Source organism: Peromyscus leucopus, chromosome 7 (genome assembly GCF_004664715.2).
Source record: "Peromyscus leucopus breed LL Stock chromosome 7, UCI_PerLeu_2.1, whole genome shotgun sequence".
In the NCBI taxonomy this organism is placed as follows: Eukaryota; Metazoa; Chordata; class Mammalia; order Rodentia; family Cricetidae; genus Peromyscus; species Peromyscus leucopus.
In genome coordinates this window covers 41,579,900-41,690,189 of record NC_051069.1, presented here as the reverse complement: position 1 = coordinate 41,690,189, position 110,290 = coordinate 41,579,900, and the positions used below count along the sequence as shown (strand labels likewise).

Genomic DNA, 110,290 nt, shown 5'->3' with positions numbered 1-110,290 from the left:
ATTTTCTGCAGTGAATCATGACCACACCTAATAGCAACTTTGAAGTCTCCAAAAAGATGATGGGACCCCACAACAACGATTCCATCAGGACAATGACAATGCCATTAAACTGACAAACACCACCCAAAGATCAGCTTTGGACAACAAACTGCTCAGTATAATATCGAGATGGCTAGCTGAGATGATACAGCCTCAGAGACTACTCCAGTCAGGACTTGACCATATTTCTAAATTTTTTTTGTTTCCCATTAAGACTTCTAGTGCCCCCAGTCAGCAGGAAGTAGCCTAGAAAACTATACCCACATTCCCAAAAATGGATTATGGATAATTTTTATTGTTTAGGATTGTTGGTTACAAGTTGTTAATTGATAATGGTCAAGAAAAAAGCTAAACAAAGAAGATTAGATCCAGGGTTCTTGTTAGAAAAAAAGAAAAAAAGATATAGATAAGAGGTAGATTATTGAATCTACTCTGAAAAAAAAAGAGATACAGAAATAATAGGATAAAAGGGTAGATCACTGAATCTACTCTGAAAAGAAAAAGGGAAAATGTGGATACAATAATATAAAAAGGTAAGTCATTAAATCTACTTTTAAAAAGCAACTACTAGTTTTAAATACTTTACATTGGATTATATTTTTATATATTGTATACAAATTTTGTATATTGATACAAATTTGAGATTTTTGTTAAAATATACTGTGCATATGTTTCTAATCTTATTCAAGACATTGTACCTATACAGTTCATTTAACAATATAATGCAAACTGCTAGTCCTTAATAGATATTATTACCAACTAAGTAGGATATAAAGAAATGGAAGTTAATAGTTAATTATTACAATCGAACTTGTAGTCAGATTAGGTATGTTTTCAAGGTCAAACATATATTTTAGATAGACAGGTCATCTTCAAACACTTCAGAGATCTACAGAATATGTCATTTAAGATGTTTTAATAACATAGTTTTTTTTTTAATGACTATGAGACATATCTGCACCTGGCAATACCATTCTACTTCAGAGAAGACGATGGGCATTAAAGAAAACTTATGGAGTTTACTTTCTCTGTGGCAAAAGTTAGCCACTGGGCAAGAAAGTGCCCTTGCCTCAACTGCTGACAGTATACTGTCCAAAATGGACAAGCAGGACACAAAAGAAAGGTCTGTCAAACCTTGCCAAGACAGGTAGGAAGGCTTTCAGAAAACCCTGCTTCAGGTTGGAGAGATGGCTCAGAGGTTAAGAGCACTGGCTGTTCTTCCAGAGCTCCTGAGTTCAGTTCCCAGCAACCACGTGGTGGCTCACAACCATCTGAAATGATATCTGGTGCCCTCTTCTGATGGGCAGGGGTACAAGCAGATAGAACACTGTATACATAATAAATAAATCTTTTAGGAAGGAAGGAAGGAAGGAAGGAAGAAGGAAGGAAGGAAGGAAGGAAGGAAGGAAGGAAGGAAGGAAGGAAAATCCTGCTTCATAGATAAGTCTGTCAGATATGCTAGGCCTATAGGTTGAAGATAGATGCCCCAATGTTGCAGAGAAATCTTGGGTGACCGCACAGGCAGCCAGCTGTTTCTGTCATTTCTCACATTTTTAGGAAATCATTTGTTTGCACTTCTGCTTACTCAGTAAATATTATTTCCTTCTCAGGTCTCTGAGGGAGTTGAAGACTAGATAGTTATAGTTTTCCTTGTTAACAAATTCAGAAAAGAGACTCACTACAGAGGTGTAAAGTGTATAAGCCTGAAAGCTATCAAAAGATAGTTTTCAGGTGGTAATACAAGTTAGGATAGAGCCAGGCAGTGGTGGTGGTGCACACCTTTAATCCCAGCACTAGGGAGGCAGAGCCAGGCAGATCTCTGTGAGTTCAAGACCAGCCTGGTCTACAAAGCCAGATCCAGGACAGGCACCAAAACTACACAGAGAAACCCTGTCTGGGGGAGGGGATGTTAATGGCTTGGTCAAACGGGGGAAAGAGTAAGACATCAGGACCTTTGGGGAGTGTATGAGAGGAAGAGACCCATACAGTAAGACTAAGAAATTGTAGTGTAGGGGCTGCTCCCAAAAGAAGTCCTTTTCCCAAGGTCAAGCATTTGGATAGGAGTCTCCATTCCCTTGGGAGCTTGAGGAAAGTTCCTGCTGCTAAAGCAGTCATTCTCCTTATCTCTGGCAAGAGGAACTTGTAGCCCCTCCATTAACATATGACTGGTGCCTATGGTCAAGGTCAGTGCTAGATTCCTCAACTCCTGATCTCAAGCCACACCTCAGCTCACATGCCCCCTTTCTCCCATTTAATTCTATGTGCAACTATAGAGAACAAAGGGTGTGCTCTGTAGATGTAACCAATCGTCCTATTAAAATAAGAAACACAGAGTCAATGTAAAAGAGAAAGCCGAGAGGTCAGAGCTCAGAGCTAAGATCTTACCTCCTACAGTGCTCCTAGCTTCCCCCGGGAGAGAGCTTCTTCCTCTTTGTCTGTCTTTAAATAGTCTTTCTGTTCTGCCTTCTCATTGGTTGTAAACCCAACCACATGACTGCCTCGTCACTGCCTGTAAGTACCGCCCTCCAGGTCTTAAAGGCGTATGTCTCCAATAGTGGCTGTATCCCTGAACACACAGAAATCTACCTACCTCTTCTAACCACCACGCTCTTGCTATGGCTCTAATAGCTCTGATCCCAGGGCAACTTTATTTATTAACATACAATTAAAATCACATTTCAGTACAAATAAAATATCACCATATTTCCCCTTTTCTATTTTAATAAAAAGAAAAAAGGCAAAAGATTATAACTAACAAAAGAAAAACTATACACAAAAGTACAATAACTATATACAATATATACAAGTAACAAATACCTAAACGTTGTCTAGTCCATTTGTATTTGACAAATCAGAGAAAATAATTCCCTTATCTATCCTATTTTAGTAAGTCCAAAATGTATCTAATTCACTTTCTATCCTAATTAATCTTCAACTATAACTAACTAATCTTCAACTCCCTCAGAGACCCAAGAAGGAAATAATATTAGCTAACAAAAATAAAAACAGGAAGTGCACGCAAGCAACTTCCAAAAATTTTGTGAGTTGACAGAAATAGCCAGCTGCCTGAACAGTCACCTGAGGTTTCTCCGCAGTGTTGGGGCATCATCTTCAGCCTATAGGCTTAGCGTATCTGACAGACTCATTTGTGAAGTAGGTTGTACACAAGGTCAACAGTTCAACCTCACATTGGGTGAGAGCAGTCCATGTACCAGAAACACCTGAATTCCAATAGTGTCATGTCATGATTCAGGATTTTAAATTCTGGAAATTGTTGATGGTTTTTGAATTCAGCTGTCCACTCTTCTTGGCTGTGTATATATGGCTCCATCTCAGCATCCCCTTCTTCTCCACATCCCTCTATTAAATGCCAGTCTACTATTGAGAGGCATGAGCTTTCAGTTGCTGTTCCATTGCACAACAGAAGCCATCGGCCCTCTGCCTATTAAGCTGCCTTCAAAGAAAAGGGCACTGTACCTTTTCCGGATTGTGAAAGTTATTTCAGGAATGGTGCCATATTGTCCTGGCCTCAGAAGATGCCTTCTGATAAAGCCATAACCACACTTGTTTTGGCAGGAATCGGTAGTCCTTTGTTTCGTGTTCTGTCTGTCCATTTTGTCCTGTTGATTCAAGGATACTTTGTTGTCCAGTGGCTAACTTTTGCACAATGAAAATTAACTCCATATGCAGTTTCTTCAATGCCCATATTTTCTCTGAAGTAGATTGGTACTGCCAGGAGCCGACATGTCTCAAAAAAGAAGAATTTCTAAGTTATTAAAACATTTTAAATGCCATATTCGGTAGATCTCTGAAGGGTTTGAAGATGACCTGTCTAAAATATATCTGCTCAATTTTAAAAACATATCTAATATGACTGCAATTTCTATTGTAATGTCTACTACTAACTTTCATTTCTTTATATCCTAATAGTTGGTAATAATGTAAAGTATTTAAAACTAGTAATTGTCTTTTTCTTTTCTTTTCTTTCTTTTTTTTTTAAACAAGAACCTTAAATCTAATCTCCTTTGCTTAGCCTTTTTCCTAACCCTTGACAACACTTGTAACCAACCCCCCTAAATAATGAAAATTGTCCCAGACCCAAAACCCATTAAAAAGACCAAAAAACCACCCGCCCCACACCACCTCTTTGGGAATGTGGGTGTCATATTCTTAAAATTGCTTCCTGCTGGGTATGGGCAAAGTTATCTTTATCCTGAAAAAAAAATTTTAGGTTAATTGTCAAACTCTAGGAAAGGTAACTATATCCTTCATTATTATCCAGTCTGTGTATAATGCCAAAGTTCAGGGTTTATCTCAAGTCCTTATTCAAGTAGTCTTTGAGAATGCATCATCTCAGCTAGTCATCTCAAAATTGCTCTGAGCACCTTGTAGTTCAAAGTTGACCTGTAGATGATGTTTGTCAGCTTAGTGATATTAACTTTGTTATTTATTCAATTATAAAAAAAATAATCAGAAGCCGGGTGGTGGTGGCACACACCTTTAATCCCAGCACTTGGGAGGCAGAGACAGGTGGATCTCTGTGAGTTCGAGGCCAGCCTGGTCTACAGAGTGAGACTCAGGAAAAGTGCAAAGCTACACAGAGAAACCCTGTCTCAAAAAAACAACAACAACAAAATTCTAGATAGAAATGAAAACTGAACAACTACAGAGAGACATTGGATAATAATTTTTTAAAAACTGCTAAATTAAATGAGCCTGTATACTTTAAAGATGTGTTGACCTCAGAATGGAAACCAGGATATATATTACATTGGGGAAGAGGTTTTGCTTTTGTTTCCACAGAAGAAAATCTATGGATATCATCAAAGTTGATAAAGATTACATTCAAACAAGAGAGACCTCTTGATTAAAAGAGGCAATAGTTCATCAGATAGCATGACCATTCAATCTAAACTAACTTATAAGACTAACAAATGCTTTTCATTTGATCAGATATAACTTACCAAAAGGGAAACTAATCAAAGCTAGGGTTGGGGCAGGGTTTTGTTTTTGTCTTTCCAGGAGAATAAAGGCATCCAGCTAAGAAATCTGAAGACCTGGAACAAATGAGACATCTGAAGAAAAGGACAAATCATCCAAAAACAATATCCCCTCAAAAAGAATAAATTGACCTATTGGTATATCACATTTGCAATAGGACAAAATTTCATAAATCTTCCCAAATTTTTGTTTCTGCTATTCTCTACAGACATTTAATACAAATCATCTTTTTGTAGTACCAATTCAATTAAAAATTGAAGCTGACTTTAGAGTTGGAGCATGGCTCTCTCCTTCTCTAAACCCAAACATGCTTGTTAAAGAAAAATCCAAAACCTCTATCTCATGTCAAAAGAGCCACCTGATATGGGACCAAAAAAAAAATTAAGCGATTATTCTATTGCCACTAATCTCATAATTCTTTGGTTTTATTTTGACTCTTTAAAATGTTTCTTAAGGTATAAATATGATCTCAAATTTTATAAGATTAATATATATAATATAAAATATATTTAAACTTTTTGTTGTGATATTAATGATCATATAGAATACTAATTCTAAAAAAGAGCTTCATCTAACTTCCTGTACATGATTTTGGGTTTGAGTCTCTATCAGGTAACAAGACATTTTGTACTCTGTATGTACATAATAAATTGTGGGCTTTTAACCTCTTTGAGATCTGCTACATATGACATTCAAAATGTTTACATTTTCTACAATGAACCATGACCATTCCTAACAGCAACCTTTAAAGTCTCCAAAAGGAAGGTGGGGCCCCACAACAACAGTGATTCTACCTAGATTATGGTAATGCCACCAAGCCAACAAACACCACCCGAGATTGGTTTTGAACTACAAATAGCTCAGGACAATTTCAAGTTGGCTAGCTGAGATGGTCCAGCCTCACAGACTACTCTAGCCAAGACTTGAGATAAGCCCTGCATTTTCCTTTTATACAGAGACTTGACAACAAACGATACAACTAGCTCTCCCAGGACTTGACAATTACCCCAATTAATTTTCAGGATCCCCTAAAGATACCATTATCCCCAGACAACAGGAAATAATTTAAAAGCACAATGCCCACATTCCCAAGAAATGGGATGAGCAGTTTTGGGTCATTCAATGGGTTATGGGCATTTGCCGTCTTTTAGGGAGCTTAATAATAAGTTGTTATTGTTAATGACCAGCAAAGAAAAGCTAAACAGAGGAGATTAGATTCAGGGATCTCATTCTAAAAAGAAAATGGGGCGTATAAAAATAGGATAAAAGGGTAGATTATTGAATCAATTTTTTTTTTTTTTTTTTTTTTTTTGAGACAGGTTTTGTAGCTGTTTGAACTCACTTGGTAAGGCTAGCTCGAATCACAGGATCGTGCTCTGCTCCGATCTGGATTAAAGCGTGCCACAACCCGCTTATTAATCAATTTTAAACAAAAAAAAAACTACTAGTCTTAAATATTTTACATTGACATGGATTTTGTATCTTGACACAAATTTGAGGTTATTTTTGTTATGCTGTATATATGTTTCTACTCTTATTAAGATATTTTTGTATATTGATACAAATTTAAAGTTATTTTTGTTAGAACCTGCTGTACATACGTTTCTGCTCTTGTTTAAGGTATTACACCTATACAGCTTATTTAACAATATAATGTAAATTTCTAGTCCTTAGAAGTTATTATTACAAACTATTTAGAATAATAAAAAAATGCAGGTTATTAGGTAGTCACTTATTACAATCAAACTAGTAGTCATGTTAAATATGTTTTTCAAGGTCAAACAGTGCTATATTGTAGATAGACAGGTAGTCTTCAAACACTTTAGAGATCTACAGAATATGGCATTTAAGATGTTTTAATAACATAAGGTTTTTTATGACAATGAGACATATCTGCTCCTGGAAGCACCAATCTACTTCAGAGAAGATGGTGGGTATTGAAGAAACTCTTTTCTTTATGGCAAAGTTAGCAACTGGGCAGGAAATTGCCCTTACCTTAACCACTGGCAGTATGGTGTCCAAATTGGAAAAACAGGACACAAAAATAAGTGAATGCCAAACTTTGCCAAGACAAGGCAGTATAGTCCTTTAAAATTCCTACTTCATAGAAAAGTTTGTCAGATATTCTACACCTACAGGCTGAAGATGGATGTTTCAACATTATAGAGGAACCCTAGGTGATGGTCCAGGCAGCTAACTGTTTCTGTCATTTCTTAGTTTTGAAAATTGTTTGCTCTGCACTTCCAGTTTACTCAGATAATATTATATCCTTCTCAGGTTTCTGATGGAGTTGAAGACTAGATAGTTATAGTCATAGTTTTCCTTGTCACCAGACTCAAAAAAGAAACTCACAAAAGAGGTGTAAAATGTATAAGGTTGAGAGACATAAAAAGATAGTTTGGGATTGGTAATACAAGTTAGGATAGAAAGTGAATTTGGTACAATGCTTTGAACTTATCAAAATTAGATAATGGAGTATTTTCTCTGAATTTGTCAAATGCAAATGGACTGGACATTTTTAATGTAATTCTTACCTGTATTCATTTGTACATAGTTTATTTTACATATTATATATGGTTTTACTATGTTTGTTAAAATCTTCCTTTCTTTTTCTTTTCTTTTTAGGCAGAAAGGGGAAATGTTGTGTGACATTTTGATCGTGTTCTGACAAATAAAGCTTGCTTGGAGTCTGAGGTCAGAGTCAGCCACTAGCTGACCAAAATTAACCATAGAGGTTTTGGAAAACTGAGGGCAGATAGGAGAGGAAGTTAGTAAGGTGGGTGGAAAGGGATCTGGCTGTCTGGAGGAAGGAATGGAGCAGGTAGGAAGACTGTAGCTGTTTAATCTAATTAATGAAATTGATTTTGTTGTATTAATAATAAAGTTCTGGGTCAAGTATTAGGCATAGCAAGAGTGTCGGGCACACGCTTTAATCCAGAAAGCAGCTTAATCCAGGAGGTGATATAAAGCAAAAGATATATAGGCGTGAGAAGAAACTAGAAGATTTGTGTTAAGCTTTCAGCTTGAGAACCAGTTCAGCTGAGACTATTGGATGAGACACAGAAGCTTCCAGTCTGAGAAACAGGACAGCTAGAACTGTGAGTGAGATAGCTGTGCTTGTTCTGTCTCTTTAAATAGACGAACAGGACAGAAATAGGCTTCATTCGGAGGCGGGACACCGCAGCGAAGGTGAGATTTTGGCTTGAGCTCTGACTCGGGAACTTATATTAACATACAATCAAAATCACATTTCAGTGTAATTAGATTACCACCACAGGTAGCTTCTCTGCTCCTCTGACCTTTCAGGCTCTTACCCAATATCTGCCTCCTGAAATTTTATTGATAAAGAACAATTAGAGTAATGCTTCACTTCACAGCAATAGAAACCCTAAGACACAATGGCACCAAAAAGAATAAGATACTTATGGAAAAAATTAAAAAGGAAGTGAACTATTTATACACTGAAGACTAATACACATTCAGCCCTGATACCACATACACATAAATGTGGCACACACCTGTAATCCTACCACTTGGGAGAAGAAGGTAAGAGGATCAGATGTTTAGGGCTATCTTCAGCTTTAAAGTGGATTGAAGCCAGCCTGAAATAGGTGAGACTGTCTTTAAAAAAAAAAAAAAATTGCTGAAAAAAATAAAGACACAGAAAAATGTGGAAATAAATCCAACCTTAATGAATTACAAGATTTGCTACTGTTAAGATGTCAATACTACACAAATTAATCTACAGATTAAATGCCATCCCTAAGAGAATTCCAAATATTTTTTCTCTTTGTAGAAATAATAAAATTTATCCTAAAGTTCAAATAGACACGCGAGGGGCTCTGAAGAGTGAAACAGTCTTGAAAAACAGTGAGTGTCAGACTCACACTATGGAGTTTCAAAACTTGGGGTGTCACGGTATCAGGTCAGCGTAACACTCGCAGAAGGACCCGTGAAGCAGAATAGGAAGCCCAGAGGTAAGCTTTTACATCTACAATCAAAGGATTCCCAAGAGTGGAACCAAATCATGCCTGCAGCCTTATCATCTGGGAGGGTGAAGCACAGGGATCATGATCTTGACAGCCTGTGGTGACATGGCCAGACCTGCTGTGTAAACAAACAAAAATAATTTTTATAATAAAAGTAAAAACAGTGGTGCCGAAGACCATTCAATGACATTCAGGAGAAACTAAAGACTGGTGAAACTGTGGGAGGCTCATGAGTGGAAGTACAGAAAAGGTCAGTGACTCTAGAAAACAGTGTGGAGGTTGAACAAAAAGCTAAACCCGCACTTGCCACACTGTCTGGCCGTTCTCCTTCTAGGTATGCACACCAAATGATTGAAGCAGAGCTTCGACCACACACTTATACATCAACGTTCATGGCAGCACTACTCGAAATAGCCCAGAAAGTAGAAATAGCCCATGTCCACCAACAAATGAGTGGGTAAATAAAATGTAGCATACACATAGAATGAAATATATTCAAACTTAACGAAGAATGAAGTTCTGGTGAATGCAATAACTTGCCATGTATATATTATGAAAATATGCTGAGGAAATTGAATCAAACACATAAAGACTGATAGTGCATAATTCTACTTATATGAGTTACTTAAAATTGGCAAACCGCCAAGAGGCAGAGGCATGCAGATCTTTGTGAGTTCAAGGCCAGTCTGGTCTACAGAGTGAATTCCAGGACAGCCACGGCCACACAGAGAAACCCTGTCTCAAAAAAACAAAAACAAAAACAAACAAACAAAAAATTGGCAAACTGAAAGGTGGTGGCAGACACCTTTAATCCAAGCACTAAGGAGCAGAGGCAGGCGAATTACTGAATTCAAGCCCTGCTTGGTCTACAGAGAGAGTTCCAAGACAGCCAGGACTACACAGAGAAATTCTGGTTTGAAAAACCAAAACCAAGCCAAAATAAAACAAAACAAAATTTGGTAAATTGATAGAAACAGAAGAAAATGATTACTGTGAGCTAAGAGGATAGAAAGGGAATTGCTATTTAAGGGATACAGAATTTCTGCACAAAATATTGGGAAGTTCTGGAAAGGGTTAGCAGTTATGATTGGACTATGATTTGATATCTCTAAGTGCCATTAGAATCTTTTTAAAAACCTGGCTAAACTTGAGAGAGCTGACCCTGATGGCATGAGCCTAGGAGAGCTGGTTCTGCCCCTCACCTGATGGGGCCGTCCCAGTGGCCTGAAGCAGCCAGCTCGGCTACCACTCAGAGCCACATCCCGGGCCTTGGGTTGGCCTATGAACCATGGGACTACCAAACCAGACTCATTGCGATGAACACTCTGTGTGGGTGCGGCTGATTAGACAAGAGGGTCCAATACTGTCTGACACACCGCAGCTCCCAATGCCACTAGGATGAATGAAGAGGTGATAGAAAGATGGAGGAGCAAGGTGGGGTTTTTTGTTTGGTTTTTAATGGATTTTTCAGGGAGGGAGTTCTTGGGAAGAATGCTGCAGGGGTGAGTCGAGGATATGAAGGGACTGGGAGGTGAGCAGGGTTGGGGTGCATGATGTGAAATTCCCAAAGGATCAATAAAGAATTATGTTATTTAAAAAAACTGGCTAAAATAGAAAATTTTACGAGATACATATACATACATAATATCACAAAAATTTAAGTAATTTATGCTAAAAGTTTATTTCACAGCCCTCAAAGACCACCCATTAAAATATCAATTAACTTTATCTTCCTTTACTCAACCAAAATGTATTGAATACCATCAAAATGATGCTTCTCTTGCCATTTCCCAGCTTCCAAAGACATCTTTGAATGTGGGTGAAAAAGACTCAGATAGTCTCTGCCATAAAAGATTTAAATATGAGCCACATATAGTGGTACATGCCTGTAATACCAGCATTCAAGGATGAGGCAGGAGGATGAATTCAAGTCCAGTATTGGCTACATAGAGAGTTCAAGGCCAGCATGAGCTACAAGAGACCCTGTCTGTTTGGAAAGTCAAGGAAGTAAAATTAGAAAGCATCCCATGTGGTGAGAAGTGCCACAGTGGTTGGTATAGGGAGGTTGGAAGCGCAGAAGTAGGAGCACTTAGCTCAGGCTTATAACACTTACGCGAGGACATGGATGAATTAGCTGCTCTGTAGTTTGAATGTAATTGGCCCCATAAACTTGAAGGGAGTGGCACTATTAGGAAGTGTGACTTTGCTGGCTAGGTATGGCCTTGTTGGAGAAAGTGTGTCATTGTGGAGGCAAACTTTTGAGGTTACATACATGCTCAAGCCACACCCACAGTCTCAGTTCCCTTCTTTGTATCAAGATGTAGAATTCTCAAAGGCAGCGGTGGCGCACGCCCTTAATCCCAGCACTCAGGAGGCAGAGCAGGTGGATCTCTGTGAGTTTGAGGCCAGCCTGGTCTACAGAGTGAGTTCCAGGACAGTCAGAACTACATAGAGAGACCCTGTATCGAAAAATAAAACAAAACAAAAATGGAGAATTCTCAACTCCTCCAGGACCATGTCTGCCTGCACTTCACCATGTCTCACCACAATGATAACGGACTAAACATTTGAACTGTAGAGCCAACCCAATTAGTTTTCCTCTATAAGAATTGCCAGCAAAGGCAGGCAAATCTCTGTGAGTTCAAGGCAAGCCTGGGCTACAGTGTGAGTGCCAGGAAAGGCACAAAGCTACACAGAGAAACCCTGTCTCAAAAAAAAAAAAAAAAAAAAAAAAAAAAAAAAAAAAAAAAATTTATTCCGGGGGCTGGAGAGATTGCTCAGTGGTTGAGAGCACTGGCTGTTCTTCTAGAGGACCTGGGTTCAATTCCCAGCACCCACATGGCAGCTCACAACTATCTATAACTCCTGTTCCAGGGAATCCAGCATACTCACACGGACATATATGCAGGCAAAACACCAATGCAATAAGGATAAAAATAAATAAATTATTTTTTTAAAAAAAGATTGCCTTGGTGCTGGGCAGTGGTGGCACATGCCTTTAATTCCAGCACTCAGGAGGCAGAGGCAGGAGGATTTCTGTGAGTTCGAGGCCAGCCTGGGCTACAGAGTGAGTATCAGGAAAGGTGCAAAGCTACACAGAGAAACCCTGTCTCGGAAAAAAAAAGAATTGCCTTGGTCATGGTGTCTCTCCACAGCAATAGAAACCCTATGTAAGAAGTTGACTTTCTTTTCACTGTGAAAGAATGCCTGACAAAGCCATCTTAAAGGGAGGAAGGGTTTATTTGGTTCACAATTTCTATTAATCATCATGGCAGTTGGGAGATGTGGAATTGGTTCTCTACATCTACCTTTTTTTTCAGTCCTGGGGATTGAACTCAGGCTTGCACAGCAAGACCCTTACCCACTGGGCCGTATCACTGACCCAAGTAAAGTAGGTTCTTCTTTACTTCACAGCAAATGGAAAACAGAGAGTAAGAAGAGACCAGAAAGCAAGCACAGCCTTCCAAGATGTGCCCCAAGTGACCTACTTCCTCCCTTTGACCCCACCTCCTAAAGTCCCACCCTTTCTCAAAATAGCTCCATGAGCTGGGGAGCGAGCGTGGAACAGTAGGAGCTGGTCACTGACCTGTGTCTTAGTGAGCGTGAAGTCCGCAGGCAAAACCAAAAGGGGTTCTAAGATAAGAGGAACATCCTGTGGAGGCACAGGCAGCAAAGAGAGCACAAGGAAGCTTGAAAACTTCTGATACGTGAAACTGGCAGGGATGGGTGATGAAATGAATAGTGAAGCGATGGACAGAGTTCATAAAAGTAACCCTATACACTAATGGGAGCTTGCACTTTATCCTAAGGGCAAAGAGTACCCATTGACTATTGCATAGAGTTGGGAAAGAGGAGTCAGCCATGTTCCTAAAATAGGTCTCCCTGATTACCTGGTAAGAAAAGACAGAAGTGGAGACCAGCTCTCCAATCTTACAGTCTACAGAACTGATGAAAGGCAGGAGCATGATAGGAGGATGATCATGGAGAGTGAGAGAATCAAGGACTGTAGACGGGAAAAGACTAGTTAGAAGTTAGATAAATGTAGGTGATGGGAATGCTTGGGTTTCTAGCTAAGAAAATTTGGCACAGACGGTGATAATACACACCTTTGATCCCAGAACTCCGGAGGCAGAGGCAGGTTGCTCTTTGAGTTGAAGGCTAGCCCGGTCTACAAAGCAAGTTCCAGGACAGCCAGGGCTACACAGAGAAACCCTATCTTGAAAAACCAAAAAGGAAGGAAGGAAGAAAGGAAGGGAGGGAGGGAGGGGGAGGGAGGGAGGGAGGGAGGGAGGGAGGGAGGAAGGAAGGAAGGAAGGAAGGAAGGAAGGAAGGAAGGAAGGAAGGAAGGAAGGAAGGGAGGGAAGGAGGGAGGAAGGAAGGAAGGAGAATTTGGAGATTGGTGCAATAATTCACTGACATGAGGAACCGAGCAGGAAAAGCAGGTCTAGTGTAAGAGAGGTAAGGATTCTGTTTAGAATGTATTGACAGCAGGGAAGGGGGAGGCAGATGGCATTCAGGAGTGGAGTTTGGGAAGTGCATAGTGTGCAAAGAATGGAAAGCCCACTGGACAGAAAGGAGAAATTGCCTGAAGTTTAAGAGAATTAATGACTAAATGTAAATTTTCATAATTAGAAATAAATATAATTCTTCCACTGGGTAATTTAAGCAAAGAACAGCTCCTCTATATGACATCAAGATCAAACCATATGGGCCATTGCCCACTCAGCTTTGCATATAATAAGCTTATGAGAATAAATCAACTAAAGATAAATGTGGACGCTTTCCAACTGGTTTTCATCTTGAAGCAAAAACATGTTTTCTGTGGCAAATCAAAATCCTAAATTCTTTATATTTGAAATCAATCTTTTGAGACTCTTGTTTACAGAAAAGAACCAACAAACAAAAGCAAAAAATAAAAATAAAAACAAAACAAATGCTGATGTGTTCTACTCTCATGTCGGAGAGGAAATCATCCTCCGTTTTCCTGTAGATTGCCCTCCACAGCTGATAGAAACCCTCCTAACCAGGCACTTCTGGCTGAATCATTCCTGAGGAACTGGATCCTATCACATGTGAAAGAAGATTGAGATGGGTGGTGGTGGCACACCCTTTACTCCCGAAGGCAGAAGAAGCAGGTCTACAGTGTGAGTTCAAGGACAGCTAGAGCTGTTACACAAGAGAAACCCTGTCTCAAATCCTGCCCACCCCCCTAAAAAAAAGAAGACTGGCCTTTGGATCAAGAAAACTCTGAGTTGAAATCATATTCCATTCCTCAGAACATATACTCATTCTGGGTGTGGTGACACACGCCTTTAATCACAGCACTCAGTAGGCAGAGGCAGGTAGATCTCTGTGAGTCTGAGGTCCACCTACTGTACACAGTGAGTTCCAAGTTATCCATGGTTACAAAGAGTGACCCTGTCTCAAAGAAAGAAAAGGGAGGGTGAGGGGAAATAATCTTTATGCAGCAAATGACTTTACCTTCCTTTTTTATTCATTGATTGATTTTTGTTTAACTTTATTTTATGTGCACTGGTGTGAAGGTGTCAGATCTCCTGGAACTGGAATTACAGACAAGTGTGAACAGACATGTGGGTGCTGGGAATTGACCCTGGTTCCTCTGGAAGAGCAGCCAGTGCTCTTAACCACTCAGACATATCTACAGCCCAACTATACCTTTTTAATGTTTTTGCTATCATGGACTCTCTCCCATTCATTATTTGGAGACTTTGACACTGTGTTCACAGGATCCTCTCTAAATTCTGTAGCAGCCTAAATTAGCCAGGGCTCTCCAGGGAAACAGAACCCATAGGATATATATGCAGCCAGAGAGAGGTTTATGCTAAGAAGTTAGCTCATGTAAGTGTGGAGGCTGTCAAGTCTGAAATCTGTTGGGCAGACCAGCAGGCAGGATTTCTATGTGGCAGTCTTGGGGAAGAATTTCTTCCTCTTCAGGAAACTTGTTTTATCCCTGGAGTTGTTCCTCCTAGTTAGCTTCAGCTGTCAACTTGACACAGCCCAGAGTTATCTGAGTGAGTCTCAACTGGGAGAGAGCCTGCATTATACTGGCCTGTGGACATGTCTGTGAGGCATTTTCTTGATTGCTGACTGATATAGAAAGGCCCAGCCCAAACTAGGTGGTACCATACTTAGGCAAGGGGTTCCTAACTATAAAAAGAGAAAGGAGAGAGAGAGAGAGAGAGAGAGAGAGAGAGAGAGAGAGAGAGAGAGAGAGAGAGAGAGAGAGAGAGAGAAAAGAAAAAAGCTAGCTGGGCAGAGGCTGAGGAGCCAGCAAGTAGTTTTCCTCCATAGTTTCTGCTTCAGCTCCTGCTTGAATACCTGCCTTGATAGCCCTCAGATGGGATGAAGTGTAAGCTGAAACAAACCCTTTCCTCCCCAAGATGATTTGGGCTGTGGTGTTTATCACAGCGGCGGAAAAAGCAAACTATAATATCAATTAGGCGGGTGAAAGCCCACATGCATTAGGAGCGGCATCTGTTTTATTCAAGTGTATGGATATAGGAGCTGGGAAGAGGCCCCGTCAGTAAAATGTTCGTTGTACAAGCATGAGGACCTGAGTTTGGATCCTACATAAAAGCCCTGCATGGTTGTTAATATTCTGACCCACCCCTTGAAATCTCACCCCTTGGTGCTGCCCTGTGTCCTGATGTAATAGCCTCATTCTAAGGAAAAATTCCTCCCCTTCTTATCTCTCTCTTCCACTTTCCCTCCTATGAAGCACTCTCTTTCTCTCTCTTCCTTCTTCTTCTTCTTCTTCTTCTTCTTCTTCTTCTTCTTCTTCTTCTTCTTCTTCTTCTTCTTCTTCTTCTTCCTCTCCCTGTTTCTCTGTCTCTCTCTTTCCTATCTTTCTCTTAATTTCTCTATTGTAATAATCTCTCCACATGAATGCAGTGTCTGGGTTGTGAATTACTGACCACCACTGCCTCCACCAGCCCATATGGCGTGCATCTGCCCAGCCCGCCACTGCATCTGCCCAGCATCTTTCCCTGCACCTGTGGGATACCCTTGGGGGTCCCCACACACAATAATTCATAGCATTGGCACCCAGTGTTTCCAGGCAATCCCACTGCTTTCTCTTGCTGGCTAGTAGTCTGAGGAGCTCTGGGATCCTATACCACCCACCAATTTTTAGGCTGGAGCACCACTGAGGACTCTTTTCCCTATCAGATTGGTAAGATTCCTCCCTTCCCTTCTGGTCATTTTCCCACAAGTGAGGATTCATCTCATTTTGCTCACTGGTACCATGTGTCTTTGGAGCTTTAAACCCCTCCATCCCCGTCCCTATGTGACGACATACGCAGACAGCCTGTGCCCTCTAATTCCACAACCCATAGCCTTTGTTATGATGGTCCATTGGCTATCTTGGGCCAATCATTAGGCCTCACTGACTCTCTGAGATGGTGGAGGTCAGATTCAATCATTTTGCTTGCTGGTACCACATGTCTTTTGGGCTCTAAGACCTTTGGGCCCTATCCCAAGACAACAGTGTTGTACCTGTTTCGAAAAACCCCGAGAGACCACCAAGGAGCTGGTTTCCAATGCAAGCACATAAGGGTTCTTTTATTCAGGTTTAACCTGGGCCACTGCACGGCAGATGGAAGGAAATGTGGCGGCGGCCACAAGCCCAGGTGTAGAGGGTTTTTATATGGAAAAAAACACAAGCTGGGAATTGGTAACTTGGGATTGGGTAGAAGGGGCAAGGTGATTTTTTTGAAATTATTGGTCTAGAGTTTGGGTGCGAAACCACATTTGAAACCATAGGGTTAGACTTTTGACAGGGAACCACAACCTGCTCAACAGAATTTTCTGGACTGCTCAGCAAGATTATCTAGATATCTTCAAGGGCCTAAACTGCAGACAGGATATCTGCAGGAGGATACTGCTCTGTATCCACTCCAGTTGTCATGGCACATTCCTGAGCCTGTAAAGTGAAGTCTAGACCTTCACAACGGCATGTGCACTCTCAATTCCACAGCCCATAGCCTTTGTGACAACAGTCCATTGGCTATCCTGTGCTGTTATCGTTAGCCCTCACTGACCCTACGGGACACTGGAGGTCAGTCCGCTGGGAAAATTGCACCAATGCCCTCCCCCCCGCCCCCCGCCCCAACACTGCTGCTGACCCATGGTTTGGGTTCCTTCCCCCCGCAGCTGCTCACACCATGCTGTAGCCTGGGGGGGGCGGGGAGAGTCTTTCTCTCCCACCCAGCTGCACTGCTACTTCTCCCTCTTTCTTTCACAAAGTCTATTTCCTATGTGGGAATGGAAATGTATGATTGATAGGGCCATCTATATTTCCTTCTGACTGACTTTTAAATGCTTCAATTTATGTGTTCCTTATCTGCTCAGTTTATTTTGAGGAAAAAAAAAAAAAAAAACACATGAACACATGGTCAGGCACCATATTTGATAGGGGCAATCGTGATCAGGCAGCACCATCTTAAATAAGGGCAATCACTTGATCAAGGTGCCATCTTAAATAAGAGCAACCACGTGGTCTAGCCACCATCTTAGCTAAGGTGAAAACAGGCAGGTCATATGACCTCACCGCCATCTTTACTAAGGGCTACATGGGTGGGGCACCCAGCACTCAGGCTGTTGGTATGGAGGGAGGTTAGGGAATCGCCTCCTACCACACATTGTTTCACCGCTGTTTTATGGGCTGAGGGGAAATCCTCCAGCCTTGGCCTGGTGTTCCCCAGCTGCCTCTCTCAGGCTCCAGCCGTCTGGGTGGGGCAGAAGTCCAGTCAACGCCTCCTGCTCCTCCATAGCCACTCATGTGGGTCGGACCCAGAGACATATGCACACCCTTCTGGGGCATCAGCGGAACCACATGCAGGCAGTATCATTGTATTAAGATTTTAAATTTCAGATTTTAACATTAATACAATTCTGATACACTTTGGGTCAAAAGCTCAGGATTTTAAATTTTCCTTGACTAATCATTACCTGCCTTTCCACGATTTGGATTCCAGTACTGATTGATAATACCAACTTATCTAAAACTTTTATTTTTTTTTCTCACTTGTCTATTCCTAAGGATGGTATTTTTTTCTCTCTCCTGGTCTTGGGACTCCTGCTCTTCCCAATTATTAAGATCATGGGCCAAAAGGCTCCAAATAAATTCACACATTTTAACTCCCATCTCTAGTCTACATCTCAGCAGGCTGGCAGACACATCACAGCAGCAGTGTGGACCACAACCTGCAGCGCTTCCCCTGCTACAGATGCCAGCAGAGATTCTGGTCTACGTGATGTGGACCAGACCAGTCAATCGTAATTGTTCCCTGCCTCTACAGCCAGGTCAGATGACCACATGCCTGGGTTCCCTCCTTACCTTTAACTAGCCAGCGTCCTCCTGACCACCTGCGCCCTGTTCCAGCTTGAAGCAGCTGAGGAGAATAGGTCGTCCTGTGCTCCCTGTTCCCAGGACAGGCTAGAGGGCTGGGTTAGGGATGAAACCTGGCACAGAGTCCACAAGAGGGTCCTTTTCCTTTTCTCAGAGTTGGGCTGCACCCTGACTCACAAGCCCCTTTTCTCCTGTTCCCATTCAGCCTTGGGATCTTTCCCCTGTCACTCTTCTTTGCCTTCTCAGGAGACAGCTTAAGAAATAATTATTTCGCCGGCGTGTGCGCACGCCTTTAATCCAGCACTCGGAGGCAGAGCCAGCGGATCTCTGTGAGTTCGAGCGGTCTGGCTACCAAGTGAGCTCAGGAAAGGCACAAAGCTACGCAGAGAAACCTGTCTCGAAAAAAAAAAAAAAAAAAAAAAAAAAAAAAAAAAAAAAAAAAAAAAAAAAAAAAGAAATAATTATTTCTATATAAGTCATTCAGGATCATAATCTGGCTGGACTCAAAGGTCAGAACTACAGCTATGGGGCCTTAAAAATGGTAGGGGGTTGGAGAACTGGCTCAGGGTTTAACAGCACTGGCTGCTCTTCCAGAGGACCTGGGTTCAATTCCTAGCACCAACGTGGTAGCTCACAGCTGTCTGTAACTCCTGTTCCAGGAGATCTGACACCTTCACACCAATGCACATAAAATTAAATTTAATTAATTACTTTTAAAAATGGCAGTAGATTCAGATATCACTGCCAACAGCTTAAAGAATGTCTCTCCTTACTCAGGGTCTATTCAGAATGTGAGCCTCCCTGTCCTTGCTAACTTTGTTAAGCTGTAACTAACTGGGAAGCCTGTATATTCAGATTTAAGTCATATATATGCTCTCAAAGTTATAAATACATCTAACAGATTTTGATCCCCCAGTCCTCAAACACCTGTAAAGATCTGAGAATTTAATATAAAAGCCTTTTTATGATAAAGAGACATGTCAGCTCCTGGCAGCATCCTGTATCTCTTCTAAGAAGATAGATGGCCACAGAAGAACTTCCACCCAGAATCTCATGGCAAGGCTGGCCACACAGCAAAAAGCTGAGATCCTGTCTAGACTGTGAATAAACAGAACAACAGAGGACTGATTGCTCCATACTGCAAAGTCAAGGTGGGTCTGTCTCCCCAAATTTCTACTCCAAAGAAAAAATCTGTCAGGTCTTCTGGGCCTATCAGCTGAACAAGTGCTGCCTTTGGGGATTCTGCCCCCAATTACCACAGAGACTTGGGATTGCTGCCTAGGTAGCTGGAAAGCTGTCTCACTTCTTAAATTTATCCTTCTCAGATCTGATGATGCTTGATGACTAAAGTATCAGTTTGACAGCCCCAATCCCAAGATTTTATATATATATAAAATCTCCAATTACAGACAGGTATGCCTCATTCACAGACTTCATGATACAGGATAGACTGGTTTCAGATATAACTCCAGAGGTTCAAAGTTGTAATAAATACTGATAAATGAAGCTTTGATAAACTGAGAGAAAACTGACTACAAAGAGTTCTTAAGAGTCATTAAATGGGGGTTGGGGATTTAGCTCAGTGGTAGAGCATTTGCCTAGCAAGCACAAAGCCCTGGGTTCGATCCTCAGCTCAAAAAAAAAAAAGAGTCCTTAAATGGATTTTTAGCCATTTTGCCATGATGTAAATTCATTCCAGCTGTCTTACAGATATCTACAGGCTCCTGAGAAAAGTTTTGCTACTGCATCAAGAAATGTGATCTGATGAAAACTAACAATCTCCAGAGCCCATTTCTGATCCCACCTATTTTTCAAGCGTATTTTGCAGATTCATTGTTCTTGCCTGACCTCCAGAGAAATAGCAGGTGCCATGGCTTCTATACTCCTGATTTGGCATGCCATTTCCCCCCAAGATCCTGGAACACCACTGCTGCAACCTGTCTCCTCAGCTCCCTCAAGGAACATTCCTGAGATCTTTGCCATGTGTGGCTCCTGGTTCCCTCCTCCCCACTTTGTCCCTTGTCAGCTTGAAGTAGCCTCCAGAATACAGCATCCTTGTTCCCCCACTTGCTCCCATAACTCACCTCTCTTTATAATAATCAAAACAGAGGAATGTTAATATTCTGATTTGCCCCTTGAAATCCCACCTCCTGGCACAGCCCTGCATCCTGACATAAAAGCATCATTCTAAGGAAAAACTCCTCCCCTTCCTCTCTCTCTTCTGCTTTTCCTCCCACAAGATGCACACCCTTGACCTCTCTATCTCTTTTCTCTCTTTCCTATCTTTCTCTTCATCTCTCTATTATAATAAACTCTCCACATGAATGCAGCATCTGGGTTGTGAATTACTGGCCACTGCCATGCCCACATGGCATGCATCTGCCCAGCATGTTTCCCGGCACTCATGGGATACCCTCGAGGGTCCCCTCCGAGCAATAATTCATAACAATGGTAGCATATGTCTAAAAACCTAGTACTGGGGGAAGGGCAGAGACAGGTAGATCCCTATAAGTCCATGGCAAGCCAGCCCATCTAGTCAATCAAACTCAAGTTCAGTGAGAGACCCTGTCTCAAAAACAAAAAAACAAAAGGTAGCTGAGCATGAGCCTGGAAGGGAGCCAGCAAGCAGAATTCCTCAGTGGTTTGTGCTTCAAGTTCCTTCCCTGACTTCCCTCAGTGACCTGTGATCTAGAAGTGTAATAAATCTTTCCTTCTCCTAAGCTGCTTTTGGTTAGAGTGTTTTGTTACATCAGCAAAAGGAAACTAGAATGCCACACAAATGTGAGGACCTGCGTTCAAAGCTCCAGAACACACAAAAAGCTGGATGCACAGTAAGCATCAGCAATCCCAATACTTCTGTGAGGAGATGGGAGGCAGACACAGATGAATCCCTGGAAGGTTGTAGGTCAAATAGCTGTGTGCCAAATAGCCTGGTGCATGCAGCAGAGAAACAGACTCTATCTCAAGCATGGTGGAAAGAGAAGCCCAACACCCAAGGTCCCCTGGCCTCCACACATACACCATGGTATGTGTACACTCATATTAGCATATACAAAGCATACACAATAAATAAAGGATGAATAAATAAAATGTTAACCACACCTAAAACTATCTTCACAACAACACCTAGAATAGCAACTCCTAGAACAAACAGTACTTGACCAAATAACTGAGCGTCACGGCCTAGCTAAGTAGACACAAAATCAATCACATGTCCCTTGAGACTTCAAAATGTCTGGATATCTCAGCCAAGGTCTAACTGGAAGCAGAATTCACTGAGATGAATTTGATGAAAGGACTACTTTTAGAGATGGTCATCACATGTAAGCAAACAAACAAGAAATGCCAAGGTACCTAGCAAAAATTGTGAAGGATCTGAGATTTTACTAATTTGAAAGGTAGCTAAGTAACCTGCTGTGGGATGTTCTGTATGTTAAATGTGTTGCTCTGATTGGTTAATAAATAAAACACTGATTGGCCAGTAGCCAGGCAGGAAGTATAGGCAGGACAAGGAGAGAGGAGAATTCTGGGAAGTGGAAGGCTGAGGCAGGACACACTGCCAGCAGCTGCCATGACAAGCGAGATGTAAGGTACCAGTAAGCCTTGAGCCATGTGGCAACTTATAGACTAATAGAAATGGGTTTCCCTACTTGCTTTCAGGAACCTTATCAACTCAGGCCATCTCCACAGTGTCTAGCACACATTTGAACACTCTACCTCTCAAACCCAGCATTGTAGACTTCTTTTATTTTGCCTCACCCACCTTTGCAAACACTCAAGATTGAATCTAACTAAACATTGTCTTTGTAATACATATTCATGACAGGTGTGGTACGCAGAGCAAATAGTAACTTTTTGTTTGTTGGTTGGTTGGTTTTTTCAAGACAGGGTTTCTCTGTGTAGCTTTGTGCCTTTCCTGGAGCTCACTCTGTAGACCAGGCTGGCCTCGAACTCACAGAGATCCTCCTGCCTCTGCCTCCCGAGTGCTGGGATTAAAGGTGTGTGCCACTACCACCCAGCACAAATAGTAACTTTTAAATAAAACAGAACTAACGCTGCCTCTCAGCCTTGTTGTTCACTAAGTAAGTGGACATGGACAATCTATCTTAATCCTTCATTTTACCTCCAATAAATATTTCTAAGTATTGCAATATATACAATATTATATACAACAAACACATAATATTATCTAAGTGTTATCAGAATTAATAAAATAGTGAATGTAAGGGGCTAAGCAGTTTCTGATGTCATCAATAGATGGTGGCCATGATAAGATTCTGCTCAAAATCTCCAGACTGATGCTTCCTAAGTAGACTGTTTTCAACCTCCAGAAGATCTCTGTGAGGTTTGAGACTATATCAGGGTCCACCTTTCCAATGCCCTGCTTCTGCTCTTGTACATGAGCACAGTCTCATCAAGGTCAAACCATGGTCTACAACTGTGATCTTGCTCTCAGCAGGTGACTTTGCTTCCTATTTCAGTGAAAACAATTGAAAGAATTAGGTATCAAGGAAGAAGATTCTCCTGGCAGAATCCTAGAACAATATATATATATATATGTGACAAATATATAAAACATATTCCAATCTTTTTGAGGGTCTCATCATATACCTCAGCCTGGTCTGGACAATATGTAGACCAGGCTGACCCTGAACTCAGAGATCTCTCTGCTCTGTCTCCCAAGTACTGGAATTAAAGGCATGTGCCACCCCACTCAGTAAGTGTTCCATTCTTTTGTTTGTTTGTTTGTTGAGACAGGGTTTCTCTGTGTAGCTTTGTGCCTTTCCTGAGTCTCACTCTGTAGACCAGGCTGGCCTCGAACTCACAAAGATCTGCCTGCCTCTGCCTCCCGAGTGCTGGGATTAAAGACGTGTGCCACCACCGCCCCAAATATTCCATTCTTAAGAAAGTGAATTTGGGCCGGGCGGTGGTGGCGCACGCCTTTAATCCCAGCACTCGGGAGGCAGAGCCAGGAGGATCTCTGTGAGTTCGAGGCCAGCCTGGGCTACCAAGTGAGTTCCAGGAAAGGCGCAAAGCTACACAGAGAAACCCTGTCTCGAAAAACCAAAAAAAAAAAAAAAAAAAAAAGAAAGTGAATTTGGAAATAGGAGCTAATTAATTTTTCTGGTCCTGCCCTGAACTTAATTATCCTCCTCCAGAAGGCATAAGTTCTAGATCAGTGACCTCTATATTTTATTCCTCTTTCTAATCTGCCCCTCAACCTCTTTTTTCCCTTTTTTTTTTTTTTTTTTGTTGTTGTTGTTGTTGAGACATATAGCTCAAGCTTGTCTCAAGCATGCTAGGTAAACACTCTACCTGAGCTATGTTAGCACGAGGTCCTGGGTTTGATCCCCGGCACTAGAGCAAAATAAACACAAAGACATGGATATTTTATTTGTCTAATTGTCTTCCATTATTTTATATTTGTTGTACTCGAGAAGTGGTGCAATATACACACATTTCATTCATTGATATTGGATGGGCTTGAGAGAAGAAAGTCTAAGTGTTGATTTACCTAGTGAGAGTGCCCAGAGGAAGCAGAAGCTGCCTCTGCTCGCCAGTTTTGTGTCAACTTGACACAAGCTAAAGTCATTTGAGTGGAGAGAGCCTCAATTGAGAAGATGCCTCTGTAAGATCAGGCTATAGGCAAGTCTGTGGAGGATTTTCTCAATTAGTGATTGATGGGGGAGGGCCCAACCCTTTGTGGGTGGTACCACCTCTGGGCTGGTGGTCCTGGGTTCCATAAGAAAGCAGGCTGATCAAGCCATGGGAAGCAAGCCAGCAAGCAGCACCCCTCCATGGCCTCTGCATCAGCTCCTGCCTCCAGCTTCCAGTCTTGTTTGTGTTCCTGTCCTGACTTCCTTTGATGATGAACTGCAATATAGAAGTATAAGCCAAATAAATCCTTTCCTCCCCAGTGTGCTTTGATCGTGGTTTTTCATTACGATAGTATAACCCTAAGACAATGGAAAACACAAATCTGCCATTCCTTCCATTGGTCTTTGTTTCTAGGTGCCTCTCACGGAGTGAGTAGCTAGCGATGTGGATGGGAGTCTAGAGTTTCTAAACTCAAGCCACTGACTTCCTCTCCTGTTCAATGAAAGAATAAATAATCTGTTCCAGCACAGAAGAGAATTCACTGGGTTGGGCTTATTGAGAGAGAGAGACATGTCAGTCCTTCACATGGCTCATAAATATAATATGACTTGCTTTATACGTGATTTAAGAGATTTTTAAATGTTATTTTGACTATGCATGGTTATTTGTAACATATTTGTTGCATTATGTAAAATTTTTCATTCAACTAATTAGAAGACGGGATAGAAATGAAGAGACTAGCTGAAACTGAGTGTAGAAGCAAATGGCATATGGGCATGTGAGAGAGAGATAAAAATAACCGAATCCGTGGTCTAACCTACATAGATAGAGAAGGGGGACCGAAGTGTAGCAAACATTCATGATTTGCTAACTGTCTTAGTTGGATTACTGTTGCTGCAATGAAACTTTATAACTAAAAGCAAATTGGGGAGGAAAATGTATATTCGACTTATACTTCCATGTTCATCATCAGAGGAAGTCAGGACAGAACTCAAGCAGGGCTGGAACCTGGAGGCAGGAGCTGATGCAAGGCCATGGAGAGGTGCTGCTTTCTGGCTTGCTCCTCATGGCTTGCTCAGCCTGCTTACCTTTTAGCAAGATCACAATGATCTGAGTTCCTTCCCTATCAATCAGTAATTAAGAAAATGCCCTATAGGTTTGCTTACAGCAAGATCTTATGGAGGCATTTTCTCAATTAAGGCTTTCTCCTCTCAAATGACTTTAGCTTGTGTCAAATTCACATAAAACTATCCAGCATACTAATAACATATGAGACACATTAAGCATTCAACATTTATGTCTTAAGTCAGCCACTCGAGGTTGACTTTACTAGTCTTTTTTCCTACCTTCCTAACTTAAACCAAATTAGAACTACTCATCAAGTTGGTTGGTAAGATTCAGCTATTGGCCAGCATTGTTACCCCACAACCTCTACTGTCTTTCAAATATAATAGTACATAAGCTCCATGTATCTTCAATCTATTGGATGCCTGTGCTCAGATATGAACTCTGACCCTCACATGCACATCATGAAAGAGGAAAGCTGGCATGGAAGGGGGCAAACAGATAGATGAACCTTGCAGAATCCATAGTCAGGTAGCATGGTCTTCTACTCCACTATACCTCATCAACTATGTTGATCTACCTTACCTCTTTCCTCTTACCTTTCACTGCAACTCTTAAGTTTTTTTAATCAAATACAATTCAAGATTCTTATTTTAGCCTGTGGTTCTGTTGTTGTTGCTTGACTTTTTCTGGGAAGACAAATTTACTCATACCAGAGAGGAAACCAACAAGTCAAAGAAAGGATTCCATCCAAGTCAAGCTTGGTAAACCAATGAATTTACTAGGGTTAGTTGCAGAAATATGGGTGATTCAAAGGCAACTATGCTACCAGGAAATGCCCTGGGTAACTCACAAGCAGCTATAACACTGAATAGTCCCACATGTAATGTGAACAATCTACAAAAATATTTACCATTGAAGAGTCTTCTGGGCAACTTACAGGCAACTACACTACTAAAGATTCACCAACCCAAATCAACCTTCAATTTTCCATAGAACCTCATGTGAGAGACTAAGAGTTAGATTGATTTCCTAGTAGGCAGATAAATAGGGACAGAGGCCATGGCTAAGTACTAAAGGCACAATCTTCCAAGATGGCCAGCTGCTTCTTTACCCTCCTGACCTGGACAAAAGACTGACAGCTTCAAACAAAGGCATTGGAGGCTTTTTTTTTTTCTCCTGCCAGCAGGCCCCCTGTTGATTTGATGGACGGACTCAACAAGTTCAAGGCCAGATCAGGACAAGTTACACAACAGCTGTGGCCAATCGACAATCAATCCTTCCTTCAAACTGACCTACCCTAAAGTAGGGGAGGAAGCTCTTCAGAGGCTTCAAAATAACCAGCCCTCAGGAAGAGACTGGATTTTTTTTCTATTTCCTCTTCCCCTTCTGCTTTGCAGAGGGTCTTTTTCTCTGTGTACCTGCTGCATGTGTGTGTTTCCTCATCTCCAATAAGTACTTTTTTTCAACTGTTGATTCTGTCTGCTGCTGATGGCAGTGTTTGAGATTTCTCTATGGCTGTCATGCTCCAGGTTTTTCCTGCCTTTTAATATTTTAACTGGCAGAGAAAAAAAAAATCAAAACCCCTATACTCTATGACAAGGAGGAAAGAGTCCTCATGAGGGTCTCGTGAAGGCTAATGCCCTTTGTGACCCCCATGTGCCCCCCATCAACCACACAACCTAGTGTACATTCACCCTCGAAGAGGGAGTGTCAACGGGCCCAAGGTCATGAGAGTTCCCTGGGGATAATCATATTACTCTGATTCAAGATGATCATGTCCCACTCAGAGGAACCAGGTACACAATGTTACATCTTTTTGCTGTGGGATGGTCTGTATGTCAGATTGCTCTGATTGGTCAATAAATAAAACACTGATTGGCCAGTGGCCAGGCAGGAAGTATAGGCGGGACTAACAGAGAGGAGAATTGAGAGAACAGGAAGGTAGAGGGAGACACTGCCAGCTGCCGCCATGACAAGAAGCATGTGAAGACGCCGGTAAGCCACAAGCCACGTGGCAAGGTATAGATTAATGAAAATGGATTGATTTAAGATATAAGAACAGTTAGCAAGAAGCCTGCCACAGCCATACAGGTTGTAAGCAATATAAGTCTCTGTGTTTACTTGGTTGGGTCTGAGTGACTGTGGGACTGGCAGGTGACAGATTGGTCCTGACTGTGGGCCAGGCAATAAAACTCTAGCTACATCTTTTCCTTTGGTTCTTTCCATCTAATTTTCTTGAGTCTTCCAAGTAATGATTCAGATATTATCCCAGAAGTTTAACCAACTATGTGTTTCCACAATAATTATGGTAAGAAGTTTCTATTACCTGCAGCTGTCATGAGGAGTAATCTATGGTTATAAACACAGACATTTAGAAAGGAATTTTATAGATCCATTACATCTGTTTAATAGAGTAATAACAGCAGCCTCTCCCCTCCTCCACCGTTATTCTAGCCATAGATTTTCCTTTTTTTTTTTTTTTTTTTTTTTTTTTTTTGCCTGTTTATATGTGAAACATGAATCCTCTCCTGTGTAGTGGGGTTTAAATCCAACCAGAAGATAGTAGATTGCACCCACAACAGTCATGCCAATATTGTGCCAATGGGCACATCTTGCCAAGCACGGTGACAGCATGATATGCCGAGTCCATAGCTGAGCAGGACCTTTAGTAATAATTCTATCTCAGCGGCCTGCATATGTATCAGGTATAAATGCTAGCCCAGAGGAGGAAAGCCTACAGCACAGTCCTAGCTAGATTTCTCTGTGCCCTGCAATCATACTACGCGGTGTCTTCAGAAATAGGAACGTTCCATTTAGTTCTAGTGTGTAACCAAGAGCAGTGACAAGAGCTTGTAAGGGGTGTGGGTGGAGATCGGGGGGCTTCCCTGGACAACAACAGTGGGCTGCCTCTTTATGTGTCACTGGCAGTTTTAATCAATAACTTCACAGCTTTTAGAATGCTCTTACACTCACATGGACACCTGCGTTCAAACCCGTGTTCACTATTGCTTTCACTGTCTTCTTGGATGTTGTACCAAGTCCAGAATACTCTTGAGTCAACATTATATAATGAAACCTTTTCAGTGTGTGGACAGGATCTGTGAAGCTCCAGGGCCATCATTTTCAAGCAAGTACAAATTGGTCATGGGACCTAATAGCTAAGGGGTTGCTACTTAGGAAGGTCCAATATAACACAAAAATACCTATCCAACACTTGCGTCATTTGTCCCATCAAAGGAATGATGCAGAATGCACCGTTTTGGATGAGGAACACAACCTTATTTTAATGAGATTGTGCATGTTCAGGGTGGTAGGTGTGGCCACACAGACACTTTCTATTTAGCTTTTTTGTTTTGTTTTGTTTCCTTGAGACAGGGTTTCTCTGTGTAGCTCTAACTGTCCTGGAAATGATTCTGTACACCAGGCTGGCTTCAAACTCACAGAGATCTGCCTGCCTCTGCTTCCCAAGTGCTGGTATTAAAGGCTTGCATCACCACCACCCGGCTCTATTTATAGTCCACTTTACCTCCACGAGCTGTCTGGTTTCTTTGCAACCATAATTGGCCTCCAGAAGGGTATGGTCTGTGAGCCCATCTCACCCAGCCATGCATGCTTGCTTTCATAGTTTATATCTTCTAGTGAAAACGACGTGTTAATGTGTGGGAAATGTATCTGAACAGTTACATGCACACACTGTCTGTATACTTTCACAGATGAGAAATGGACACAGCACCCTAATCTTTTTTACAGGTACTGCTCCATCTCCACTAGCCCTGCTGTTTTGGGTGGCTGCTGTGAATTAAAGTACACCTAGCTCCAGCACCCAAAGCCTTCACATTAGCAAGGGACCCGCAAATCCCATCCATGTGAAGGTCTCTGGTTATTCCGTATGCCTGCACCCACCTGCAACTCTACAGGCTTTAAAGCTTTTCAGAGGCTCATAAACACAGCATTCGTCTTTTTACCCCATCCCACCTGCCCCCAGTGCTATCAAGTGACCCAGACAGATCTTTTGTCTGATTTCCCTTAAACTCTTAAGCTTTCCACTCTCTGGCTGTAAAAATTAGAAATTCAGCACTTTTATCCCATCCTCCCTCTTATCTGCTCATTTCCTACTAATAAGGAGAGTCCCTCCTGTGCTGTAGAATATTATTTTAAGATGTGTTATATTTGTTTACACTGTGGAACATTTGTTTAACGATGCCAAGATGTGCTGCATTCTTTTACGTTGCATTTTTTTTTTAACTCTGTGAAACTGTGTTATTTTGCCTATCTAAAACACCTGATTGGTCTAATAAAGAGCTGAACGGCCAATAGCAAGACAGGAAGAAGAATAGTCAGGGCTGGCAGGCAGAGAGGATAAACAGAAGGAGAAAAAGAGAGATCAAGCAGGAGCAAGAGAACAATGAGAGAAGGACACTAGAGCCCAGCCACCCAGCCACCCAGCCACCCAGCCACCCAGCCATACAGCCACAGCCACCCAGTCAGCCATGGAGAAAGAGTGAAAATAAGATCTACAGAAGTAAGGAAAGGAAAAAGCCCAGAGGCAAAAGGTAGATAGGATAATTTAAAGTTAAGGAAAGCTGACAGGAAACAAGCCAAGCTAAGGCAAGGCATTCATAAGACTCTGTGTGTGTTTATTTGGGAGCTAAGTGGCAGACCCTTAAAGAGTAAAAAGAGTGAAACAGAGCTGGGGTAATGGTTCAGTGGTTAAGAGCACTGGCTGTACTTTCAGAAGTCCTGACTTCAATTCCCAGCAACCACATGGTGGCTCACAACCATCTGTAATGAGATCTGGCACCCTCTTTCTGGCCTGCAGGCACACCTGCAGGCAGAACACTGTATACATAATAAATTCATCTTAAAAAAAAAAAAAAAGTAGGCGTTGGGGATTTAGCTCAGTGGTAGAGTGCTTACCTGGGTTCGGTCCTCAGGTCTGGAAATAAGTAAATAAATAAATAAATAAATAAATAAATAAATAAATAAATAATAGTAAGTAAATAAGTAAATAAATAAATAAATGAGTAAAACAACCAACTACACTCCTGCATATCTATTTCCAGGTCACGTTCCCTTAGATGGGCAAGTTCCCTCTGGACAGACAGATAAGCCCCAGCTGCACGTCTCATCACTTCGAAAAGGGATCATGTAAATGCAATTACAGCTTGTAGGCAAACCACTCTGTATTGCAGAGAAGAAAGACACCACCCGAGGATTTCTTCCATGAGCACTCCATCCTGTACTCATCTTTGATTCTGTCAGTTTCACAAACGAGGTATCATGATAATTTTCCTGGACAAACTATTCCACCTACATAGTCTGGCACTGACAGACTAAAGATAGGTTCCATCCAAGTCCGGATCGGGGAAACAGGGATTCGATTGGGATTGCCCACGGAAGCATAGGGGATTCAATGCAACTCTACCACCAGGAAGTCCCCTGGGCAAACATGAGCAGCTGTGACAGTACTGGAGTCCCACCTGTACAATATCACTCCTGAAGAGAAGCACCGCTTTAGAACCCCTTGAACACTCTATGAGAAACTATACTACTGAGGAGTTCCCAACCCCTAATCAACCTTCCACCTCCTACATCACCTTGGCGAGTGGATGGACTTTGTGAAGATCTCATGCAGATTCATGAGCCTTGTGAGCTCTATTATGTAAGCTCCAAGGGCTTCCCCTTCCTTCCCAAAGAGAACACTAATCTGTCCAAACTCCTGAGGGCTGCTGTATGAAACCATGGCTACTCTGTTACAAGATGGAGATGGTCACATACAATCTAGAGGAAACAGAGGCACAACTCCTCGTTGCCTTCACCACTACTTTTCCTGAGGCTTTTGGAAGCAAGCATCATCCCAAGCTAATTTCTTGCATAACACAAGTGATTTCAGAAACTTTGAAAAGAAAAACAAAAAAAACTGTGATTTTTACAGTTTCAAAAGTCATTACAAAAAAAAAAAAAAAGGCATTACATTTGTCTATTAGTCCATAGGTTGAAAAATTACATGCAGTCACATCCAGATCTCAGCAACAGCCAGGCAGTGGTGGTGCACACCTTTAATCTCAGCACTTGGGAGGCAGAGGCAGGTGGATCTCTTAGTTTGAGACTAGCCTGATCTACAAATGGAGTTCCAAGACAGCCAGTGTTACAAAGAGAAACCCTGTCTCAAAAGACAAACAGAACTCATGAACAGAGACTTAGGACGTCGGTGTTAAGTACAATAGCTGGTCACATCTCCTCCTTGTTTCACAATGAGTCTCCTCCTTGTTTCACAACGAGGCTCTAAGGTTTCTGTTTTATGTGGAGCAACTGTACTATGCTGGACAAGAGAATTTATGAAATGAGAAACAAGGACAAAAATATGCATGCAGTCAGGTTAGGTGGCATACATCTATAGTTACAGCTGGTCTTAACCCTTGGGCTAAAGTGACTTATTTTTCTTGGCCTCTACAGGCTGTACCTATAGAAACAAGGAGGAGACTTTTTTTTTTAATTTTATTTTATGTGCATTAGTGTTTTGCCATGTGTTTTAGGTCCCCTGGAACTGAAGTGACAGACAGTTGCGAGCTGCCATGTGGATGCTGGGAACTGAACCCGGGTCCTCTAGAAGGGCAGTCGGTGCTCTTAATCACTGAGCCATCTCTCCAGCCCCTTCCATTCAGCTTTTTATTACACCAATCACAGCAACACATCTTCATACAGTGTACAAATATCTCACAACAAAAATTATATCACCACTTTAAAACTCCTAAGAAATTAGTTGATATGAGCATTAGTTGATGAGTACTTCAGTGACTGCTAACATTACAAAAAGAAAAAGACAAGCATACATTTGTGTATGGCCTAGTGGAAAAGCACACAGCCGCCTATGAAGTAATCTTGTCCTAAATAAAAATTGAATCTGATAAAACATCTAGATCCTGTTACTGATTCACACAAAAGTACAGAAGAGATGGGAACATGTTATATATATATATATCAAGTGTCAAAATCTACATTGTGGCAAACAGCTCAACATAGTCCCTTACACCCAAAAGAAGAAAATAATATAGAGGCCTTAAAACATATACCAACCAAACCAGCACATGCCTTTGATCCCAGCACTCACGAGGCAGAAGCAGGTGGATCTCTGAGTTTGAGGTCAGGCCTGGTCTACAAAGAGAGTTCCAGGACAGACAGGGCTACACAGAGAAAACCCGTCATGAAAAACCAAAAACCAAAACCAAAATAAATAAATAAATAAATAAAATAAATTACTAATCAAGCACAGTATAGCTCAGCAAACTGAAAACATATATCTAATATATGCAAATGTGCATGGGCAGAAAGCAGCTATGTTATTGGGTGCCCAGGACTGGAAAGCTGAGGTAGGGAGAGTAATAGCTAATAGGTCCCGGTTTCCTTTCAGGTAAGGGAAAGTTTAAAAATTGACCGTGGTAATAGCTATATAATGCTGAAATATTAAGAATCTTTGAATGGTACGCCTTCAATGGGTGGATTGTGTTAGCAAGTGAGTTTCATTTTAATAAAAATTGGTACAGGTATATTACATACTATATATATATATATATATATATACAATACACTACATATGGTATGTATTATTATTGTTCTGTATGATCTGAAGATGATAAACAATAGTTGAACTTTCAGTTTTGAATGAGCAAGTTTAGTAAGTACATAGCATGCAAAAGAAAGAATAAATAGCTGGGGAGTGAAGCACACCTTCAATCCCAGCACTCGGGAGGCAGAGGTAGGTGAGTTCTAAGCCACCTTGGTCTACAGAGCAAATTCCAGGACAGCCAGGGCTACACCGAGAAACCCTGTCTTGAAAATCCAAAAAAAAAAGAAAGAAAGATGTAGATGTATCCAATCGTCTTTTTAAAAAAAAACACAGAGCAATGTAAAAAGAAAACAAAGTCAGAGCTCAGAGAAAAATCTTACTCCTGCAGTGCTCTAACTTCCGAGAGAAGCTACTTTGTTTGTCTGTGTTTAAATAGTCTTTTTTTGCTTCTATTGTTCTAAACAACACATGACTGCTCATCATGCTGTAAGTACCGCCCCAGTCTAAAGCATAGTCTCAATACTGCTGTATCTGAAACACAGAAATACTAGCTCTTCTAACATCACGCTCTGTATGCCAATAGCTCGACCCAGGCAACTTTATTATTAACAAAAAAAAATTAACAGTACAAATAAAATATCACCATAGAAAGAAAGAAAAGAAAAAGAAAGCAAAACATCATCCAATTGGGCACTTAAAACATCCTGCAGAAATTGACTGGGGAAGCCCACTGAGGCAACCAGCTAGGGCTCCTGACTGAGAGAGCAACGAGTCCCCTAAGGAGACACTTCCAAGGAAAAGAATAAACAGCAGCAGAAAGGTAACATCATCAAACTGGATTTTTAAAACCATCTGGCAGAAACCAACTGGACAAGCCGAAGCAGTCCGACGAACTCCCAGTTTCCTATTCCCACTGCAGGTATTATAATACCATGGGATAAACAATAGTAACCTTTACTAGAAATGCTTTACCTTAGAGCTGTTTTCAAAGACACGGTGTTTTTACTCTTGGGCTGTTTGACTGTTTTCTTCTCTGGCTGTTACAGAGCTGTGTGTGCTGGGATGGCAGCTCGTCCACAGACAAAGGGGCCTTGGAAGATACTATGAGAAAACCATGCTTGCATCTTAGATGGGGATGGGAAGATAACCCCATTTCCAGAGCCAGCTTCTCAAGGAGCCCAAAGAGCACTCGACAGTTTACCAATATTATGTACAGTACAGCTATGTAACAAATATATTTTACATTATTCAAAGTGTATCACATAGAACTATCAAATATGTAAAAGAAGCAATCTGAAGATGGAGAAAAAATATCCAAAGAATGGAATATTACTATTTAGAGGAAATAATGTAATGCAAGAAAAAGCATGGTATTTTAGAGGTTAAAAAAAAAAAAAGTAAGTCTGTGACTGCCACATTTCTTGAAGTGTCTCCGAGACAAGGCCCCAGACAGTAGTGTTAGGAAAGCCACTGTGAGGGCTTGGGATTCTACCTGAGAACAATAGGAACTGTTGGCTGTTGGCTGACATGGTTGCCAAGCATTACAATTCTGGCTACCGCTTGGTCAGTGAAGAGAAGGGGAGTCTATTTGGGAACCAGGTAAGCAATATTACCATTTTCTAGGTACCATGTGTTATATTTCAGGATGGCGGCAGTGGGAATGAGCATATTTAACAGGAACTGTTCAGTTGGATTGGTTTGCAGGGGCGTAGCAAAGGGGCAAAGTTGACCTCCCCAACTGAGCAGACGGTGAACTGGGAACAGTAGAGAGTGGATGTCTCAGGATAGGGGAAAGAGATTGCTTTTTGTTTATACAGTTGGAAGGATCTATGAGGAAGTAAGCTTGAACTATGCGGTAATGGGCTCTCACTGAAGCAGTTCCAGTCAGACTAGAACTCTTTCTGGTGAGTATAAAGCATTCTATCTCTGAAATATGTTTTGGTCTAAACAACTGAGTACCCATTCAGCAGTAATTGTCTACTATGAGAAAGTACCATTTTTTTTTTTTATTTTTATTTTTTTGCCAGAAATGAGTCTCCCAAACAGCCCATGGATAAAATAATCCCCCCTGGAATTTGCCTGGAATTTGAATTCCTCAGAATCATCCACACTGGGTTAATAATTAAAAGTTCCTCATACTGTCCAGTTTGTTTCACCTGTGTACAGGATTCCGATTTCACAAAATCCTCCCAACAGAATTATTCAACCTGGTGTCAAAGAAAGGTCTACTTATTCTAGCAACCCCAAGGGCAAGTCTCTGCTAGCTCGGGAAGAAAAGAGGTGGGAGGCTGAAGAAGCCACAGAAACTGATCCTGCCCAGAACCAAAATACAGAAGAGGGTTCCAGCAACAGTTCATCTTCTTTGCATTTTTCTCACACCCTCTCCAAGCATCTAGAACTTTGCCTTTAAGAGATCAACAGCCATTTGTTGCTTAATAAATTCCTCAGACATAGGGTGGGAATGGGATGGGAGGATGGTAACATTTTAGAGGCAAAAATGAGAAATAGACAAAGTTTATGAGAGAAAAGGAGATGAGACAAGAGAATGAAAGCTGTGTGTGTTTTCTGCCTGTCCTGGGAACATTAGCTGTCATCTCAGTCCCTTGAGTCACAATTAGAAAAGTCCAGTTGAATGCTCTTTTATTGACTGTCTATTAAATACCCTAAGACTTTATTTGTCTGCTTTATTCCCACTAGATTCTTCACCAGTTGTTCCATGACATATGTTTTCAATACATACTCCACCAAGGGCCTTAAACTCAGGCATCTCCCTAGATTCTTCAATTCTCAATGCAAAGCCAGGCTCAATTTATTTAAAAACATGATAGAGTAGTCGTAAGACATCAGCAGATTAGGTTGTCGAGGATTGAATACCTTCTATATAGTTGAAAATTTGTTGGAAATTGAGAAGGGCTACACAGACCTTTGTTTTGCTGCCTTTATTTTGAAAGCAGATTTCATTGGTTAGGGTGCTCTGGTGCTTGGTGGTTTGCTTTGTGAGGGGGTGGATTAAAGTCAGAGGAGGCCAAGTGTCTATTGCAGCCGGGAGATCAACCTACCATGCACAAGGAAGTCTTTCGGTTTAAAAGCTGGAGGTGTGGGTACATAGTACGCATATGCAAATGCACAGCACCCAAGGTGCAGCGCCTTGACAGACATCCTGCCCTCCTCCCCGCTTCTGGGGCACAATGTCGCCTGCCTCCCGGGGTACTCCCAGGGTACCCCCACCTCTCTTACCCCCCTGCCCACCCCCGACTCCCGCTAAATCACCAAGTTTGTTTCTCTGAGATCTGAGGAAGCCACGGCTCTGGAAATTTAAATACTCTGAACACTGATTTTGCCGGCGACCAAAACTTGAAAGCTCTTTAGACAGTATCAGTCAAGTGACCCGCACATCCCCTCCCCCAAGGGCAGAGAAGTAAGATTCGGTGTGTTTAGAATGCCATTCACGGTCGGGGATGGAATAGTTCATAGTAGCTTTAGGTGTAGAAGACACTCTGTGTTGGGGACACTAGAGAGACATGGGAGCAGATTTTTTTTTTTTCTAGTCATCTCAGAACTGCATTTCCTGCTACGGTAACCAGAAAAACGCTAGCTAGGGCAACCTCACAGTACTACGAGGATGTCAGACGCGCCAAGACGCTCTGGGGTATCGCTTGCAAGGGATCCCTGCTCATAAAGGAGAGCTCGCCAGGTTCTCAGCGGCCCTTGTGGCCACGCCTTGATAGGCCTCAGTTTCCACGAGCGAAAAGTGGCCACATCACCTAAATTCCTTTCCCGACAGAGAAGGGCGAGGGTGTTCTGCAGCTGCAAGAAACCACTAGAGAAAAACAGTCCCTTTAAAGGCTTTTGGTTCCAAGGGAAGGAAACCAAGTCGTCCTAACGCTCCCCTGGGTGCAGCTCAGACCACGGCCACAAGAAGGACAAACTGGACAGGCCTTGTGGCGCTTATGCATATGGAGAAGCGCGCAGACAAGTGCACAGACCGGGTCAAGGCCCGCGGGCGCTTCAGTGGCCGGCCGGCTGGCTCGACAGGCTAAGGACAGCTCGCTCTGCGCTTGCGCAATAGCCGCGCGCCGCCTTCAGCCCGGCCCCGCCCCTCCCCTTCCCCAGCCCGGCCGTCCGCGCGGAGCATTGTGGGACACAAACAAAGTGCCCCCCAAACAGGCTGGAGTGAAGCGAGCGGCTACGGCGGCGCCGGCCCGCACGCGCGCTGCGGCGGCTCCCTCCCAGCCTCCCCTCCCCTCCCCTCAGTCCCTTTTCCCCCCCTTCCCCACCCCGCCCCGCCGGGCCAGCGCGAGCCGTCGCCCGCCCTCGGCAACCGCCCCCAACGGCCGCCCGCGCGCCGCGGGCTGGGCCCCTCGCTCCTCCTCTCAGGCCCACGGGCGCCGGGCGCTCGCTCCCTTCCTCCCCCTCCTCCTCCTCCTCGCGCCTCGCGCTCTCACACCTCGCGGGCACGCGGGCGAGCCGCGCCGCCATGCGCGCCCAGTCCCAGGCTGCACACTGGCCTAGGCGCGGCGGCCCGAGATAGGGTCCCCTGAGCCTCCCGGGGGAGGAGAGGAGCCAGCCGCGCGCTCCGCCCCCTCCCCCCGGGTTGCCGGCGCCACCACCGCCACCGCCACCTCGCCGCCTCAAGCCTGGCGGGGAGGAGGAGGAGGAGGAGCAGTAGCAGGCCTCCGGACCCCCGCACCGCCGCCCGCAGGTAACGGGGAGGGGAGGGCCCGCGGGGGAGGGGGGGAGAAGGGAGGGCGAGACGGCGGGCCAGCCCGGGGACTGACACCACGCGTCGCCCACCTGGACCCGGGGCGGGGTGTGTGTGTGGGGGGGTGGCGGGAATGGAAACCTGGTTTGTCACCCCGATTCGTGCGGGGGAAACACCCCACCGGGTCCCCTCATTGGCATTTAATCCGGGGCGGGAGGGGTGCTGGCGTTGGTCCCTGCGGACCCGAAGTAGTCACCCGGATCTTCCAGAGGAGCAGATTTGCAAGACAATCCGCCCCACACTGAATCCGACGCAGGCGAGGTGTTTATACCCGCTCACCTGGTCTCCCCGCGAGCCCTAGACCTGTTATTCCTCCTCTTCCCGGCTGCTTTCCTCCCCCGCCCCTGGTATTAGAACGGCACTTTTCTTTTAAAAGAAAAGAGGAAGCGAATGCAAACACCTCTTATCCTCCCCCCCACCTACCTGAGGATCTCTCTGTGTCTGGTCATTTTACTGTCGGCCTAACAAAAAGAAAGGGGTTACCTGCAGGTGAAATGACAACTAAGTTATAACTGATTAAAGGAAATTGTATCTGTTTGATTTTTGTAAGCCTTAACCAGAATCTTTTGTAAACTGCGATGTTCGTGTACTTTCTAGTAACTTACAGAATTTAAGACTAGAACTTATTTTTTTAAATATATAAGCATACTAATCTGCTGAGTGTGTTTATCGGAAAAATTCTTAACTTCCGCTTATTAGCATTTTGATAAGGATTTGATATTTGCTTTTGCTTTTTTGGTAATTCTTGGTTGAAAAAATACTATATAGATCTTGATTTCTTTTCCTCTCATTCACTTTGACTTCCTGTTGATTTATAATATTCATTTGTGTCCTTTGTAGTTTTCCACGTGGACTGTAAAAATGAGTGTTTTCTTAATACTTTGTATTTTATGATTTGTATTTATTAATTACGAAGACCAGATTTATTTTGTGCAACAGTGTTTTGCTTTTTATATATGTAGTCTTAGTCTCAGAGCATTTGAATTTTATAGAAGGGACAGAAACTTAGTAACATTAATTGGAACTTGTCCTAGGTTATGCAAGTGGTAAGTTGACAATTAAACCCAGTGTCTTTCTGCTGTACTTCTCAGTTGTGATATAATTTCTCTTATGGCCTGAAAGTTTTCAGTTTTACAGAAGTTGTCCAGAAAATACAGTGACCGTATTAGTACCAGATTCGGTGATGAATGTTTTTTCCTGTATTGTTGCCTGTTTTGTTGCTGTTGTTGAGACAGTGTGCCTCCTCTTAAGTACTGGAATTAGATTTCTTCCTCCACCACCATGTTTGATTCTTAAATATTTCCTAAAAATACCAAGTCAGTAACAGTGCCCATCAAAATTTTTGTATTCGAATTTCCTAAGTAATCCCGAAGTATCTCCACAGCTGTAGTCAATCAAGAGTCCTGTATTGCATTTATTTGGTGATTACGTGTATTTAGTCATGCCTTTGTTATAAAGGGTAATACCCAGACTGTCTCCTTTTGGGGTGGGGTACTTACCTGACCAAACCAGTTGTTTTGTAGAGCATTTGAGCCTTGACCTTGTCCTCTGAGAGTCATTTCATTTTAAGTGAAAGTTTGGTTCCAGACCTGTCTGTGGTTGCATAAGGCCAAGGATATCTATGAATACAGCTCAACACAAAGTTGTAAACTGAAAATATTAGGTTTTTGTGTGTGTGACTTGATTGTGGGTACGGTTCCTTCGAGAACTGTAGATAATAGTGCTGTCTTGTTAAAAGATTGGGCATCCCTGGAACAAAGATTTAATTAGCTTAAAGTGAAACCCTCTTTGGCAAGAATACTTAAATAGGTGATGCCCTGCACTTTGTATTGTATGTATTAGGAAGTTGATAGTGTCGGAACACCACACAGTTGATGATGTTAAATATGACCGCTTGATCAAAGTGATGGCCTCAAGGTCTTTTGTGAAGGTATGGTTTGACAGTTTGACTATACATGGCCTTAAGGTAGTAAATCTGACAGGAAGCAAGGAACTTGTTTCTGACTATACTTTCCTTTGTGATTTTTAGCTCTCAATCAGTTATTTTATTGAGTCTTTGAAAAATTGAAGTTTTTTTATTGGATGTGAACCAAATTTCTTCCTAAAAATGCAGATTAAATGCTTGATTTTATCACCTTAATTATTGATTTTTAGAATAGGGAGCTAGGGAAATTGTTATCCTAATGAGCAAATTGAGTTTTTTTTTGTTTGTTTGTTTTCATTTTAAGGGGGTTATGATAACCATTACGAACTTGAGATTTGAGGAGATAGTACCACCAGGGAGTTTATTCATTTTACAACCAATTAGGATCCTATTTGAGGGCCACATTTCACCAGTTTTGACATAGGAATGTTTTCAAACTAGCCATAGTGTCTTTTGACACTTAGGCTCGCCTCTGTCTTGAGCACTTTCTGGTACAAGGTACCCTAGGCTGCTTTTGCTGGGCCATCTGGAAAGGGCTGTTTATCCAAGGAGTCGTGGTCATTTCGATGAGAAATGTATATGTATAAAAAGATCTGAAAGTTTGACATAATCATTGTTACCAGAGTATTACTGTTTCTAGACTTGTTTGAAAGGATAGAACTAAGAACTTATTTACATAGACAGAGTCTCACCATATAGCCCTGTCTGCTCTGGAACTCACAGAAATCCTACTTCTGCCTCTCAGGTGCTGGGATTAAAGGTGTGGGCCACCACACCCAGCCATTTTGCATTTGTTTAATCATGAGTTCATAGTGATATGTCCAATTCAAATTAGCAGGACAGACTTTCTCATCTTTGATTCTACTTTTGTCAAAAATGAAGATCTTGCTAACTAAAGTTTGTTTGCTTGCTTTCTGCTCTATTTAAATCATTTAAAAATTGCAATATCAATACTGATTCTTAAAAATTGGATATATGTATATATATATAATTCTTTTTTTTAATTTAAACATTCATATGTGTATAGATGTTTTGCCTGCATATGTATCTGTGTACCATATGTGTACCTGTTGCCCTCAGATGCTGAAAGAGGGTGTTGGAACCCCTGGAACTAGAGTTACAATTGGTTGTGAGCTGCCATGCCAGTGCTGGAAACTGAACCTGGGTTCTCTGCATAGAACCAAGTACTCTTAATTGCTAAGCTGTCTCTCTGGCTCTAGGATTTTAGTTTTGAATGTATAAAATATATACATTGTTCAAAATAATGTTGCAAAAACTATGCCTTTAAAAACTTCACTTAAGGGCCTGGAGAGATGGCTCAGCAGGTAAGAGCACTGACTGCCCTTCCAGAGGACCTGGGTTCAATTCCCAACACCCACGGGGCAACTCACAACTGTCTGTAACTCCCAAGATCTGACACATAAAATAAAAATAATGTCTCAACACACACACACACACACACACACACACACCAAAAAAAAAAAAAAAAAAAAAAAACCCAGGCGGTGGTGGCGCACGCCTTTAATCCCAGCACTCGGGAGGAAGAGTCAGGAGGATCTCTGTGAGTTCGAGGCCAGCCTGGGCTACAGAGTGAGTTCCAGGACAGGCTCCAAAGCTACACAGAGAAACCCTGTCTCGAAAAACCAAAACAAAACAAAACAAAAACAACACCAAAAACTTCACTTAAGGGCCTAGATTGAGGCCCCAGTACTGTCAGAAATCAAAACCAAAACCTTGGCTCAAGTGCTAGAGGGTTAGCAGAAGAGTAGGCTGAAGCCAGATAATACTACTTTTAAGTTTTACAATTATATTCAGATGCCTTTGGCTAGTCTTTGGAAATTTGCAGAGAAGTAGATGTGAAGCTTGCTTTTGCAGGTGTCATATTTTAAGTAATAATTCGTGAAAGAAAAACTGCAACTACTACTTGAAAAATCTTGTTCTGGGGAATGGAGAAAGTACCTGCCATAGCAAGCATGAAGGCTTAGGTTGAGATTCTTAGTGCCAGTGTGAGGAGGGGTGGGAGCCCCGGATTTGGGGTGTGGGTAGAGGTAGCAGGATCCTGAGATTTGCTAGACAGTCTAGGCAATAGATGATCTCCAGGAAAGTGATCGAGGAAGACAGGAGACTTTGACCTTGTACCTTCCTTACCCCTACCCAAATCATCTTTAAAGATGAATGTAATTGATAAAGGTTTTATGAATAATTGCTTTTATACTACACAACAAAATTGGCACCTATGTGCTGTCTGCAGATATAAAAGCCATTTGGACACATCGTCAGTGAAGATACTACATTTTTATTTGTAATAGATAAATTTGATAACAATTCATAATTATGTGGTCTGAAATACTGTGTTCACATGGTTTTCAGAGGGAGCGTGGTTGTCTAAAGTAGGTGTGCACAGTATGCAGCAACTGTAGTCTACTGTGGTAGGTAGGCTGTGGGGGCTAGTAAGATTGTAATTACTAGCAGTTGTTGCACTTTTCCTATGCCAAATATTTTGTGAATTATCGCAGTTTGTGGAGGCCCACAGAGGCACTCTAGTGAGACCTTCTCAAGGTCAGAGAATCTGAACTTGCTTTACCCAGCAGGGCTACATAATGGGGTGATTTGACCACAGATGTGGTTACCAGGCAGGTGTTTGGAAGGGTCTACACTTGGCTGTACGGTGTGCTTTGATCTTGCAAGGGGGAGGTCTTTGGCCTCTCCCTTTGGCATATTATAAAAAACCCTTTTGAATAAACGAAGGGGCTGTTGGGTATTGACCCAGGGCTTTCCAAAGCTATCCTGTGTTTCTGTCTTCTCATCGTCTAGGTCTTTCTTTCTGATATTTTCTTTCTGATATTCTCTCCTCTACCTAAGAATTCTTTGAAAGGTGGGAACAGGTTGGAGCTGGACTCTCCACAGACTCCCACATCAATTAAGGCTCATTTTAACACTTAGATATTGCTACTAATATTTTATTTTGCAAATAAACTGATAGAAGAATTAAATGACTTGTCTAAGATGTCACAGCTAGTGAGTGTCAGACCCAGGTTTCAAATTCAAGTGTATTTTCAGAGTTAGCACTCACCTACTTGCTGTACCTCCCAACTGAGTGTAAAAAGCTAAGACAATGAACTTATTTCCAGTACTACTAAGAACTACATGACTCACTTTCTACTATAGGAATACTGAAATTATAGGCCAGAAGTCACAAGTATTTGTTATATCTATTATAAATCCTTAGATTTCTCCCTCTAAGAAATTTGAGAGTCCTGACCCTGTGTCAAGAATTGCCTGTAGGATAAGATTTTATTAAAGATATCAGAAATCAAGATGGATTGATAAGTGGATAGGTTTGTAAAAATTTATATTTATATATATGTTGATGATAGACTCTAGGCATGGCTTTGTTTTTGCTTTAAATTTTTCTATACCTGAAATTTTCAGTTGGGGGAGTGATTAAACATCAATTCTTATTTAAAAGCCAGTATTACTGGGGCTGTAGCTCAGGGGAGAAGAGTGTTGGACCATCCAGCAGGTGAGGTCCCTGCACTGTGTGATAGGCTTGAGCCTGTAATGCCAGCACTCCAGAGGTAGAAGCAAGAAGATTAAGGTCATCATAGACCTAAGCCAATTTTGGTCACCCTGGGTTGTTGCATGAGGTCCTGTCTCAAAACTACAATAAAGTTTGAGTTCTTCAAAACAACCACCCACCCCAGTACCCCTATTATCGTGGCAGTTAACACAGACCCCTCCCCCCTCTCCCAATCACTGTACAGAAAATAAGAGATGTGAAGTACTCAACCTTAAATGAGAGATGTATATTGTTATCACCAAGACTCTGGGTCTTCTAGGAAGAGGGTCAGAAAAATCATAAGAGCAAGCCAAAGGTGGTGTCTAACTTCAAGGAAAATAGTACTTTCTGGACACAACAGGGCAGCTATTCACATAAACTTAGTGGTTGTGACAGCATGACCAAGACCTGCACAAAATCTTGCCAGACAGAATCCCTGCATTGTGGGAATGGGTATGACAAGTTTTTCTCTGTCCTGCCAGCTAGCTCCCAAATAACACAGAGACTTATTAATTGTGAAAGCTCAGCCTTAGCTTAGGCTTGTTTCTAACTAGCTCTTATAACTCAAATTAACCCATTTGTATTAATCTGTGTGCTACCATGTGGCTCCTTCCCAGAGCTCTCTCTGTCTGGAAGTCCCGCCTATACCTCCTGCCATTTAGCTTTTTATTAAACCAATCACAGTGACATATCTTTACATAGTATAATCAAATATCTCACAACAAATGGGCAGTGGAGATGGGTACAAAATCTCATCACAAGCTGAGGAGCTATTTATATTTGATAGTTGTTGGGAGAGAGAGTCGGTTTTCTTTAATGATGATAAAACTCGTGGTAGATTGAACATACTACAGGGCAGGTCTCACTCCCAAGAGTAAGTTGAGCAACATAAACCATGGAAAAGGGAGGAAAAAAAAGAAAACTCAAACTTGGGCAGGGAGTTGAGGGTGGCTATGGAAGAAGTTGGGGTAAATATGATCAAAATACATGAAGTTCTCAAAGAATTAAAAGTACTTTTTTTTTTTAAGATTTATTTATTTATTATGTATACAGAAGAGGGTGCCAGATCTCATTGCAGATGGTTGTGAGCCACCATGTGAGTGCTGGGAATTGAACTCGGGACCTCTGGAAGAGCATTCAGTGCTCTTAACCTCTGAGCCATCTCTCCAGCCCTGTTTTGTTTTTTTTTAATCCAGTATTGACAACTGTTTAAAAACCAGTAAAATACAGTATCCCCATGTCTTCCTGTACAATAATCCCCTGAAACCTCTAGTAAGTCTTTATAGTTTTTTAAAATATTTTTTTAAAAATTATGTTGGACTGTGCACTTAGGTGAGTGTAGTCACAGGTGGTTGTGAGCCACCTGACGTGGGGGCGGGAGTTAAACTCAGGTTCTCAAGCAGCAGGGGTTAAGAGGGCTCTTAACCACTGAGCCATCTCTCCAGCCCCTTCTAGACTTGTAAAGGGAGTTTCCTCCTTACTTAAGAGACTCTTAATTAATTAAACTCCAAACAACTTTAATACCCTTATAATTACTACATATATCAAAAATAATTTCTCCCTGTGGTTTCCTGACATTTTGCAGAATGCAATTCATGTAATTTTATGGGGGTATTTTTGTTTTAAATGCCTCTACATTCATTATGAAACAAATGGTTCTCCCACTAAATAAGGATTGATTGAAAATTGGGTTAAACTGAGAGTCTTGGGGAAGTTGTTTGTTTATATTAAAAATATTTCATTTTACACCATAAGCCGAAAATCTTCAGACTTAGCCATCGTATGTTGGTATTAGCAATGGTTTGTTGAGATTTGCTAGGCTCTTTGGGTCTTCTACCTCAGTATCCCCAGTGTTGGGATTGCAGGTGTTATACCACTATGCTTTAGTTTAGTCAGTAGCGATGGCATGTATGTTTGCCTTCAAAAATACAAAGAAACATTAAGTTTGTGTTATTCTCTTGCTTGACTGCTACATTAATTTCTTCATTTAACATTAGTGCCTTGGATGTTCTTGGCAAGATGTCGAATCCCCGAGAGCTGGAATTATAGGCAGTTGTGAGTCATGTGAGTGTTGAGAACTGAACTTGGGCCCTCTGAAAGAACAAAAAGTACTCTTAACCACTGAACCATCTCTTGAGCCTCTTTGTGAATTTTTAATTTTTTCTCCTTACATTTCATTTTCTTCACTGATAAAAGATTCTAAATAATGTCTATCTCAAATGGTTATGTAAAAATGAAATTGTGTACTATGAAAAAATACTTTAAACATTGTTAGGCACTTATTAATGATTGTTACTGTTCTCAATAAAAGAATCATTTTTTAAGTTTATGAAATATAGCTTAAATGTAACTCAAAAGGCCTTGGGTCATTCTTGTTAGCAATTTTGGCTCTCTGATTTAAATTGAGTTGTCTGTGGCTCCTTGCCATCCTTTGGTTTGGCTTGGTTGGTGTTTGTTTTGAGACAGTCTCACTCTAGTCCATGCTGGTCTATGCAGCACTCCTCCTACTTCAGCCTCCCAAGAGTTGGGATTACAGGCACTTGCAAGTATGTCTGCCCCACGTGTGTGCCTGGTGCAGGTGGAAATCAGGAGGGGCTTCAGATGACCAGGCCCAGTCCCCCCACTTCCCTCTCTCTGCCTGCAACTCTACTGCTCCACCAATAGGCCTGCCTGCTTGCCTACCTACCTACCACTATGCTCCCCTCCGTGATGATCATTGAGTAACCCTCTGAAACTGTAAGCAAGCCCTCAGTTAAATGTGCCCTTTTATAAGTTGCCTTGGTCATGGTGGTTTTTTCCATAGCATTAGAACAGTAACTAAGACACATTGTAAGTGGGAAGTGACATAGAAATAGAAGGGATTGCTAACATCTGGGGTAAAGAGAGCAAAAGAGGGGAATTTAACTGTTGAGAGCAGTTAAAAGAGCACCAGAGGTTGAGAACTAGAAGTGCATATGTTAGATTTAAAGAATGAGGAACTAGAGTAGGTTTTGCTGACGTAGAATTCATATTAGAATGTGTGAAGGGAGAAGTGGAAGCCTAAAGCCTCTAAAAGGAGAATGGAGCAGATAGTATGTATATATAGTGAGAAAACCTAACATCAGACATAAATTGCTATTACTGGCCTTGTGATGTTTCTTCTTCTTCCTCCTCCTCCTCCCTCTTCTTTCTTCTCTCTCTCACTCTCGCTTTCTCTTGCACTATGTGTATGTGTGTTCTTTGCATATAGGTGTGCATGTGGAGGTCTGAGGACAGTTTGACAGAAGTTGGTTCTCTCTTCTATCATATGGGTCCTGGGAATTGATTTCAGGTCATTAGGCTTGATGACAGGTGCCTATATACACTGAGCCATCTTGCCAACACTCATTTTTCTGAGTCTCCATTTCCTTGGTAGTATAGTAGGAAATAATAATTCTCTTATATTAATAATCTTGTATCTTAAAATCAATATTAAATGTTCCAGCCAATGGAAGTACTGCAAATCACCAAGGGTTAATAGTTGTTTAATTTGCTAAAGTAGGAGCTAGTAGGTGTCTGGACTCCAGTAATTGTCTTATTTAAGTAACAGAGAATTTAAGTTTGGATAAACTCACCAGTCAGGATACTGGCTTTGTGTGTGTGTGTATGTGGGCGGGGGTTGTTTGGTGGTGGTTGTTTTGTTTTTGTGTGTGAGACACGATCTCTCTGTGTAACCCTGGCTGTCCAGAAACTTGCTATGTAGACCATACTGGCTGAGAACTCACAGGAATTCTCCTGCCTCTGCCTCCTGAGTGCTGGGATTAAAGGCATGTACTATCATGCCCTACTACTTACTGTTTTAAGATACTGTTTTAAATAGCCTTAACATACTTACAGTTGAAGTAAGGAAAGAATGGGTTTGGTCCTAATGAACAGGTCTATGTTGGAAGGAAAAGAAGAAATGTGTTAATTTCTAGATTATCACAAACTACATAATTTACAGTCACATTCTTTTCCATAAAGATGTCACTAGTAAATAGAGATTAGATAGGATAAGGACATTGATGGGGAGGTGTTTTTGTTTTTGTTGTTGCTTTCTGGAGCCACTAAAACTTAAAAAAATTTTTTTTTTGTTTTTTGTTTTTCCAGACAAGGTTTCCCTGTGTAGCTTTGTGCCTTTCCTGGAACTCACTCTGTAGCCCAGGCTGGCCTTGAACTCACAGAGAACCGCCTGGCTCTGCCTCCCGAGTGCTGGGATTAAAGGCGTGAGTCACCACTGCCTGGCTAAAAAGTACTTTTGTAAGGCATGAGAATAGAAGTTGGATTTTGTATTAGTCAGATTTCAACTCATGGAAGCCTTGAAACAAGAGAATTTTTGTTTGTTTTTTGTTTTTTCAAGACAGGATTTTTCTGTATAGCAGTTCCAGCCCTGGAAGTGGCTTAATAGACCAGCTGGCCTCTAACTCACAGAGATCTACCTGTCTCTGCCTCTGCCTCTGGGATTAAAGGCGTGTACCACCACCATCCAGCTAAGAGAAAATTCTGAAACTACTGGCTTTCTCCTTGTGTTTCATCCAGGACCCAGCCTATGGTGACATACTCTCCACGTTCAGGTTATACCTTTTCCCTAGTTAGTATTTTCTAAAAACATCCTTACAGATACACTAAGAGGTATGCTTTGTTAAACTCCTAGGTACTTCTCAATCTAATCAAGTTGACAATCAAGATTAACATCATGGGGATGGAGAGATGGCCTCCTAGTTAAAAGCACTGGTAGCTTGTCCTAGTTAGGTTTCTATTGTAGTGATAACACCAAGACCAAAACCAACCTGGGGAGGAAAGGCTTTATTCCTTTTTACAATCCCAGCTCACAGTCTACCATAAGGGAAGTCAGGGTAGAAACTCATGCAGGAACCTAGAGGCAGGAACAAAAGCATAGATTTATATGGAGGCTACTATCTTTTACCTAATATTTTTTATAGCTACAGTGAGAAACTGTTGATGTCTGTACCTCTGCTCAATAATACGAGTATGCCCACCCTTTATGATATTTTAAGTGTTAAATGACAGAAGAAACTATTTGAGCACTTACCATGCCACACTAATTACTGTTCACCAGGCACTGGTTAGTAGTTAGTGTTGTCTAGGGATCTCTAGAACTTCTAAGAATCCATGAAGTCAAAACAATTTCATAACAATATTTTATTTATTATTATTATTACTTGGCTTTGGTTTTGGTTTGTTTTTCAAAACAGGGTTTCTCTGTGTGGCCCTGGCTATCCTGAAACTTGCTTTGTAGACAAGGCTAGAGCCTCAAACTCAAATTCGCCAGCCTCAAAGGTGTGTGAGTGGTGACTACCTTGCTCGTAATAGTATTTAGATGCTATTTACAACTTTCTTTTTATTTTCCTTTCTCAAATGTACAATGGAGATTTCCAGAGCTAGGCATGGTAGTACATACCTGTAATTATAGCATTTGGGAGCCTGAGGCAGGATTACTAGCTTAGCCAGGGCTACAGAGTAAGCTCTAGGACAGCCTGGGCTAAAGTGAGACCTGCCTTCCAGAACAAAATCAAGCAACAATAAAAAAAAAAAAAAAAGCTATGTGAGCACTCGGGAGGCAGAGACAGGTGGATCTTTGAGTTCAAGGCTAGCCTGGTCTACAGAGCGAGATCCAGGGAAGGCTCAAAGCTACACAGAGAAACCCTGTCTCGAAAAAACAAACAAAAAAAAAAGGTTATGTGAAACCCAGTGTAACAGCAGAGTGCAAGTGCAATGGAAGAATTCTACTGACTTTTTGCACCACCACCTTTTTTTTGTTTGAGAAAATAATTTTTTAAAAAACCTATTTTGTGAGCTGGTCAAGGTGGCACTCACTTTTAATCCTAACACTTGAGAGGCAGAGATAGATGGATCTCTGCAATTTCAAGGCCAGTGTGGTCTACATAACAAGTTCTAGGACAGTCAGGTCTACACAGAAACTGGTCTCAAACCAAACAACAACAAAGTTCTTTTGTGTTAACATATGATAGACTTTTTTTTTTTAATTTCTAATTATTTTTTATTTTTTTTATATATATTTTATTTTACAATACCATTCAGTTCTACATATCAGTCATGGGTTCCCCTGTTCTCCCCCCTCCCACCCCCTCCCCTTACCCCCAGCCTACCCCCCATTCCCACCTCCTCCAGGACAAGTCCTCCCCGAGGACTGTGATCAACCTGGTAGACTCAGTCCAGGTAGGTCCAGTCCCTTCCTCCCAGACTAAGCCAAGTGTCCCTGCATAAGCTCCAGGTTTCAAACAGCCAACTCATGCAATGAGCACAGGACTTGGTCCCACTGCCTAGTTGCCTCCCAAACTGATCAAGCCAATCAACTGTCTCACCTATTCAGAGGGCCTGATCCAGCTGGGGGCCCCTCAGCCTTTGGTTCATAGTTCATGTGTTTCCATTCATTTGGCTATTTTTTTTCAATAATTGAGTAAAACTGAAATTTATTATAAGCCACAGTCATCCTAGGGACCTCCATGCTATATATATAGCCTCTATGGTTTTATGGGTTGTGGTCTGATTGTTCTTTATTTTATATCTAGAATCCACCTATGAGTGAGTACATACCATGACTGTCTTTCTGGGTTTGGGTTACCTCACTCAGGATGATTTTTTCTAGTTCCATCCATTTGCCTGCAAATTTCATGCTTTCATTGTTTTTCTCTGCTGAGTAGTACTTCATTGTGTATATGTACCACATTTTTTTCATCCATTCTTCCGTTGATGGGCATCTAGGTTGTTTCCAGGTTCTGGCTATTACAAATAGTGCTGCTATGAACATAGTTGAGCATGTATCTTTATGGTATGAATCAGCATTCCTTGGGTATATGCCCAAGAGTGGGATGACTGGGTCTTGAGGTAGTTCGATTCCTAATTTTCTGAGAAACCGCCATACTGATTTCCACAGTGATTGTACAAGTTTACATTCCCACCAACAGTGGAGGAGTGCTCCCTTTGCTCCACATCCTCTCCAACATTGGTTGTCATTGGTGTTTTTGATGGTAGCCATTCTAACAGGTGTAAGGTGGTATCTCAGAGTCGTTTTGATTTGCATTTCTCTGATGATTAAGGATGTTGAGCATTTCTTTAAATGTCTTTCAGCCATTTGTATTTCTTGTTTTGTGAATTCTCTGTTTAACTCTTTAGCCCATTTTTTAATTGGACTGTTCAGTACTTTGATGTCTAGTTTCTTGAGTTCTTTATATATTGTGGAGATCAATCCTCTGTCAGATGTGGGGGTGGTGAAGGTCTTTTCCCATTCTGTTGGCTGTCTTTTTGTCTTATTGACTGTGTCTTTTGCCCTGCAAAAGCTTCTCAGTTTCGAGAGGTCCCATTTATTAATTGTTGTGCTCAGGGTCTGTGCTGTTGGTGTTTTATTTAGGAAATGGGATAGACTTGTTTTTGAATGAATCCTTATTTTTTTATTTTTGTATTTATTTAATCTCTGTGTGTGTGTGGGGGGGGGGGGTCACTTGTCTTCATCCACAGGTGGCTCCTGGGGTGGAACTCAAGTTGTTGTCATGTTTGGCAGCAAACAGCTTACATGCTAAGCTCTTGTGCTAACCTGAATCCTTTTTTTTTAATTTACAAGTTTTAATTTATAATATCATTGGTGTTAGAAATATGCATTTTACATAAACTTACGAGAGTAAGGAGACAACAAAGCCTGAAATCTGATTGCTAGGCTTAATGTTACTCTGGCAGCACACACCAAAGTTTGTTTCTTATTATTTTTCTTTGTCTTTTCTTGATTATCCTTAGTTATCATGTACATACCATGGCTTCATATGTTGTAAGGGTTCTTGAGGGTATTTCAGTTGTTCATGCTGCTTAGTATTTGACCCATTGATAGAGCAGCATGCTTACTTTCCCATTCTTTACTAATCTAGCTAATTCTGAATTTCATTTCAATCACAGTGGCCTAGCTTTGTTTAGTAGCATTTTCAATTTTGTGCCTATAAAGCATAATGGATTTTTTTTAAGCATCTCAAAACTAAACACAGAACAAACCAGTGAAGATCAGAAAGTCAATTAAGTGACATCACAAGTTCATTATTACTGGCTGGGCATGCTGACACATACATGTAATCCAAACTCTCAGAAAACTGAGACTGAAGGTCTACCAGATGTTCAAGGCCAGCTATGTTGTAAGTACTAAGCTAGATGAGGGCTACATAACAAGACTGTGCCTCAAACAACAACAAATTTTGTTATTTCTTAATAGTAGATGCAGTTAATACTCTTGCTCTGGAAAATGACTTTATCATTAAACATAAGTAGAAGATGGTCTTTAATCTGTCTAAATTTGGCTATAAAGGAAAATACCTGAGAGATGGTTTCCAGGTTTTAGTAGTTTGGGTTGGAAAATTAAAAATGAACAGTCTCCTTTATCCACAGCTTGACTTTTGCAGTTTGAGCTACTCATGATAAGCTATAAATATTTTAACACTTTCAAGAGAGAGACCAGGTTTACATAACTTTCATTGTGTATATTGTTATAATTGTACTACATGATTATTGTTGCTCATCTCTTTCAAGTTGGGTCTGAATAATAGGGGTCATTACTATTACTGTACATGGCTTCAGGCATCCATTGGGCTTCTGTAGCCTCAAATAAGAGGGGACTGTTATCTTAGATTTTAAGCTCTGAGTGACTGGGCAGTTGAAGACATCCATCATTAGCAGTGTCCCTGCCTGTAGGAAAGACTAAGGCAGAAAAGCAATACGGTTGAGACAGTCAGGGACTCATAGTGAGCCCTCTCTCAAAAAAGAGGGGTATGAAGAGAAATTGTGGCAACAGAATGTTAGCTCAGTTTCAGATACTGAATTTGAAATGTGGCAAACACATCCAAGTGGAATTATCAAGCACTCTCTTGGTCACTAGAAACCCATAATTGAAGTTAAGGAAGTATGTTGGAGATTTGAGATTGATTTAATCAGATATAGTAGTCAAATCTACTGTTGTTTACTCCTTGCCATACCACATCTGTGTGTGTGTGTGTGTGTGTGTGTGTGTGTGTGTGTGTGTGTGTGTGTACTATGTGTTAGCAGTGGGATACTTTACATATACTCATTGAATTCCTATACCTAAATTAAGTCATCCAGCTTCTTTGACAATACAGTGATGATTTAGGGCCCTCTGATTAAAAAAGCAAAAACAAAGAGCTTTGTAAACTGGGCATTGAATCTAGGGATTTATGCAGTGCATAGCAAACACTGTATATTGAGCTATAGCCTCAACCCATTTTTACTTTTATTTTAACACAGTCTCATTTAAATTGCCCAGGTTGTCCTTGAACATTGTGTAACTCAAATAGGCCTCAAACCTGTGATCCTCCTGCCTTTTCTCTGACTGATTTTATAGGAAGTGAAGGAGTCTTACTACATTTTGGGCACTACAAAAAGTGTGGGAAACCAGCTTGGAGGCCAGCTCCCACATTTTACTCCAGGATACTCTTGAGGAGAGAGGGATAAGAGATTTAGATAGAAGGATAGAGGGGAGGGAAACAGAAACACGGGATAGCCTCGGGAGGGCCTGGATCCTAATCCACCGGCCCCTTCTGTCTCTTCTAAAGGGCTATTTATAGGAATGCCAAGGGGTGGAGCAAAAGACCTCCCCCTAGCACAGCCAAGTGCAGACCCTTTCCAATCACCTGGTAACCACACACGTGGTCAAGCACTCCTCTAATGCATCCCTGCTGAGTAAAGCAAGTTCACTAGGAAACCTTTGTGGGCCTCCACAAAAAAGATTATTTTTTTTAATTAATGTATAGTAATGTATTAAAGGACTTGGTACATTTATCCTTACGTCAGTCTTCTGTAGTTTAAATGGACAGATATCACGGATGTCTGTCCATGGCAGATCTAGAATTAGAAACCTTAATTGGAATTGAAGAGTAGATACGATTTAAGGTACATACAGTTTATTGGGAAGACTTGAGATAATAGGTTTCTAAGAAAAGACGTTAGACCCAGTGGCATGTAGTACGTTGGCCCTCAAAGCTAGGTCCAGGAAACTTGACTGGGAGCTTAGATGATTAAGACAGACACAGTAATGTAAAGCTGGAATCAGGTGAGTTGTGTGATCAGATGGAGACATGTCATCAGTGAGATGTACAGTGCATTCATAATATGGCATGGTTGAGAAGGCAGGTTAGTTCATCTCTGTAGGGGAACAGTCAGAGAGGGGGTTGCAGCATGGGAGAAGGGACAAAGAAACACAGTACATACTTTTCGCAGTGTACTGCTTAGCAAAAAGTCAACCATTTGTCAATATTCCTGCTTACACCAGGGAAGACCTTATCATCTGAGGCACTGGAGGCCTTTACTTGGCCACGCTCCTCTCATGAATATTCATTTACTCAGGAGTAAGCTCGCTCTCTAAGGCATGGGCCTGTTGTAATCTAGCTACTAGGGTTGCTAAGGCAGCATAATCTTTTAATCCACTTTAGTTAGCTTTGGTTTTGTTTTTGAGACAGGGTCTAGCTATGTAACCATTTCTCAGTCCTCCTCAACCTCATGAGTACTGGGACTATAGGCATGTACGCAGGAGTTGAAGGCCAGGTTTAGCAATAAATAAGACCCAATATTTAAAATAAAATTGAAGGGGCTGGAGAGTTGGCTCAGTAGTTAAGAGCACTTGTTCTTATAGAAGACTCAGGTTTAATTCCTAGTACCCACATGGCAGTCTATACCTCCAGGGGTTTAACATTCTCTTCAGGCCTCTTCGGGCACCAGGAATACACTTGGTATACTTACATACATGTAAGCAAAACACTCATACACATAAAATAAAAGAATCTAAAAAAAATTGTTTTATTTTGTTTTTTGAGACAGGGTTTCTCTGTGTGGTAGACTTGGCTGTCCTGGAACTCACTCTGTAGACCAAGATGGCCTCACTCAAGAGATCCACATGCCTCTGCCTCTGTGTGCCACCACCAAATGGCAAAAAAAAAAAAAAAAGTTTTTAAAAAACTTTACTGTAGTTTTCATTTACACTTGCAGATTGAAAAATACTTCTCTGAGACAGTCAGAATATACTAATGTGCTAATGTTTGGCATCTTCATAATCACTTTTCCCTTACTTGGTTTTCAAGTAACAGTACTACAAATAAGAGAGCTTTGAATATTCTAGCGCAGGCTGTGGCTGTAGCTCAGAGGTATGTGACTACTGTTCTGTGGTGTTGGACTTGATCCCTAGCACTTCAAAAGTTGAAATTATTATTCTAGTCCAACAATAACTTTTCAATCTTTCGTTTTGTTGTTTCAGTCAATATTAGCAATCTTTAATATTTTTAGTTTTACCAAGGATCAAAAGTAGGACCTTTCCCTTGAAAGAGACTCTACTCCGCTAAGCTAAATCTCTAGCCTCTTTTGTTGTTGTTGTTGTTGTTGTTTAAATACCATTTTGTTACAGGACTTGCCTGACTTTGCAACAGTTTTGACAATTTTAAACTAAAAGACATTATTATAACAAGCCCTAACTTTTCACCAGAGGAACTGCTTTCTTTCTGTATAGAAACAATTTGACACTTAGGAGAGTCGACTGTGAGTTCTAGAAAGAAAAGATTTCTATTCTATTAACAATTGTCCCAGGACTGGGAAGCTAGCTCAGTGGTAGAATGTTTGCCCTAATATACAGGAGGCCCCGGGTTCTACTCCCAAGATTAGACACCCATCCCACCCCTGTGCAAGGAAGAGGACAGTTGTTTCTTTAGAGACAGGTATTTTATTATTGACAATTACAAGTCACTGGAAAGAGACTCGTGTATTAGTTATGTTACAATACCATGACCAAAAGCAATTAAGGAAGAGTTTTATAGCCGGGTGGTGGCAGAACATGCCTTTAATCCTAGCACTTGGCGGGCAGAGATAGGCAGATATCTGTGAGTTCAAGGCCAGCCTGGTCTACAGAGTGATTTCCAGGACAGCCAAGGCTGTTACAAAGAAACCCTGTCTTGAAAAACAAACAAACAAACCCAAAAAAACAAAAACAAAAAAGAGTTTTATTTTAGCTTTGGTTTCAGGAGGAAGAGTCCATTATATATGGTAGGGAATGCATGGAAGGAAGTAGTAGGCATGGTGGTTGGAGCAGGAAGCTGAGAGATGACATCTGACAAGCAGAGATAGCAAACGGAAGGTGGAGTGAGGCTCCGAACTCCTCTGCCTGGGATGGACCTCCTCCAGCAATGCTCCATAAACTTCCCAAATGGCTCCACCAGCGTGGAGCTAGATGTTCAAATACATGAGCCTGTGGGGGACTTTTTTATTCAGACCACCACAACGTGTAATATGGAAAGCAGCTTCAGGGGTGGGTAGGTAGGGGTGTGTGTGTTTGTGTGTGTGTGTGTCTCTCCAAGCTCCAATAATCCTCCTGTCTCTGCCTCCACTCTCCCAAACTCTAGGGTTATAGGTACTTGCAAAGACACCCATTTCCCCCCAGCTTCCACCATGGCTGCTAGGGATCTAAACTCAGGTAAGATCCAAACTCACTGAATCAACTTCCCAGCTCTTAGGTTCTAATTTTAACTCTTGAGTTTTGTACAAAGCTGTGGATTGTAGAAACCAAATTATCTGAGGTCCACTTCCAATTCTGTTAAGTTACTAATTTAGCTAAGCTTTCTGGATTTTAGCACAAGGATCTGGCACCTGATGTTTAACTAAACTCTTTTCTGAACTATTTTTTTCATGTCTCAAATTCAAATTCCTTCATTCTGTTTGTGTTATGAAAAAATTGTTTTTATGTTAGTATTTTTATGTAGCTTTCTTGTATGAGCACATGTGCATGCCATGGTACATGTATAGAGGTCAGAAGCCAAACTTGGTATTGGTTCTTGCCCTTTACCTTGTTTGAGGCAGGGTAAAGGTTTGCACTCCAGGCTCGCTGGCCCACAAGCTTCCTGTCTTACCATATGAGTGCTGACATTAGATGCACCACCCTGCTTACTTTTTTTTTTTTTTTTAACATGGTTCCAGGGATGCAAACTTAGGTCATCTGATTATGTAGCAAGTACTTTTATCTATTGAGCCAACCCACTGGCCCAAGTAGTTTTTGTTTGTTTTTCTAAGAGGGGTGAAATAGTGCCACTTTTCAATTTTTCCATCTTTATCTTTTTAACCTTAAAAATAATGTTTAAGCCATGAATACTAATAGCTATGTAGTACATGAAAATATTCCAGTTCCAGTGTCACATTGACTGGGCATATAGTTAATCTAGAGCGGCGGTTCTTAACCCGTGGGTCACAACCCCTTTTGGGGATCAAAATGACCCTTTCATGGGGATCACATATCAGATAATTGCATCACGATTCATAACAGTAGCAAAATTACAGTTATGAAGTAGCAACAAAAATAATTTTATGGTTGGGGTTACCAAAATGTGAGGAACTGTATTAAAGGGTCACGCATTAGGAAGGTTGAGAGTCACTGATCTAGAAGCACTTAGAATATTACTATTACCAAAGTAGAATGTTTCTCTGTAGTTGCCTGTATCTACAGATTAGTGATTTCCAGAGCAGCTATTTGAAGTCCTGTTATTGATCAGTTTAGTCAAAGTCCTCAAATGAGTAACTTGAGATTGTCATCTGTTAATCGTTTGTGAGTAAATTAGAGCTTAAAGAATTAGGTTTCATCCCAGCACTAGGGAGGCAGAGGGAGACGGATCTCTGTGAGTTCGAGGCCAGCTTGGTCTACAGAGTGAGTTCTAAGACAGCCAGAAATACAGAGAGACTCTATCTCAAAAAAAGGTGTGTGTGTGGGGTCCTACCTTAATTTGTTTAAAGAACCATTATTAATGTATAGTATCATTAATAGTTGTGGCAGTTATCAGTTATTGGCATGCTTGTGATTATTAGAATTCTAGGTTTTGGTGTGTGCTTATTGTTGTTATCATTTTGCACTTCATGGGATTCAATTCAGGGTCATGGACATGTTAGGGAAGCACTATGTGTACTCATTGGGCTATATTCCAGCTCTTGCTATGTTGATCAACTTGTCTCTGATTCTTGAGTACTGGAACTAAAAGCATATGTCACCATGGCTAGCCTGAATTTTAAAAAAGTTAATTTTATGTTTTATGTGTATGGGTGTTTTGCCTGCCTGTGTATGCTTGTGCACCAAGTATATGTCTGGTGCTCATGAAGACCAGAAAAGGATGTTGGATCCCCTGGAATTGCAGTTACACATGGTTGTGAGCCACCATCTGGGTGCTGGGAATCAAACCCAAATCCTCTGCAAGAGCAACAAATGCTCTTAACCTCTGAGCCATCTCTCCATCTTCCATCTTGTTTGTTTGTTTGTTGAGACAGGGTTTCTCTGTGTAACCTTAACTGTCCTAGAACTCACTCTATAGACCAGGCTGACCTCAAACTCCCAGAGATCTACCTGCCTCTGCCTCCCCAGTGCTGGTGGCGTTAAGGGCACGCGCCGCCACCACCACCACCACCCAGTTCATTAGTAATTTTTTAAAGGAGGAAGGTTATGATAATTGTTCATCCATTGTATATTACCTATAGGCATCTAAGATAATGAAAGGAATTCCAGTAATAGCACATCGTTTGTAAATTATATGAATTCCAATATTAAATTTGTGAATTTTTAGTTATACATGTGCTTGTCTTTGTGATATCTGTGGAGTAAAGAACAAGAAAGAAAGATTTCTTATTGTCATAACTGTTTTTTAAAATTAGGTTGAATATAAATTATATAAAAAGGACAATTTTGTGATGTTGAGATGGCTGCACTTATTACACAAGTCTGACAACTTCAGTGCCATCTCTGGAACCCATGTAAACATAGCCAGAGAGAACTGACTGTACAAAGTTGCCCTCTTATCTCTGTAAGCATGCCTTTCTGAACCTAACATGCACACATAGGATAATACATTGTTTTAAGGAAAAAATTTGGTGCCAGATGTGGTAGCACATGCCTTTAATTCCAGCAATGGCAAGGGGGTGTGAGAAAATGAGAATTTAAGTACTTCCTTACACTTTGTGTTAAAAATCTATGGTGATGTTTACTTTGGTACCCTGAAAAATTTTTTTTCTCTTTTTTTGTTTTCCTAGACAGGGTTTTTCTATATAGCCCTGGCTGTCCTGGAACTAGCTAGCTCTGTAGACCAGGCTGGCCTTAAACTCACAGAGACCTGCCTGTCTCTGCTTCCTGAGTGCTGGGATTAAAGGCCTGTGCCATTACTACCTGGCCCTGAAGTTTTAAAAGTAGATAAAAATGCTTCCACTTGTGCCAAGTGTGGGGGAGCACACCTTAATCTCAGCTCTCAGAGGGCAGAGGCAGGCAGATAGATCATTGAGTTCCAGGGCAGCCAGGGCTATGCAGAGAGACCTTGTGTGGGGTGGGGGGTTGCTACTTATATAACAATGTGAAGATACTTAAGTCATTGAACTGTACATTTAAAACTTATTGTCAGGGCCGGGCGGTGGTGGCGCACGTCTTTAATCCCAGCACTCAGGAGGCAGAGGCAGGCGGATCTCTGTGAGTTCGAGGCCAGCCTGGGCTACCAAGTGAGTCCCAGGAAAGGCGCAAAGCTACACAGAGAAAACCCTGTCTCGAAAAACAAAAACAAACAAACAAACAAAAAAACTTACTGTCAGAATGACATTTGTTATGCTCTCAGCATGTTTATATATATATTTTACAATACCATTCAGTTCTACATATCAGCCATGGGTTCCCCTATTCTCCCCCCTCCCACCCCCTCCCTTACCCCCATCCTACCTCCCATTCCCACCTCCTCCAGGACAAGTCCTCCCCTGAGGACTGCGATCAACCTGGTAGACTCAGTCCAGGCAGGTCCAGTCCCTTCCTCCCAGACTGAGCCAAGTGTCCATGCATAAGTTCCAGGTTTCAAACAGCCAACTCATGCAATGAGCACAGGACTTGGTCCCACTGCCTAGTTGCCTCCCAAACTGATCAAGCCAATCAACTGTCTCACCTATTCAGAGGGCCTGATCCAGCTGGGGGCCCCTCAGCCTTTGGTTCATAGTTCATGTGTTTCCATTCATTTGGCTATTTTTTTTTCAATAATTGAGTAAAACTGAAATGTATTATATCAGCATGGTTTTTAAAAGCAGCTTTGCCCATGGAAGTGTACATACTTGAAAATCAGTCAGTCGCACATGTCATGGCTGAAATAATTCAAATACAAATGACACTGGTAACTTGCAAACGAAAATGTGAACCAGTTACAATAGCCACTGTTCTGAAAATGCAGTGAAATGTTAGGATCGGGGTGGACTTCAGTCAAGTGTATTAAAAGGCTATCAGAATGCAAGGTCATTCAAAACACCTTCCTAAAGAGTTAGAATTTGAGCAAATTTCATTAATGGGTAAAACAAATGTAATACATTCACACAGTGTTGTAATATTACTAAGTCTTGGAGAGCAGGGAACTGTAGTGTGGCTCAATCATGAGAGCATTATGTAAGTGACCACTTAAACCTTGAATTGTAAACTGAGACAAACTAGGAAAGTGTCTCCTAGGAGCCAAGGGAGGGAAGACTGAAGAGTTGTTGTTTAGTGGGTACTGAGTTCCAGGTTGAAATGGTTTGGAGGTGGATAGTGATTGTTGTCTTCTAGAAGTGCAAATGTACTTAATGCCACTGAAGTGTAGACCTATCTTAAGGTAAATTTTATGGATGAGCCATATCTCCAGCCCCAAGGGAGAGTGTTCTTTTTTAAATTACTTCTTCAATCATATTGCTTTTTACTGGTCTTTTGAATTTGTCTTTCTCATCTTGGGTGCATGAGTCCATCCATTTCTTTTAGATTTTTCAGTTGTTTGTAATGTAAGTTTTTAAGTTCTTGTGCTTTTTTAAAATTTTAATTGGAATCCATTGTATTGCCTCCCTTTTCACCTCTTAATTGTAAGTAGAGTCTTCTCTTTTAGTTAGCTATAGGTTTTTGGATCTTGCTAACTTTCTTAAATTTATTTATTTTTGTTTTTGAGACTGGGTCTCTATATAACTCTGGCTGTCTTGGAGCTCACAATGTAGACCAGTCTGGCCTTGAACTCAGATAGATCTGGCTGCCTCTGTGAGTGCTGGAATTAAAGGCATTCGCCACCACCGCTTGGCTTTTAGTCTTCACTTTCTTTTGGTTGATTTGGCTATGGGTTTTTGGATCTTGTTAATCTTTTTGAAGAACCATTTCTTTGATTAGTTTATTTATATTTTCTTATTTCAATTTCATTAATTACTGACCTGATCTTTATTTGGGTTTCTATTATTCTTTTCTTTTTTAATTGTTTACTTATTTATATTTTTTGTATGCATGCTCTGCATGTATACCTGCATGCGAGAAGAGAGCATCCAATACTATATAGATGGTTGTAAGCCACCATGTGGTTGCTGGGAATTGAATTCGGGACCTCTAGAAGAGTAGCTAGTGGTCTTAACCACTAAGCCATCTCTCCAGCTCTGGGTTTCTATTATTCCTGTTTTTACAAGGCTCTTAGAGCACTAAATTATTTATTTGAAGTCACTCTGCTTTTTAAAAATATTTTTTACTTAGCCGGGCGGTGGTGGCGCACGCCTTTAATCCCAGCACTTGGGAGGCAGAGCCAGGCGGATCTCTGTGAGTTCGAGGCCAGCCTGGGCTACCAAGTGAGTTCCAGGAGAGGCGCAAAGCTACACAGAGAAACCCTGTCTTGAAAAACTAAAAAAAAAAAAAAAAAAAAAAAAAAAAAAAAAAAAAATATTTTTTACTGGGACAGGAGGAGCACACATTTGTCATGTGTGTGTAGAGGCCCAAGAACAGTATATGGATGGAGTTGGTTCTCCTCTCCCACCTTTTTGTGGTTTCTGGAGACTAGATTCAGTTATCAGACTTGGTAGCAAGTGCTTTACTTACTGACCTATCTCTTTACCCATGAACCATTTCATTAGACACCTCTGGGTTTTGTGGATTTTTTTAAAATGTAGTCACTTATAGTGTGAATTTCCTTTTGTAGTACAGTTTTCATGGTATTCTAAAGGTACTGGTTTTCATTTTCATTCACTTCTGAGCATTTCAAATAAACCTTCTCCTCAAACTGTGAGCCAAAATAAATCCTCTCTTAAGTTGCTCTCTTAAGGCATTCTGTACAGCAAGAAAAAATAACTAGTAAAGAACATTGGTACCAAGAAAAGTATGGATGTTATGTTAGACACCTGACCATGTGGTTCTTAGGTTCTTAGAACTGGTTTGCAGGAAGGATGTGGAAGAGTTTGGAATTTGGAGCTAGAAAATTGCTAGAATGCAGAAGTTAATGGGTTATTATGGTTGGAACTTGGGAAAACAGAATACTAAGAGAAACATAAGGTGTAGACACCCAGCTCATGAAGTTTCAAAGGGGGATAAGGATTCTATTGGGAAGTGGGCTAGGTGCCTTTCAGGTTACATTAGTGCATGAGAGGGGCAGAGGGGGTGCGGTGAGATCAGTCTTTGTTGTAACTGTGGCCTGAAAATTTTAGTGAGGCTGAATTTTAAAGTAATGAATATAATATGTTTGGAGAAAATCTCAGTGCAAGGGTAGCATTAAGAGTGTGTGGCATGGGTACTTGCTCACTGCTCTTACTCAGGTCTAAAGAGAGGGGGGAAAGGCAAAAAGGTATGAATTGTGCAGTTTGCCATGAAAAGGAGCCATGTGCAAGTTTAAAGTTGGAGGCAAGGGGGATGCTACAAAAGAAGCCCTAACTGTACCACACACAGGCACCAACACACACACCTCCCCCCCACACACAGGTGCACATACACACAAATAAAAGTAACTGTAACTGTTAACTGAATTAGCCCCCTTAAAGAAAAACTTCTGCTCTGCACTGGGAGAGTAGGACAAGTGCCCTGAGGACAATAAGATCCCACCCAAAGGCTCCAACTTAAGAAAATGCACATTTGCTATGAAAGGAGAGAACCTGAAGTGAGGATGCAGCTGAAGGTGTTCCTGCCCCAAACCGCTGCCTAGGAAACTAAACTAGCAGCCCTAAAGCTGTGATCCAAGGGGCCAGGCTCCATCCCAAACTAGCCGCAGAGATTGGAGCATCCATGTGGTACTGATTTTTGCAGTCATGAAAGATTCAAGAGTGAGTGGGTCGTGGAAACATGCTTCAGGGAGCTGCTGAGGCTGAGCAATGTATGGCAGGGTCAGAGTCCTTGAAAGGATCCCTACATCAAGGTGTGAAGGTAAGTGAAACCTAAGTTACAGTGGCGGCTCCAGTGTATTAAAGATGTCAGAACTTTGGGATATCTAAACAGAAGAAGAAAAGGAAAAAGCCTGCAACTACATCATAGACCTGGGCTAGGAGAGAGGCTGCAAGTGTGCTGCAGGCCGCAGGGCTGCAGGACTAGACTACCCAAGCTCTTTGGAGCCCAAAGGAGTCCACAAATTTCAGATGCCAAACATGGGGTACAGGATAGGATATTGGCCCCGCTGAGCTTCGATCTTGTTTTAACTCAATCTTACCTTACTACACTCCTTTTTTGGAATATAAATGTTTACTCTGTGCCATTGTATATTGGAACTGTGTAACTTTTTTCTTAATGTCATAGGGGCTCACAGTTAAGAGATTGCCTTGAGTCTCAGAAGAGCTTTGAATGTTTGTTTGATTGATTGTTTTAACATTGTTGGGACTAGTAGATACTATGGGAACTTTTGGAGTTAAGAGTCAATGCATTTTGCATATAGCCTCAGGCTATGGGAGCCATAGTTGGAATATTGCAGTTCTTCATTCCTATTTAGTCACAGTAATGAGAAAAGTAATTGATGTGACCCGTTTGACCCATGGTTTCATTTAACTCAGAGGTTTCTCTTTTGTCAGGATGACATACGTATTGATGAGAATGAGGTATTGAAGTCACCCACTAGTGTTATATTGGGAACAATTTGTCTTTACATCTAGTGTTTATGAAATTGGGTGCACCAGTATTCAGTGTATACATGTTTAGAATTGTAATGTCCTCTTGGTAGATTGTTCACTTTATCCTATCATTGTGTTTATTTTATAGTATTTGCTTTCCTATTCATAATCTAAACTATTGTTCTGACATGGTCTATTCTTCACTGCAGTTTCCTGTTTATTTTTCTCTTCTGTGTGAAAGATTCAATTATCTGTCTTAGTGGTCACAAACTTGGAAATCCGTTTCTCCTTCAGTTATGACAGGTAGTTTTACTCGGTGTATAGTCTGCAATCTGCATTCTTTATTTCTTTCTCCTCCCTCCCTCCCTCCCTCCCTGTTTTGCTTTCCTTCGAAATAGGGTTTTTCTTGCCATCCTGGAACACGCTCTGTAGACCAGACTGGCTAGCCTGCCTCTGCCTCCCCAGTGCTGGGATTAAAGGTGTGAGCCACCACACCTGGCTTTCTTTCAGAGTTTGAAATACATCACATCATTCCATGCCCTCCTGGCTTTTCAAATTTCTGTTGAGAAATCTACTGTTATTTTGGTGGGCTTGCCTTTGTGTGTGACTTGCTTCTCTTGGTATATTTTTTTTTGTTATGATTATTTAGTGGGTTAAGTATAATGTGAGGGGAGGGTATTTAAAAAAAATTTTTGAATTGTATGTATGTTTGTGTGTCTGTGTGGGGGTATGTATGCATGATTGCAATTTCCTGTGAAGGCCAGAGGATAGTGTTGGATCCCCTAAAGCTGGAGTTACAGATGGTTGGGAGCTGTCTGATGGAGTACTAGAAATCAAACTAGGGTCTTCTGTAAGGACAGTCTGTCCCCTTAACTGCTAAGCCACCTTTCTAGCCCCAAGGAGAGATTTGTTTTGTTTCCCCTGATCATCTCTAGTGTTCTAATTGCCTCCTAGTTTTTGTTTGTTTGTTTGTTTGTTTGTTTGCCTTTTTAAGGGCATCCTTTGCCCTAATTTTGGGAACTTTTCTGTTAGGGCTTTTGTTGAAATGTTTTCAGTGCCTTCAGACTGAAAATCTTCTTTATGATTCTTGGACTTGGTTTTTAATATCCCATGTATCTTGAAAATATCATACTTTTGAGCCATGCATGGTGGCACACTGCTTTAATCCCAGCACTCCAGAGGCAGGCAGATCTGAGTTCTAGGCCAGTATGGTCTACAGAGAAAGTTCCAGGACAGTGATGGTTATATGGAGAAACCCTGACTAAAAATCAAAAAGAAAATATCGTCCATACTTTGTCCCTAATCTTTGTCTTGTTTTCACGTGTCTATTCCTCCGCATGTCTTCAAGCTCCAGTGTTCAGGCCTCGCCTTGATCTTGGTCTATTGGTGGCACTGTCCAAGGAGCTTTTGATTTTACTCGATGTGTTTTTCATGTCAGTATTTTCTTTCTTTCTTTTTTAATTGAATTTGTCTTTCATATCTTACATTGGCTTTCTTATTTCATTTGGGTCTTTATTTTCTTTTAATTTCTTCAAAGATTTACTGTCCTTCTTTGACTTCTTTGAATATAATTATATTTTGTTGTTATTCTTTGGGATTTCATCTATCACTCTCACTGAATGCCAGTGACATGGATTAGTAACTTTGGGGGAGTTTCGTGGCTTTAGTTTTTCTCGTTTTTTCATATTACTGTTAGGATTATTTCATTGATTGGAATTTGTATTAGCTGTATCCATTCTGTTGAAATGTTCAGGTGGGGCTAGATTGTAGAAGAGTTGAGATACGTGGTTCAGAAGTTATAGCCCTAGTCCAAGAGCCCAGGATGCTTGGTCCTTTATGTATATCTCTCCCAGTGTAGAATTTTAAATGCAGGAACAAGCACAGTTCCTGACTTTCTCTTATGCAATTCCTGTACCAGCCAGGGAACAACCATAGTGCCCCCTTCCCCCGCCCTTTAAAAAAAACAAAACACAGTTGGAAGGTAAAGGAACAAGGATAAGGATAGTATGATGTATACTAGGACTTCAGTCGCTAAGAGTCATAGTGGAAAAAAGAAGGGTGAATGTGGGGGTAGGGATAAGTATTAAATCAACTCTGAAAAAAATCAAAGTAGTGGGGAAAAAGCTTGGAGAGGAACCTGAAGATGCTGTTAGGGTCTACAGATTTTAGAGATTGTTAAAGCTATGGAAGTTTTTGGTTCAGAAATACAAGATGAATAGGTTAGAAATGAGAATGTATATGAGTTGTGCATAGGAAGAATAGAGAGTACCCAACTGTAGACTGGACAAAACAATCCTAAAACCTATCCAAGCAATTTTAAACTAAAGCAGGATTATTATGAGATGTGCAAGAGTGAAGTTTATTTTTTTAAAAAGACAAATAAAAGAATAATAAACCAAGAGACAAGGTATAATAATAGATTAAAACTTTTTACATTATTATGGAAGGAGTTCAATTTGCAATTCCAGTTCAAACTCATAAAACCGGATTTGGGATGTGTACTGTGCCCAGGGAGTTGAGACCAGTTAAGCTTGCAAGTGCATTTCTGGCACAGCTGTACTGAGTTGAGTGTGAGATTATTTCCTCCTTGGTACTGTCTGGGTGGTGCAGTCAGGGGCGGGCATGAGCAGAAGCCTTGTCAGAGTAACTATGTGTAAGGAGAAGCACTACTCCAGCAGTTTCTACTGCCCTCCTTGGAGCCTCTTGGTTCAGTCAAATTCTGATTCACAGTCATTTCTGCCAGCAGTCCATGGAGATCTCACCTGGACTAATAAATTAATTGACAAATACAGTCTGTTACTGGAATAAAGATTGGTATGTTTTATCTTGACTGTTTCTTTCATTGAGTCTTATTGGTGGGACTGTCAATCCACCATTTTACCCATAAATTCTCTGCTTAAATTCATTTTAGTCCAGACTATTGCTCTGGATATAGGTAGGGATCTATCACTGAGAGTGAGAATTTGAACCTTTGTCTGAAGAACAATGATCATGTCAATGTTGTTTGACTCTGGAAGATGATGCTAATAGTTACCCAGTCCAAAAGATTTGTTATGAGACTTTTTTTAAAATTTTACACTTTTGAAAAAAATACTTATTTTTATGTCTATAAATAAGTGTTTTTGCTTGCATTTTATGTATGTGTACCATATGTCTGCCTGATGCCCAAGGAAGCCAGAAGAAGACATTGAACTGTACTTACAGTTGTCAGATACAATGTGGGTTCAGGGAACTGAACCTGGGTCCTCTCTAAGAATGAAAAGTGCTTTTAATTGCTGAGCCATTTCTCTAGGCTAGGATGAGTCTTGTAGACAGAGAAATTTAACAGTCTGTAACTAGAGTGTTTTTGTGTAGTCCATGCTCTTAGGCCCTTTTGGTTGGCTTTGTAGTACAGAGTGGAGTAAGTTAGGATAACAAAGGGCGCAGAATTCCTAGAGTGAATAAAAGAAGTTGAGGCCAGATGGTAGAGATAGTCACATTGTGAGCAAAAGAAATGATTACCATCCAGCTGGAAATACAGAGGCTCTCATACACTGACCCAGGAGAGGAGCAAGAAAAGCCAAAATGAAGGGTTGTTTGAACTTTAAACATCATAGTCACAGCAGTTTTTATTATTTTGTTATTTCGTGTGTATGGGCACTATTGCCTGCATATACGTGTGCGTGCTAAATTCATGCAGAAGGCCAGAAAAGGGTGACATCAGATCCCCTGGGACTGGAATTACTATAAACTGCTTTTATGAACTGTCGTGTGGGTGCTGGGGACTAAACCCAGGTCCTCTGGAAGAGCAGCCAGTGCTTGTAATATCTGAGCCATCCAGCTCACACAGCAGATTTTAAATACAAGGTTACATTTCTTGAAGGTGTAATTAATCTTAGAAATCCCCCCTGATGATATTTATTCCAGGCTAGAGTTAGGGCATTCTCAATAGCCTGAACACTGGGCAAACTACCGAGGTATTTAGAGTAACACCCAAGCAGAACATAGAGCCAAATGCAGAGTTAAAAGCCCGGAGGTCAGAGAGCAGTAGCTAAGAGCTGAGATCAAGACCGCCTTCTTATCACCCGCTGCCGCCGTCCTTCCCGAGAAAGAGACCTACTTCCTGTGTGTCTTTTTTTATTGACTATCTGTTCTGCTTTCTCATTGGTTGTAAACCCAACCACATGACCTCCTCGTCACTGCCTGTCTATACAGACTTCCAGGTCTCTATGGTTGGTATTGAGATTAAAGGCATGTGTCTCCATGATGGCTGTATCCTTGAACACACAGAGATCTGCCTGTTATGTGATCGAGATTAAGGGTGTGTGTTGCTGGAGGGCTTCTCTCCAGGTTCCCCAAGCCCCGCAGTCCCACAATCCACGTATAAAATAATCACTCAGACGCTTATATCACTTATAAACTGTATGGCCGTGGCAGGCTTCTTGCTAACTGTTCTTTTATCTTAAATTAACCCATTTCTATAAATCTATACCTTGCCACGTGGCTGGTGGCTTACCAGCGTCTTCACATGCTGCTTGTCCTGGCGGTGGCTGCAGTGTCTCCTCCTCAGCCTTCCGCTTCCCAGAATTCTCCTCTCTCCTTGTCCCACCTACTTCCTGCCTGGTCACTGGCCATCAGTGTTTTATTTATATAAAGCAATATCCACAGCAGGTGTGTCTTACCACACTGCCAGACTTCTGCTAAATGGCTTGCTATTAGCTCTGACCCCCAGGCACTTTTATTTATTAACATACAAATAAAATCACATTTCAGCACAAATAAAATACCACCATACAGGTCACCTGTAGATTTGTTGGTATAGTGTGAAAAGTTAGCTTGAGTTGAGCTTGATCTGAGATGGGAATCCAGAAAGTCTAGCTGCAGTGAGAGTGGTAAGAATAACCCTGTCCTTGGTTGAAAAGGTTGTTTGTTCTTGAAAGTCCTTTAAGAGGATACAGTCTCCAGGCCTGATTTCAGTAAGATATAGGGTGAGATATGAGGAGAGTGCCAGGAAATGCTGACCAGCATGCTCCCTGCTCAGGCTTCTAAGAATCAAGCTGTAAAGACTGAGCTGGTCATTTCCTAAGATAGCGTTGGGTAGGGATCCAGTGTTGAGGAGAAAAGGCCTATGGTGGGATAACTTGAAAGGGCTTCAGCATAAAGGTGCTTGTCTTCTTTGTTTCTTTCCTGTTGTGATGACAATCTACTGTTGCAAAAGCAAGCTAAGGGACAAAGGGCTTATTCTGGCTAACAGCCCCAAAAGGTGTCAGTAACATTGAGTAAACCACTTACATCGTTTGTCTTTAGATATGAGTGAAATCTGTTTGCCAATCCTATCCAGGCAAGTTTCCCCTCAGTTGAGTGGGAAAGGAATAGGTAGGTTAGCCTCAGATGTCCCTGAGGACTGACAAGCCTACAGATAGAGCAGTTTTTACTGAATTAAATTTATCATTTAATTACTGATTTGAGAAGTAGATAAGGGGAATATGGAGAGGGTGAAGAGGCTTGCACCTACCTAAGTATTATGTAGTCTGAGAGATGTTCCCTTTGTTGATGCAAGGATTTTTTTTTTCCTTGTAAGGAAAGCCAGAACCATTTTTTTGTTAGCTTCTTCCTCTATTGGCTCCTCCTGTTCCTTTTAGCCATACTCAGGAATGATTGAGGTAATGAATAGCCAGGGCCTCAGTGTCTGGAAAGGGTAAAAGAGTATCTTTCCTTGCCTTTTTTTTTTTTTTTTTTTTTTTTTATCCATTCTGATACTTTCCAAAGCTTGAATATTTCTAAAGCTTAAGTGTTGGTGTCCTATGCAGTAAATAACTGCAGCCTGGCTGGAGTTTGGGCAGCCCCAGTTTAAAAGTCCTCTTCTAGATTGCTGCATGTGAATGCAGGATGTGGAAGATACTTTAGGAGTCAGTATAGATGGTAAGTTAGGAGTCAGTATAGATGTTAAGTCTTTTACCTTTTTCCAGGATGAGAGCTCTAGTAAAGGCAGTAAGTTATGTCTTACAGGCAGATGTTGTTTAGGGGTATGTATATACTTATAAAAACTAAAAACCCATACCCCCACACAACATGTATGAGATTATCTGTAACCACAGTCATTATTCATAATCAAAAGATAGGAACAGACGGAAGAGAGAACTCAGTGGTACAGTACTTGTGTAAGCATGAGGATCCGAGTTCAGCTCCCCAACACTTATAAAATGTTGAGTATGGTATTATGGACCTGTGATCCCAGAGCTGGTGACACAAGACGGGAAGATTCCAGGGGGCTAATTGTAGTCTTGGATCCTTTTAGGATAGGAAGAGACTACTACTGTTCAACTACTGGATTTCTCTGTTGTTTGTTACTGTCTGAACCATGTATTTGATTAGCCTCAGAGATCTGATATAGGTTCTGTTATCCCTGTTTTACTGCTGCAGAAATTAAGTACAATGGTTAAACTTCATATCACTGTATACATGACATAATCAAGATGACAATCCAGTATTCTGGTCCCATTCTATGCTTTTAACCACTCCACTCTTGGCTTTTATGTACTGTTGGAAAATAATGGCATATTTCTTCATCTTGGCTGTTCTTTACATCAGACTCATGTCCTTTAGAGCTTTCCCAAGTATAATAGGCCTGAGATAAAGAGAAAACAGGCCTCTGCTTTTAAAGTTGGGCCATTAAGAGTGATTACTTTGATTGGGATTGTGTGGTTGAGGGCAGTCACTATTTTTTTCCTTTTAGGAAACAAGAAAAGAGTTGAATGGGGTTTGGAACTCAGAACCCAATGATTATTGGCAAAACTCCTTTTCTAATTTCTAGCTCTTTGATCGTAGAAGATGGAGGTAACATCAGGCTGAAAAAGGTTTCCACTCCCTCTCCTTGTCAGGTAGCCTTGTACTACTTTCTTAGAAGGCTGGTACAATGTCTGGACTTCCACCCAAATCAAGTTCAAAGTGGTCTCATTTTAGCATTCTGTTGCACATTTTCCAACTATGATGCTTAATTTCTTGTTTTTTTGTTTGTTTGTTTTTGTTTTTTGTTTTGGTTTTGGTTTTTTGAAACAGGGTTTCTCTGTGTAGCTTTGCACCTTTCCTGGAACTCACTCTGTAGCCCAGGCTGGCCTCAAACTCACAGAGATCCACCTGCCTCTGCCCCCCAAGTACTGGGATTAAAGGCGTGCGTCGCCGCCGCCGCCGCGCCGCCGCCGCCGGCCCCCCCCCCCCCCCCCCGCCCCCCAGCAATTTCTTGTCTTTTAATACCCATGCTCATATATATGGTCCCTAGTTCATGAGTGTCATTTGCTCAAAGGCATGCTTCTGCTCTCAGCCACATGATGGAAATCAAAGTAATCACTCTTGTGTGTTTACTGACATACAGCCAGTAAACAACACAGGTATGCAACTTCCTGTTTGTGTAAGAGAAAATTTGTCAAATCCATTGTTATGTCTTTGTGAGTACTTTGGCGTTTTTTTGTTTGTTTGTTTGTTTAAGTTTGGAGTTTGGACGTTTGTTGTTTTGAGTTTTTTGAGACAGAATCTATGTATGAATGCTTGGCCTGAAACTAACCATGTAGGTCAGGTTGACCTTGAACTTGTGGTTATTTTCCTAATGTACTGCCTCCAAAATGCTAGGATTATAGGCATGCATTACTATGTCTGCCTGTGGTTACTTGTATTTAGAAAAAATATGTGATTTTGTTGTTGTCTTTAACGATCTTACTTGACTCTCTTCTCCTTGGAGGACTGAGCAACACTTTAATCCATATAACAGAATAAGTATTCCTGGAGCAGGAACACTTTTGAATTTGGTCAAGGTCATTATTTCTATGGTATCAGCTCTCTCACCTTATTTTTTTTTTAAGATTTTATTTATGTACTTATTATGTATCCAGGGTTCTGCCTACATGCCAAAAGAGGGCACCAGATCTCATTATAAAATAGAGCCATCATTTAGTTGTTGGGAATTGAACTCAGGACCTCTGGAAGAGCAGCCAGTACTCTTAACCTCTAAGCCATCTCTCTTGCCTTCTCTTACCTTCTTAAGATTCATTTCATGTTATCCTTCATCATGATGTCAAGTAGGGAACAGTTTTGTCTCCTGTCATTAGATTATTCAGACTTTTAAAAAATCTTGTAATCTTTTCTTTTTCCCTTCTCCCTTTCTCCTATACATTCATCTGAATAAAACATTTGACAGAAAGCTGCGTGGTGGCAGCAGCGTCATATGCCTTTAATCTCAGCACTCAAGAGGCAGAGGCAGGTGGATTTCTCTGAGTTTGAGGCCAGTCTGGTCTACAGAGTGAGTTCCAGGACAGCCAAGGGTACACAGAGAAACCTTGTCTCAAGATAGAATCATTTATAATGCTTACCTGACATTATTTACTGCATGTTCACATTTAGAAGCAGGGATAATTATATACCTACTGACCAAGGTGTCTTTGACAGTCAAAAGATTATCATGTGTTAAATATTTACAACAGTTTCTAGCACATAAAAGCACTCTATAATTGTCATTTACCTATTGTTTTAGAATGCTGCTCATTAACAATAATTTATAAACCACTGGTTGATGGTTTAGAGAATATATGTTTATTATTTGTGCATTCATAGCCCAAGCTGGGCTCAAACTTACTGTGTAGCATAGGTTGGCCTTGTGGCAGTCTCCTTACTAGGATTTTTAGGAATTGGACACCACAACAGACCAGAAAATCCATTGTAATACATTCCATACCTGAAGTTTTTCTATTTCACAGTCTTATTTTAGACTTTTTATTTGGCATAGTGGCTACATGAAAATGGTATAAATAGTTCATTTCAGCTGTTAAGCTATCATTTGATGTTTTGTTTCTGTATTTTTTTTTTTAGGACATTTCTGACTTATTGCATCCTTGAAGAGCATCAGTAGAAGAGGAAAAAAAGAAAGATGGGTGTGAAAACATTTACTCACAGTTCTTCTTCCCATAGCCAGGAAATGCTGGGAAAACTAAATATGTTACGAAATGATGGACATTTTTGTGATATCACTATTCGTGTCCAGGACAAAATCTTCCGGGCTCATAAGGTAGTACTAGCAGCTTGCAGTGATTTCTTTCGAACAAAACTTGTTGGCCAAGCAGAGGATGAGAACAAAAATGTGTTGGATCTGCATCATGTTACAGTGACTGGCTTTATACCTCTATTAGAATACGCTTACACAGCCACTCTGTCAATTAACACAGAAAATATTATTGATGTTCTCGCTGCAGCAAGCTACATGCAGATGTTTAGTGTTGCTAGTACCTGCTCGGAGTTTATGAAATCAAGTATTTTGTGGAATACACCTAATAGCCAGCCAGAAAAGGGTCTAGATGCTGGACAAGAAAATAGTTCTAACTGCAATTTTACTTCTCGAGATGGAAGTATTTCTCCAGTGTCTTCAGAGTGCAGTGTTGTGGAAAGGACCATTCCTGTCTGCCGAGAATCCCGGAGAAAACGCAAAAGCTACATTGTTATGTCCCCTGAGAGTCCTGTAAAATGTAGCACACAAACAAGTTCACCCCAGGTATTGAATTCTTCAGCTTCCTATGCAGAAAATAGAAATCAGCCAGTTGACTCTTCTTTAGCTTTTCCATGGACTTTCCCTTTTGGAATTGATCGAAGGATTCCGCCTGAGAAAGCGAAACAGGCAGAAAACACCCGGACTTTAGAATTGCCTGGCCCATCTGAGGCAGGTAGAAGAATGGCTGACTATGTGACTTGTGAGAGCACAAAAACTACTTTGCCTCTAGGTACAGAAGAAGATGTGCAAGTCAAAGTAGAAAGATTAAGTGATGAGGAGGTCCATGAGGAAGTGTCCCAGCCTGTCAGTGCATCTCAGAGCTCACTGAGTGATCAGCAGACAGTGCCAGGAAGTGAACCAGTTCAAGAGGACCTTCTGATTAGTCCACAGTCTTCCTCTATAGGTATAAATGCTTCCTATGTTTTTCATGATTTTTATAGTCACTTCAAACATTTTTAGGTTTTTATTTTCTGTGCTCAGTCTTATTTAAAAAAAAAAAAAAAAACAAGGGGGGTGTTAAAATATGATAATTGAATTTAATTATTTGTTTGTTTGTTTGCTTGTTTTGGGTCCAGTCTCAATATATAGCCCTAGCTGGCCTGGAACTCACAGAGATCTATCTGCCTCTGCTTGCAAAGTGCTAGGATTAAAGGCATGAGCCACCATGATTAAAGGCCGATGATTGAATTTTTAAAATCATTATTAGCACTATAAGTTTTGTGTATGTGTTTAACAAGTTACACATTGAGGAAGAGCAGAGGTCAACGGGGGATATAAGGGACAAAGGCAGAGATATAAAAATTGTGAATTTCCATTTATTTAAAGAAACAGTCTTGCTTTGTAGTCCAGGTTGGCCTCAAACTGCTGATCCTCTTGCCTCAGACTCCTGGGTGCTCAGATAACAGGTACATACCGCCATACCCTGCTGTGAATTACTTTCACTACAGAAGAAAACAGGTTGGAAAATCTAGTTAAGAATCCAGACACAGTGGTGCAGGTGCTAAGGAAGTACAGGCAGGAGGATGGTAGCCACAGCCGTCCTCAGCTACATAATCGAGACCTGGCTAGGAGAGACCCTGCGTGTCGTGGGGACCCATTTCCTGTTTTGTTCTTTATTAAAAGTGGGTAAGGGCATTTGCAGCCACTTAGGACCTAACCTCTGATAAAAAGACAGATGTTATCATGCTTGTGCTCTTTCTCCCCTTGGTTCCTCTTCTCTCTTCTCTTCTCTTCTCTTCTCTTCTCTTCTCTTCTCTTCTCTCTCTCTCTCTCTCTCTCTCTCTCTCTCTCTCTCTCGTAGATGTAACCAACCGTCTTATTAAAATAAGAAACACAAAACCAATGTAAAAGAGAGAGCCGAGAGGTCAGAGCTCAGAGCTAAAATCTTACCTCCTGCAGTGCTCCTAGCTTCCCCAAAAGAGACCTACTTCCTCTGTGTATGTCTTTATAGTCTTTCTATTCTGCCTTCTCATTGGTTGTAAACCCAAACACATGACTGCCTCGTCACTGCCTGTAAGTACCGCCCTCCAGGTCTTAAAGGCGTATGTCTCCAATACTGGCTGTATCCCTGAATACACAGAAATCTACCTAGCTCTTCTAACCACCACACTCTTGCTATGGCTCTAATAGCTCTGACCCCAGGGCAACTTTATTAACATACAATTAAAATCACATTTCAATACAAATAAAATACCACCATTCATTCTCTCTCTCTCTCTCTCTCTCTCTCTCTCTCTCTCTCTCTCTCTCACACACACACACACACACACACACACACTCTACATAAATGTAAGATAAAAAATATTTATTGAAATTTAAACAATGTGCCAAACATGCTGCTGTGTAAGGAGAAAACATCACTCTTATAACAGAGGAGGTACTGGCCCAAATGGAGAGGCAGATATATCAATAAGTGACTATAACAAACCAGTAAAGATCCTGGGCTGGGCAGATTAAAAGGCATTATTAGTGTAACAATAGAAAAAGCAAGTTAACAACATCGATTTGAGTGGAATCTTAAATAGTGAGAATTTGCCCAAGTAAGCCCACAAAGTGAAGATGTTAAGAATAAGAAACAAAGCACCTAGTAGAAGAGCTTGATGGTTTAGAACACTGAATGTTCAGTAAGCAGTGAATCTAGTGCAAAATGATATACAAAGAAAGTGTGGATACTTGAGTCCTTGGGGAATGAGTGGGAAGTCCAGAGGAGCTGGAAAAACAAGTTGTGGAGAGCCTTGAACACAGTTCCAGTTAAGAGTTACATTCACCTACATGTAACAGACCCCTTCTACAGTGGCTTTACCAAACAGGATCTTTTTTTTTTTTTTTAATTGCATGATATGTTCTAGAATAAGAAGTCTAGAACTGGTAATGTGAATCTACAGTATAATTAGTGTTCTAGGCTCCTTGTATATGTATAACTTACCGTCTTTAGCTGTAGGCTTATTTGCTTTGTGGTTATAAGCTCCTCTTCACTTGCATTCTAGAAAGGGGTAGATAGCACTTGTGATCAGGAATGCACTGAGGTTTCCCAGAAGAAGCTCTTAAGAAACTAGTGTTAGTTTGTGCCTCATTATCTTTCTTAGCTACAGAGAACCTGAGAAAGTGATTATTTGTTGAGTAAATGACGGCTTTGAACAGAAGAATTAGAGCAGAGTAGAGCTGGTGTAGCAATGTGTGCCTTAACTAACACACACACACACACACACACACACACACACACACACACACACACACACACACACACCCGGATTAAGGAGGCAGATGCAGGGAGATGGATCTCTTTTGAGGATAGCTAGAGTGCTACAGAGTAAGACCCTATCTCAGAAATAACAACACCAATAATAAAGCATAGTGGGTATTGAACATGTAACAAGCAGTGCTCACCATAGATACAAGCTCAGTAAGCTTGTAGTTTACCCTAGTCAGTCTGTCTCAAGAAGACTGTAAAGTATGCAGGTACTCAAGGAAAACCAGTTTGCTTTTGGTATTGGTATGCAAGAGATTTGGCTCAGAAACCTGTTAACCTGTATAAGACTGAAACTTTTTTTTATTTTATTTACTCCCCCCCCCCCCCAACATATGAGGTCTCTGCCTGCCTGGCCTGCATGCCAGAAGAGAGGCTTTTTATAAGATGGTTGTGAGCCACCATGTGGTTGCTGGGAATTGAACTCAGGACCTCTGGAAGAGAATCCAGTACACTTAACTGCTGAGCCATCTCTCCAGCCCCAAAAACTATTTTTTAATTACAATATTTTATAAATAATCAACACAACTTAGTAATATTGAGTATGTGCAGTGAGAAGAAGGGGGTCAAAGTACTCAGGATGAAATAATTGTTTATATCATATTCATTGATTCTAAGTAACAAGTTTAGTTTATTGTCTGAATCCAGATGTATCTTACATTGATAATCTTTGTCATTTTTTTTTCTTTCTTAAAAGGACACAAAAATTGATAACTATAGAATAGATTTTTTTCATCTAAATTCAGTAACTTCAGTATGAACATTATTAGTAGGAAAAGGTTGGAGACTGACTCACTTTTAAGAATAATCAGCAAGATCAGTTGTGTGTCAATTTTGCTTGGATATGATATGACCAAGCAATGTTAGGCCACAAAGAAATCAAAAGGTGGGATTTACAAATTTGGACCTTAAGAAACTATGGGAGAGCCAAAATCCTTGAGTGATTCCTATACTTAAGGTTAGGAACTGATTTAAAAAAGAATATTATTATTATTATTATTATTATTATTATTAATGATCTTTCTAGAGGTTAAAAAAACCAAGAACATATTAACTTTGTTAATTTCTTGAGTTTTGACACACTGTTGAGTTTCCAGGGCTGCTATAACAAAGTACCACAAGCTTGGTACTTTTCAAACAGTACAAATGTATTTTCTCACAGCTCAGAAAGGTAAAATTCCTAAAATAAGGTGCCAGAGATCTCTGTTCCCTCTAAAGGTTCCCTGGAAGAACCCTTTCTTGCCTCTTCAAGTGACAGTTGCCAACCATCATTTACATTCCTATAAATTATGGTTTTATCATTCAAATCACTACTTTTATCTTAGCATGACTTTCCTTGTGTGTCCAGATCTGTCTCTGAATCTCTGTCCTTATGATTAATACCAGTCATGGGGTATAGGACCTCACTTGATCTTATGTAACCACATCCTAACTTGACTATATCCACAAAGGCCCCATTTGCAAATAAGGTCTTATTTTTAGTAGCTAAGGTAGGACAACCTGAATTTGAGTAAAGAAATTTTTGAAGAATTGAGTAAAGAAAATTTGAAGAATAAATATAACATTGATTAAAAAAATGTTTAATGTGCACAGATCATAGCTATTTTGAGTCTTTAGTCTTAAAACTATAATTGCTATTATTCAAAAATTTAGAAATCCAGATATTTAAATATCTTGGTAACTACATGTGAAATATTCACTCATTACTTCCAGGTATATCTACTCAGTTCATATTTTGCCTTTACAATCTTACTAAACATGGCTATATAGAGAAATGAGTATAAGTAGACAAAACCTTTAAGTTAGAGAAGCAAAGTTTCTGCCTATATTGTTGTGGATTCTGTAACATGGACGTAGGACTATCTGACCTAGATATCTTGTAATCACATACTCTGAATGGTTTTTTTTCCCCCTGCCTTCATAATCGGCTGCACTAATTACTCTATCTTACATCTACAGATATCTACATTAAAACAAAAGTATAAAGGACAGAAAAGTAAATCCCTGGGATACTGTGGGCAGTCAATAAATGTTCTACTCATGATGTTTTGTTCTCTGTATTTCAGAAGAGCATTACTGTGAGCAGTTCATTTTACTTACTAATTAAAGAAGATACCAAAGTGATAGCTTATCATTCTACTGACTGATAAATTTGATACCTAATAACATTTATTCTGAAATTCTGAAGTAGTAAAAATTTGACTATGAATTTTATTCAAGTGGAATTTTACCTATATTTTAAGTTCCCATTTTCACCAGTTGCCCTGTAAGAGGTAAAATCTAACACCTTGAGCATAGAGTAAGTAGAGACAATAATTACAACAAATCTAAAAGGGAAAAAATGCTGCTGAGATGTATCTTATTATCTAGAAACATACGAGTGGGGCTGGAGAGGTAGTTCGGGGGTTAAGTGCTTCCTGCTCTTCTAAAGGAATGGATACAGTTCCCAGCACCCACCACTCAGCTCACAACTGCCTACTAACTCCACCTTCAGGAGATCCAGTGCCCTCTTCTGGCCATTGCAGTTACTGCAGTCACATGTACACAGTGCACACAGATAATTCTTTTTTTTGAAACACAGGCCATCAATTTGTAGAACATTTCAAGAAAAAAGAATCTTACATGTAATGGCTTCATTATTTATTTTAAAGTATTCAATTATCTGTATTCACCAAGAACAAACATGAATGACTTTAGATAAGCTGCAGCTCACTGAGCTAGCAAAGGAATTCTGAACTCTAGACTAGAATTCTGCCATTAAAAATAAAGTGACTGAAGTTTGCTCAGTCACCTTTTCCAGAGGACCAAAACTGTACTTTCCGAAATTGTCAGAAGCTGCTCTTAGTGTTACTGAAAGCAGCTTCTTACCTCTTTGTGATAGAGTTTGAGGCAACATACAGAACTTTTGAAGCACCCATCATGCCAACTTGTAAGAGTAAATCCTAAGGTTCAAAGTAAATTCCTGATTGTTAAAGGCTGCCTATTCACTTAAATGTCTTTAGAAGGCTACAAAACAGTTTGACCAAGGAACAATTTGTATCTGTGTAAATAGCCAAAATACTCCTAAAGGACCTTATTTATAAGAAGCAAAATGAGCCAAGCAGTGGTGGCACATGCCTTTAATCCCAGCACTTGGGAGGCAGAGGCGAGTGGATCTCTGAATTTGAGGCCAGCCTGGTCTACAAATTAAGTTCCAGGACAGCCAGGATTCTGTTACACAGAGAAACCCTGTCTCAAAAAAACTAGATAGATAGATAGATAGATAGATAGATAGATAGATAGATAGATAGATAGATAGAAAGAAAGAAAAAACCAAATAGATAGATAAATAGATAGACAGACAGACAGACAAACAGACTTCCATTTCTGTCAAGTCCTATCACCAAAGACCAACTATAGTGAACAGTTCACTTCATCACTCCCTTACAAGGGCGATCACACCACAAGGCTTTTGGGGTTTTTTGTTTGGTTTTGGTTTTGGGGTAAGATGGTGCTTGGAGGAGCTAACAGAGGATTTAAGCCTGTGTTGGGTGATTTTTAGGAGTTTGCTCAGTACTGTAGATACCAGAATGCAGGCGTAATTTCTGGATGGACTGTATGTAGTAAATATCTTCTAGAGTACAGATTTAAGATGAGTTCACAGTGTCAATAAGGGAGGAGAAGGATATGGATATTGTTGTAACTGCAGAGTTACCTTGTTTTGTCTGCACTTTTCCACCCCCTTCCTTACCTTTAGTAAGAGTCACGGAGGAACCATCTGATGTTGTTGCCTCGTGAGGTTATGTCTAGCAGAAAAATACTGTGGCCTAACCCAGGGCATTAGGCCTGCTCCTGCGGGGATCTGGTCTGGTCCTGAATGTTAAGGCTGCTTTTTTCTTTCCCTCTCCTCTTTCTCCTTTTCCTTTTCTCACTTGACACTAGGCAATGAATGTAGGGCTTTGCATGTGCAAATACTATCACTAGATCCTCAGCCCTCTTGTCCTTAACACACTATACTAGAAACAATGTCTGAGTTTATTGATTCCCAGTAATGTCACAAGATGTAACAGTTTCAATTATTGCAATTTGCCAGATAATCTCACCTGCCTTTTGTAACTGATAAGGTGAATATATGTTTTTGGTGGTTGCTTTTGTTTGTTTATTTGGTTGGTTGTTATTTTGAGGCAGGGTTTCTCAGTGTAACAGTCCTGACTGTCCTGTAACTTGGTCTATAGAACAGGCTGTTCTCGAACTCAGAGTTCTGTGTCCTGAGTTCTGGGATTAAAGGCGTGTGCCACCACTACCCAGCATACATGTTCTTTCATTCCAGTTTTAATCATTAATATTACTTCTGTATCATGCAACACATAGTAAATGTATCTCTGTATATGTATATATGTGATTTACAGAATGATTATAATAGGCTACAGCAGAGGTTTCAGAAATAGACTGATAGAAATGCAAGAAGAGTCTGTACTGGTAAAGTAAGATCCCAAGAACAGCCACAGGGGAGAAGCTGCTGCCACGGCCTAGAGGCTTGAAAGCAGAAATGCAGAATTGAGTCCACTGCAAGGTGAAAGGACAAAGCCAGAACAGGAAGGTCCAAACGGGGACAGGTGGACAGACATTTAAATAGACTGTCAGCCGTGTGGAAACCAAGCCATGCTGAAGCCGCACGGGTAGTCCACAGGCATCTGCCCTGTCTTCCATGATGACAGACCAGTAGAAAGGTCTCTGAAGGGCTCTGCCACTGTACTACTTGGTATCTACCACTTTGTGGGTTACAAATAAAGGAGTTTTCTACCCTTTCCTTGCTCTGGTATGTCTGATGAGTTCGGATGCAACAGAAGCCACGTTGTATACCATTCCTTATTGTCTGTCGAAAGGGTGGGTTGATTTTATAAGCCAGCTTTTTCCAAATCAAGCTGATTGTGGCTACAAATCAACTTCACTGTTTCAAGGGGAGAAGAGTCTGTCCAGAATTCTCAGCTATCCTTAACTGCTTCTGAGTAAAGTGGAACCCAGTGCCTTTTGTGGATTTTACTCTTAACACTAAATGTCATACCGCCAAACCAAAAAATTACATTAAGATTAAATTTTAATAATTTAAGAAATATTACCAGTCATTAACTTTTACAGCTTGCTGTTAAGTCATCAAATTCCAGTTCATACAATTACTGGTATATGGTTGTTGGCAAAAGCTTATCAGGAAAATTTTTATGAAATTTATTTTTGTTCATATTCCTATTCTCTAAGGAATAAAAGAGAGAATGGAGTGAAAATAAGTGAGCAGTTCTGCAACAAAATGCTGTATTATCTGGTTTTCTACCCTAAATCAAGATTTTAAAAAAAGTCAGAAGACCCAGAGATAAGTTGAATTAAGTAGACATGGAGGGCAAACATACCCATTTAATAGTAAGGAAACAGGGAAAGGAGAAGGCATGTACAGAATCAGTAGAGTAGAATGGAGGTACAATTGAAGACAGGCATAAAGCCCTGTCTACTTACACAAGTCTCCAGTAATCTGTGTATTAGGATGTACACAATACATTTGTACTTGGTATCCTTGTAATAATAATAATTGGTATCCTTGATGGATGCTTTGAATCAAGAAGCAAGCAAAAAAAAAATTGTATTCTTTATTTAAGAAGTCAAGGAAAAATGTGTGCTTACCACAGATTTTCCAACACAAATGATTATAGTAATTTTGGATACATTAAAAGGGATACGGTTAGGCTTTTTTGTTGTTGTTTTTCAAGACAACATTTCTTGGTTTAGTCTTAGCTGTCCTGTAACTGGCTCTGTAGACCAGTCTGGCCTCAAACTCAGAAATTTACTTGCCTCATACTCAGAAATTGGCCTGCCTCGGTCTCATGAGTACTAGGATTAAGGGTGTGCACCACCATGCCTAGGCTTAAAAAAAATAAAGTGGAACATATGCTTGTTTCCTAGTAATACAAAACAAGTTCAAATAGTCTGAAGAGAAAAACTGAAATACTAGATTCTAACTTTGTATCTGAAGGAAATGCCATGTATGTTATATATTTATATACATATAATTATTACATAAATGGTTAAAACTAGAATTTGTAAACTTTCATTAAAATATGGCCAGCTGGGTGTAGTGGCACACACATTTAATCCCAGCACTCAGGAGGCAGGGGCAGGATCTCTTTGAGTTTGAGAACAGCCTGGTGTATATAGAGAGTTCCAAGACAGCCAGGGATACATAGAAAGACCCTGTCTTGGGGGGCTTAGGCTTGTTCATTATGCAACACAGCTCATTTTTCATTACCTGGTGAAGCTAGGTTATTTGAATCCACTGTTCTATTACAAGCAACAGAATCTGTATTTTAAAATGTCACTTTAAAAGTGTTTTAATAACCTGAAAAGATTATCAAAGAGATACCAAATAAAATGATTGGAAGGACCCCAACCCCAAATGGCTTACAGATCACTAGAGCCAGTATTTTCATTTAAGACCTTTGTGAAATTCTTTGTCAAATTCCTGGATGCAAAATACTGTTTGTGCTGGGCAACATCAGCTCCCTGGCTCTGCAGTCAGAAATGCTCCATTTGTCACCATGATGAACATCTGAAGTGCTTAGCCAGGCAACCTGATAAACACTGCAGCCTTCTCTGCCTTACAAGAACTGCCAGATGAACTACATTTTCAGATAGGACTTCTGGCCCTGCTTTCCCACAGTGTTGAAGATGAGGACCACATGAGTATGTCCTAGCCAAAATGGAAGAGGACCCGAATGATATCCTACGTGGGTATATGGCCTCACTGGTCATGAAGTACTCACACTGGTGTCTTGTCCTGACCTAGAGCTAGATAGTCAGTCAAGACCATGAAGGAAGGCCATGATTGTGAACCTCACCAGCAACCTTGTGTCTTTGCATTTCAAGAATAACAACAAGGCAGCTTTATTCTAACACTCTCGACTTACAAGTTAGTGAGATGGAACTCAAATACTACTAGGTAGGTATGGCAGATACAATAAGTTTCCCCTTTTTGTCCCTTAGAGGCCTATTGGCAAGAAAATTGAGTTGTCTATGATAGCAAGTAGCGCAGCGAGTCAGAAGTACTGGTGTCCAGTACTCTTCAAAAGCCTGGATTTTACCTCTGGAGCCTGCTTGAGCATCACAGGTCTTGTGTCTCAGCTACTATCCATCTTGTGAACACTGGCTTTGCCTGTCCGTGCTGCAGTATCTACTTGAGGCTTTTGTCACAGTGACCCAAAGGGCTTCTCATTTTGAACTCTCAACAGCAATCTTCCAAATAACCTGCTGTTGGTCATGAAAGAATGGCTGGACATAACCAAGAAAGCCTGGTGTATGCTATGACAGTGCCTCCTTGCTGTACTCAACACCGCTGGTGTATTGTTTAGAGTAGGCGTGCATTGGGCTGTGCTTATTCTGAAAAGGTTTAGAATGGGAAACAGGGAATGTTGATACAGCTCCACTTTCAGGTTTTTGCCTCCTTGAGGGAGTAGTCATCGTGAACCATCTGTTCAGAACTAAACCTCCTTGTCTTTTAAACTCTAGGAGACTCTCACAGTTAGGCATCATGCGTGTTTGTTATTCTTTACTAGAAGAGGTTATTTTTCTAGTCTTCTCTAGTAGCTTTTCTAGCTCTCTAGAACTCCTCCTGTGTCCTTGCTCGTCCTTTTTCCCTTTCTCTGAAAGAATAAGTGAGGTCTTCTGTTGTATAATCAAAACTTGTAGATTTTCAGCTGGGCAAAGCAATATGCCTGTACTCCCAGCACTGAGAGGTGAGGCGGAAGGATCAGAAGTTAAAGGCCAACCTCTGCTATGTAAGGGATTTGAGAGCCAACCGGGGCCATGTGAGAACCCTGCCCCCACACTGAAAGGGCCTTATAATTTTTTGGAGGGTTTCATTGTCATTTTTGTTTTTCTTGGTTTTCGAGACAGGGTTTCACTGTGTAGCCTTCCCTGACTGTCCTGGAACTCACTCTGTGGACCGGGCTGGCTCCAAATTCTGCCTCCCGGGTTTTGGGATTAAAGGCATGCTCCACCACCTCCCAGTTATGGGCCTTATAATTTTAAGAAAAGTACAACTAGTATTAGAATCTCTGGTTGAGGTGAGAGTTTTCAGTCTTAGGTTGCTCCCTTTAAAAGACTGGATTCCTAGAACTAAACCTGCTCCTTGTATTTTAAACTCTTGGAGACTAACAGTCCTTTGGCAGTTGACAGATTAGAAGAAAGAGGGAACTGGGGAGATAATTCAGTAGGTAAAGCATTTGCCAGAGTTCAGATCTACCACTACCCACATAAAGGAAGCAAGCATAGAGTTTGTAATTGCTTAGAAGACATGGCAACCAGCTCCACCCTCCCAGAGCAAGCTACACTGCACTAGCTGTATTGGTGAGTTCGGTTTCAAGTGAGTGACTTTGCTGAGTTTGGTATGTAAGGTAGAGTTTAAGGAAGAGCCAGGTGTCTACCTCTAGCCTACACATACATGCCTATGAAAGAGAAAAAAACACTTTCCTGAAAAGTAGTCACTGACTAGATAACTTTTACATATAATCATCTTGGTTATGCAACATATGAACAGGCCAAGGAATCACAGTCATGCTCAAGAACTTAGCAGAAGCAAGTGTAAAGCTCTAAAAGAGGTCATATTTACCCTAACCCCAGCAAATTGGTCCTTTACAAATGATTTTAAAAGACAGAAAAGGCCACAAACAACCAGGTAAGCAAGAGAACAAGGCAACAGAGAGACACATCTACAAGGAAGAGATGAAGTAGAAATATGTTGTAGAAAAAACTAGAAAGCCAGTTAACGGGTTTGAACAATGATTGCAGAGAACAGTGAATTATACACAAAATGAGAACAGATTTAAAAGAAAAATTCTAGCTAAAAACAAAATTATAATCTCAGTGAATGTTTTGGCAACAGATTGGATTTAACAAAAGACAGTTGAGAATCTAAAAACAAACCAAATTAATGTTTTGTTGAGAAGAGACAAAAAGAGAAAATAGAGATTATATTAGAGAAAGAAGGGCATGGGAAAACATATAAATAGAAGAGAGAATATTGGAGAGTTTTCAATATCAAACAGGAATAATAAAAAAAAAAAAAACCTAGATACAGGAAAAAATAAAGGGGCTGGAGAGATGGTTCAGTGGTTAAGAGCACTGATTGTTATTCTAGAGGACCTGGGTTCAATTCCCAGTACCCACATGGCAGCTCAAAACTGTCTGTAATTCCAGTCCCAAGGCACCTGACATCCACAGCAAAACACCAATGCACATAAAATAAAAATAAAGAAAAAAAAGAAGTGTCAGAACCTTGTGGGGTATTGCCCTAAGAAAAGTAACTGCCATTCTAAATTGTTCCATATAGTGAGCTCAATAGTGAAAATGAAGGATGGAAATATTGCTTCATTGGTTAAGGGCTTGCCTAGCATACAGGAAGTTCTGGGTTTAATCACCAGTGCTGCATAAAACCAGGCATAGTGACCTACTGTGTAATCCCAGCACTCAGGAGGCAGCGGCAGGAATACAGGAGGTTCAGATATCTCAAAAAGATGAAGCGATGCCCCTGCCTTAGCCTTCTGAGTTCTTGGTGTATAATTCTGCCACCATGTACTCCATGAGACACTGCCTCAAAAATAAAATGAAGATGTTTTCAGATGGGTACTTTTTTTAAATTTCATCAAATCATCACTAGACGATTTTAAGAATGGCCTTCAGGCAGAATTAAGCACAAATAGGTTTCATATTTAAGAACAGGTGCCGGGCAGTGGTGGCTCATGCCTTTGATCCCAGCACTCAGGAGGCAGAGGCAGGCTAATTTTTCTAAGTTCAAAGCCAGCCTGGTCTACAGAGTGAGTTCCAGGACAGCCAAGGCTACATAGAGAAACCCTATCTTTAACCCACCTTCACACCATCCCCCCAAAAACTCACCAAATGCATGAAGAAATGTAAGTATTAGTTACACAACACAGCAGTAATATCTGTAGGCCTAATCATACAAAATACCAGAAATTGGTTCCAGAATTGAGGCAGGTAGGACAGGGAGTTTAAGCTGTTGGCCCTCTGTATTATGTAGGAAGTAGTAAAGGTTTGATTAGACTTAGTAAGTTACATCCTGCCCAAGGGAGAAGATGTTGCTAGGGACAGAACCCAGGCTTTGTCCATGCTAGGCATTTGATTAACTTCTAAGCTACTAATGAGCTACACCCCAGCCGAGTGTATACGTAATGACTAAGATAACCAGTAAAAACAATAGGAAGTATATCGTTTCCAACCCGGTAGAGCAGGGAAATTTGAAGCATACATATGTGCATTAATTCCTTCTGTAAGAGCATTTACAGCAGCATAGTTTATACTGCCCTCACAAGGGAATAGGTTATTACTATTCAGTAACAATGAAAATAAACTAATGATATATAACAACATAACTATGTCTACAGTGTCTGAAGGAGCAAGCCCCAAGAATAAATACAGTATATGAATATGTGTGAATATGTAATTCAACTTGTATATTATAAAGCTTATAGCTAGACAACACTAAACTTTTTTGTGGGGTTTTTGTTTTTTGTTTTGGTGCAAGTAAACCAAGATACTAAATTGTATTGTTTTTAATGGATTGACAAGCTTTCCCATTAATATCAAAGAGTATATAGCTCAGACATAGGTGCCATGTAGTCACTAGCATAACCACAGCCAACCTTGTCACTGTTGAGTGGGACAAAGGCCTGTGACAGCATGTTTGGTAAATATGTTGATAAAAAGATTACTTTTAAAGGGTGGGGAGGCCAGATGACAACCATAAAAAGGACTGGCTGTTGGAGGAAGGAAGGTTCCTGATCAATGGGGACCTGTAGAATGTGGGTACTGGTATAGAGGCCACCTAGGTGTTGACTTTGTGTCTTTTTAGTTTTTTTCCAGTATTACTTACTTTATGTGTGGGTGTGTTGCCTGCTTGTGTCTCTGCACCACCTGTGTTCTGGTGTACTCAGAGGCCAGACAAGGTTGTCTGTTGTCCCGGAACTGGAGTTAGAGACAGTTGTGAGCCATCATGTGAGTGCTGGGAATTGAACCCAGGTCTTCTGTGCTCTTAACCACTGAGCCATCTCTCAGTTTGTATAGACCCTTGTCTTTTAAATTTTCTGTAAAAATTGTGTATGACAATAAAGTAACTCTTAAAAGATATAAATTATCAAATGCTTTCTTAAATAATGGTTAAAAGTATCATTTAATTTTATGTGGATATCAGTTTGCATTTAAATTGTTCTGCTTATTTTCCCAAGGTTCCTATTAAATATACCTGAAATATACCTGAATTTAAATATTAAAACAAAGCTGCATTTATTAAATCATCTTGCTGGCTTTAGAACACACATTTAATCAAAAATAAAATATAAGCATTACTATTTTTTTCTTCTTTTTTCCCCCGAGATAGGGTTTCTCTGTATAGTTTTGGTGCCTGTCCTGGATATCTGTAGACCAGGCTGGCCTTGAACTCACAGAGATCCACCTGCCTCTGCCTCCCAATGCTGGGATTAAAGGCATGCGCCACCACAGCCCTGCCACATTACTACTTTTTAATAGGATTCAAGCATTAGATAAGTTAGAGGATTATATCTGTGGCTTGCAGTTAACATCTTGGCTTATTTGCACCAGGCATTAACAACTGTCCCTCTTAAAAACCCTTTTCGCAGGCTCAGTAGATGAAGGAGTTACAGAGGGGTTGCCTACACTTCAAAGTACTTCTAGCACCAATGCTCATGCAGATGACGACGACAGGTTAGTACCAACATAGTGTGCCTTTTCTCATGAAGATTGTGCTTAGGGCTCTACATTCAAACTTGTGTGAGAAATTTATTGAGACTTTACAGTTTTGTTCATTACCAAAAATTGCCTGGACCCCTTACCTTATGTAGAATGATTGCTTTCTTGCTTGCTACAGTTTGCTTCTGAGAACTGTATATTATCCTTTTTCCCCTCATCACTTCTCACTTTGTCTCTCTGTATTTAATCTTTTAAGTCCTTTCAACTCTGTCTTCCAAATCCTTAGTTGACTTTTCCTCTGTACTACAGCCATGTTGGTTTAAGTCACCACTGTATTTCTCCTGACTACCATAGTAGTCTTGAAATTGACCCCTGATTGCATTCTTCCATTTCTTAAGTCCAGTCTCCATGTACTACCAGATCATTTCATTTCATTTTTAACTAAGATGTCACGATTTTTACTTAAACTAAATTCTTGCTGGGTGGTGATGGGACACACCTTGAATCCCAGGTGGGATTAAAGGCAGAGGTAGGCAGATCTCTGTGAGTTTCAGGAGAGCCAGGACTACATGGAGAAACAAAAATAAATCAATCTAAATTCCTTGCTGTTTATAAAGTCCTACATGATTCAAATTTACCTGGCCCCCATCAATTCTTAAAACTTTCCATATTGTTCCTACCTATTTCATAACCTTTGCTTAAAATGTTTTCTCCTCTGATTTCCACTCTTTTGACACTTTTTTTTTTTTTAAATAATTTTATGTATATGGGTGTTTTGCCTGCCTGTATGTTTGTATACAACATCTCTGCTGGTACCTGCCGAGGCCAGAAGAGGGCATTAGATCCCCTAGAACTGGGGTTTCAGATGGTTGGGAGGTGCTATGTGGGTGCAGGAACTCAAACCCAGGTTCTGGAAGAGCAGCCAGTACTCTTAACAGCTGAGTCATTTCTCCAGTCCCCTTTCTGACTGTGACCTTCAGATGATTGACATGTCAGTTCTCAAGGAGGCCTTCTCTGACCTCCAGTTTAAACCAGCACCCAATCATTGTTGGATCTTCCTGATTTAATTCTCTACCTTCTGGTCCTTTTCTGATTATTTGCTTGTTCTCAGCACTGAATATAGATCTCACTGAATGAATTATTCCTCATACAGAGTGCAGAACAGTCTTAATACCTGTATTTGCTGAAAACTTGAAGGACTCAAAGATTGTCCAGTAGCTAAACCTGGAAAATTATGAACCAAAATCATTTCAGTTAATTAGTAAAGGCATAAATAGGTGCAAGTGTCCTTATTCCTTAATTTTAAATAGTAATCAAGCTGTCTATTCTTTATTAAATACTGTGCTAAGTCATGGGAATATAGAGATGAAATAGCCTTTGGTCTTGCGAGCTCTGTTGAGTTTTCAGGGAAGAAAAGAAGTTGAAGATAGATAGGGAAGGAGATCACCAAAAGTAATCTGCAGGGAGTTTGTGCTGTGTATAGGGAATTACCTACTTAAGCAATCACTCAGTGAAGGTGTGCCAGAAGAGGAGGCCCTGACTCAGCTACGTTTTATAAATGAGTGGATACCACCTAAGCAAAGGAGATAGGCTTGTAGAGAAAATGCAGTGTGGGAAAACACAGCCTATGGCAGGCACGTTAGAGGAATTATTTTGCATAAAGTATATTTTGGGGAGTGGGAGTATGATCAGAAATGAGCTAGATATGAGAAGATAGTTCATATATAAGTAGTTTTGAACACATTGTAGGGGTTGAGAATTTATTCTGAAGAAAACAGTTGTAGCAAGATTTAAATGGGGGATATGATAAAGGCCTAAATTAAAACATCAGAAAGGAAGAAATTCAAGAAATTGAAGGATATCTAAGGTAAAATAGCTTGTGATATGTTCTATGGGGTTTTGCATCCGTACTAGGGATGCGGGCATTTTGGACAGTAACATTGCTTAACAAATTTTTTTAAGTGAAAATCTTTGTAAAAGTCTTTATTTTTCCTCTGTTCATTTAGAATTGGGCTGCAGAGATGTGTATTCAACTTAAAAATCAGAGCCTGGTTGCCTTCTTTGGTTTATTTTTTTAGATTGGAAAATGTTCAGTATCCCTACCAACTCTACATTGCTCCTTCTACCAGCAGTACAGAGCGACCAAGTCCAAATGGTCCCGACAGACCTTTCCAGTGTCCGACCTGTGGGGTTCGATTCACCCGCATTCAGAACCTAAAACAGCACATGCTTATTCACTCAGGTAATGTTACCTTCCGTGTTAATGCATAAGGGGGCATGCCAGAACATTATACTTTGTGATCCCAATGAAAATAGAATTTGTGCTGGGCATAGTGACACATGCCTGTAATCCCACCACTCAAGAGACTGGGGCAGGAAGATCCAGAATTTGAGGCCAGCCTAAACTTAATAATAAAGATTCCATTTAAGAAAAGGGGGAAGGGCACCCAGGGAGCGGGAAAGGGTGAGTGAGATGAAAGAGGTTATTAGAGAACAGGAAAAAAAAGTTAAAAATCCTGAGAAGTCAGATAAGACCAGGTTGGCTAGCTGTGGTCTCTTTGAAATGTTGGAAAACATTTGCCACAAGTATCAGGTATTCTGATTAAGGCTTAGAAGCAGTATGTGTGGTCAATAAACAAGTTAACAGATACTGGGTATGTTAGGTACATGTTTATAAATGAGAAAAGTACAAATGCAAATAGAATAAAAAAAAAACTATACATAGATTCTTGGAGTTTCTCTGTAATTTTGAATGTTTTTCCAAATAAAAGACTCTTAAAGGAGTTCACATTTTCTTTTAATTCTGTCAGTCTCTGGTTTTGAGTAGTCAGCTTTGTAGTATTTTTTAATAGGAAAAAAGATGTTGGATGGATGTGTAGGCAGTTTAGTGAAGCTTGTGCATACTGATGACATAAAGGTAAACAGTACAACACTGACCCTAGGGACCAGAGACCTTTGCTGCTGCTTTCAGCTGTGTCTTCTTTCTCCTTCTCTAGATAGGTAGGTCTTGGGATCGTATTCAATCCACAGGTGGTTTTACAGAGTTTTAACCCCCCTCAATCGTGATAGTGACTATAATATAGTGACTGTTAATATACTTTATAATTCCATTATTAAGCCAGGCATGGTGGTGCATGCATATAATCCCAGCACTTGGGAGACAGAGGAAGGTGGATCTCTGAGTTTGAGGCCAGCCTGGTCTACAAATCAAGTTCCAGGACAGCCATGGCTGTTACACCAAGAACAAAACTCCCTTATTAATATCTAACAATGCTAAACATTCAAAAGCTAATTCACCTATCATAATCATTACATACATAGATGTTAGAGTTTTTCATTTTTCTTATTTCTGTCTAATGTAATATCTTAGTTTTCCTGTTGCTGTGATAAAATTCCCTGAGAAAAGCAACTTAAAGGAGAAAGGTTTTATTTGGCTCACAATTTCAGGCTACAGTAAGTCCATCATGGCAAGGAAGTCCTAGCAGCAGGAACTTGAGAACAGTCATGGATCCAGTGAAAAGCAGAAAGCGGTGACTAATGCATGCATGGGAGTATTCATCTGGACAGTCCAGGATTCCCTGCTCTGGGAGAGATTCCACTGGCAATTGAGCTAGATCTTCCCACAGCAATTAGCTTAATCACGATAAGCCTTCAAAGACATGCCCAGAGGCCCATCTCCTACAGGAGTCATCACAGACAGGTTTCAGTGTAAACCTCTCTAATGAAGTATATTTTGTTATTGGGGACTTGGGTAGCTAAATGGTATAGTTTACTAGAGGTTTGTGGCTAGAGGTTTGACTCCATGGTAGGATGCTTGCCTAGTGTTCATAAGGCCCTGGAGTGGCTCCCCAGCACCACAGCAAATACAGTAACTAATGTTCTAGTTTTTTTTGCATTGCTGTGGTAAAACACTCTAACCAAAAGAAACTTAGGGGAAAAAGGGTTTATTTTCTTTTACAGGCCACAGTCCATCATTTAGGGAAATCAGGGCAGGAACCAACAAACCCAGAAACCATATTGGAGTGCTGCTTGCTGGCTCACTCACAAGCACTTCCTTCCCAGTTTGCACTCTGGAGAGGGGTGCTGCCCACAGAGGGCTGGGCTTTCCTCCATCAGTTAGACAGTCCCCCACAGAGATAGATGCGAGCGAATCTGAGGTGCAGTTCCTCAGTTGAGATGGTGTTCTGATGTGACTCTAGCTGCTGTCATGCTAACAGTTAAAGCTAACTAGGATGATTAACTTTGGAAGTTTCTGGATACACGACTTAGAAGACCATTCAGAGAACAATTCAGGACATGTTACTTACCTGTCTCCTCCCTATCTTCCCTTATTTTAAGCTCTGGTGACTTGGAATATTCTGGAACACCTCTGAAATATGTTAGAGTCTGTTTTATTGGCAGTTTTTTTTTTCAATTATTGTTATAAAATTGTTATTTAGAAATGTGAGATTTTGTGACCTTCCAGTTTATTTTGTTTCTCAGATGGTATTTTGCTATTTTGTTTTATAGGAATTAAACCATTTCAGTGTGACCGCTGTGGAAAAAAGTTCACCAGGGCTTACTCGCTAAAGATGCATCGCCTAAAGCATGAAGGTAAACGCTGTTTCCGGTGCCAGATATGTAGTGCCACTTTCACTTCCTTCGGGGAATATAAACACCATATGAGGGTTTCCCGGCACATTATCCGCAAGCCTCGGATTTACGAGTGCAAAACATGTGGCGCCATGTTCACCAACTCTGGAAATTTAATCGTGCACCTGAGGAGTCTGAACCATGAAGCATCAGAGCTAGCAAACTACTTCCAGAGCAGGTGAGGTGCACAGTGAAAACCCAATCAGGAAAACTGCTTTCTAAACTCTCCTGCGGCTAGGGCAACCTGCTGTTGTATTATCAGGCTGCCAGCAGTTAGTTCCTTCATTTTCAGTTGCCACTGTGCATACATACTCTGATCTCCTGATCTGATGAGATTTTGCTAAAGGTCTCTTAAATGATAAAGTCATATATGTTTTATAGTTGGTATTAAAAATACTTCTGCAAAATAAAGAGTAACAATATCCCCACAGAAGACTATTTGTCCTCTTGGATTTTTTTTTAATGAAGTTAAATAAATTTCTATATTGGATCTTAACTAGATCTTACTAGCAGATATACCATGTCAGGTACATCTTAGTAATGTGCAGCCAGACTCTAGCTGCTAGCCAAGTTCTTCAGCACCAACCCTCCCTTTTACTGTCTCATATAGCAAGGTGGTGATGGTGGTGATGGTGGCGCACACACCTTTAATCCCAGCACTCCGGAGGCAGAGGCAGGCCGATCTCTTGAGTTTGAGGCCAGCCTGTTCCACAAGATGTGGTTCCAGGACAGCCAGGGCTACACAGAGAAACTCTGTCTTGAAAAAAGAAACAGAAAAAAAAAATTAAAATCTTATATAAAAAACATCATTTATCGGGGCTGGAGAGATGGCTCAGTGATTAAGAGCACTAGCTGCTCTTCCAGAGGTCCTGAGTTCAATTCCCAGCAATCACATGGTGGCTCACAACCATCCAAAATGAGATCTGATGTCCTCTTCTGGCCTGCAGGCATACATGCAGGCAGAACACTGTATACATAATAAATAAATAAATTTTTTTAAAAAAAGAAGAATATCATTTATCAATAAAAACATTGTTGAACTGTTACCAGGGATATAATTAGATCCAGTAAGTCTCCTGTTTATCTAAGTCCTCCTGTAGATAAACTCTATTATGTGTGGTTTTTAATACTTGCTAGGAATTCTACCTCTGTAGAAACCCTTAGTTTCTCAAATATAGAAATCCTTCTAACTTAAAGTTTTTAATTAACCTTCATTTTTTAAATCTTTTCAGTTGCAAATTATTCATGGATAGATTTAGTTTTTCCCTTCTGATGGGCATTTATTTTATTTAATCACTTCTAACTCTAAATGTGTAGTTACTGTTACTAAAGCAAGATTATACACTTATTAAACATAGTTGTTTAGGAATAAAATAGTCCAGTTTCACTACTCCCATATAATATAGGGCCCTGTATCTTATACTACTCTTGTCTAATCCATGAAGACTTTTTAGGAAATATAGCACAAGACATTAGAAATTGCTTTGCAGACAAACATTTTATTAATACTGCATGCTCAAATTATTAAGTGGCCACCTCAAATGTATGTTATTGACAGGTCTAGTATAATATCCTCTTAAGTTCAGCAATGAAAGTTTTTGGTTTTTTTGTTTTGTTTTTCCAGACAGGGTTTCTTTCTGTAGTCCTGGCTGTTCTAGAACTAACTCTGTAGACCAGGCTGGCCTCAAACTCAGAAAGATCCACCTGCCTCTGCCTCCTGAGTGCTGGGATTAAAGGCATGCACCACCACCGCCCAGCACAGCAATGAAAGTTTAAAGTATCTGACTTATTTTATAATAAGAGATTCTTTCCAAATTCTTATTAAAAGGTAATTTATTATTGTTTCCATATACTAAATCTACTAGCAAAGTGAACACTGTTTTCTCCATCTTTTGACTTCACATAGTAGAATATATGTAAGGTCATCTATGCATAAGGACTTAGCTCCTTAGCTAACATACATCCAGTTGGTAATATAAAGGTAGGTTTATATATACCTTGTACTCAGTATTCCAAGAAAAGTTAAGCATTTACATTAGTCACATGATTGTTGCTTTAGTGAAATGCCACTTACATACATATATATACAGACTCCTGTATGTAGATTCAGAAAGACCATTGATGTGTCCAGAGAACCATTGGAAGTGATCATTAATCCTTTTTATTGCTCATAGGGAGCTGGGATGCACTTTGCTTTCTACTGAATGACTTCAGTTCATATTCAGGAAAATTATTTATTAATAGCTTCATTGAAGAATTAGTGAAACCAAAAGTCCCAATCTTGTTTTATAAATGACATTTCTTTATTTTAGTTTGAAAATTAATTCTGTATTTTATCCTTTGCCTTTCGTTTAGTGATTTCTTAGTGCCGGACTACTTAAACCAGGAGCAAGAAGAGACTCTTGTTCAGTATGATCTTGGAGAACACACTTTTGAAAGCAACTCTTCTGTTCAAATGCCTGTGATTTCACAGGTCTCCTCAACCCAGAATTGTGAAAGCTCTTTCCCCTTGGGGTCTCTTGGTGGGCTTGCAGAAAAGGAGGAGGAAGTGCAAGAGCAACCAAAGACCAGTGCTCATGCTGAGGCTCCCAGAGAAGACCCCCCTAAGTCAGAGCTGGCTTCTATAACTGTCGAGTGATTCTGTGATTTGGCCTCCTTGGTTTTGGTTTTTGGAAAGTGCCTGTGCTTGGTCTTATATGTTTAAATTTAATTTTTCAAACAAAGACGAGTTCCCTTTGTAAGCCCTAAAATTGGAGGGTTGCTTTGTTTTGATTTTTTCATAGCTGAGAGATTGCTTCTGTATGTATACAATAAGGTAACATTGAAACAGAACATAAACTCTAAGACTTAAGGAAAAGCATCTGATTTCAGACATGGCAGTTCTTCCTCCCATTGTTAAAGGTAGGCAGCAGCAGATACAGAAGAAAGCAGGTTGTTGTTGACCTTCCTGAGATGAGAGGGCTCATTGGAAGTTTCTAAACAGAATTTGACAATGCCTAAGTAAATGTTTACTCCTAGATGCAGGGTGTTATAAACCCTGTAGTTTTGGAAGTATTTATGGTAATTTTTTTTCAAACGAAGGTAAATAACTTTTGAAATCCAGCATATTCTTTTTTTTTAAGCCATTATGAATTTTCATGGTGAAAAATTGGTATCGGGCAGGCATTTCCTGTACCTTTATAGTACCACTCCAAAGGCTAAGAGGTGTGACTGAGAGGAGTCAGGCTGTGCATGGAGTAGCCAGGGTGCAGAATGAGGTATGTATACCCCAGCTTTATAGGAATTGTTTTAATACTGTTTTTCTTACTAGAATGAATGTTTACCTGGCCTTTGAATGGTGATACCTGACTAACTAGGACATTGCCCAGATTAAGTGTCCTCTTGTCCCATCAACAGTACTTTCACTTGCATATACTATTGTGCTGCCATATAAAAGAAAAATATTGAAGATATTATATATTTTATATATAGGTTTATGTATTGTTGGGGATGTTTATGCTGTACTGTTTTGGACAAAATAAAAGAATTCTGTTTTGAGGCTACATTCTTAACCCAATTAAGATTGTTTACAAGATCACATATGAAAACAATACATTGTCCTTATTCTAAAATATTTTGAGGTATTGCCAAGTTTGTTAAAAGCTGTTATAGTTTTCACGGGATGTAAGCAATAATGTGAAAGATAAAAGGTTGTAAATGATCATCTGTGACTCAAAAATTGGGGGAGGGACGTGTTATAAAGATTAAAATCTAAAAACTTTGCTACTCAAATGATGAAGTTTATATAGTACTCTAGATTGGGATATACTTTTTAAAATCTGGTGCCATCAAGCCTCTTTGGTCTGAAATATTCATGAGTCCGTGAATAATAAACTTTTGAGTAATTTTTCTCTATAGAAAATCACCCTAAGGTTCATCATTATGATTGCTCCTGATGGGGTTAGAAAATAGAAACAACATATGTTTTTTGTTTGACTTTGAATACTTTCTTCTGTTTTGTGACAGGATCATATGTAGCCCAGGCTGGTCCAGAACTTATGATCCCCTTGCTAGCATGATATAGACACATGTCACCACACCCAGATCAAACTATAGTTCTTAGTCAGAAACATGATCTGAATTTTATTCCAATGCCAGACCTTACTTTTTACATTATAGTAACTTGTTTCTTTCAAGTTTATTAATTCTGCAATTTAATTTCTCTCTTTCCCTGTCTCTCTTTGTGCATATTCTCCTACCTTATTTCTACTTTTTTCTTAATCTCGGTATTGAGAATTGAACCGGAGACCTTACCCATTATTTGCACATGGTCATTCACTGAGATACAACCCTAGCCTTTATTTCCAGTTCTTCATCTGACTCAGGAGCTCATTTGTTCCCCAGCATAAGTATATGACTTTCAGAAAAATCAACTAGGAAAGTTAGTAATTTTTATTTTAATGTCATATATGATCTTTTAAAACTGTGCCTACTAATAAAGGAATTCTAAAACTCATATTAGAATCCTATTTTAAGTATGGTAAGGACTAGGTTAAATTATGATCAGGAATTAAGGTTTTGGTTCCAAGTTTTGTTTTCTTTTTATTCTGTTAAGAGTCAGAAAAAAAGAAAAGGAAGAAAGAAATAAGAATCAATCAGAGATGAACTGTTGAAGAATTCTTTTCAGATTCCTGGGTTGAAAGTGTTTCGGTCTACCCTATCTTGAGAATTGTTGAGTTAGGACGTCCCTGGCATCGCCCTGTGAAGGACACTCCTCACTGGATTTTCATTGCTGATGACAAATCTTGTAGCCAGCCTTTATGAGATTTGAATATACCATGAAAACACATATGGTTAGTTGCCCACTGCCCAAATCTTTTTTATAAAGGTGCCTGACCAGTGTTTAATATAAAGTGATACGAAGGCCTTTTTCTGTTCCATTAAGACTCTACATTTGTGAGGACATTTGTCTCTGAGCCTGTTATAGGAAACACAGCTGCAAGAGATAATTGTATATATAGTAACATTTAAGGTTTATTTAAAGTTGATATAAGAAAGGAATGCCTAGATGTATACTTTTCACCAGAATATATGGAAAACATTGTGAAGAGGTGAAGCCGGTCACGATCCCTTCCATAGAAGCCACCAGGATAGCTAAACAGAAAAGCATCCTTTATTAAAGGATACCTATCTTTTGTAAGGCCTAAGGGTAACTTTGTGATATTTAAAGGGCTTAACTTTTAGAATGCAGGATAAATTACTTTTTAAAAAGCTAAGCATTTTATACAAGAAAAGCTTTTGTTTTCAGTTTTTTCCCAACTACCAAACAGAAAGGATGTGCTTGAGAAAGGTTTTTGCCGTGATATTGGGTCTAGCTGCTCTTGTCACACTTTACATTTCCAAATTCTGGCCTTGGGAGCTTCGCATCAGAGATTGTACTGACACAAGGACAAAGGTGACAGTGCTTTCATTTTGTGCATTTGAAGTCTTTAGTGTTGCTGCCCACGGGTGTGTTCCAATGACTTTCTCTTAATCGGCCATTTTAAATAATCCCAATTTTTATTTCCAGGAACTGCAATTCATTCTATTACTAGGTCACATTTTGGGTTTTTTTTGTGGGGGTTGGTTTTAGGTTCACAATTTTGTTAAAACAAAATGAACTAAAATGTCTAAGTGGCCTCATTTTGGTCTTAGTTTGAACATTCTAACACCCTTAAATAGGTTCCATGTGAAGATATATGCCCTTTGTTATTAAAGACCAACAAACAAAAAATACTTGTATTTTGTTAAAATGGTTTACAAAATAGAGTAAAGTGGTCAGTGCCTCTGATGTGCTGAGACATTGGTAACCCAATTACTGTCTAAACTGCTGAGCCAGACTCTCCTGTTCTAGAAACTCATCCCGTTCCTTTGGAAGCTCTGTTAAGTCTTTCACTCCTTTCAAAAAAAAAAAAAAAAAAAAAAAAAACTCCTACTTTATTCTCTTAATCTAATAGGAGCCACTTAGGCAGTTAGTGGTGTCTGTATAGGTTTTCAGAATCAGCTTTAGTCTGTTAGCTTTGAATTTCCTATAAGGTACATTACCATACAATGTTACGGTAGATGGCAATTCTCTACTAGTATCACAGAGAATTGTTTCTTAGGATGACGAATGAACAGTCCTGATACTTTAACTCAAGAGATTTTGATTCGTGGAGTAATGACCAGGCAGATTGGAAACTTCCAATGGTACTGCATCACTCACCTGCCAAAAGGGCCTTAAAACTCTGAAGTACACAGCTAAGTGACAGAATGATTTCTGAGTTCTTAACCAGGGGAGGGGAAGGAATTAGGGAAGCTCACACATGGAGCAAGCAGGTGGGGGAGGAAAATGGGTTTTCACGGTAAGTTGTTGACATCGGAAGCTTTTTCTATTTTGATGGTTACGAAGAGGATATGTAGAAGCCAGGAAGCAGTGGAACAAAGTTGAGGAAGCAGAGACTTTATTGTCACTAACCCCGGGTGTTAAGTGAGGTCATCAAAATTAATACTTTAATTTTCGTTTATGCTAGTATTTATCTCTCAGTGTCATTTTTGACATAATGTGGTGACATGTAATATTTTTATTTGAAAAATCCTCACAAAACGATTTGCCAAAATGGTAGTGGTTCAGATAACAGTGAAGTAGAAATGAGCCAGTCCTCATACAGGCTGGGAACAGGCTATGGGTATCGAATTCTAGATTACACATAGATTAAGATTTTTGCTGTGGCCCGGAAGAGTTGAACTGTGAACAGAATGGTAACCAGCTACCACCAGGAGTTGCACTTCTTATTTGTTAGTTTGTACTAAAGTGATAAGTTAGATGTTTCCCCTATATCATAATTCTATTTTTATAATAGAAAAAGATAGTTCCATGACTTTGGAAATAGTTGCTATAGCGATTTGAGACAGTGTGTTGGAACCTAGGCTTTGGCAGATCCGAGTAGCAGTGAGCCTTCCCTTGTTTCTGTGACTAAGACCCAGGCCAGCGCCAGTGGACACAGGCTTCCTGTGCACATAAATTTACAAAGAACTTAATTCAGACCATAATTGAAAACATTAAGGTTAATGTTTTTATTCATTGAAAATTGAAATAAAAAATTAAAGAAAAACGTTTAAAACTCAGTTTTTTATTTGATTTTAGTGCCTAGTTTATAAAGTCAAATCCTTGATTTCTTTCTCTTTTAAGTTAACCAGTTATTAAGTTATTAAGCCTAAAGCCCAGGGCTCAGTTGTGATGACTTACTGGTAAAACCACCAGTAATCATTTGAGGAGCTAGAGTGTCGTGACTTTTACCAAACTCCTTTGTTTTCTCACATGCCGGTTTGACTATACCTAGAGCTTGAAAACTCATCCTGGGAGTGAATGTTGGTTACCACATTGCATCAGCTGCTAAGGAGTCAGCCTCCTGTACCAGGGGAGGTGTTGTGTCTTTTCTGTGACAAGTGTGTGAGTATGCTGTCTCTGGGTTTAGGTAGCAGTTTTCAGCTGACAGATGTCATGGAAGGTCTCTCCTACTGAAGGTACATTGATTTGGAAAGTTGCACTGCTTTTCTGCTCCCTGGAGTAACTGGCATCGGGTATTTAGAAGTGAGATCGTAAAATTTGTTGTTTTACTTATACAAAATGATGGCTTCTGATGCTTGTGTTTGAGGTATTGTTTAAAGAAATAGCAGTCCTTGATTGGGTAGAATTTGGTTTTGACCCAAGTTCCAATGATGTATTTAGTTTGCTGATACGGGTGTGTCCTGTTGCATCAGCTAGATATTGCCTGCCTCTTTGTTAGGCACCCTTGTGGCACCTTATGTTCAACCTGAAGGATGGTATGTGGCCTCTTTGTGCCTCTGCTGTCTTCAAAAGCCATTTTATAAAAATCTTAGGTAGCCTATTTTAATATTTAAATATATATATTTGTGAAAGATACTTTTAGAACAGACCTTTTTTTTAACATTAAAATTCCCATATTCCCGTTTTTAAGAGTAAACTAAAGCTTTTCCAGGCTTAGGAAGTATGTTTTTTCAGAGCTGTAATAAGAAAGTCAGATTGAGGTGAGAAACCAGAAAGTTCAGTGATAGGGAAAAGATGTCTGCTGAGGGGAGACAAATTTAAAAGTAAAAACAATTGCTTTGATGGAACATGAATTTTTAAAATAAAATTGTGGGTTTTGTTTCTGTAATTTCATATTTGCTGCTACAGTAGCTCACTATTTTACAGGGCTAATATATAAATCTGGCTCCATTTAAAAACTGGGGTCTTTTCTGATAGAAGCAGCTTAGAAAGAGACTGCACCAGCCTGCCAGGCAGTGGCAGGTGTCCGTGTAGCTGATGCATGCTTTAATATTTGCCTGTCGCTGGCAGCCTGGAGGTCAGGAAAGCTTCCTACCCTGCCAGCTAGAGCAGTGCAGCTCTTGGGGAACTGGCATCTGTGAAACAGGCCAAAGAGGGGACTTGTGAGGAGAAACTGTGAATGGAGTTAGACGAATGGGTGATTCCGTGTCCTCTGCCCCTCTCCCAGAACAGTAATCTCTCTCCACTGTGCCGTCCCCAGTTCACCAGCTCTGTACCAGTCATCATCGTCATCGCATTCAAGTATAGCTTTACTTGGTGACAGTGGCCATAGCTAAAGTACTTGGCATGTTTGACTTCCTACAATAACAAAATGGTCTTAAATTTTGTTTTGTTTGATTTCCTTAAAAAATGTATACAGTGTCATAACTTCACATTTTATATACTAGTATCTGACTATTAGTATTTTACAGAAACCATGGTTCTTGGTGACTACATATATATATATATATTTTTGTGACTTTTTTGTAAACTAAGTGCCGTTTCAACGTTACAATCATTTTTAGAGTTATTGTAATCAATGTGAATATCATGTTTTTTCAAATCTGTTCTGAGCCTAGTGTTTGCTTTGTGAACATGTGTATTGTATATATTCTGTATAGTTAATACTGTACTGAAATATTAGCTTGTTTGATATGAGAAAAGTATGTATTGAGTACCTTTTTGCTAGCCTGATTGCTTAATCTTTTTTAAAAAAGATTTAAAAAAATTTTTTTTAAATCTTTAAACTGGCCTTTATTACATGGTCACAAATAAAGTTGCAGTTAGAAGGGATGGACAGGGAAAAATTAGTCTTGAGTGTCTTTGGATAGAAACATGAGACTAAGATTTGTTTTTTGTTTTTCCTCATTAAAATAACTTACTGGTGTTTTATGAAATAAGTTTTTCTGCTGTTGTCATTGACTGTTGGCTAGAAGGAGGAACTGGTTATTGAGTGTGTGCAGACTAGAGGCTGTTACAGTGAACAGCGGCTGTCGGTGCTCCAGAGTACAGACCCTATCACACCAGGCTCAGGCGGGAAACAAAGAGGGCAGTTGGGGAAGCCACCAGGTCTGGGAGCTAGGAGCCAGCATCCTGGATAAAGCTACTCACTGGGTGGTGGGTTGCCTCTGATTTTTTTTCTGAAATTATTTCCTATTAATATATATTTAATTTGACTAGATAGAGACACATTGCTGCCATTTCAGTGATGGCTGATGAATGGGGTCAAGACAGGTGGAAAATGGGAAAGCAGCTCATTGCAGAAGTAGTGTGCCTGTGCACGCATAAAAGGGACCGCAGAAGAAAAGATGGTTCAGCTCAGTCAGCCAGGGTCATTTTAGTCAGTTGGGTCCGGAGACAAAGGCAGGTTTTAAGAAGTGCCTTGGTGTAGTGGGCATCTTTAACAAGTTTATCCAATGTCTAAGGTCAGCAAACTGGTTCCTTGTCATCCTGAGCCATAAATGATAGGGCAGAGGTAAGATTCAAAATAATACCAAAAGCAATAACCAAAGATACCTCTTCTAAATTGGTTAGGATAAAATTAATAACTTGAGCCTTCTCTGTTATGAACAAGAAAGTTTATTCTAAGAAGTAAACAGAGAAAGCAAATTATTAAACATACTAAATTTTAAAGGAGGGGGATGTACATAAATCTCTATCCTCAGAATTTAATGTGATTCTTTATTTATATATATATATATATATATATATATCAATAAACTTCACAGACATGAGAACAGAGGTAGGAGTGTAATCTGGAAGCACTCCTGGACAAGAAGAGCTGCTCTTGTGGCCACTCCTGTTCCCTTCAGTTCTGATCAGCTTGCTTAAAGTATTTGTACTTCATAAATAGGAACAGATCATTGCAGAGGCCATGAGCAGAGTTGGCAGAACTTCCACGCGGGAACCCCCATTTGTCAGTCCCTGCCTAATTTTTCCCATGGTCATGGTTTTAGCTGCCTTTCCTCCCCCCACACCCACCCAGAGAGGGATTCTCTGTGTAGCTTTGGAGCCTGTCCTGGATCTCACTCTGTAGCCCAGGCTGGCCTCGAACTCACAGAGATCCGCATGCCTCTGCCTCCCGAGTGCTGGGATTAAAGGTGTGCCACCACCGCCTGGCTTAGCTGCTTTTTTACACGTAAAAATTACTAGCAGTGTACAGCAGGCTCTAAGAGAACACTGCATTCTAGCAATAGAAGAAGAAAGTCACCATCTCCTCATACAAGGAACAGACCCTTCTCTGCCACCTTTGTATTTACACCCCACTCCGGAGTTTCCCTTCTGTTTCTGTTAGAAGCATTAGCTTCCTTTCCAGCGTCGCCGGCTGTTTGGGAGACTTTAGTGTACTACCTTTACAGTATGACGTGGTACCTTTGGCTTTCTCCTCAGGCCCCGATCCTAGGTCCTTTTGCTGGATTTACTGGAAGTCATTTACTGAATGAGTAAGTCTCATTTACCAGAGAACTTGAAAACTTGGGCAGGATCAATACTCACCCCGCCCATGTCCATGCACCGCTGGTATGCAGCCAGCCTCATGAGTCATCTAGAGATCATCCATTGGAAAGTTGCTGTAGGACACAACCAAATAAAGAGCCCAGACTCTGGATTAAATTGGGGGCAAAGGCAGAAATGCTCTCTTGACGACCCATACATATGTACACAGTAGGGTCCTGCAGTAGAACTGTTTTACTGCATGCTGGCCCTGAACTCACTGTAACGTAGATTGGCCTTTAATCCTTAGGACAGCTGCTCTTGGCCTGGTCAGCAGTATCTCGAACTTTCTATATCTCCGTGTGTGCAGTTTCCCTCCTGCTCTCGAATGGGACTTCCTTCCTTTAACAGAATGTTCGGTATTTTCATTACTTGTCATAAGACAACCGCCCTGCTCACCTACGGGCTGTGGGCCCTTGTCTGACTAGATGAACCCTTGATCTTTTGGAGGCAGTGGCTTCAGATAAGAATTAAGAAAGAAAAAAAAAAAAGACTAGAGGAACACCCTGACTGATGGGACAAGGAAGAGTGTGGGGAGGAGCCAGCACTCCAGTGGGCTCTTGAGAAAAGGGTTCGTATAGACGAAGAAGGGAGAGCGCTTCAGGTCGAGGGCTGAGAGTGCAAGGTAATTTGTGGACTTGTGGCAGTCCTGAATGAGAGGAGTAGAGGATTGTGTTAAAAGCTGGGCAGGGGCCAACGAGGAGCTCCCTGCCAGAATCCCAGCACCTAGGAGCAGGAGGAGTCAGGGCTGGCCTGGGACTTCCTGAGGCCCTGTCTCAAGAATAGAACTGTGTTTGGTAGGAAAACTGATAACATTAACTGAGCAAAGGCCAGGGTCAGAACTCTGGAAAGGTTATGAACAAGATCTGAGAGAAGACAGGCTTCAGTGAGTCCCTCGGAGTTCAACTTAGAACCTAACAGAAGGTGAGAGAAGAGCTGCCCGAGAAGCAGCAGGTTAGGGGTGGCTGAAAAGTGGGCTTGAACATGACTGCACGTCTGGTCCCTCAACAGTGGGAAGTACCTGCCACGTCCATTCCACTGCTCAGGGAAACTGCAAGGGGACCACCGTGCAGCTTAGAGGTAGAGTGCACACTCACGTGCCAGAGCCCCCAGGTGTGATCCCCATCACTGCAGGTCAAAGGATGAGCTTGCATCGGGCTGAGGAGTGTCCCTCCTTAGAACAGCTGTACAACATTTAGCTTGTTATTAATGGACTTGCTTTCTAGTTTCTGCTCAGTCCAGGTTCATGTGATTGGGTATTCCAGACATTCTCTGTGGCTTTTAAGTCATCTGTTGATAAGCATTGGACAACCCAAAAACCAGGTGTGGTGTTGGGCATGCAAGCACAGATCTTGCCCTGCTGGAGTCATTTTGGGATGGTGGGGAGCAGGGACAACAATAAAAAAAAAAAAAAAAGGTTGGGGGGAGGATATGTGCTGAAGGAAAACATGTTGGTAGGCTGAGTGAAGTCAGGTGACAAAAAGTGTTAAAGAGTGTGGGGCTTTAGTCCCTAAGGAGGAGATAAAGACAGCCAACTTAAATCTGTGACCAGGAAGGTAGGCTATCCATCCAGAACAAAAGCTAAAAGCAGACATTGCTGAAGAGATTGAGAATATGAAACAGAATGACAGTGGGAGTTGGTTTCCAGACTCTGTCTTTCCTGCACAGATTCAGAGGCTTGTTTACTCAGTCAGGCACTTACAGCATTACAGGCTTAGTTTTTTGAAGAGCCGAACCTTGTTCTCAATATCGAATTTTTTGTTTTACTAGCATTAAAATGTCATTTAAAATACTCTACAGGCTAGGGATATGCGCAGTTCTAGAGTAGCATGGTCAGGGCAAGACTTCTGCATGTCAAACATATGCCTTGGTACAGGACCAATGGCTAAGTAAACCCAACTGCTAGTCCCAGAATGCACACGTGCGCATCCCTCCCAAGCCTGCGCTTCCCTCATCCAGTGAACACGAAGCAGCTTGGTGCAGCAGGTTGACCTGACTGCCTGGGAAGACCTGCGAAGGACTGCGGTTCAAGCGGGAGACGCACTGTGTAAGTTGAACATTGCTCCCTGTACCCGGGCCATGCTACCACACTTGTAGATTCTCCAGAGCTGGGGTCCACAACATCCTGCTTATGTATGACTCTGGAGAAGTCCAACCTACCATGTGGGCAAACTCATATAATGGCTTTCCACAGATTTACTTTGGACTGAACTGCACACTGTAAGGATCCCATAATCACATCTTCACACACTTCCATGTATACTTGTAATATTTCTCTCCGTGACAAGTAGCCAGAACTGAGGAAGAAGGGCCGCCCTAATTGAGTCCTCCCGTGGCCTGGCAGTGCTGCTGAATGGTTATTAGGCCCATGCAAGGCACCCCTCACAGGTCAGACGGCAATACGACACTGCCACAGTCCCTGAACCAAAAGCCTTAACCAAGCCTCCTCAGATCAGTCCACACCTAGTGAGTCCGCCCTTCCTTTCTCAGGGTTCCCCATGCAGTCATCAGCACGCTTTCCAGTCACACTTCCACTTTGCCTTTGGCTCTAAGTCTCTACGTGAGTTGAGCATTTCACAGTGTGCTCTTCCTCCACCAGGACCCTCCTGCCCAGTCCTTGCTTGCCCCCACTTCTAGTATGTGCTGTGCGTGTTCGAGTTCCTCCCCTTGGCAGCGGGGAGGATGAGCAGGGCAAACACCAAGCAGCTCTTCTGCCCAACTCCCCTCTGTGGGCAGAGGGAACCTGCACAGCTCAGTCCTGACGGCTCCAGGGTCCTGGGGCGTGGCCTTCTCTCTGGTACCTGCAGAAGCCGGAAGAAGGCATTCAGTCTCCTAGAACTGGAATTACAGATTGTGAGCTGTCACGTGGGTGCTGGGAATTGAACCTGGATGTTCTGGAAGAGCAGGCAGTGCTGTTAACTGCTGAGCCATTTCTTTGGCCCTTAATTAACATACTAGTTGCACAAAATAGTGACTTTAGCTGTAACATTTGCACATATAAATATATTATGCCTTGTTCATTGTCACAATTTCTCATTCTCCCTTTTTCTCACCTCTGTACACCCCTCTCCCTGGCCCATAATAGTCTCTGTTTTAAGGTCATCTTATTTTTCTTTTCAAATGTAAAGATACATGTCCTTTTAATCTAAAGTATATCCTGATTCCATCTCTGATTGGTTGGTTTCCAAGCTGAGGATAGAACCCAGAGCCACCAGCATTCTAGGCACTACCAATGACCTAGCTAGTCCACAGACTCCAATACTTGTCTGGGGAATAAGTTATTTTACTTAACATCATACCCATCCTCTTTCCCCCCTCTTTTTCTTTCTTTTTGGTTTTTTGAGATGGGGTTTCTCTGTTTAACAGCCCTGTCTGTCCTGGAACTAACTCTGTAGACCAGACTGGCCTCGAACTCACAGACATCTACCTGCCTCTGCCTCCCAAGTAAAGCTGTGCACCACCAAACCTGGCGCCCATTCCTTTTCTTGCAAACAACAGGATCTCATTCATTTTCTCTATCCATCCATCTGTAGATAGGCACTCAGGCTGATTTTATGACTTGGCTACTGTGGGTAATTCTGCAGTAGGCAAGTGTTTGGGCTGGTTGCATTACTCTGGGTGTTCCCAGAAGTGTAACTGGATCATAGGGTGGGCCATTTAGTGCTTTTGAGAAGCTTCCACACTGACATCAAGCAGGATCACATGTAAGGACCCCTTTTCTCTTGCATCATCACCAGAATTTGCTGTCTGTTTATCACCATTATGACAGGCGTGAAGTAGAATACCAATGTGGTTTTGACTTGTATTTCCCTGACAGCTAAAGATACAGTAGCTTTTCCCCCATATATATTGGCTATTTGTACTCCCTGGAGAAGAATCTCTGTAGGTCATTTGGGCATTTTTAAAAGTCTGGTCCACCCACCACTCTTTTTTGTCAAGTATTTTGATTACCTTATGGTAGCTATTAGCCTGATGAAGAGCTGGCAGAATTTCAGTCAGGAGACTAGGTCCAGCATAAGAGTCACGCTCTTCCCTATGCCCCTCTGATTATTTTGGAGTTAATGACTGTACCCCAGTGGTTGGAAAAGAGGCATGGTACCTGGTAAGAAATCAGTAAGTGTCCTGGAGGGTCCTGGTGGAGGGAGAGCAAAGCACACTCTTAGAGCCAAGGGAGAAGTGGGCATGAGACAGGTGACAGCGTGGAGAACTTGCACCACAGTCAGAATCAACAAAAAGATGTATAGCCGGCTGACATGACTTAGAGGTTGCAACAGGAGAGTTACTGAAGCCCAGGAGTTCCAAGAGCAGTCTGGGAATATAATCAGGACCTGTCTCAAAGGGGTGAGTATTGGTGAAATTATTAAGGCCACTCCACTTAGTTAAAAGGATGCTTTATTTAGTGGATAACTTACAAAAAAGGGATAGGTAGGTTGTAGGGGGTCTGGGAAAGGTGTATCGCAGTCCAGTGGTGTTCTCTGGAGCTCTGCTCCGTCCACCTCCACCGTCAAGGGTCCAGGAACAGAGCGAGCATTGTGACTTGTTATGTCATGTTACGCTGATGTCCCTGGGAGGCCTTTTCTCAAGGGAAACAAAGGAGGAGTTGATGGCGGAGGTAGGGGCTGGAGGAAAGGGAAACTGCCTTCAGATGTATTGAAAAATAAATAAGAAAATAAAACTTAAAAAGAGTGCTTAATTCCCCATAGCTTCGACCATACACCCGCTTCCCTTGGCCTCTCACAGACTTGCTCCAACCTAGGCATCAGCTGAGGAAGCCTGTACCTCGTTTGTTTTGAGACAGGACCTCACATGTAGCCCTGGCTGGCCGGGAATGTGGGCTGGTATCAAACACATAAGAAAGATCCACCTTCCTTTGCATCCCTAGGGCTGGAATTAAAGATGTATGCTGCCATGTCGGCCCAAAGTTTGTGTTTTCCACCCTTAACTGTCTCTGTCACAGCGGTGACGCTCCCGCCACATAACCAGTGCTGGCAGTCCAGTCCAAGAGCTCAGGAGTCGTTTGGGGTCTTCAGAGGAGTCTGCCAGTTTCTCTGTTGTACTGGAAACTGCAGGCAGCATGTGCCACCGCCCTTGCGATGGTCACACGTCGGGGCTGAGCTTACGGCATAGGAAAGCCAACACAGCCAGTCCTGGAAGGCCACCTTGACAATGGCATGCAAGCCCGACGTCGCTCTTTATGGGAAAACAGGTGGTCAACATCTGTGCCTGCTAAGACCACGTCATAATTGCGCGGGAGGAGGCTGGTGAGAGCTGCCCAAAGCTTCTGCTGAGTCTCCCGCTGCCCTGGCCACTAACCACACTTAATGAAGTGTGTGAGCACCCCCTACTGTTCTCATCTGGAATTAACTGCAAGGTAGGAACCAAAGTCAAACCGAACGTTCTGTATTTGAAGTCCCTTAATAACAAAATGGAATTGTTTTGGTTTTTACTCCATTACCCCAGTTCCACAAATATCCTTGGTTCTTAGGTATTTCGACCCCTGCTCCCCTCCCCCATGATCAGCGTGTAGACCTCTGGGAGAAAGAAACCTGGCAAAGGGGTTGCCCTAGGTGCAGTGGCACCCGACCTCTGCCCTGGCTGTTTCTAACCATCTTTCCCGGCAGGCCTGGCTCAAGACAGAGCTACCTGCATCGTGGGCTCCGTTCCCTTTGCAGAAGCATCTCACCAGGCCATACTGTTTTCCACAGAAGTTCGGGGCTCGGGGGAGGATGGTGAGGGGCAGGGGCTAGTCCTGAACTTCAAGATGGAACATGGTGTTCTGCTGCCCACAGCCAAGACCTCAAGGAAACATTTCTCCATCCACACTGCCCCAGGCAGGGTAGTAAGAGAAAGCAGATGGCTTGGCCCCTGAGAAAGGGAAATGCCCAGGGGCTACTGGAGGTGGCCAAAAAAATGGGAATGGGAAAGGTTTGGAAATGGAGCCAAGTCAGGCCAGCTAGTGAAAGCTCCTTTTAGCCTTTTCCACATGTGCCTCAGCCAGTGGATTTATTACCTGGCAAGAGAGTCCTGGCAATTTAGAGCTCCAGGTGGACAGAGCCTTGGCTCCAGAAAGGGGCAAAACTCTGCCATTCCCTGGGCAGCTACAGAACTACCCCGCCCCCAATGAGAAACGTTGAGCAGGGCATTTACAGGGCATCTCTGGGCCTGCTGCTCCCGAGTGATGGGGATGGTTGGTCCACTTAATGGCCGTGTGGAGAGTGAAGCAGGGCTGTGTACAAGGTCATTGCCACATGCTGGCTGTGTGGAGAGTGAAGCAGGGCTGTGTACGAGGCCCTCGGCACGTGTCGCTGTTGTGTGGGGAGTGAAGCAGGGCTGTGTCCGAGGCCCTCGGCACATGTCGCTGTTGTGTGGAGAGTGAAGCAGGGCTGTGTACAAGGTCATTGCCACATGCTGGCTGTGTGGAGAGTGAAGCAGGGCTGTGTACGAGGTCATTGCCACATGCTGGCTGTGTGGAGAGTGAAGCAGGGCTATGTACGAGGCCCCCGGCACATGTCGCTGGTTGCGCCTGCCACTTACACTGTTCAGCAGATAAGCTCAGACCTTGTCCATCTCTACTCAGCAGAGCACACAGAGACCCTAATCCCATCTGACAAGGGCAAGAGTGCAGAGTGGAAACACTGAATTTTCCACCAAGAAGCATGTCTGCTCTCCTGACATAAGTCATTCCAAGTCTCCCCAGGAGGCTGGCCCCAGGGACCTTCAGTTTAAGGCTCTTTCCCACTGAGATGGAGGATAGTATTCTTCCACTTCTAAAAGGGCGGCCTCAGCAGTTAGCCCAGGAAATACTTCACACTGAAGATCGGAAGGGTTGGGTACAGTCAGCGAGATGGCTCAGCCCGGAAGGGCAATTGTCACCAAGTTTGACAATTGAACTTGTCCTCCGACTTCCTCAAATCAGCCTGACAGCCTATATCAAGTGCCTTCGGTCCCAGTCCCAGTTGGCACCATGCTGATTCATGAACAAATTCTTTCCTCCTCTGCCATGGCTTATATGAATAATTTGGTGTTTCATTTTGTTTTGCTTACGTGTTTCAAACAGATTTTTTTTCCCCTAGACTAAATCTGTATGCCCGTGCTGTCTTGTAGACTGTCTAGCCATGACCCTCTCAGAGGGCCAAGGTGCCCTCTCCTTGTGAACTGGCCTCTGGATGTACTTCTGTAGACCCTTCCCGTGGAGGACCTGCTCATTGCCTCTACCCCTGCCCACCGCGTCCTTGGAGGTCTGGCTAGGCCAGGACTGAAGAATTCCCCTGTTGAGTTAAGCAGGACCATATGGACGAGCGGAAAGCTGTCATGGAGAGGAGCTATTCTGGCTCACGGGTGTGGCGGGGGAAAGCGATGATAACCTCCAAGGCGATGTTCAGGGGAAGCCTATGAGCTAAGAGGAAGGGAAAGTTGAACTCACACCCCAGGACAGCCGGCCCTCCTGCTGGAAGATGCTGAGACAACGGAACAACCAGACAAGGGAGCCTGTCCACCTCCGCCTGGAAATACTGGCTTTTTAGGAAATGAAGGGAGGCGGGTGGAAAGGGCGGCAGCTGCAGGCAGCTGCAGGCACAGGGTTATGGGACCAGAATGGAGAGGTGGGGAACGGGACCAGGCTCGCTGAAACTCCGAACTAGGGGGTCTCCATTCAATTCTGTCTTCCCTGCAGGCCTGCAAACCCAGCTGCCGTCAGGGTCACGTACATGTCTGTTCGGGGCAGGATGGCCGAAGGTCATTCTGTGTGCAGTGGGACTGCCTGCCTCTTACGTCCCGCGTCCCACTGTCTCTGTCGTGAGCTCAAAGGAGTCATCTCAGAGCAGAGCTGGGCCGTGGCTCTCACTGGCACTTGCTGGCAGTGGGTTTGCAAGCCTCTGCCCCACCCCTGCACCTGGCAGAGCTGCTTGTCCCTCTGTGGAAGAGCAGCTTGGCCCATCCTGTAGGGGAGTCCAAGATCTAAAACCAGGTGAGAACTAGACTAGTCTTACTATGGAGTTTGGTCTCATCATTCCCAGTGGTATTAAGTAGCTTCCCAGACCCCCTTGCTGATTGCCACCCAAAGGAACCCCACTCCAGTAGCCTGGCCTGAGCTACCTGTTC

The 110,290-nt window shown here is 41.2% G+C and overlaps 1 protein-coding gene across 4 annotated transcripts; it reads left to right on the top strand.

Annotated features, from left to right (window-relative positions):
• The first annotated feature begins 37,096 nt into the window (after positions 1-37,096).
• Positions 37,097-100,599, top strand: Zbtb44 (zinc finger and BTB domain containing 44). 4 transcript variants are annotated; one of them, XM_028858988.2, is made up of 6 exons: positions 37,097-37,334; positions 71,576-72,651; positions 86,670-86,754; positions 88,869-88,981; positions 91,249-91,549; positions 93,727-100,599. In XM_028858988.2, the coding sequence occupies exons 2-6, from the start codon at positions 71,634-71,636 to the stop codon at positions 94,007-94,009; spliced, it is 1,800 nt and encodes a 599-aa protein (XP_028714821.1). In that variant the 5' UTR covers positions 37,097-37,334; positions 71,576-71,633; the 3' UTR covers positions 94,010-100,599. The 4 variants fall into 4 exon arrangements, with proteins under 4 accessions (XP_028714821.1, XP_037063552.1, XP_028714822.1 ...); XM_037207657.1 differs by having other exon boundaries at positions 88,746-88,981; XM_028858989.2 differs by having other exon boundaries at positions 37,109-37,334; positions 88,872-88,981.
• Positions 100,600-110,290: the final 9,691 nt, after the last annotated feature.

Excerpts from the sequence above, each read along its gene's own strand:
- Zbtb44 (XM_037207657.1), top strand. The coding sequence starts at position 71,634 with ATGGGTGTGAAAACATTTACTCACAGTTCTTCTTCCCATAGCCAGGAA. Across the intron at positions 72,652-86,669 it reads TCCACAGTCTTCCTCTATAG|GCTCAGTAGATGAAGGAGTT; the intron begins GTATAAATGCTT and ends CCCTTTTCGCAG. Across the intron at positions 91,550-93,726 it reads GCAAACTACTTCCAGAGCAG|TGATTTCTTAGTGCCGGACT; the intron begins GTGAGGTGCACA and ends CCTTTCGTTTAG.